Source organism: Toxotes jaculatrix, chromosome 2 (assembly GCF_017976425.1).
Source record: "Toxotes jaculatrix isolate fToxJac2 chromosome 2, fToxJac2.pri, whole genome shotgun sequence".
NCBI classification, from domain to species: domain Eukaryota; kingdom Metazoa; phylum Chordata; class Actinopteri; family Toxotidae; genus Toxotes; species Toxotes jaculatrix.
The window spans coordinates 11,878,187-11,991,136 of record NC_054395.1 but is presented as its reverse complement, the minus strand read 5'-3'; the positions used below and the strand labels follow the sequence as shown (position 1 = coordinate 11,991,136).

Here is a 112,950-nt window from a genome sequence, read left to right as displayed (position 1 = left end):
AAGAAAAATGGATCTGAGACTAAACAGAAATGGAGTAAGAGGGAATAAATGTGTGATGCTTTTAGGTGTACTACTCCTTTAAAAGACTAGTAGGCAGTGTTCCCCTGCAGGAGCACTTTTTGGCAATAATACTGTCACAAATGGGTTGGCTTGTCACATCTCAGGGACATGGGAATGACAGGACAGCGGTCAGAGTGGGGGGATATGCACTTGCGAGGTGTGTGAGATGTGTGTGTTTATTTCCACTTTCTGCATCCCCATCTGTTCCTTCTGTATATTTTCTTTTTTTTTTTTATTTCTCTCTGCGATGAGTAACGTCCACGCCTTCCTCCCTGCGGTTACATTTTGCACACAGTCACGGTTTCTGACCCAATTTGTTCTCCTTCCCAAACTTGTCTGGTTTTGTACCTCATGATTTATTCTTCTGCTCGCTGTGCTCTTTTATGCCATTGTTTTATATTCACTTCCTCTCTTGCTGTTACAGTGTTATTACAAGTGTTTTCTGACTCTCACAGTGCTCTCTGCCCGAGGACACACAGACAACACATTTAGGCAGAGCAGAAACCTCATTTCTGCCTTCAGTTTTTATGACCCGCTGCATTTCTTTCATTACAAAAAAAAAAAAAAAATTATGTTATTCACAATCCCTTAATCCCCCTGTAGGCTGGTGAGGACTGCTTGCCTGTCTTCTTTGCTTACAAATGCCTGTGTGTTGTTACCTTAAGGCCTGAACTCAGTGCTTGCTCCAACAGCTGTGAGAAAGGAGCAGCTGCTGATGGAAAGACCTGCATCTCAAAACCACTTAGAGGCTTTTAGCGATGACACAACTGACATCTCTCTCCTCAGCAAACCGGTGCGGTGCTGCAGAAGCTGAGCCGGATCTTGAGACCTCATCTTTATATGGCAGTCTAGACACTGAGAGCAGATCTGCATTAATGTGTTCTGGTGTGGACCTCTTGATTGATGACAGCTCATGATGGATGTTTTACTGTAAGTATGCAAAGTCAAAGCTCTACAGATTTACAGCCAGTGAAATTTCTCAAATATAAAGAATATTCTGAAGTAATCTTCCAGCAGCTGTGCTCAGCCAAGCAAGAAAAAAAAAAAAAAAAAAAAAAATCTAGCATGGGATTCATGTGCTACAGACATGAGCTAATATATTCAGGTAGATATGTACTGCAGGTCTGCTGTCAGGTCTCCAAACAAATATCTGAGCACTGTAAGATGTGGTTCATAATGTAATATCATCCCCCTGATCTGCTCTCCTCCACTTTGACTCTAGATGTGTTTCCATGGCACAATTTGTTAAAAAAAAAAAATTAGGATTAAAACAAAACTGCGAATTACATCTATAGTGTTCACACCCTGCACAAGTCAATTTTATCAAGAGAAAACTGGAGAACATCTATGTTTTTAAGGAGTTGTCCCTTTGGCTTGGATTTGCACAGAACTTCTGCACGAGAAGCTTCTAGAAATGAGTCCCCTGGGTGCTGCCGGAGAGATTCGGCTGCTCCTGTGGCGTCTCTTGAGGCAGGTTGAGTCGTGATGCATCAAAGTGCAAAATACCTTGAGGGGCTTTAAATGGTTGTTACGTGATACAGCCTCATACAGAGAGGCAGACAGATATCTACCTTCACCCGCCAGGTCCCCAGCACACTAAAGATATGGTCTTGTAATATCAGTCGACTGATATGGTCCAGATCAGACAGCACCAGGCACAAAGATACACAGACAGATGACAAGGTCACATTCATATACAGTGGATCACGAAACAGCACAATCTCTCGAAAGAGCTGATACTTTGACACGTGTGACTGACCTTTCATAGCTGAACCACCAACTCTGAACTTCCATGTGTTGTTTTAGCTTAACGTTGACCATCTTCTTCTGGCACAATCATCTCATTCCATCAAATCTCTTCTCTTATTATAATCCATTCCTCTATTTACAATCACCTCTCGCTACTTCGATACTTTCCCTTCAACCACATCTCGCGGTTTTGATAATCTCATCAGATACTATTGCCGGGCCCCTGATGCTATACACAAAGTTGATGTGTTTGAGGAAAAGGTTTCTGAGGAAAACTGTTTTCAGGGAGGAATTTGGGGATTTACTGTATTTTTTTTTTTTTTTTCTTTGTGGGGGAAATCTCTCCCTCAGCAACAAACAAGACTGCACTCGTACCAACCTCACTCACAACCTCACATGGACACAATCATTTAAAAAAAAAAAAAAAAAGAAAGAAAACATCACAAGAGATTTCTTCTTCATCTCCAATGAAAAAGATACAAAATGTATAAAAAATGTTATTTACAGTCTTTTTTTTTTCTTTTAGACGGATCTTGTCTGGACTAGGCTGACATTTGTCTTGGAAATCTGAGGAGTTTGTGTTTGTGACTCAGTCATCGATTATTGTAGGCGGTGGGATTCAAAAAACTTAATTTATACAGTACAACCTGCCTACAAACATCTCCTTCTATCCTCAGTGGACGCTTTCTCCGTCTTTGTTTCCATCTCCCCTCTGCTCTAAATTTGTTTTCAGTCCTGCGATGTCTTAGGGCACCCCAGTGGTTTGACACCAACCATGACCATTGAACTTGTCCCTGGTGCACCAAGCGCTGTCGCAATGCATAAAGGGATATGGAGGCTGTCATCAAGACTGTCCTTCACTTCTGTTGGCTCTGAGGTGAGGAAAAGGAAAATGAGTCATCATTAAATTTAAACAGCAACTCTTCTCCTGATTGTAAATTCAGTTCTACACAATGATGACGATGAAAATATTGGAGCAAAATGGAAATGAGCTGTTAGAGCCAAAAGGACAAAGAGAGAGGAGGAAGATGGAGCTAGAAAACAGAACAAAACAAACTAAGACACAAGGGACACAAAGATAAAGAAACCGAAAAGTAAAACGGAGGGAGTTGAGGACAGTTAAGATAAAAAGACCGAAAAGATAGTACAGGAACATGATGCTGAGGAAGAGGAAAGCAGTCAAAGGAAGATAAAAAACAAGTAGAGGAAAAGGGAGAAGATGAAGGAGAGTAAAGAGACAGAGGAGGATGTAAAATAGAAAGGGACAGGAGGCAGGGCAAGCCGAGGCACATTTATTCACTCAGAAAGACTTACTCAGAGTCGGGGGAGACTTCAGATATGCTGTGGGAGGTGGCAGACTGGGACGGGGAGGGAGAGGGTCCATGGGCAGAGCCATTAGGCCCAGGGTTAGAGGCAGCGGAGGGAGGAGTGAGGACGGAGGAATTGAAGGATGCCAGAATGGAGGACAGAATATCCAGGTGTTCACTGGATGGCTGTCGACCCAGGGGGTTTACACTTGAACCTGCGACCTGAGGGACAGTCTGACCTGGGTACCTACACGGAGGGGCGGAGTCCAGTCGTCCTCTGACATGAGCTGAAGGAGGGAGCTGCTCTTGCTGGGGCTCCTCTGAGATTGGAGGAGGAGGAGAGGAGGAGGGAGGCTGGTCGGGGTGTGAGGGCTGACGGGGAGGCAGCGTACGAAGCCACTCCCGACACGGCTGAGCCTGGGCTCCCACTCCGTTGGTGTCCAGCTGCTCCCTCGACCTACTGCTCATCACCGCCCCCGCTAGGTGCTCCCGGGATGAGGCCTGCCGACGAGTTAGCGTGTTCAACTGCGACCTCGATCCACTGAGGTATCCCTCCATTCCCGCTCCGACAGCTCCCCCGTTTCCACTCAAGTCCTCCCTCGAGGCGTGGACGCTACCTGTGTGGTGGTTGTCCAGTCTGTCCCTGGATCCTGTCAAGTTCTCCCTGGATGATGAGACTCGCTGGTGATCGAGCCCCAGGCCCCCTAACCCTGCTCCCTGCCCCAGTCCCAGCTCTCTCCTCCTGGGTAAGAGATCCAGGTTATCCCTGGATCCCCTGGAGTCCAGCCGGTCCCTCGATCCCCCAACTGTCTGCCTACCTAGTGGATCCCTGGACAGCTGCCTCCGGGCAAGCGAGTCCAGGTGCTCCCTGGAGGAGTAGCGAGAAGCTGGCTGGGAGAGAGAGCCAGTACCTCCACTGGCACCAGCCGTGGCAGAGTACATGCGGCCGTAGGACGCAGCAGGGACGCCTCGGTGGCCCAGAGTAGAGGTTCTGTACCAGTTGAGCTCACTGGGGACTCGGCCCATGGTGGAGAGACCCTGGAGTGCCGGAGGACAGCCGAGACGATTCTTCAGGATACCTGGAAGAAGAGAATATGTACATGAGAAGGAGAGAGGCAGGTGTAAGTGGCAGAAAAGGAGAAAGAATAAGAGGTTTATAGACGAGATGAGATTTCATTAGAAGGGAGACGGGGTGGCAGGTGAGAGAGGAAAAGCAGTAGGTAGAGGAAGGGTGATGAGAGAAGAATGGAAAGGGAAGAGAGGGAAGTCACAGGATGAAGAGGAATGGGTAAAAGCAGGAGAGAGAAGCCTCTTCTTCCGTGTGTGTGTTTTGTATGTGTATATGCACGTACATGTGGTTTGTGTATTTTTTTGTGTATTAATACATTCCCTAAAATGTCGCCCATGCTTTCAGGCTACATGAGTGTTCTCCATCTTTGCGTGCCTTTCTTAGTCACTCACCCTCAGTGTGTCTTTGTGTGTGTGTGTGGTGGACCTTTGTGTATATGTGCACACATGCCAATTTTATATGTATGTATTCTGAGTATACAAACTGTACTGTATATATAAAGGTGTCACCCACGCTTTTAGGGTCACATTTAGTACTTAACGCCACACTGTGTTGTCGTGTAAGTTATGTTCTATGCACACAGGCCACTCTGTTTATTCCAGCACTGCAGTGCTGTGTGGAGATAAACTCCTGTGTGTTATACACTGACTTGAGACAAACATGCTCTGTTTTGCACAACTCAGTAACACTAAATTTGTGGTTACTGGTACTAATACTAATAAATATTAATGGTACTAATAAGAACCAACTAGAAAACTAATACGTGGATGGTTGAAGTAAAACCAAAATAAATAATTGCAGTGATATTTGTGGACTCTTCTCATGCTTAAAGGAGAGCGCAGTGCTAAGTCACATGGAGGGTTCACTGAAACAATTAATATGTATAACAGAGTACAAGGCCTCAGATATTGAGCTGTGTTTTAAATGACGCATTGCTGATTCAGCTCACACAGCTTACATCTCCTCCATCTTCCTCTTGGCAAAATGCCCCACCCTGATGACCATGCTGCATCAGTCCGACACAGTGTCTGGAGACTTTTGTTAACCAATAGATGAAGATAATGTAATTACAGTGCACAGGCCAGACGCTGGTACCAAAAGAAGCACAACCAAAAACTGATTAGACTTGATTTTAGTTCTCAAAGATGCATATGTAACAATCACATGACTTTGTGCACAAGCAGATAATTATAGCAATGGGAAATTCAATAGAGACAGAATAACAAAAATACAAATTCTTATTGGTATAAGCTTTTTAATTACTGTTACCTACACTTTCAAAATTATTTTGTACATCTGTTATGTTAACCTCTGACTGATGCTCTATTACACATACAGGAAAACACACTAAAGATCACAATTTCAAAATGTCAGTGTGCCCTTGGAGTGTTTTTTTTTTTTTTTATATATATGCATCTCTGTGTTTCTCTCACCCTTGCGGTGCCTGTGTGGCTGAGTGAGACCGTTCTCATCCCCACTGGTCAGCGCTGCATCTAGCTGGTTGTTGTTGGCAGCGTCCTTGCTGTAATCTGCCCCCAGGGGGCGCTCTGAGCCCCACTTTTGCAGGGTGTGTGTCTCACACTCCTCCAAAGCTGGCCAGTAGGACAGAAGGTCATTGCCATCCAGATCTGTCTCACACACACACACACACACACACACACACACACACACACACACACACACACACACACACACACACACACACACACAAAACACCCAAACACTTTGTGGTTACTGAAATTTAACATTAGTTTCAACTGTCATAGCTGAAAATAATAAAATAATCATTAAAGCCAATAAAAAAAACAGATATGAAAAGTTGCCAATCTGCTTTTATGCTTCATATTCATCAAGCATTGTGCAACATTTTGTTGCTGCGTGTGCGTCCTGATGAACACAAAACAGATGTCTGTATCAAATAGCGAGTGTCAGCCGACAGACAGCATATGCTCAGTATGAAATAACAGTCAGGGCAAATTAAAAGTGTTACGCTGTGTTGGAAGAGAACGTATCAGACTAGTGAGCAAATGACCTACAAACAGGCAAGATTCATGGTTTTAACATGTAAACATGTTGTTGCACCATCGAAGTGCTTACTCTGGCATGCACATATTGCTTTAATTGTTAGAGATCAGAAAGCCTTTTTTTACCCTCTGTAACACCCTGATAAGTAATGCAACCATAAACTGAAACAAAAAAAAAAACATTGCTCCAATTACTACTACTTTATTTATCCCTCACGGGGCAATTCAAGGCAGAGCCCACAAACAAATCACACACAGACAACTCATCTACACATACGAAAGCATTAGTTAAATTACACGAGGATCAGTGAGTGCAAAGGAGAATGTTGGTCCAAATGTCCAAATGTCCTATCCTATCTTGTAAAACCAAACTTCCCTCTACTTGTTTTCCTTCCAGACTATGCTGTTTTTGTTCTGTCTTTTTCAGCTGTCCATTGAACACTTGCTCAGTTATGTACACTCCCAACACAGTCCTCCAACACTGTCCGGTCGACAAATCTACTGAATCGATCAGGGGTTTAATGTTTCGTCACAACGAATAGGACGCCGTCATCAAACTGTGACCTTTCAGTAAAAAGCCCCGCTCTGCTCTCACCCTTCACTTCGACTGCATTGATGAATTGATTGTCCTGGAGTGGCCATCTGGATCCTGTCCTCCGCTATTCAACTGACAACTTCAGTCCATGTTTCGCTCTTGAACAGAGTGCATGTGATCCAGATGGCTTATTAAGCTAAGAAATTGATTACGTTTATGGATTTATAGATTTGCATGTCTGGCCTTTTCTCATAGCGAAACCTTTCGCAGAGCATTGCGTATGCATGACATTTATATCTCTCATTTTGAGGTGCATGAACTCATATTATGTATGATATAAGTTCATGTCTATCAGAACAAAGAAGGTATTGATTAATGGCACTGACATTTCCTCTTGTTGTATATGTGAGTTATTGTGCCAACACACAACGTATGTTTCTACATATCTGAGATAAAAGAGTAGAAGAAGTGGTGTAATTAGCTTTGTAGTGGAGAAACTGAATATATGGATCAATGGTAAAGAAGAGCGAGAGTGAGACGTTTCTCCTCATGTCTGTAGATGAAGCTGGGTCCACATAGAAACAGTGTTCTTGTAACTGAGGTGAATCCAAGCTGACTATACCTTAACCACTTTTCCACCTTACAGAGGATGAATATTTGATACTCAAAAGATGGATTTTCTGTGGAGTATTCCTTTAAAAGCATGCATATAATGTGACTCCCTTCCCCACGTATCCTCTGTCAAATATTTTGATGGGACCATCCCGTAAATCACAGGTTATAGTTTTGATCATTACACAGCGTGTTCTTATCAACTGTTGACGTGTCCTTGAGCAAGACACCTTATTGTTGCTGGCTTTTTGACTGTGAGAAGAAATTCCTTAAATCATATAGTAATCATAATCACATGATAATCTGAAAATGTGCTCATCTACCTTTGGTGCCGTTGTGGGCGGGCTCAGTGAGCAGACGCTCACTGTGATTAGACCGTTTGAATCGCCGCTGAATGCGTCCACGGAGTCGGACGTTGTCCTCGCTCTCAGATGAAGGGATGGAGAGACTGCGCTCCTCCTCCATAGAAAGGTCTGAGTCTGAGTCTGAGTCCTCACCTGGGAGGAGAGAAGGAGAAGAGGGAGAGAGGAGACAAGTGAGAGGAGTGGAGAATGTGTTACTACTGCTTGTAACAGGTGTTTATTTGTTTGTGTCCATGTCTACTTATTCCTGTGAGTGTGTGTGTGTGTATGTGTTTACCTCCGTCTCTGTGGAACATCGCTACGTCCAGGTCTGTCGCTCCGGTGTGGACGATGTTTTGTTCCAGAGTCTGGCGAGCCAAAAGATTTTCTCTAACAGTGAAAGAGGAGAGCGGTGAATGCACACACACATTCACAAGCGCACACACACACTGTACATGCACTCACGCAGGTCAGTACCGATTAAAAATAGAGAGCATCCACACACACACATACAGTATGTACTGCACACACACACACACACACACACACACACACAGACATTGAGACAGACAATCACTGAGCCATAACCACTCTTACAGTATATTAGTGTTGCTCTACATACAGTACAGTACAATGTTCCATTCAATCTTCTTCATCTTTACCCCACTGACCCACAAAATACATGACATGGTTTTTATATGCAAGGGAATTTCCCCCCTGAGGCAACTTCACCACTGAGAATCCATCAAACCGGACAGATTTCAATTTAATTGATGAGTTTTCATTTGGTTCACCTGTTTTTTTTAAGCATTCAGTCAATATTAATTTACCACTTTTATAATGTTGAGATTAAACCATTTGTTCTCGAACTACTAGGAGAAGTTAGTGTATTCTTAATCTGCTCTACGAGCCATAATGTGGAGGTTTTCCATGCAAGCACAGTTTTAGTTAGCTGGCAAAAATGTGACGTGTGTGTGTCTTTGTGTGTTTATATACCTGGCGGAGCTGACAGAGGAGATGGTGGAGGTTCCCAGAGTGATGCGGTGCAGCCCGCTCTGCTCCAACAGAGATGCGTTGTGATATGGGTTCTGAGCCTTAACACACAAACACACAGACTGTTGATATTTTGAAAGGGTAAGAATATCTCATGATTTCAAAATAAGTCTTTGGTGCAATTTTACATCATGTATTACATACATTACATAATTTTTTGTTGCCACTGAAAAACAACAGCCCCCGATTATATTTTACTAAACTTTCCAGAGACTTGCAGGAGCATTTATAGTTGCTGAATGCTGACGGGGGAAAAAAAAAAAAATCAGACGGGGACTAGGCTAGTGGAGCATAAGCTAAGCTGGAAATGGGCCATGACTTCAGCTTTCAATGCTGTATTAGACCACTGTAGTCATAAATAAGCAATCACACAGTAAGAGACAGATAGGTAAAAGGATGCTAATGGGTGGCCATTCATACATACAGTCCATCAGAGGTAAAAACAGCATTGTGTGTGTTTGTCTAATAATAGTTTTGGCATGGTACAGTCATTTTACCCCAGCTGACTCAGTGATGGATGGGAAGAGCTGTGGAGGAAATGGGGGTTAAAAGGGTGAAAAGAGCTATGTATGTATGTAAGACACAGTCACACACATCTGTATGGATGTACACAAATCCAGGCTACATATGAAGTCCACGGGAAAGAAATGAATGTGAACATACACATACACATTTTCACACACACTGGCATGGGTACAGAGGAGAGATAATGAGTGTTTTTAAAAAAAGGGAAGCTAAAGAAAAGGGATTAGAGTGCAGTGAGCTATGAACTGACACACACACACACACACACACACACACACACACACACAAGATAGAAAAGTGAGTGAAGGAAAGACACAAATGCAGGATAGAATTACACAGATACACAAACACACACAACTCTGATCAAGCACTGCACGGTGCTTTAGTGGAAGTGGGCTAAGGAGCAGGCAGCTCCACTGGTCGGTATATTGTGTTAACTGGGTCAGCAACAAGCCCTGAAGGCAGAACGAGAGAAGGGAGAGAGGACAGGGAAGATGGATGGATGGATTGAGGGAAGGAGGAATGGAGGGCAGGAGGGCTTTTGTGCTTTCTTGTAATGGACACAGTGAGAATGTGCATCGAGAAAAGAGTATACTGTAGAACAGAATGAAAATAAATAAAATTCCTTTGGGGTCATGCAGTGAGTTGATTTACCGCTTCACATCAGGGTCTTAGATTTACCCAGTAAGTTGTTCCTGTGCAATAATGACCATCTCATTATAAAATTATAGATTATGTAAATGATGAAATCATTTTTAATCTTAGTTTTTTATAAAGTATTTTTGCATGCTTGCTGCCAATATGCTGTATAAATGATTCCAACTGGATAAAAGGGTTTAGCAGAGACAAGCTGCAAAGGGATAAATACGTGAAAGCTGTGTCTGTGGGGGACTCACTGTGTTCTGCGGTGGTCTTGGTGGGTCTTCTCCAGGGCTCTTCTTACCCAAACAGGCAACTCTCCAGGCCTCCTGAACCTCTGAGTTGAACACAGTGAAGACCAGCATCACCGACAGACCCTGGGTGAGGGTGGTCAAGAGAAGTAGAGGGACACGAGAGAGAGAGAGAGAGAGAGAGAGAGAGAGAGAAACAATGGATTTTAAGATTTTAATCTACAAGATCCTTACACTACTAAGATCTTATGTACATTCAAAAAATAACATTATACATATTATGGGTATACAGTGAGTGATATTAACATGAGTAAAGTACAAGCATTAATTGACTGGATATAAATGGATATTAGTACTGGAATAATCCAACATGCGCATATTTAGTGTAAAATGTTGTGGATTAATACTGCAGATACAAAGCATACACTTTGTTAATACCTGCACTAGGCAGAGGACATCAAATATGTAGTAGAAAGCTAGGATGCTGTTGTTCACAGCCATGAGACCGCACAGCCAGGTGGAAGTGGCAACCAGCAACAGCAGGAAGGCATTCCGGATGGTAGCACTGGTCAGAGAGACAGGAAGACAGGAAGACAGAGAAACAAAGGGCAGTAGGTGAAAAAAAGCTTAGATTTGGATTCACCGGGATGAACCTGTGATGTAAGCCGCTTCCAGCTGTGCTGGATGACTACAGAGACCAAAGAATGACAGGAAGTGAGAGAGAGCAGATAACAAAGCCTTAGGATGAATGCTGAGGCAGAAATGTGGTAGCGCTACACAATTAACCACAAAGACTGAATCCGTTCTAAATCTGTAGTGCCGATATATTCTTATCAAATATTAGACTACAGGTTTCTTTTAAGACAGAATTCTCTTTAAAGAGTTAGTAAGACTATCGTTAAACTTTGCCCTCTGAAGCCTGAACAAGAGCAAAATAAATAAATAAATGAAGTAATCAAGTAATAAAAGTCTGTAGGCTTACATAATATAATGGAAAAGAGGTGACAAAGTCACTTTTTGCAAGTAGGAAAAGTCATGTTGACCGTGGTGGGTAGATACTCACATGACAGGGAGCTTCTTGGTCTCCTTCTGGGAGGGGTTGCAGGACATCTTGGCTACAATCATGAAAATTCCTCCATTCATCTGGATGGGGGAGATCAATACAAATGATAAGGCAAGATTTTCAGTGCCTTTCAGCTAATCCAATACCGTTGCCGTTAGCAACAGCAGGGATAAAGATAACAGATGAAACAAAATCAATGTGGATAAAACAGTCTAAGGTCTAAGGTAAATTTATTTAAGGCTAAAACGTTTAAGTCGCTTAGGAAAAGTATGAATTGCTCCTTCATTCTGTTTTTGTTCCTTTGCTCAAACAGTATATAAAAATGGACAGAAATTAATGAATGAAAGGAGAAGTTATTGAATAAACGAACTAGTGCAGAAGAAGCAAAGGCACAACAAAAGGATGGAAAGAAGGAAATAGGAAGGAAGGAAATAAATACAAGAATTAATAAAGTTTAGAGAAGTTTATTAATTAACAATCCTGAACTCTGACTACGCTGCACTGTTATAGCGCATTTTCTTATCTAGTATGTAGCAGTGAAGTTATAAAGTCAAAGTTGTTAGCTTGAAATGGGGAGCAATTAAAATTATGGTCTAGCAGGGTTCAAGTGGGTCGTCTTTGTAAAATTCATTTGGAAAGCTGCCACCTACGACTGATGATACGGTTCTGCTAATTTTGGGAGAGCGCCCAGTCAGCGGTTCACAGACAGTGAAGAAGGAACTTAAGAAGACTTTACCTTGGACTGATATCACGCCAAGTAAGCAAAGTTAAGCTTATCTGCTCTAGGTCTTCAAACACAAGTCACTTCGTTTGCTGAATGTCAATTAATAGTCCACCCTTTCATTCTCTATCACACCACTGTTTACACCATATTTTTACAGCCTTAACTACAGCATGTCAGACAGTCAGGGAGACAGTTACCAGTATGACGATGGCAATAGGACCAGCAAAGCTCCAGATGAGTTTGTCATAGATGGAGATCCAACAAAAGTCTGGGTTCCCATAACCCTCTGGGTCCAAGCCCACTGCCAGGCCTGCAGCAAAGAGACAGACAGAAGATTTACTCTAAGATCTCCTCTACTGTCAATCAAAGAGAGGCAGTAGTCAGAAAAGGACAGAGAGGCAATACAGTGTGTGACAACATGCAATCATCTGAATGACAGTGGCAGGAAAGCTCAAAGACATAACTGAGAAGATCCCAATTAATGTCAGACATTAATATCTTAATTATTAGTCGTTATTAAAATGATCACTTTAGGTGACAAAAATGTCATGTTGGAGGTAATCACCTTTTTCTGGTATCTGTTTTATAACTGCAAGTTTTTTGAATCATCCATTTCTTGTGCACAGCCAATTCTCTACAACCAGACCTCCATGATGGTGCCAGACATGGTTGCTAGGAGATTTGTGACGTGAACTGTGAAGTCTTTATTCCTTGTGTATCCTTGTTTGGACAACACTGTCAAGGTTGTGACGATCGAGGATATAAAGAATTTGTAAATTGAATTGCAAGAGTAAGAGAGATGGAGGATGGGGGATGGGAAAAGCTGGGCAGACAGACGGATAAACACACCTGAGGCTGAGGAAAGAGACGTGCTGCCAATGTCTCCCGTGTGTGTGTGTGTGTGTGTGTGTGTGTAAAAGCAGAAAAGAAAGAAAGCTGACAGATATTACCTGCTTACAGTATGTGTCAAGGAAGAAATTGCTTGTGTGTGTGTGTGTCTGTACTTTAATATCTCTATATTAAAATGTCACTGAAACCTGTTTAATACAAGTGTCAATAGGACAGCTTATCTACACAGCCAGGCTCACTGTGACTGTGGTGTGTGATGTGTGTGTCACTGCACATATATGACAACGCGTTGTCAAGAAAGAGTAAATCTGGCAAGGAAGATGTTTTGACACGCTCCCAACAAATATCAAAGAAACCGTATGTATGTGCATGCGTCAATACGTGTGTGTGTGTGTGTGTTACCTGTGATAATGGCGGGCACGCCCCAGCCGATGGCATAGTAGAACCTCATGGCTCCATAGTTGATGTTGCGCTGCTCGGTCTGCATGCGGTAGATATGAAGGCCCTCCACAAACATCCAGGCAAACGTGGACATGAAAAAGTAATGCAGCAGGATGGCGACGACTGTACACAGAAACTGGAGGAAGAGAGAAAGAGAGTGATTTAAGGAGGGAAGGAGAATAAAGCAAGGAAAAATTGGAGATAGCCGAGGGAAGGAGAGGAGGATGGATCAAGGAGAAAAGAGGGAAAAGAAAGAGAGAAAAGGCAGGGATGAAAGACGGAAGGTGAAGGAGGAAGAGAGGAGAAGTGAGGCAGCACAAAAGTGTCACATAAGACATGAGAAAAAAAATGTGAAAAAAAAGGTGAGAGATTAAAAAAATATTTAATCCTTCGTATTGATTTTGTGACAGTTGCAGACACTTTGGCAAGCGACCAACAAGCCTTTATTACAGCACAGCAGGTGTCAGCAATGAAGTAACAGGCATTCATGATTTAATTACCAACACGGCTAATGAACAGTTTATGGCACCACATTACGGTATATCTCCAGGAAATGCACAAAATAACTGATATGAATGTAAATGAATGTTGTTAATGTGTTGAATTAGAGTAATAACACCCAAGAGTACCGTCTTAACTGCGGTGCGTCAGTAAGCTCCACCGGTAGAAGAAGGTAAACAAAGTAAGGAATGCCCTGGCAGGTAACGTAGTTTTCATAGCAATTCCTGTATGTGCACAACAGTTGAGCCTTTCATGTAACATAATACTGTATATTTACCATGGTAAAAATAGGAAAGAAAAAAGAGATAACAGTAACTTGTTTCAAATGGTTTTAAGGGAATTTATCAGCTCATCTGAAGGAAATTTATTCTCCAGATGTTTGAATCGTCAGTGTAAAATCTTATATTTCAAGCTTTCATCAGCTTTCTAAGGTAATGAACTGCTACACACAGCATTTCTGTATTTGTAAGACATACTCTGAACCACACCATACATTTTGGAGAGAATAAATGTCATTGCATGACATTAGGAATAAATCCCAAAACTTTTTGTCAGGGCAGGAGACACTTATAAATCGCTTTCCTCAGTAAAGTGCTGCTGTTTGGTTAGGCACCAACGCTGAACTTCTCCATGAATAATGCAGAGCATTAGCATTTAAGCTTTCTGTGAAATTACCCTCAGGCTGCACTGAAGTATGTCTGCAGTGGTTTATTTGAACTCTAGAGCCTTTGGGCTGGTTTGTTTGTTTGGTCAGATGAGAACGACGCCATTCAAACTCAAGTGGCACTGAATTGCAGCATCTACATATCTGAAAGTGCAAGTGAATGTCGTCTATGAGAACTGTGCTGCTGTTTGTCAGAAGTCAGAACTAAATCTAAAGCAGCCATAGGAAGCAACTTGAAAACACAGAGGTTTGAGATTTAATAATAATGCTTTAAATAACAAGTATAACAAAACAAAGTGAGACTAAACAGTAGTGTGGTGTGATTTGTTCATCTGTAGCATGTGTTCTTCACTAATATAAACACCAGAAAAGGTGGATGAAAGCTTAAAAAGCCCAAGCAGCTCATCCTATTTTGGCTTAATGGTGAAATATATTTAAAAAGAGTTTTAAAATGTTTCACGTAAAATGTTCAAAACTTAAGATCATCAACAGAATATGAAGAACAGCTTTGACATTATGTCAAAGACGCTTATGTACTACGCTAACCAGCTTGCCCAGCAAGCTGTCTTGTAACACCAACTTGCTCCTCAAGAGTCATCTTGATAATCATAATGAGTCATCGTAGTGTCCAGTCTACCCTCAGTCCAACATGAGAGGATGAAGAAGTAGTACCTGTGAGTACGCTATAAACCTGTGTTGTAACCATCGCATCTCGGCAACATTCCTCCACCCTTTCCTCAAGCTCAGCTGTTGACGCTGCTGTTCTCCCTCTCCCTCACGATTATTGGCCTCTACGCCTGCCACCACTACATCTTCCCTGTCTCTCTGACTGGGCAGACTAGGTGTGAAAAAGTTGTTGTCAGTCTAGCAGTAACTGAAAAAAACAGCCTACCAGTTAAGTAATCAGAATGCAAGGTAAACCTGAAGACCAGTGCATTTCCTTGTTTCTTGTGATAGAGGGGGACACCCCAATTTTCTGGTAATATGCTACCAACTATTTGTTTGTATTGTATGCATTTAATTTTAACAACAGTTGGCAAATTCTTAATCTTAATCTTGACTAAATACTCCATCTAATGAACAAGCTTCTTGTGAGTCCATTTGGGTTTTTGTAAGTTCTGGCTGCCTGAAATGTGACTGCATCCTGTGTTCAGGTCGCAGGTTTGGTTTACGTGTAGTTTGACATGAAGATCTATAAATATCTAAATGTATAAATGCATCAAATTAAACTTTTCAATTCAAGTTTCTACCAAATAAAAACACGCTATAAATAAGATTGTGCCATCACTAAGCTGTTGTAGTTGTAAATTGCTTTGGATGAGAGCTGTGAGAACACCTAAAGTGAAAAATACCTCACTCTCAGCCTTCCTGGATGAAAACGGAGAAATACTTCAGTCAAGAAACACTATAGCTAAACGTTCTTCATCCTTAAGTTGAGGAAAGCAGACTTGTAAGTCGCAGATTTTAGGGTCAAAAGAAACTCAGTGCGAATTCCTGACAACGCAGCCAAAGACGACACAGAAATAGCTGCAGCCTTGGCAGTGATACAGCCAGACGCTGAATTTCACACTCCCACACACGCAAGCACACAAACACTGCAAGTTACACACAGAAAGATAGAAAGACTAAAATATGCACAAGCACATAAAAACCGGTGTGCACACCAACACACACGGCCGCTGCGAGCACTAACATGCTCTCCCAAGCATGATGTACATGAATTAGAGAACATATTGTTCAGCTAGAAGTAACCAGTTGCACTGTAAGAGCCGTACAGTTGACTGTGAGGGGGGATACAGCTTAATTAATTGGATTTCATGCTGAGTGAGCACATATTTGTAGTACCCTTGCTGCAAGACACACTGCTCTTTAAACACACACACACACACACACACACATATTTGTGATGTAACAAAATAGAGAGAGCAAGTGGTCCAGAGGGAGGAAGGAAAAGCAGGAAAAGGGCAGAAGAGGAGGGGAAATGTAGGAAGTACCGAGATAGTAAGATGCAAAGAGTCACAAACTGAGAAAGACAAGTGCAGAAAAACAGGGACATAAGAAGAGAAAGCCAATGACTCCAACCATACTGCAAAGGAAATTTTATGATACTGCTTTGGAAAATTATTTAATTTATCCCTAAGAGCTGCACCAGAGATGGAGGATAAATTGTATTATGCTCTACAGTATAGGGGAAGGCAAGGCAGTTCTTCGCCACTGGCCACAATTTGGAGGTAAGCACATCTCTAAATCTACAAAATGTGAGGCCAAAAGTAAATTTTCACTCACTCACAAAGCTGCAAAGTGGGAACTGGAGGGACAGTGATATGGAAGAAAAAGAAAAAGGCAGGGAAGCTAAAAGCATAAAAAAAGGACACAAAAGCACACAACCCCCCCAACCCAGTATCTACCTGCTGTTCAGTCTGATTGACCCCAAGCAGAAACACCAGCTCTGACAAAAACATTGCAGCTGCTGTGTTTGAATGGATGCTCCTGGTGTTGGACTTGAGGCCTCGGAGGCAGGAGAGTACCAGGACAGTGAGGAGGAGGGCCAGCATGGAGACGCACATAGAGGAGTATGTGACCAGCGCCAGCGTCTCCAGATCCCCTTCCAACTGCTGCTCACAGAGAGATGCAAGAAAGGAAAAGGGCAGAGAGACGATAGAGTATTATTAGATTTATATCATTTTAGTGGGAGTAGCTGAAAAAGTAGCAGTAGAGAAAGAAAATGTGAGAAAAAACGTGGAAAATGGGAAGCAGGGCAACAAGAAAAGACTGAGCAAAAGGTGAAATGAGGCAAAGAGATGAAAACGAAGAATTTTAACATGTTGAAATGCTACCACTTCAGTTTAGGTGACTGTCTGCCCTCCTCTGTCTGGCCTCACTGAGTGCCAACTGATGATATTTATATCAGTGATGTTAAATTTGGATAGCAAGTAAATGAGCTAAAGAAACTAAAGCTGCACTAGAAGCAAGTTGTTCCAGACTTAAAAAAAAATCAAATCAATACATACAAATCATGAAATGTGGCATCATTTAATTCCACAGAACACTGGCGTCTGCAACGCTAAATATTAAAGGTTTCTAAAAGATTGAGAGAGGCAGAAGATCGCTGAAACTACTGAAACTACACTGTGGATTAAAGACAGAATCAAAGAAAGCAGACAACAAATGAATAAATACAGGCAGACCTTTCTACGCCGTCAGGGGAAACCAGGGTATCAAAAGCATGACATTGATTCATCACTACCTGTGCATGCACAGAAAGGATTTGCTGCCAGCAAACACAACAGACACATCTACAGCATCTCACGTGAATAGCAATGAGATGCTCCTCTTCTCGTTGTGCTGGACTAATGATCCTGAATAAATATTTTATTGAAGTTCTAAATTCAGTGCAAACCACATTTGGTCAATGTACAACTTTAAATTCATCATAAGGTTTCTGATTCCACAAGTTTCCCGTTTTCTGTCTGACAAACGTGAAGCTCTGATGCATATCATCACTTTGTATGCTGAGGTGTGATGGGCAGGGTTTTGCATTAAACTGTGAAAATCTGCTACAGCTGTAACAGGGCTTCCTTTAGCCTTCAGAGTGTCAGTCAGGATTTGATTCTTCAGGATTTCCAATTTTTACACAGACTAAATCCATCAATTACCAGCTAAGACGGTGCAATGAAAAAAAAACAGTAGGAAAACCGACACACTGGTAAAACACAGCAGGATCAATGATAGTAAATCTACAGTTAATCCACTAAATACCTAATTATGATGAAGCACCATAAAAATCAAACAAAATGATTATGAACCTGTGAGTGGCTCTCCACTGACAGATCACTAACCTCTCTCTGTGAACTGTCCATCAGGACACCGAAGGTGCCCAGTCTCTGGCACTGACAGCGGACATGAGAGGTGTTCCTGTACACCACAGTACAGTCCCTTACCGTCCAACAGCCTCCTATCTCATACCTTCAGAGAGAGAAAGAGGGAGAGAGAGAGGGGGGGGTAATAATTAAAAGATAAATCTGATAGGATGATTTTTCAAAAAATAAAAATACTAACATCCTTCAAATACTCATATGAACAATGTTATCCCCTTTGTTAATTCAAAAATGGACAGGTTTTGTGTTTCTACTGTGGCAAAGATAGCAGGTGCCATTTAACACATTTAACTACATACTTAATGCCTACATCACAGCACTACTAAATATATAACATAAATAAACCTCTTTCATAGTAGACATTCTGACAGTTATATCAGGAAGCGCACAGGAGTGATTAATTACATTAATAACAGCTATTCCATGTAGGTGAGTCAGATCCAGAGCCCTGTTATTATGCATACTGGCTTATTGCAATGGCAAATGGACACTTCATGAAACAGATCCATCATTGTTATTAGCGACACCTACGCTTTTCTTACTATGACAGGTCTGCAGAAAAAAGAAGTATATAATAAGGCTGGCTACCATAAGTCCAGTGTCGGAAATCCTGAAGGCAAAACCCAAACTCATCAAATTAACATTGCATTTTGATAAATACTGTAGTTTCATCACAAATGAATAAATAAATGACATAAAAAGAACAACATTTGTATCAGTACAGTGCAAAGCATCATATGTTATCACAAGGTAACTGCCAATATCCAGTCCTAAGATACAGTATGTGTGTGTAGCAGCATATGAACATGTATATGTATTAGTCTGTACTCACGGACTGCTGTGGTTCCACTGCACACACAGCGGCTTACTGCGATTGGCCGTCTCCAGCAGCTTGAACTCAAGCATGATGGGTTGGTCCAAGTGTCCGCCCACAAAGGTCTGGTTGTTGTATACAGAAACAGTGACCACTGGAGAGTTCATTACTGGGTGTCTGGGAAGCCTGGGGGAGAGAAAGAGCAGAGTGGCCGTGCGTCTACTAGATCAGACAGAAAGTAGAGTTTGATCTCCTGGTTAAGATGTCAAAAAAGGCAAAGGCAAGGTGAGCGAAGAGGAACGAGGTTGGTATACTAGACGAGACACAAATGACTGTTTATTGAACACCTACTGAAACTTGAGCAGTTTGTTACTTGGTAATAAAGCCCAGAGGTGAGGTGAGGAAGAGCAGAGAGGGAGAGGGATAGGGGGAGAGTGGGAGAGAAAGATAGAGGCAAAGAAACTAAATGTCAAGCAAGGTGATACTGAAATTTTTCCTGAAGCCAATACTTCATTAAATGATTACTAAACTGAGAGAAAATTAATTAACTTCAATTTTGATCTTCAATTAATCGTTTTAGTCATTTATAGAGCAAAAATGCCAGATTCTCTAGTTACAGCTTCTCAAATATGAGAATTTGCTGTGTTTTCTACCTCAATTCATTGTAAACAGAATGTCTCTGAGGGCTGGGGAAACAAATATGTAATCTGAAGATGTCGCCTTGGGCTTTCGGGATTTGTGAGGGATTTTTTAGACTAAACAATCACATCCTGGCAAGTTACTGTTTAAATTTAAAGATAATTAAAGGTACTATTGAACATATTATTTTTCTTATGATGTTAAAATCCAGTTATAGTGGTAAGAGAAAGTAAGTGAACCCTTACAATCAGCCTGAATTCATTTAAACACTTGTCTTAAAGTAAGGCCAGATCTACAATTATGAACGAACACACTTTTTTAAAATTTTAACTAATAACACTCTAATCATTGTATTGTTCTTTCCACACTGAATAGGTCACACAAACATTCATAGTGTAGGTTGAGAGAAATATGTGAATCCTTTGGCCACTGACATCAACAAAAGCTAATAGGAGTCAGGAGTTAGATTTTCCTACAGGAAAATCTATGGAACAAGATTGGAGGTGTGGGTTAGAACTACTTCAACATTTTGAGTTTGCTGTTCCCAAGAAGCACCTGCTGATATGAAAAATGCCTCACAAAAAAGAGATCTCAGAGGACTTACAATAAAGAACTGGTAATTTGCATAAAGCTGAAAAAGTTACAAAATGATCTCAAAGAGTTTAGATATTCATGGGTCAACAGTTAGACAAAATATCTATCATTGGAGATGATTTAGCTCTGTGGCTTCTCACCCTACAAGGGAGTGTCCAGCTGAGATGACTCCAAAGGCACAATGCAAAAAAGAAGCCAAGAGTAACAGCTAAAGGCTTAAAGGCAGCATTGGAGCTGGTTAACCTCTTTGTACCTGTAGGAATCTACCAAACACAAACTGTGGCGCATGGAACATCGTGTCTCGCCATAGAGGAAGATGCTGTTCTCCAAAAAACATGAGAAAACAGAAAACGAAGCACTTCCAAAGGATTCACATACGTTTTCTTGCCACTGTATATAAAAGCAATTTTGGTTTACTGTTTGCTACTGAATTAAAGACACATGGGTAACCCAGGTTTCTATATCCAGCCTGCCTCCTTCCATAGAGGATTCGAACAGCCGCTGTAATCAGATTTTTATTGCTCTGACTGCGACTGATTCCCACCTCACTCCTCGTCGGTCTGTGTGGTACTTGGGAGGGAGGGCTGTTCCCAGACTTCGATAGATCAACAAGATGACGATGGTGATGGGCGGCTCCGGCAGCGAAACAGTGCGTCTGGCTGCAGCGTATTCTCCCGTCTGGTTGACTGAGATACTAACAGAGGCTGGAGCGGCGCTCTGAGGAGCTGAGGCTGAAACAGAGGAGTCGGTGTGAGTATATTCGCTTAGTTTGATCCACTTACACTCTCACTCGCCTTTATATCTATTTGCGCATCTCTTACGTTCTTTCTCTGTCCGCTCCTTCTCCTTCCAGTTCTGTTGTTGCTGACGTTGTGGCACCAGGGCAGCAGGAGGCAGTATCACATGGGTGTAGGGATCCCACAAAGCCTGACCGCGAAACAGGGTGGTGTGGTAACGTGGGAAACGCCGCCGCACATGGGTGTGGTTCTCCACGCGGTCCAGGTTCATGACTGAAGAACATACAGTGAGACAACAGAACACACATACTTGGTTACAGTCACAGTTGTCAATCTGCAGTTCACTAAATTTCCTGCAGTCCTGCCCACTGTTTAAGGTAGCCCCTATTCCAACAGCCTTGGCCGGAACAATTTGAACATTTTATTATTTTTACAAAGATTAAACCATTATTATCTAGTCTTAGATAAGAAACCCATCAAAGCCTCATGGGACCTGTAGTTAGTGAACTCTAACAAAATAATCAGTTGTGCTGTTGCTATTTCAACCAGGAGCTCAAGTAACAGAGAAACCAAATGTGGGAAATCACTCTGCAATACAAACTGAGGTACTGGAGAAGTTGCCACTTTACATCATAACGTATTTTGGCCATGGGCCAACACCCTGATGAACATGATTTGGTGAAGGGCCTTTGCCAGAGTGTTTTACTTAAAACACTGACTCATTTAAATGCCTGCTGAAGATGCTAGAAACACTGCTTGAATTGAAAGTGCAGACTCGTCCAGTAAATCAGTGTTGCTAAGCAATGCTCGGCTGTTTTTGGAAAATACAAGGTGAGCAACATGAAAGCGAATTTTACATTGGCTTTTCACTACTCCCACCATCTGACATTGTGAGAAATTGTGAAAGGTTTAGCTCCATTTCCACTGGAATAGCAGCACATGTCCTGTTTCATGTTGCCAAGCACTGAAGCAGATTTCTTGCCATGTCTGGCCTCATGGCACACAAAGTAAACAGCTGTGCAGAGGGCACCACACCTTTGTTTTCTGTAGTAATACTGTGTTAAAATTAATGTGGAAATAACTTATTGTGGCTAAACCTGCAGCTATAACAGTATATTTGAAACCTTCTCAATAAAAAGCTGATGACACTAACTCCATAATTCACTCTGTCACACTTTTTAAAACCGGCCCGAAGTTACACACACTAGAAAGTGGCCTCTGAACATCACTTTAGAATAGAATAGAATAGAATAGAATAGAATTTTATTGTCTGATACAAGTGTAACAGAAATTTGCCTTTGACAGGGCTCAGTAGCACATTTACAGATAGTAAAAACACATAGTAAAAAACTCACATACAGACATACTAAGACCACATAAATGTAAAAAGTAACTAAAATCCCGCTGATAATAAAACGTGATCCGGTTATTGCACCTTTGCTGTTCAGGGCATTGGCTGCTGTTGGGATGAATGATTTTTTGTGGACTGTTTTTCTGGCTAGTGGGACTTTGTATCTCCTGCCAGATGGAAGAAGACTGAAGGAGTGGTGGAGGGGGTGAGAGGGTTCCTCTGTGATCAGGGTGGCTTTCCTGATCACAGAGCGTTTGTACAGGTGGGACAGTGGAGTTTGTGGTGATCCAATTATTTTGCTGGCTTGATTTGTGATCCGTGACAGTTTTGTCTTCTGTTTGCTAGTGAGGAGGTTGTACCAAGATGTGATGTTAAAGGTGAGAATGGATTCTATGAGTGACCTGTATACCATGGTTAGGATTTTTTTACTGACATTAAAGTACCTGAGTTTTCTAAGGAGATGGAGGCGCTGAAGCGCTTTATTGTAGATTGAGTCCGAGTGTGTTTGGAATGATAGGCGGGTGTCTATCTGTGTCCCCAGATATTTAAAACACTCCACCTGCTCAACCTGCTCCCCGTGAATGCTCAGTGGTTTAAAAAGCGGGATATTTGCAGCTGTATATTTGCTCACACAGCACAACTCCTTTGTTTTTGAAATATTTAATTCCAGTGATTTCTCACTGAAGGTTTTTACCAGGTTATCTACCGCTGTTTGGTACTGTGTGACAGCCTCCATACTGACCATGTGGGCTACTAGGGCCATGTCATCAGCATATTTTAAAAGGCTCATTCCCTCCCTGCTACAGGTGATGTTGTTGGTGTAGACAGAGAACAGAAGGGGAGATAAAACACAGCCTTGTGGAAGACCTGTGCTTAAAACCAGTTTACTGGATTTAAAACCATTTAAAAACACCTGCTGTGGTCTGTCTGTTAAAAAGTCTCTAATCCATAAAAGCATCAATGGGTGGATCTGTAAGTCCAGGAGGCAGTACAGCAGAGTGTCCGGGTTTACAGTGTTAAAAGCAGAGGAAAAGTCCATAAATAAAATCCGAGTATGTGGTTGTGCAGAGTCCATATTTTGTGCAACAGTGTTTAAAAGAGTCAAACTTGCATCCTCTACACCTCGTTTGGCCTTATAGGCAAACTGGAGAGGATCTAGTTTTCCTGAGATTGTGTGAGACATCATATTACACACAACTTTCTCCATGCATTTGCAAAGCACTGATGTGAGGGCCACAGGCCTGAAGTCTTTTGTGTCTTTTGCATGGGCCTTTTTGGGGATGGGAATTATGGAGGACTCCTTCCATTGACTGGGAACACAGCCGCAATCTAAAAGAAGCTGAAACAGCCTGGTGAAGACTGGACCCAACTGTGCAGCACAGCCTTTGAGCACCCTGCCCCTGAGCCTGTCAGGGCCAGGGGCTTTGTGTGGGTTCACCTTCTGTAAGATGGAGGTCACCAGCTGCTCATCCACAGTAAGGGTTTCGTTGTTGGTCTGACTGTTAAAAGCAAAGTTTCTTGGTGTTTTGTCCTGGTTATACCGACTGAAGAAGGTGTTCAGTTCTTCCACAAATGAGGCAGGGTCTGTGCAGCTAGTTGCAGCTGGTTTGGTGGCACGGCCCATCATGATGTTCAGTCCTTGCCATGCCTCCCTCACATTCCCAGATGTTAACTTGTCCTCTACCTTTTTCCTATAATTGTTTTTTGCAAGGGCAGACTGTCTCCTGAACTCCCTCTCCAGCTCTCTCACTCTCTGCTTGTCCCCCTGAAGAAATGCTTTTTTCTTCTGGGTTAGGCAGAGTTTCATGTCTTTGCTGAACCATTCTTTATTGTTTGGGTAGATGGTTATGGTTTTTGTGGGAGTAACAGTGTCTTCACAGAATAAAATATATGAAGTCAGGACATCTGTCAAAGAATTCAGATCCCCATTACAGTCATTAAAAAACAAGTCCCAGTCTGTGAGTTCAAGGCAACCCCTGAGTGTGTCTGTTGCTTCATTATTCCAAACTGTAATGGTTTTTGTAATTGTCTGACCTGTTTTTAGTTGTGATCTGTATTTTGGTAATAGCAGGATGACGTTGTGATCTGACCGGCCGAGAGGGGGGCGTGGCTTTGATACATATGCATTTGGGATGTTTCCATAGCACAGGTCCAGTATGTTGTTCATTCTGGTGGGTGTGGTGACGTACTGTTCCAGATGGGGCAGATGTGTCTTAATGTCACAGCGGTTAAAATCTCCGAGGAGAAATACAGGCTGTGCCCCAGACACTTTTGGCAATTTTACTGGGTGTGTGTCATATCCCTTTCCATGGTATTCAACCTATCCCATTTGGCTGAGTGCACTAACTGTGTTTGTGTGTGTGTAGTGTGTAGTGAGTGTGAAATTTAGTGTTGGCTGTGTTTCTTATTCCTTTTGCTCTCTGCTGCTGCTGATTCTATGCTCCCCGTCTGGGAATCTGCATCAGGTTGTCAGTTTCAGGTAATTTAACAGTATTTTGGATGAATTTCAAAGGGAAAGCAAATACAGTTAGATAAGAGAGACATGAGAGCCACACACAGGAGAGAAATAAAAGAAGCCAGTTCATCTTGTCGAATACAGGCAAGGCTGTTTTGTATTTTCTTCAGGTTTGAGATTAACTGTGTTACCAAGAGGTTGGTGAGGCAAGATTCAGTAGCTGGTAACTTTGATGAGTTTCATGAGTTTTGGGTGTATGGTATTTTATAGACATTCAATCTGGGTGTGTAGCTAAGAGCATTAACTGAGTGTGAAATTCATTGTCTGGCTTCATCCCTGCCAGAGCTGCTGCTGTTGCTATTTCAGCACCTCCCGTTGTTGTACGTGGTACAGATTATTTAACGCTATTTTCAACACTGATAAAGTGACAGAAAAACGTGAAGAGAGCAAAACAGGATGCCAGAAACTAAATGACACAAGGCACATGGCCAAACCTGCAGGTGTGTGTGTGTGTGTATCTGACAGTGAGTCTTCTAGCCCACTTTTCATTTACAGTAAATAATTTATCATCCTTTTCATGACCTTCCTGAGCCTGGGTGTTCAGTAAAGTCATACTGCAGCCTATCAGTGTGTATGCATCTGTGTGTCTGTTACTCTCGGTGTGTGATTGTGTGTTTGGCATCTGTATTTCTAAATGATGTATTTTGGACAGTGCTACAGCGCTTCAGGGTTTCTGTGCGTGTCCTGGAAGCATCAGGTGCTGTGTGTGTGTGTGTATGTGTGTGTGTGTGTGTTTATATGTGTGTGGGAGTGTGAAATTCATCTCTCTGTGCTGCTGCCAGCACTGTGGCTTAACCATCATCATTTGCATTAGCACTGTTCATCTCCCGCTTTACACTGAGTCATTCTAGCTGATTTCACAGCAGTAATTTACAGTATTATGAGAAAATCGCTGCACACCGCTTGTTAAGATTAAGATTTTATCACTGTCTTATTCTCTTTTAGGGTCTGCGAGTAATTAATTATTGTATCATGTCTGAGACTGTGTGCAGTCATTCTGAACTCACCTATGTTGGGAGAAACCAGCGCCACGGGGTTGAGGTAGGTGAGCTTCATGTTCTGGGCCAGAGTCTGGGTGTACTGCTCCAGCAGCTCTGCCAGCTCGGCCGGACCGCCTCCTGGGACGTGGTTCTGACTCTGAGTGAGAGCCCGCCAAAGCCCAGAGGTACCAGGGCTCAACAGCACACTGCAGCCTCGCAGAATGTTCTGGGAACAGCAGAAAGAGGAACAGTAATTAAAAGAAGGAATGAGGGAGCTGTTTCTTTTGATTGTCCCCGAGCAGTCAGTGGACAAATGTGATTTTGTATTTGAAACAATGAAAGAGAAAAGACATGAGATAGAAAAAATAACAAATATTTCGCCATTGTGGATCAGCAAAAGGGAAAGAGAGACAGAAGGCATGAAGGAAGAGGTTCTATTTTCCCAAAGACTGGAAAAAGATTTGACAAAATTTGAAATGTTTTTTTATAAAAGCATAATACTAACAAAAGCTAGACATTTAAACACAATATCCTCAACAGGGACAATCAGTTACAATGTTTACTTCTAAATTTTTAACACAGAATTAAAGCTCTGATGGCTGCCATAAGTGTTCCTCTCTTACAACAGTGGTAACAGTCTCATCCCAGGACTTTGACATAATCAATTTAATGGAAACTCTCAGTGGGTAAATTCTATAAATGTCCCTTGCTTGAATTTACACCCTGTGTTCTTTAAGCCCTGTGATACTAACATTGTTTTTGTTTTCTCGCTTATGAATATTTGGAGGTTAAAAATGGACAACAGCCCAAAATACAGACGCAGGTACACACAGACTGCGTGACCTAATTCAGCACAACAACTCACAGCAGACAGAAAAAGATACTGAGGCAGGAGGGGAGTCAGAGTAGGGAGGAGGGAAAGACAGGGAAGATTGGGAGGAAAAGGACAAGTGATGCTGTTGCTCTGGGTCACCAAAGAGCCACACTCTGCTTTTTCAGACTTAATAAAGCATCAGATCTAAGCACCATGTCAACAAAAGCAGAGAATATCATGGTATTGAAAAGTGGAGGAAAGGGAGCATGGAAATTGATAGTCTGGGTTGGGGCTCGCTAAAGAACAACTGATAAAGCACTGCAGACAAATATTCTGAGTGCAGACAGTGAAGTCTAATAGAGCAAGGAGAGCAACTGTGGTTGAGAAGAGAAGAAATCTTAAGTGGGCCCTCAGAAAACCTTCAGAATAGTTGCTCTGACCAGGACCGCAACAATGTGGCAAAAGATTGTAAACAGATCGAAAAAAAAAAAAAAAACTTCCAAAAATGTCCTGACTTCAATTACAGCAAGTTTTACCAATGTCAAATGTTTACGCATAGTGCCTCCATTTGCTTTTCATGGAGTATTTGTGATTCTGGATGGAAATCTGTTACATATAGTCTAGACTGCACAGCCTTGCAAAATGTTCTGAACACAGAGCGATATCAGGGATTGACAGAGAGTGAGAGAGAGAGAGAGAGAGAGAAAGAGAGAGAGAGGGAGAGAGAGAGAGAGAGAGAAAGAGAGAGAGAGGGAGAGAGAGAGAGCAAGAGGGAGAGGAAAAGTGCTCAGTATGATTCTTTGCAGTGAGACTGCACCAGAGCCAATAAAGCACTGCAGTCTCACACAATGCTCTGGGGAGAAAAAACACACAAGAAAACCTTCAGACAAACAAGGAAAGTAATATACAGAGGAGTATAGGAAGATTGTAGTGAGGGAGGGGAAGAGAGAGAATGGGAAACAGGGACTGTGGAAAAGCAAGTGACAAGGAGAAAAAAAATGAGAGAGAAGACGTCAGACAGAAGCTTATGCTCAGTTCACAGATGCAAAAAGAGGCAGGGAGGTGGAAAGTTGTGATGAGATGGAAAATGTGTGTGAAGGAGGGCAGGAGTCAGGGCACAGGAAAAAAAAAAAAAAGAATGATACGTGGCATTACAATTAACACACTGAAGAATTCCTGTTCAGGTTTTTGGATCTACTTTGTTACATACTTTGACTATTCATAAAAAATACCAAGCGAGACAATTTATGTCTATTTATGTAAGATGACCCCTGTAGTGACCTAATATGAACATAATCATCTGTTGATTACCAATCAGAAGACACTGTGTGACGAAGGTAAAGACACTGCTATCATGCGTTATGCTACTATATGTGTCAGTCACAGAGATGGCACTATGAGAAACAATCACTTCACCAGTGCGCTGTGCCATGATGTTGTGCCTGATGTTTCAATGACTGTTACAGAAGGTGTGATATCTGAAGTTTCTCTCCCTCCTTATAAAACATATGATGAAACGTGGGATATTTCTGGAGGTACAGTGGTTTCCAGATGGATTTGATCACAGCTTGAACACGAAAGACTTTCAACTTCTCGACATTCCTGATGCAAAGACTCTACTTTCCTGCCTTCCTTCATTTCTTCTGCAGCCACAGGGCCCTGTCACCACGACTGGGTTACTATAGTAACAGTGTTCTACATTACCTGTTCATCTGGCCTAATAGCTGCTGTTGAAAGTGAGGTGTCAAGTATTATCAGACATTTTTTTTTTTTTTATTGTTGAGAAAAAAAAAAAGTCCTGTCTGCAGTTCCACTTCGCCACTGCTTGAATAAACCATAGCTACCGCATTAACTCATGATGACGAGATGTAGGCAGCACGACTGACTTAGAGCCTGAGGTGGAAGTTACAAGTCAGGCGAGTTGAGGCTTTTGTTCAGGAAACTGTAAGATGCCAGTAAAAATCATTACTGCATTACTGTGGCACCACATAGCAGCTTTATGCTGCTGTCAACCACCTAAACATAAGTTAAACCCCAGTCGCCATGTTTCTGATTTTACTGTCAGATGGAGCAGTTAAGTGAACTGTCAGGCAGGCAAAGGTTTTCATTTCACTCATTATAGGATGCCTTTAATGCTACTGCTGTGTTGCTATAGCAACTGTCCTTGTTAGCCAAACATTTTGTATTGATCACATGAAGCAATGAACTGTGCTTGACCTGAGCTCCGACCAAATTTCAGTGTTGATTTAAGACTGGTTATAAACTAGTCTTCGTTTAATGAGTTATGCCCTCACAGACACCGTTAGTAAGACCTGGGAGTAATTCAGCCATTCAGTAAAAGGAACACTTACACAAACAGACATGAAACAGTAAAATCATACTCCAGTGTGCTGGCATCCTTTTTCTTTTGTTCACAGTTTCCTAGATGGAGCAAAAGTGTGCATCTGGAAATTCAGCCTGTGCAACAGGTGTGTTTTAAATCAGATAAATGTGACTGCATTTTATTTTATGTCCATTCTTCTTTACAGCACAGAAGATATAATGTGAAGTAATAAAAAATGCACATGTATCAATGGAATTACGTATCTAAACATATTTCTATCAAAGATCAATTTTATGTTCAAATATGTTTTTATGTGATCACAAAAGCACAAAGATGAAAATCTTTTGCTCTAACTATTAGACGTTACAACCACAGCCGCTCAGTTTCTATAGCAACTCGTCCTTAGCTGTGATAACAACGACATTATCAATGACTGAATCTGGTTCAGCACTGCAGGGTGTGGCTACTACCGCTACTGCTGTCATCAGGTAGCTAAAATCCTCCCTGTTAGCATAAATTATTAAAAGCTTCCCTGTGTCAAATGTAGATGTTAGAGAGAAATGTGAGGGAAAAAAAAAACTCCTTTTTAACTGCCCAGCATGTACCATATTAAATATGAATAAACCACCTCCTGGCTGCACATGTGAGCCAGAACTACAGTAACTCATCAGCTAAAGATTAATGAGTTAAAATAATCAGGTAGTGTGAGGCTACTATTCATGACCATGAACATCCTTTACTATTACTTCAATGCTGTGTGCTGTAGAAAAATGTAACATGAAATTTTACTAAGATGTCATATTTTCTTCGTGACTGAAAATATACACCGTATCATCACCATGCGGGGTATCAATTTCATATTATAGTTTCCATAGTAGAAAGCAAGTGAGTAAAATGAAACAGTAGTTTAAAAAGGTAAGAGGAGGTTTTTAGTTTGTAGCTTCAGCCACTTCCATGTGATATATGGACAGATCATTTCCTGTCAGTCCAATGTCATGTATAAGACAAAATGATATGGAAACGTCTGTTAGAGGCTTGATGTCAAAAACGCCAACATGCTAAAACGATCCTGTGTCAGCTCCTGCGTCCGCAGCTGAAGCCACCGTATCAGGTAAAATGAGACTCTGTCAGTTAATATATGGAGATAACATGCTGCAATATTTCATGAGCTACTGTCCCTGTATTGCCATAGCAACATTACCTCCCCTTTCAGAGAAAAGACATCCTGTTGTACTATCTAGTCACTGGGCCTGTAGCTCATAATGGTACAGTCTATCAATCATTTCTACTGTTCTAAATCACACCAACTGCTTTATGTCTTCTGATAGACTCTGTGCAGGTTGCAGCAGTTGTAACACGCAGTAATATAGAGAGGAAGTCTGGTTTTGGACTTAAAATAATTGAAGTCTTATGCTAATCATGAATATAATGTACAATTATTTGTGAGTGCTCCAATTTAAATACCGGCATGCTTATTGTGGTTGGAGACCTGCTATTCCAAAACACTGATCGACCTGCTGGTTATACTTATCTTACTTAACAATTAAGTTCGTTCAAAACACAGCTGGCACAGTGGCCTTGACAAATTTCATAACATGTTTAGATTTTCACACATTAAGATCTCACAAACAGCACAAACTGATTATTGGTTTTCACATTTCACTATCCGGCCTGCCTTTCCAACAACCTTTCATAACTTGCGCATTTACTGTATTTTCATCATTTCAATTACCTCTCAATGTGCTTTTAATGTGACATGTTGAGCATTTTTAACCATCAAAAGATCCATATAACTACAAGTTAACTGGGATAGCCTGTCAAAGTAATCAGAAATAAATTGGAGACCAGAGAGGGGGGAGACCATCACCACCTCGTGTTTGCTGGTGTTTTTCAAAATTAAAAGCAAATTTTCCCATGAATCTCTGTCTTCCATTTCAATGAGGGAGCTGTTGTCAACCCTTTTCCCAAAGAAGCCTCTTGCATTAGAGCACCGAGGTGAACCATAACAGCCTTTTAAGAGCCCTAGTTAATGGCAAACATGTCTCCATTTGCTCAAACGCATGCCACTGCAAGAAGCTGCTCCCACTCCTCACCGCTCCCACTCTTCTACTGAAATGTATATACAAGTGTCAGAGTAAAACATACAGTGTGAAAAGGAAAATTGTGTTCTCCTTTTTTACCTCATTGAAGTGTGCGTCCTGAGTAGCGGTGAGCCCAAAGCCGCTCTGCTGGGTTTCGAAGGTCAGGAGGCGGGACAGCAGTCGTTCGGCGATCTGCAAGTCATTGCCGTACAGTCGGGTGGTTGCCTCAGTGATGTCACGGAGCTGGTGGGCAAGCTTCTTCTCCATGATGGTGTTCAGCTCCGTCTCATTACGCTCCAAGGAATCCAGCTAAATGTACAGACACCGACAAAACATGAAAAAGTGAATCAATCTGCTTTTTACATTTATGTAAGAATTACTGGGAGTCTACAAAATTAAAATGTACAGCAACACTACTGCATGCCGCTTCATTGAATTCCTTTTATTTTTAAATTGATGGGTACATCTTAGATTTTGCCAACATTCAATGCTTCTCAGGTCAGGTACAAGTAGTGGGAAGACATGAAGACATGTTTAATGGTATTAGTGGTATTACTCTACATACGGCAGTATTGAGCTCCACAAAAGGAGGAGAGGTGCAGTTGTACAGGTCTGGCTCCAGCCATCCCCTCTCTACATCACAGTGTCTGATGGCTGCGCCTGTAAGGAGAAGAAACAGGAAATTTCACAAATCTCAAACATCTTTTCACGAGGACGTGAATTAAAATGAAAAACTGGCATTAGGTTGTATGGGAGTATGTCTGTATGGGTGCGTTGAATGCAGTGTGTGAATGAATGTGTACAGACCGACAGAGCCTTTGGGGCAGGGCACTGCAGCAGGCAGGTTGAACTTGGTCCGAGGCCACCAGATCCCCTGAGTGATGGTCTTTGGACAACCGTCATAAATGACTGCAGTAAGAGAGAGAGCATTATTTTAAATTATCATTATCTATTCAATAAACTTTTCCATTAAAAACATGAAAAACTCACCAATAAAGTGGGAATGTTTTTCTTTTGACTTACAGAGAGGAAAATAGGAATGAGTGTGAGAATGAAATGCCAGCTACAAATTAAAGGAAGCAATTACAAACAGGAAAACCCAAGAGTGACAAAGCTGCACACAGAGGAGAAAGACTGCAAGATGGAATTAAGTGGAAGATGTTAAAAGGAAGATGAACATAATTAAAGTTTCTTTGTTAGTTCAGGCTTGGATGCAAGTTTGATAAATAGGACCATTTTGAAAGACAGAATACAAGTAGAAACTGAAATAGTATGATTACACAGTGGCGAATAAATATGGTGAAAGCTCAGCAGTGCCTCCTTATTTTTTATTCATGTCTTTTGTCTCTCTGGACAATTTACTCATTTTAAATACCAGTTTTAAATCCATCTTGAAAATTATACATCTTTATAAAACTTTCACAAGACAAAAGAGGTAACAAATAATTCTGCTAACTGTTGGAAAACAACACTGACAGAGCTTTAATATTAAATCCAGCTTCACAAACTATCGTTCAAAAGCAGAACATTTCTGTCAGTGTCTTTTTGTCATTGAGCCACAAAGCAGCTGCAAGACGGTGACACATTTTTACTGATCAAAATAAAGTTGTTGGTGGAAGAACTCATTTTCAACAGATGATTCAGTCCCCAAGTCAATAACACATATGTAGTTGTAACACATAATCTTAGTACCTTCCCCTAAGGCAAGGTACTTTTATTCTGGAAAGGACAGTTCCACAATGAGATGCTTCATTTCTCCAAGTTCTTTTTAAAGTTCAATCTCCTGTGTCTAAGATGTGATGCTGAACATAGTGAGGTTCATAAATTCCCCAAGTTTGAACTAAATGATGGAAACTAAGGAAAAATCTATCAAAACCAGCAAACACCAGTTTACAGTCCTCCCCTAGTGATCACCCCAGTGTGGTTTAAAATACAACCATATGTGGAAACCATTATGCTAAAAGGTCAAAAAACAAATAAGAAACATCAGTCCGTCATTCTCACCTTCACAGCCTGAATTTGTGACCTCGGCAAAGGGGTTGTCACACATGTTGCACTGGCGACCAATCACGCCGGGCCTGCACTGACACTGGCCAGTTTCTGGGTCACATGACCGCGAGAAGGAGCCGACCGGGTAGCAGTCACACGGCAGGCAGGTGTCAGAGCCCCGCGGGCGATAGTGAAACTCCTGAATACACAACACAGATGGGGTTTGAATAAGGGCGCACAGATGAAACTCAGTCAGAGGAACAGAAAATGTCACAGCGTCATGAATAGTGTCAGAGATTACATCACCACATGCATTAGGGCAAGATTTATACAATGACATAAAAGGAGACGCTGGTGTAACGGAGACATGAATACAAGAGCAACAATCCATGCACAATGTGTAAGAGAGCCAGAAATAAAGGAGGGCAGTTAATTATTCACTCTGCTAAACTTGAATGAGAACATATATACAGCCCTGCATAGCTAAAAAAGAATGGCAGAGCTACAATTGAGAATGATGGTGCCAGGAAAGTTATTACCAAACATAAAATATTATCTCTGACAACACTGTCAGCCTCTAGCAGCTTTATGCTCCACTTTACAAGTGATCTGCTGAGACTTGGAGGAACAACAATGTTTATGGGAAATGTAAGATTATCACATCTGATTTTGTTATGATCATTACAAAAGCTACATGTTCCACATTAAAAGGAATACACTTTTTGAGCTGCAGGTTTGTGTGTGGCTAACAGCTGTCATTTTACTGTGGAAAAAAACAGTTTAAGACGTATTCTGCATGACAAGAACAAAAAAACTGTTCATTTCAATTTTCATTTTTAATCAAATTAAGAACAACAAGACAAAGGGAACTAAAAGTCATGCAATTAAGTACTCGAGGGTGTGTGTATCAGTGGAAATCCCACAACTGTGTATTTTAAGTGTGTGCCTGTGTCTACACGTCTACACGTATGTGTCATGTATGTGTCAGATTTACATCTGAGGTCAGTATCAGAGATTATAGATTAAGGTCAAGAGATCAGATTAAGGCCGGGATAAAACAGGGTTAAACACGGTTACAACATGCATGCACACGCACACATTCACACAAGGCAGGAACGTCAATATGAAGGGATGACCATCGTATCATGTTTGGTATAGTTTGTATGTCTGGATTAGCCTGTCAAACCATCACACTGAGATGATTATTGTGTGTCTGTGTCAAACTGAAGCCACAGTGATCTACACCACTGAAGCCCTTCTAATCCGACAGTATTTTTATTGTAATGGTATAAAGAAAATCACCATCATACCAGCAACAACACCAGCTCCGTAATACGACAAATGACTCAATAACCCTGAAAAATCAGCCTCTGATGCTCTGTCCACGGTCATGTTAATAATCCAGTGACCTCTGTTTCCATCAGTCTTTATCACATCTTCTTTTTTTACTGATACACCAACTTCACAACGAATGCCTCAAAGCTGTGCTGTGTATGTTTGTGTGTTCTGTTTACCTTGCAGTGACAGTGTCCGCTGGTCTTGTTACAGTCGGGGTCAAAGCCTTTATTGGTGTCACAGTGACATGGTCCACACGTCGGAGACCCCCACCAGCCCCTGGGACACTGGTGATCAATCCTTCATATACACACACACAAACAGGTAGAATCAGAAGGAGAAAGAAAGCAAGAGAGTGGCTCAAAAACCTTTATTTGCTCTTCAACAGAATCACCTTTTCCTTCTGATTTCTAACAAATGCCTAACTAATACGTTGGGGGAAAAAGAGATGAAAGCGAAAGAGAGAGGGACAGTGGGAAAACAGAGAAATGGAGGGAGCAAAGAGAGGGATCTAAGTGAGAAGGAATGTTGATATTGAAAGGGTGAGTGAGAGTGAGAGGTCAAAAAAGACGAGACATGAGAGCTTCTCTTCCGCTTATTAACAGTTGTTAAGATGACTACTCATTTATTTTCAAATCGGCGTGAAATTTAAACCATTTTCTAAAACTGATTAATATCTGTTCCTGAAAAATTTTATCCCTCTGGTTTATTGTTCACGTCACCTCGCTCCTTCATTCTGTTTGCTCACATCTCACTTAATGTGCTCTCAGTGTCTAATGGATCACTGAGGAGACGAACGCTTTCTCACAGTTAATGCAGATTCTCGTGCGCATCTCTTTATGGCTCCTCATGGGGAGTTTAGGAAGGAGAATTCAGACACCAGTGATCTTGATAGAACATTAGGATTAACTCTATTTCATCAGGGACTTTTTATGATATCACCCAACTGAAGCTCTTCTCCAAATAATGCATTTGTCCCTGCCTGGCATTTTTGGCTGCTTAAAGGGCTTAAAAAGTAAATGCTATTTGTCTAATTATAGCTAGTAGAAGGACACTGGGCTCTCCAGTCCATGAATCTGCACCAGCTGTGTAAATATGTCTTCTAGGAGTCTTTCCTGAATGAGAAATTAGTTCAAACTGTCAGGTCATTTAAGAGTATTATCATGTTTGCTTCAGAGCTGACAAAAGCTCTCATTTTTCTCATTTTCTGGGATGCTGTTCACCTGAACATAGCAGGGCTGCAGATACTATAACAAAAAAAACTTTTTATTGATGCACATGTTATTTTTAGATTTTCTTGAGTTTCTAAAATGTCAGAGCACAAACTGATGCTTGAAAAGCCCTTATTTTGCCTGAGGAGGAGTGAAAAAAAAACATAGTGATGAAAATCAGCAAATATTCACACTTAAGAACCCCCAACTCATACATGTTGACCTGTTATCAATATTATCATTTTTAATTGTCTAATGTGATTAATGTGAATGAGTAGCAAGCAGCTTAGCAAAAACATGTGGGGATACATTGATCCGCCTTCCAACAGCCTATCAAAGACGATCACTATTGTGCCAAACTTCTAAATTTGGTGCATTCATTTAAGAATAAAGAGGGTGAATTGCTCAGTAGGAGAGAGAGAAGAGACACATCAAGGCTTTGTGAAAACACACACACTATCTAGATCACAGACAAACCTCTTAGACACACAGTCACACACTCAACAGATCATGAGATAAAGGAAAAGCTGTGTGGATTTCATAGGCACGAAGGAAAGAAGCCCGGGGTCAGTTCAGGGTTACGTTCACTTCACACAGTTTAACACACACACAGATAATCTTAGTGTGTGCGTGCGTGTGTGTGTGTACTTATACTTCTATCTTTGTGAGGACCAGGTTGAGTTATAGACCTTAGGGGATGAGGACATTTTGGCCAGTCCTCACTTTCTGACACACCTTTAAATGGCTGTTTGAGGGTTAAGACTTGGTTTTAGAGTTCAGGTTAGAATCATGTTTAGGTTGGAGTTAGGCATTTAGTTGTGATGGTTAAGATTAGGGTTAGAAAATGCATTATGTTAACAAGTGTCCTCACAACTCATGCAAGACATGAATGTGTGTGTGTTATAACATTAAGTCTACACTCATCTACTCAATCCACAGTGGATTACATGCAACGCTGAAGATGTGGGACAACAAGGCTGAACTAAAGCTACTAACACACACACACACACACACACACACAGACACACACAAAGACACATAAAGCTTAGTTGGGCTAAAGGCAGCATTACCGAGCTTTACACCGTATTGGCATCTCAAAGGTAAAGTATAGTTAGTGTGTGTACCTGTGCTGGCAGTACTGCCCATAGTGGTTGTCTCCACAGTCACAGATGTATCCATGGGAGGAGCTGGGCTTCCTGTGGCACTGAGCCTCGTTTTCACACGGATTCAGATGGCAAGCGTCAGTGCAGCCTTTCCCATAGTAACCTGGGGTCGAGAATTAGAGAGCAAAGAATTATTTTCCCAATGCTCCAGGTCCTGTTGGTTGACTGAGTGGATTTTTGCAGCTGTTGCCATCCCAAAGGAAAGAAAGAGAAACTCACATAGGTGGATTAAGTAATTACTATCTAATCTTGTTACTATACTTGAGAGGCATTTTAGAACACAACTTCTTCACAAAATAAATAATTCAGCTAATGTTTGTCACAAAAACAGGGTTTGGAGAAAAGTTTTGTTGATTCTCATAAGCATAAAAATTCTAGTCTGAATTTCCATCACCTTCACACTTGACAGAGCAACTTATTTAAAGTTCTAAAGATGCCAATGTTTTTCACGAGAGATTTCTACATTTCTCTTTCTGATTTTCTCAGTGGTTTAAAATGGGAAGAGCTCAGCTGGAGAGAGACGATGCCACGTTTAGCATCATTTGAATTAAAATGTCCTGACAGTTGTGGGTTGTTTGCTTATGTTGCCAGCACTGATCTGATCAAACCACGGCCACACAGTCCTGATGAAGAAGATTAGCTCAATTTTAAAGTACATTTAAGTTAATTTTACCTCTAAGTAGCACAAAGTTCAACAAAGTAAGAGCACATCTGTTTAATATTTTAGTATTTTACCCCCGAAAATAATGCATTAAATATTTGGTTTATTTTGAAAATCTAAATAATCAGGCAAAGAAAATAAAACAAAATTAGAGGACACAGGCAGGAACAATGGCCATGAAGAAATGAGAGCACAACACAACAACTATTGAAATCTAAATATGCAGAGCACCACTCTATTTCCCATCCATGTAGCAGACATAATAACCTGTCAGTTCACAAGTACATATCTCCGCCATCAAACACCGATTACCACCAACGCCACTCTGCCGAGCAAGCCACTGGAAAACAAGCCACAATTTTGCTTTACAATGCTGTTATCCACTGAAACATGAGGCGACGCTACCTCTGAAAGGAATTTACCATCACTGTTTGAGAAAAAGAATTTTAAAAAATATTGTAATTTATTTCAATTTAGCACAAATAGCACAGACAAGAACAAACTGAGTACTGAGGAAACATTACAGCATAGCGTAGTGAACTACACTAAATGGGGGTTTTCTGATGCAATATCAATTAAAACAGGAAAAACTCTGGATGGACATTTAAGGTGATGTCTGATACAGTATCGCCCTTTTCATGAAATATTCAAACAGATTTTAGAAGCACAAAATATGGCTTTAGTAGGAATTATCAATAATTTCTTATTTCTGAAATGTTAAGAACAGACTGTACATGTGGTACAGAGACAAGCAAAAATATGAAAACCATTCTCAATTCCTCAAATGTTGCTGCTTTTCTCTGGCTTTTATCTTTCTTGCCTGAATTTCTTTGCTTTTTGGACTCCTGGTTGAACCAAAAAAAAAAAAAAAAAATAAAAAATCAAATAATCCAAAACATGCGTAAATGACACATTCATTGATAATGAAAATAACCATTAGTTGTAGTCTTTGCGTATTTTGGATAATTCCTCTCTAACTGCTGTAATAGTGAATTTTCTGGTACAAATTTGTACAGCCCTGTCAGTGTGAAGCAGCATGTTGCAGGTACAAACGGCACACAAGGAAAAAAAAGTCAAAGAAAAACAGATGAGAAAAATGTTGAATCGTTGGAGAAAACGTTTAAACATCTCTCGATCGTAATAGCACAGAAATTTGCCTTGGTAAAAGCAGAGACGGCACACTTCAACACTGCTAATCGAGACACTTCAACGTCACAACATACAACACACACATTCCCACCGAACACTTCAGTGTGCGCCGGTGCAGCACGGTCAACGAATCTATCACACACTTCACTGCAATCCTCAGACACTCCACACAAACACACCAGCCTCTTCTGTGGTAACACAGGCCAGCACACAATACCCCTCTTTAATCTAATGACTAAAGCAGAGTGCTTCACACACACTTTGAGGTGTATTTAGCACAAATAAAGACGGCCTCTCACCCATTCCTGATTTTCATTTAAAAAGAACATAATCATTGCATTTAGTCTTTAACGGACCTATATTAATAGTTGGCTTAAAATATTACAGGACTAAGCTGCTGCATTAGACCCCACTTTAATATTGCAGTGCAAATAAAACTAATAAATCATTTAAAAAAAAATCACATTTACAATTGCTCTGAAGGAAGAAAGGAAGAGATTAATCTTCTGGTTAGTATTACTGATTTTATAGTATCACTGAATCCAACTGATACAGCAGATCTTTGGGTTTGGTGGTTGCATTAAATGTGGTAGAACACACCAGAAATGAGAGAAGTCAGAAGGGAAAATGTGTGGTCTGTGTCGGGAGAGTACATGTGCTTTAAATACAGATTTAGATTTTCACTCTTTTTTTTTGAATCTGTCCATTCTGTCCATTCATAAATATTCCTCTTAGTGATTAAAAGCCACAGAACAGCTCAGAGTCTTTGCACTGAGATATCCCGCTTTGCCCAGAGCGTCACACTGATCGCTGATGACTCGCTCACCAACAAAGATCTCAGCCTCACACACAACCATCTCCCCTCCTACTGTGAAAGGCTTCTGCGTTCAGGCAACCTTTTACAGCACTGAAAAGAAGATCACCTCTTTAGACTGAAGCGTGACTGAAGTGTGTGTGCAGCGGAGGTCTGAATTCCTCCCTCTGGAGCTGACAAACATGTGAGGTCTTCTTTCAGGTGTTCGTCTATAGAAAATACAGAAACCACTCTGCTTTCAAGCCTGTGGCCTTGGCTGCAGCTTCAGACACACACATTTCCAATGACTCGTATTCTTATCACTCTCTCTCTCTCTCTCTCTCGCTTATTTCACTCTTTGAAAAACTAAAAATCAATACATACTGTAATTTGCAAAAAAGCCACACTGGCCTTGCCTTTTATCAGTCAAACTTTCATACACAGATTTTTTAATTTCACCTACCCTTCTCTCCCTTTGTCTTGCTTGAAAATATTTCAGGTATTATACAAATAAAAGAGGGAAGATAACCACAGCTATTGTTCAGCGTTCAATTATTTGTTTCACAATGTCTCTTCACACACACACACAAATAGCGGCAGCGTTCTCTTATTGTTCTCTCGTGATCCCCACTCTCCTTCTCCAACTCTGTTGTTTTCCACTTCCATCGTTTTCTCAAACACACACACACACACACACACACACACACACACACACACACACACACACACACTCTCAATCATTTTCTATCAGCCCTATACATCTTTACACTTTCACCATGGCAACTGACGGGGAGAGGCGATGGCGGCCTTGGCTGTTTTCAGACACTTATAATGACGGTGGCCTTGTCGCAACAATGTGGGAGAGAGAGAGCAAGGCTGTAAGAACAAAGAGCAGTATAAGTCCTGTGTGTGTGTGTGTATGTATGTTTTCGTCTTTCACAGTCAGGGTCCAGGGAAAGTTACGCCTCTGGAGAGGTACACGCATCCAGTGTGACTCACAGCTTCTCCTCTTACACTTTAATGTAACACAACATCAGACTGACTTGACTACAATGAGGAAAAAGACAGATGATTCACCTGTTCACTGAACCATCCATTCATGAGTTCTGTATCCAACTGTCTTCTTTCTGACAATAGAAAGATTGTGGTCATCAAAAATATCCAGTAACTAGAATTACTGCCTCGCGGTTGTATGCCTGTCTGTCCAGTCTCTTACATGCACTGGGGACTTTGAAGGAATTTAAGGTATTTTTTTTACTCATTAGTGTATACATTTTTTGGGTTAAAAATCCAAAGTAAAAGTGAACACTGTACGCGAGATTTCGCCTTTACACAAAATTTAATGTAAACACTGTGGTTAAGCTTTGGTTAGGTTTAGAAAAACAAGGTTAGGGGATCTCCGTCTTCATGGTTAAAGTAATAAATATGTGGTTAAAGTTAGGCCTCAAAAGGAAACAACAACTTGACTGTCAGCTGGAAACAGGAAACCAACAACAGTCTCCCGTGTTAAAGCCGAATGTTTTGTCACTGTAACAACATCACCTGGCTTTCTCCTTTTCTCCTGACATAATTACTATAGCGACTAGAGGGCTGGTCTTATTTATATCTTGACTACATTGTGAACATTATCTCTGAACAGGCTTCAGAGACTTACTCAACCCACAAAGAACTTCTAAGTCAAAGCTAGATAAAAAAAAAAAAAACAGTGAAAGTGTATAATATGTAAGCATGAAAGAGTTCATTTTGTACAAGCAGGTTACACTTTTGTCAAATAGCTGATTTTTCATTTTAGATAAACCTCACTTTATGTCCAGTATACCCTTCATATGGCCATCCAGAGGTGCTAAATACCTATTGCTAGTTTTGATATCAAAGCTGATCAATAAATGACATTCCTAGGTGAGGCGTCATTTGTCATAGAGAACAGTTTTACCCCAGTTCAGCACCTTAAGGATGTGGCATCTCCTGAAGGCCGGGAAACACAGGATATCCAGCTTGAACTCATAAATTTTTTCCTCCCAGAGTTTCTGAGCTCAGTACGCCGCAGCTGCACACCACATCCATAAACTACCTTGTATAATGCACTTCTCTGACAACTCCATCTGCTGACAGGTTTAGTTGGCATTTGTTGTTTTCCATCACCATTTTAACATCTCAACAAAAACAGGAAATGCTGATTAATGACTAATTTACTAAAGTAAAAGCAGTTATGAGAGTTCTGGTTCCCAAACCCCGAACATATGTTTTCTGCATGTGATCGTGTTGGTTTTTAAACAGCTCAGGGAACTCAAGCGGACATAAATCAACATGACTGTAATTTATCATATTAAATTCAAATTTTCACCGCAGTGAATTAGCCTGTAGCAACTGGCAGCAACTGTCACGCAATCACGCACACAAACACACACACACAGTCTTGCTACATATTGTATACTTACTCAGAAACACACAGAGAAGAGATGAGGGAGCAGATGTCTCTGTGCTTTGTCATGCAGAACCTCTTCTCACTCTGTGTGTGTTTTCAAGGATGCTGTATTGCACAATCAGAGGTGCTGTCAGTTGCACGAGAGACCCATCAGGCTAGTTTCAGTACCAGCCCAAAATACACACAAACACACACATCAAAGGGAATTATTCAGAGTTGCACCTCTGTCTTCTTTTTTTTCTCTCTTGGCTTTTATTAAACTTTGATTTGTCTCTAAGCAGCATTCATTGTATAACAGTTTTTAATGCTCATTATGCTGATGAAATATAATGATAATGAGAGTGAGAGTGTGCGTGTGTGTGTCTATGGTAAATAAGCATGCACGTTAAGTTTGCGGATATGCTCTGAGTGTGTGTGTCTATGTGTGAAGACATCAATTTGCGTGTGTGTGTGTTCGTGCACTCTCTGAATCTGTGCTCCATGCTAATAAGTCTAAGTGTTAGCATTAGCTTGCGGGCCGGTGCAGGATGCTACAGGGATAGCAGCGCCTCTCTGCTTCCTCTCCCATGCTGTCAGCCCTGTGGCTCTCTCACTTGAACAAACGGTATCCGCCACGCAACACACGCACACTCTCACCAATTCCTCGTTCACTCCTTCCACCTCCGCTTTAATCTCATGCACTCATTTGCCAACTTTTCTTTCTTGAACAACTTTCCCTGTTACTTTCTTCTTTCATCTCAAAGTTCATACTCTGGAAGCAGCTCGTGCACAGGATGCATTTAGTGGAGTCAATCTTGTTTGAGTGCTGAGGCAGTCTTACCTTACACGCAGACATTTAAAGCTGAAACGCACAACATACCGCAAATCTTGGAGCCGTCTGCTGTTGAAAAATAGAACCGGGAACTACTTTGCTCTCTGTGTTTTGTGGCAGTAATGTGGCTGGCCAATCACACCCTACACTTACACACAATGGTAAATTCTTTTTTAAAATACAAGTGACAGTCAGTGACATTGAAATGCTTGCACTTCATCCAGCTCCAAATGTTTGCACGGGGCCAAGAGACGCAAGCCAAAAAAAACAAATTACCAAGAAGTGTAACACTTTTAACATCCCACTGTACTTTACCACAATGAATTGTGGTAAAAATAATTATATGTGTACTGTATGTAACTATATAACACCCATGTTCAAGTTTTCAGAAGCCAACAGTGGAAATAAAAACATGCAAAAACAGCTGGAGAGTAGAGGGTCATCATCTTTCATGTCTCTTTTTTTATGTAGTTTGATGTAGTTTCATGCTGCATTACCGCCACACAGTGTTCATCATTTTTGAGCTATCGGCAGTAATAATGCACCGTTATCCCTGTTGTTTTCTGCAGATGCAACATTGGAACATTATCAAATGTTTTGATTACAGAAACCGCCTGACGGTACATTATGCTGCACCTAATGAGGAGGAAATATTCGAGTTTCACAGGAAAATGAGAAAGGCAGTTAAAAGGCAGCTTGAGCTGCAGAGAAGGGAGGTGATCGATGTTGAGAAGAGAGGATCAATATCCTGACAAACTAATGTGAAAAAGCGGTTTGGGCCCTTTCTTGCTCTCCCTCTCTCGGTTTTGTCTTTCATGTGGTTCTTTTTCTCTTAATTTGCTATCCAATTCCTTGTCTCATCTCCTCCTTTAATCATAAATATAAATAATCTCCTTTAATCATCTCTGCTCGGGACTGAACTGCAGCTGTATTGCATCAGTAGTGGCTAACAGAGCTCCAAATAAATATCAAATATCACTCTTCATCCTCTCCGTCACTTTCACACTTATTTCTCATGTGTGTGCGTCATGTTAATTTTCTCTCACTTCCATGATTTGTGTGTCTCTGTGTACATATATGCCAGTGCAGTGTGGATCTATTCCCAAATGCTTTCTGGCTGTTTGATTTGACTTTCTCGCGCCCTCTTTCTTCTCTTCTTTCCTATTGCCTCAAAACTTTTGGTGTTTATTTTACACTATTTCTGTCAGCCGCCTCTTTCTCTTCATTAATTATTAACATTTTCTGTCTCTCTGTTTGTCCTCTGCCTCTTTTTCATCTTTCTATTATTCTCTTTCACCCTCCACTTTTCTGTACGCTGTATATGTTTTCCTTCCTCTCTAACACTTACCCTACTTCTCCACTCATACCCTCCTCTTTTAATCAGGTTTTTCTCCTCCACATTAATTCTGCCTCATTATATTCACCTGACTAAGGAGATTTTGGAAGTTAGCCTGCAGTCAGTCTCTTTCTCTCAGTCTCAGGTGGATGAGAACTCATTACGTGTTCCCAAATATCTGTTTAACCCAGTTAGAGCATTGGCAGACACCTACGCAGAAATGGCCACATTATAATTATTCCCTTTTCCTCTCTCTCTCTCTCTCTCTCTCTCTCTCTCTCTCTCTCTCTCTCTCTCGAAGTCAACTGGCTTCTTTCACCTTTGCCTCTCACATCTATTTTCTTTCACTTCCAATGTCCAGAGTGTGCAAAATAGTAGGACCGTTTTCCTAGCACAGCGGTTAGAGCACAGGCAAATTAACTTGCATGACTGAAGAGGAAAATCGTTCTTGGCAGTTACTTGGCCAGTTTAATATATTCATTGGTAAAGTCTAAACACAAAACAAACTGATCGAGCATTTTTTTTAAATCCACACAAATAAAAAGATGCAGCCAGGATGTTCAGAATCCAGATGAATGATCTAAACCATTAGATCAGAACCATTGCTAACAGATCAATTGTTTGTTAACAGTAACTAATAATTTAAGCACTATAATATCCGTTAATTAAAAACATTCCGATGCAAAAGTTAAATTTAATCCCATATTGTGACAAAAAGCATACAGAACAAGAGACAGTGTGGGCTGTGAACTGCAGAAGCTAGCAAGCCCTGAAGGCTGACAACTATACTGAACCTGTATCAAATTACACAGTTTCTTATCAAACACTTGTCACTGTGATTATCTCTGTTCTCAAGGCAGCCGAGTAACATCCCTCCTTCCCTGCTGCCGTTAATATTTTGTTATACAGATATATAAATGAGAAAATAAACTATTTTTCCTGAAGGAAAAATCAGTCCCATCTCTCAAACTGGGTGGACACACTAGAGTCTCATGATATCATGTCAATTAACGACTGGCAGCAAATACGTCTTGCCACCTTCCTCAGTGACAGCACATTCAACAATGTCTATAAACAAACTTCATTGCTCTGTTAACTCACCAGGTTCACAGACACAGGTGTGCCGCTCCCATTGGTCAGAACAGCGGCTGTGGGCGGGGCAAGGAGAAGAGACGCAGGGGTTACCAACGTTGCAGCCTGTCTCCACTTTAACAGCTCTTGATGGGCGGGGCAAGGGAGGGGCATCGGGCCGTACACCCAACCGAACACCCTGCAGAGAGACAAAGAGGTGTTTATGTTAAAGAAGAAAAAAAAGAAAATGATGCATTCATTCATTTATTGAAAATTGTCTATCCCAGGCTCATTTCTTAGCACACTTCCATCTATTATGTGCCAAAACACCTACATAAAAAATTCAGGCCATCCATCCTCACCTGTATGCATCCTCTTATCCCGTTCTGTACTTCTCCTGAGCCCAGCACGCCTCCCACATGCAGATGTTTCACCTTCAAACCATGAATCTCATTTCCCACTATCACAGTTCCCTAATGGGAAGAGAAAGAGGGAGAGAGGTGAGGGACAGATGGAGACAGGAAGGGCAAAGATTATTATTATTATTATTAATAGCTATATGCAAACTGAATACCTGGACAAAGACACACAAAGAGAACATCTGAATACCATAATTTTAGCACAAAGAAGAACTGGGTAATTTATTTGATATGAAAATATCAAGGTAGTCAGGATGTACAATGTAAGGTCTGAAAAAAAGGGGTCACAGGGAGGGAGATCTATCTATTAGTTCACACCGTTCAAATGATATAAGCTACAAAGAGTCCTTTATACTGAAAGAAGATAAAAATGCTGAAAACATTATTGATTTTTCCTTTTTTTCTCATCGCAAACTGGAAGCTATGATTCTTCTATTTACATATACTACTACATCAGTGAGTCATCTGGTTCTTATATCGTTTAGGTTAGTCAAAGGGAAAGGGAGGGGGCTGTGAACAGGAGGGAAAATAGTTTTAGAGCTGCACACACAATAACATGCAGTCACTGGTGAAAAGGTCAGTGCTCAACTGATAACACACAGTGTTATGAAGCAATGTTGACAGCAACTTAGCTCATGACAACCATGAAAACAAAATCAGTGAGCCCCATTTATCACCGTTTCAGCAGCAGTGGAAGATGCTAAAATGGACGGTGAGATCTAAAGATAACAGCTGCACACATGCCAAACAATTTCAAAGGCAATTATAGTTTAATTGGCAGCTAGGATGTTTAATAATTTCATATTTAAAAATGTTTTCTGCACCATTTACTCAGTGTGTTTCTTGATGCACTTTCAAGAACAGCCCAATGAACTACAACAAGTACATGAAAGACACAACTTGCTGGCAGATAATTGAAGAATTAACTCGACATGAAAACAAAACAAAAACTGCTTCAAACAAAAATTACAGCAACAGACTTGGAAAGTGCGTTTGCATTTCTGTGTGCATGTCACTGTCACATATGTACAGACCTCATACAAACACGCACACACACACACGCACACACACACACAAAAAAAAGCCCGCATTTTAAAGACAGAGGCCTTCCACGGTTATGAAATCTGCGTGTGCTCTGAACGTTTGTGAGTATGCATAATAAGTGACATGGTAAATGTCTCGGTACAGAAATGGAAAACTGTGTTATGGGATAATAACACACTCAATAACTGTGAAGCGGAAAAGGAGGGACTATAGATTATTTAGGCAGATTATAATCTGCCTATCACATCATTTCAAGTCTTTAATCACATATGTGTATCTTATACTCTTGAATTTCTTGAAACAAGTCAATAGTGGCAATTATCTGTAAGAATGTGACTGATTTTCCATGGAAATGTACTTGTTTTAAGATTCAAGATTTCAATTTCAATTTCCTTATCTGAGAATAATTCTGCCTTAATCTGACACCACTGCAAACTTTTGAAAAAACATACATGTTTAGTCATTTGCTAATATCAATATCATCCTCCTTCACCATACTAGCTCATAGCAGGAACTGAGGTAGAAGTCTGTGTATAAGAAGATATTTTGGATTACAGGATATTAAAAAGGATTTCTTCCCTTCATTCATATTAAATGCTTTACAATTCTAATTAGGCTGCTCCACTGATTAGACTGAATAATTTTGCCCATCAGAGTATCAGCAGATTTCAAACAACCAAATTGAATCAAATCCAAAGAATTCAGGGGGAAAAAATGTCTTTTTCCAAATGAACATGGTTAATTAAAGCTGTGAATCTATTATGGGTCGTGCTTTAAAAAACAGACACCAGGAAATTAACTATTGAGGGAAACTGATTCCTATTGATTTAGTAAGGCAAATATGATGAGTTATCCGTTTACATCTGTCCTTGCAGGGCAAATTAGAGTTCTATAAAAATACTGCATTTACAGTATTTTAATTCTTTTTAAGGTGTTTAATTTGCTCCACTTAAAAAATTTCCACTGCATCAGATTGCTTAATAAAGCAGTGTCCTTATTGCTGGAACATTAAGTCTCTCCGACAAACCTTCCCTTCAAGGTCTGTGTCACATCTATTACCTGATAGAGTCCAAAGTCGAGCCGCATCGTGGCAACGTAGCGAGTTTCACGGCCACTGTGAACGTCTCTCAGCTCCAGCTGGAGGTCGTGCCACCGTCCGTCTGCCACCTGAACCTGATCCAACCGCAAACGCACAGGTCTGGTCGCACCGCGGGTCACCGAGAACACCAACTGACCATTTATCACCTGACAGAGAAGGAGGAACACAAGCACACACACACACACACACACACAAACACACACACAGCGAAACACCAGGAAAAAAAAGAGGGAAAACGAGAGAAAATAACGAAGAGCGAAAAAACATGAGTCACTGAAAACAGTGAAGGAATAAAAAAACTGGCTTGTTAGAAAAGAGAGTGCGCGCGTGTGTGTGTGTGTGTGTGTGGGAGTGTGAAATCCAATGTCTTGGCCGCACTCATTTGACTTGGCTGCTGTCTTTGAATGTAGCATTAGAAATTTAAATTATATATCATTTCAAGGACAATGCCAGCACTTGAGCTTTTTCTCTTTAGTTCATTATTTAGTATTAAAACACTAAACCATACACGCTAACCACATTAACCATGAGACATAATTCCCATAATCAGCGTGACTGCTGCTAACACACTGAGCCCACGCAGCATTTTATTTCATGTGCCACCTGATGAGATTTGGCTTAAAATGTGCAGCAATGAATTATGGGTACAAAAGAGAAGGTGTAGCCATTTATATTTTAGCATAAGTGGAGCTAAAGCTTTCAGAGCTTCTGGCAATGGTGAAAGGCAGGTAGAAGGAAAAAAAAAACCTTGCTATGTTAAGTCTCATCAGCAGAGACGAAAAGAAAACATCACCAGCCAGAGAGGGAGGAAGAGACACTGGCAACATTTCCTTTATAACAGGAATCAACAGGCTTATGGGAAACATCTGTTGTCAGAGGTACCACTGTTCCTACCTCAGCCATGGTCTCATTTGATAACATACAAAACAATCACAATTATTTTTTCTATGTCTTTGTGTGCGTGTCTGTGCAAATGTGCACACCTGGAACAGCAGGCTGGTGTACTGGCCAGCCTGAGCCTGCAGCAGCGTCCCCTCTCGAGCTCTGGTTCTGAACACCAGACCCAGGTACCATGGCGTGGAGATGGTCACGTCGTTCTTCAGGTCCCACCAGAGGGCACTGTTACCCAGGAAGCGGTGGGGGTGTGGCATCACTGAGGTGGAAGGTGAGAGAGGGGGGTTGGGTGAATAAAAAGTTGAAGGTGAAATATCCCGCCTCAGAATATCACTGTAATTTATCAGGCTCTGATGTGATTCTGTGAATTCTGAGAAAGAAGGTGACATGTTCATCAAATCTGCTTTACATGCTGTATATTTTGTGTTTTTGTCCGGCTCCTATGGGACTGAAATCATTTTTGAGCTCATAAAAACGCTAAATATTTTCACTGAAAAGTAACCAAGTAAAAACCTTGGAACTAATAATTTTAAACATTTAATGTTTAGTAATGAGGAAGAACCCCAAATAGTTTCAGCAGCTGAGAGACATGACAGGTGCAGATCTAGTGATTAAGAGTTTAAAGATGACATGTTGCACACGTCATATACTGTTTTTATAACTGAATTTCCACCCTGATGACAAGGATTTTGTGGTAAACTGACAGGCACACAAGCACAAAATAAGTCTCATAACTTGAGAGACATTTCTCATCCCAATGAATTTCATCCCACAAGCGCATTTTACTACATGATTTCCCCCAAGGGTTGGCCATCTGTGCTCGCAATCAAGACATTTCAGCAAATATAAATGAGTAAAACTGTCATCCTGCATCCACCTGGGATACAGCGTGTCCACTTGTGTGTATGTGTATATGTGGGGAATCACTCAGGGTTTATCTAGGTCCAATTATACACAGGAAATAAAGACAGATAAGTGTAGTAACTCTTCGGGACACTATTTCCAATAAATATTCTGAATTGAAGGAATAATCCATTTCCTTTTTTTCCAGTACTCATCCAGCTATCTATCCATGAACATGTATTATTCCACTTATGCACTTGCTTTACTTGCATACTCTAAAGGCCTACAGCTGATGGCTCAGCACAAAATGAGGAAGAAGGGAACAGAAGTTAAAATGCTGAAGTGCAGACTAAGACAATAATCTGAATGAATGAATGATACAGCATTTCTGAATCTGAACTACTGTAGTACGAGCCCATTTAAACTGCAGCCTTATTTCTGTAATTTAACTGATGTGTAAATAACAAATAACTATACAGGTTTAAAGGTGTTACCTAGAGCAGCATCTGTATATAAGCCACTAATTAATTAGGCGTGTAATTACTGCAACAAATAAAGGCCATTGAAGATCAGAGTCGTTTTACCGCATTGTTAAAAACATGATCACTCTCACCACCACTGGAACGAGACAGAAACTGCCAATTATCTCAACCACAGCCTCGCTTTTTATTGATAATTATACCAAAGGGGCACAACAGACGTAACATTGTTAAAGCCTGCCAGTAGTTGAAACAAAATAAACTCATATAGCCTCTCACCGTGGCTGCAGTCCTTCCCTCCGTACCCTAGGGGACAGTCGCAGGAGAAAGTTTCCCAGCTCACCCTGCAGGTTCCTCCGTTCTGACAGGGGTTGGACTTACAGAAGGGCAGCTTGGCACTGCAGCCTTTAGGAAACAACAGAGGCAGATACGTCATCGATGAAGTGAACACTTTGAGCTCTGTAAAATAATCCTTAACAGTGTGCACATTCAGAGGTAATACATCTTTGAAGAACACTTTAAGCACTACTACGACAATTTTTAGTTTGTTTTTTCTTTAAAATAGTACTTGAACTTGAAATATTATATCAAATGAGTTCCTGAGTGTATAAGAATAAACAAAGACTTTTTTTGAAACACTCGAATAGTTTAGGTATATCTTTTAATTTCATAACATATTCATAAAAAGTTACACAAGTGCCTGGTCACTATTGAAAATCAGATTTCAGGTTCACTGACCTGAAGCAACTGCTTTAATGTTTACTAGAGCATTTGGAACCATTTAATAAATGGTTTACAGGAAACAACACCTACAGAGATGATTCAATTCATTACACTTATCTGTATGTTTATTTAATAAGGGCCTTTGTAAATGTGTCATCATTCATGTTTGGATTTTCTTTTATTAGATATGATTAGCAGTGCTGACCGGGGATTGTTCCATTGTTAGCGATAAATCCAGCCAAGTCCAGCGGCTTGTTGTCAATGTGCAGCTCCTTCATACAGCCGATAAACTCCCTGCTGCCAAACGGGAAGTTGTCCGGTACGTTGGGAACTCCGCCCAGAAACAATGGACCAGTCAGGTCCAGAGACCTGAGAGAACAGGAAATAGGGAGGAAGAAGAGTAAATAAGGCAGAGAGGAAAGGGGAATAAGGAAGAAGTGGAGGATTATCCCTCATGAAGGAGGGGAGGAGGGAGGAGAGGGATGAAGGAAGGGAGGAAAGGGAAAACATGAAAAGAGGGTATGAGAGAGGCAGAGGGATTAAACAAACCCAGAGATTAAATGTGTCATGAGAGGTAAATGTCAAAGGAACAAGAATCAGAGAATAATAGTGGATGTTTGGAAGAAATTAGATGATCATGATGATGATGATGATGATGTTGTTGAGAGTAAAATTAGAAACAGCAGGAGAAAGGGAAAATTGAATAAATGAGAAAGAAAAGGAAACAAACGGAAACAGATGAATAAACAGGAGATTAAAAATGACTTACAGTAACTATCAGAAGAGAAGAGGTAAAGGTGGATGACAAGGCAGAGGGAGAAAGAAGATAGAAGCTAGCACTGCATGGAGGTAGATGTTAGGAGACATCAGCATAAAGCAGAGTCGCAGGCATAAAAAGGAGAAAAATGCAAAAAAAAAAAAAAAACAGCAACAACAAAAGGGAGATGTGGAGGCAGCCGGGGAGGCAGATGAACAAACAAGAGATTAAGTGTGAGTTACAGCAAATGTCAAGAGAGAGTGAGCATAAAGGCGGATGACAAGACAGATGGAAGATGGGTATAGAGAAAGAAACACGGGGAATATGAGGAAGACGATGTAGGAGACAGCAAATAACAGTTATGGGACTACATGAGCGAGAAAAAAAAACCAAAGAGACAGAAACAGATGTGTTGTCATTCTGAGAGAATTATCTTTTTTTCCACCCGTGTGAGTTGAGGGTTTTTCTTTTTAGCGACACATGCCATGTGTCGTGCCAATAAACACCAGTGGAATATGAATAGAAGGAAGCTAGAGAGACAAAAGGCGCTGGAGTCAAACAAACAAGAGATTAAGAGCGAGTTACAGCAAATACCAACAGAGAGCGTCATTAGAAGAGGATGTCAAGACTGAGTAAGAAGAGGGTGAGCTGTTAATGGAGAAATGGAGAAGGAAAGTAGGAAAAGAGTGTTGAAGTGTTAGTCTTTGGCCTTTCTCTTTGATCTGTCTTCTTCCCTGAGCTTCACTTAGCGCTGACAGAACACAGACAACGTGATTACAGCTTACACTGGCAAGGCCTGACATCAACACTATCATACTGCGTGTGTGTGTGTCTGTGTGTGTGTTGTGCACTTGCTGGCGTGCATATGGACATTTAGTTTAGGTAGACACACATAAACCAGGAGCAGCGTAAAACAAAGGTTTTACAGGGTCAAATAGAACAGACACTTAAAAGTAATGCAGTGGATTTAAAAACTGACGTATATAACAGAATGTGTGTGAGACACCATGAGAGGAAGAGAGACACACTAGCAGAGAGTATGATGGATAATGAAAAGAAATGAACACCAACACCAGGCAGACAGAGCTGGTGAGTAACAAGCCCATCAGAGAGACGCAGGCAGATATAAAGGAGCACGAACACACTGAACAGCCGTGCCTTGTTAAAGCCTCAGGTCCCCACAGATTTCCTCTACAGTCACCTCATCACCCCGATCTGACATTCGCTGAAAATCCTTTGCAACAGCAACAGTCTCAGTCAAAGCAGGATTTTAACAGATTAGACCGCTTAAATCTGCATTAAATACACACTTTTCATTTCAAAAGAGTGATCAGCTTACATGCCTGAGAATTTAAAACTAGTTATTAGGGGAATGACCTAAACCCAGACACTAAAATTAGATTCTCCCTGTTGCATGTTAACATGCATTTATTCCTACACCGCAGCAAGCAGCAGCCAGTATAATGTCATCTTGGGAGACCTGTGGCAGAAAACACACCAAAAATGATAGGAGCTTGTCATGACACAAGGAGTTTCTGGGAAACATCCCTTCAAAGACACAGGAAATGAATACAAATCCTTTTTCAACAAACTGTTATTCCTAAATGCTAAGAAGTCCATAACATAAACTCTAACAACACTGACACAATGTGTTTTATGCTATGAACCTGCTGTGCTGCTACACATACTGACTAGTTTTACTGCTTTTCTACTTATTGAAAATTGCCTTTGAATATCTGTTAAACCTCTGATCAGCCACAGATGATGTTTAACAAAACTTGTCTTTGCACAGAAGCTGGCACATCTCGTGTAGGCACCGCCCACAGCTCAGGGTCAATGACTCCTCAGGGCCTTTCAGTTGATGTAACGGAGGAGAGGGAGATTTGTGCTCGTAACAAAATTATTTCACAGAATTAAACTGAATACTTTTTTTTTTCACTAAGCTTTCTGAGTCACAGTTATTCCATTAGCGAATCATAGATGTTTGAAATTAAACTATGGAATTAATTCCAAAATGAATTAGATACCAACCATCTCTCAGTTTTCTCGAAAACTGGAATCTCCCACCACCACTAACAGCAAGGCCAGTTTCATAATAAACAGATAATGCGACAAATGCACTAATATGTGTGTTACGTATATTCCAGGATGTGTGTTTATGCTGCAGGACATATTTGACATTTCCAAGATACGAGGGCAACTGTGCTTTGAATACAACTGTAATAGATTTTTTTTAGGGCCAGATGAATTATGCTGAGACACATTCTTACTGTTGGAGTAATTTGTCAGATGTGTAGAGGCTTCAAGTCACCACAATTAAAGAAACTGTGTATGAATACAGGAAAAACAGATGGAGAGTTGAAAGAAAGATAAACTCACTTCTTGCTGCTGGTCTGTTTGCCCTGCGCAGCACAGCTATAATTCCCGAGCTGTGTGCCGAAGCGAAGCGACAAGGCTGTATCACAGTCATCGATGCTCACGACAGCAATCTTCTCATCTGACGGACCCTGGGCCTCGCCACTCATACTGCGCTTAGGCTGAAATCACATACACATGCATAAGATTGAATGCAGAGTCCAAAAAAAACAGAGAAAAGAAACTGCATGACACCAGACAACATGCAAGAAATGCAGCAGCCTTTTCTAAATCTAAAGCTTTTACCACTGCAGTCATTCACTGCACCAAATACCTTCCAAAATAACAGTTCCAACAGATCAGAATATATTCAGAATCTATACTGTTACTGTATATTGTGTTAGAAAGAAAAGGGGAAAATTTGAGTTAGTAAGACAAGAAACAACAGACACTGTAAATGGGTAAGAAAATAATGGAGTAAAAGCAGAAAAACTGACATCACATTCACTCTTCACTTACTGTCTGCTGGTGAAAAAAAAAGACAGAAGCAGAAAAAGAAAGAAAGAGAAAGAAACGAGGAAAGGAGGAAGTGTATGTGCACCCTGACACACACTCATACTCACATAGCGTGTAGCTGGCTGAGGAAAATGAAAGAACATGAAGAAAATTAAAGGAGATGTGTGGAGAATATGCATGAATACAATGGTGACAAGCAAACGCCCACATAACGGTATGTACACAGAAAACACTTCAGCATAATTCAAAGTGCTTCGTCGGTATGAAAGCAGAGAAACTAATCTGCTGACACATCAAAAGTAAGTATTACTATCACAACAAAAAACACTTCAAAAACTTCACTCAACTTATCGAACACGCAACAGTAACACAAAATGTGAGATCAAAAGTTGGATGTGAGATCAAAATGGTCTAAGACACACAAACAAACTGAGATGTAAACCCACCTTGTTGTAGTAGTGGATGTGAACTGTATGCCAGTTTCCATCGCTCACACCGCCAGGCAGGAAGGGACTCACCTGAGTGGATGATTCACCTGCAGGGATGAGGTTTGTGTTGAAACATAAGTAGGTAATAGTTACCTAACAACCGCATTTTTATTAAAATCAACTCGTTGCTGCTTCACTTTACTCTTTGAAAAACTTTGCTTATGCAAACAAAGTGTATACATTAACCGTATGATCTGTGTGATCACTATTGTGCTCATCTCTATTCATATCTTCCCAACTCAAGTGTGCACGAACCAAAAATGTATACAATATTTATAAATATCCACATCTCCTATACTTATTATTATTATTATTAAAACAGAACAGATAAATCACCATAAATACAATATGTTTGCTGAAGTCCTCAGCTGGGACTTAACTATCTAATCTAATTTAGCCTAATCTACTCTACAAATGGTATAAAATGATGGTGATGGTGTTTCTACATATCTGTAGTGTGGACTTAAACGAGGCGCCCTCAATGATGCACAGCCTGTGAGGGTTTCCTTATGGAAATATGTGGTTCTTCTAACTCACAAGCACAATCACACACAAACAGATGCAGTACCTGTGGAATATTTGAGCACCACTTGTCCTTCCTGAATCTCCAAGGCAATGAAGTCGTGTTTCTCATTGAAGCGTCCATTATAGAAGAGCAGTCCACTGTTCTCCAGGGTGGCAAAACTAGAAAATGCACACAAACAAAAACTAATGTCAACAATAAAAATACTGATAAATTTACTGTATGCAATATGAGAATTACTACATGTCAACTTTATATTTTCACATTTTTCTATCCTTAAAATATACAAATAACTTAAGCAATATTGGATGAAACAGTCTTACATTAGACACAGTGAGCCTTACAAGACCTACTTTCACACGGTAAAACACTGCTGCAGCCCTCCACTCCCCCCAGATGCTCAGAGTCATGCAATTACAATATATTTACATATATTCATAAATACACACAGATATTTATAATTATAACATAATTCCTATATTTTCCTTGGCCAGGCCAGAGGGATGTACTGTGTGATGCTGTTTGATCAGGCCATGTTTACACAGCCTGATCAAAAGCACTGTTAATTTTTTTTTTGGATACGACAGCACAGATGACAAATCTTCTCTTCTGGCAAGACACAGAGAGACTCCCACTGCAGAAACTGTCCACTTTAAAAAGTAATCATATCTTATCAGAACAAGATATGATTACTTTAAAAAGTAATCATATCTTGTTCTGATAATAAAACCAAATTTTTAACTTAGCAATTCAAGGTGATTAATTACTGACTGTTACAAATATATCATTGACGGTATAAATGTCTAATTTGTGCTCTCACTGTAACTGTGAGCTGTTACACTTGACACCTGCTGGTTCTATCCTTCTAGGTTTTGCTCCCTTCAGTTTATAGCTGTCAACGATTAGATGCAACCCCACCCTACTAGTGAGTCAAAAATAAACAAGTCTACAGGGGTTAGAGGTGGGAATCAGCTACAGAAGGGAAGCCCTGGGGCTTTAAAATGTTTTGCTTGCTGCTTCATGAACTGGTGGCTCAAGCCCAGATCCTTGAAAAAAAAAAAAACATTTCTACTAAGTCCTGTTTGAGTTTAGAGTATCTGCATCTTACATTCTTGATTTAAACGTCCGCCAAAGATCAATGTGGCTGGAACAAGAGATACATTACCGCAATGCAGCAGCGTTAGGAAATGTAACGGGGAAAAGAACACGTTATCACCACTTCTCTCATGACAACTTTATACCCCTGTTATCTGAGAAGCTTGTTATTGTCTAAAATAAACCCAGGGTTATTCAATAGCCAACATGTGTCTTGTTTGCATGGCCCCGCTGTAGTTCCAACGGCACCGTGGCATCCTATCTTGTAGTATGCAGATCTAATCTCATCCTGGCAGCAGAAATAGCTGAAAAATAATGTAACCTGAGGTCTGCCAGGGCAAATGGAAACCGTGAGTGGAGTCAGTGAAGCGGAGATGCTGTAAATAAAGAGTAAATAAATGCAAAAAAGCATGTGTTATATGTACAATATGTCAGCTCTTGTTCGTGTGCTTATTGTTTTTGAAATTTATTACCTAAAGCCAAAGAACTGCACGTGAAAAAAAATTAATATGAAACGACTGTTTTTCCTGAAAGCAATAAACCTAATGAAGGTGAGTCATGTATGCATCAGAATTTTTATTCCATAAACCCCTTTAACTCAGCAGCTAGAGACAATTTCAAACATAGCTGAGCAAATGGAATATTTCCATAATAAACAACAACACTGTCAGACACACACTCTCCCCCAACTGAGTTGAAAATATCTCACAATTTCACTGTAAAGACTTGTCTACACTGTCACAGCCCTATGCAACAGAGCCATATTACCCATCATACCTTCGCAGGCAGAGTTACAACTGCAAAAACATCTGAAGCAATTTTAAGATAAATATTAAAAAAAGATGCATTTTTTTCAGTGGAGAAATAAAATGCTCTGGGAGAAAGTGAGTGACATGAACAATGATTAAGTCCTGTTTGGCCCTGACGTGGAAATCAGGCCAAGGAGTGTAGCTAGCAGCAAACAGGACGCTAAATAAAACACTGACGTCAGAGGAAGACGGCTGACAGTCTGTTAATGTGTATCTACAGTCAAACACTACTGAACTAGTCACTATCAGTTAACATGAAAGTAGATTTTGCCCAGCAACAATAGGAATAAGATCAAGGGTTTAAAAGACATGTATTTCACTGTCATGAAAGGCAAACTCTACCAATGTGGAGCCCTTGATCAAGGCAGAACACAATCTGTAGTTGATCCATTTCACAAAGGCTGAAGCTCCCAAATCTGAACGTGTCTGAATTAGTGTGGAGCAGAGCAGTGATTTAAAAGGCCATTCAGTGTCTGTTCAACTACATCCCTGTCTTCCTCGGGGACACCGTGATTGTAGTTGCTGAACGGAAAGAGAACATTACTCACTTTTGTCGCCCAGATTTCCCCAACCAGTTCTGTCTCCAATCCCCCAAACATTTGTCTACACTGGAGTCTTAACGCGGCGACATGTTAACACAAAACCTCTTAAACTGTCATAAAGTGATTTGTGAACTACTGGTGTTCACAAATCAATGGAGCTGTCATATCAATGTGATGGAAATCACGTGTAGTACCTTTACGTACCAATAATGGACAGAAGCTAATTTAGCAAGAATACCATGACTGCAGTGTCTCATAGCAACCACTCCATGGCGGCCACATCAGCCTAGCAACAATGCCATCGGTGACGTCACCCTAGCAACTATCATTAAATGACATCATCCATGGCAACCATCCCATAACCCTGCCTGACCACTCTTAAGGACCACTTCAGATCTCCCATAGACGACCACTAAGTATTTCAGGAGAGGAAGGAGCCACCACGAAACGATGGCGGTGGGCGAGCAAGACAAAGACAAAGGACCTAAAGTCAGGAGATAATTGCTGACCTCTGCAGTAACATTGACATTACATTTATCTACAGGTACAAAATCTAAAATCAAGCAAAACACTCTGGCTGAGGCTGTGGCTAGGTTCAAAGGACTACATGCAAAACAACTCATGCAAATCTGATCTCAATCACGTGTCTCTGCAGGTTACATGTAGGTCAGTGCCCTTTTTAAACTCAGGTGGGAGAAAAAAAACTACTAATTTCAGTTCAAATGTTTTGTACCTTAAAGGCTGTGGCAAATGGTCTGAGAGCAAGCCTTTTTTGTAAGTACTAAAACTGTCCATTTCAAGTTGTTCAAGAGGACAATGTGCAATAAATTATTTCATTTTAACTTAAATTAATGCACCATCTTTGACTAAAAGTCTGTTTTTGGACCACAATGGGGACCGGGAGATTCCATTTCTGGAAAATAAGAGTTCTGACCCCTTCACAGAGAGAGTATGGGGTCACCAGAAAATTTTCCTTTGGAGACTTTGTTGAAACAGCAGAACGATAAGGTGAATAGGTGAAAAGAACAGAAAGTGGAAAGACATAAAGCAAAGGAGATGTTACAGAAACCAGCAAACTGGCAGATGAAGGAGGAGTGAGAGGAGAAACCGCACTTCTCTCTGTGGAGAGGCAGCACAGAGATAAACCCTGAATAATAGGATCGATCTCATCTCTGAGACAGAGATGAAATAAATTGATTAAAGTAAAGAGGGGAGAAACTCTCAGCACTGAGAATCACTGAGGAGTGGTTATGGATCTCTGTTTGAGTGAGACTGGATGAAGAGGAATGGGAGCTGAAAGAAGGTAAGGAGGTAGGGAAGGATGACAGAACACCAAAACGCTGAAATTTGAATTGTGAAATTTAGAGAAGAAAATCAAAGACAAGAAGAAAAAATGTACAACATGTACTCACGTTAAAGAGATAGAGAGATGAAATCTCTGTCTGAGGCCCCGGAACATGACAAAGGATTTGGGTGGGAAGGAGCGGGCAGTGACGGTGCAGTATGGGCGCTCATAGCCTCCTGCAGGGCACTCGCAGCGGAAACCCCCGCCTGAAAGCTCCCGGCACGTCCCTCCATTACGGCACACGCCTGGCACACACCTGCCCTGCCGGCGGTCAAACTCACATCTGTCACCTGGGGATTAAAAATGAAAACAATAAATAAATAAATTACTTTAACCTCTGTTGAATCTCAGTAGGGACAGCATTGTCACAAAATATCACAGTGAGGCTGGAAACTCCAAACTCACAGAATCACTCACCCAGTGGCGAATGAGCAAGATCAAAGACTATACACCATGGGCAGTAAAACAGGAGCAGTTTTCCCCTTTTGAAGTTTGTCTCACAGACACTTTAGACAATTAATTTCCATAATTTCTTACCTCACTGCACTCATTGCAAAGTCCGTCCAAACAAACACACGCTGTGCAACCAAGCACTGTTCAAACCAACAGAACCTCATTGTACATTCCAGTGAAGATCCCGAGGTTTATACGCTGAATTTAAATCATGGTTGAGACAAAACGCTGTCTTGATTTTCATATTTTACTCATTCGGCTATAAGCATGGTATACTATAAGTTAAGTGAATACATTTCAGATATTGTCCTAAAGTGTGGAAAATAATGTTTTCCTTACACTGACACATCTTTTTTGAGAAATACCAGAGTCTTAAAAAATACTCTTCTTGAGCAAGGTATCTACTTCCCCCATCTCTAGCACTGCCTGCTCAGAAAGACAGACACTACTACTGCAGATTAGAATATCTAACAAGGACCTGGTATCAATCTGCATTACTACTGCACATCTGCATTTCAACCTCATTTCTCTATTGTGTGAATGTTACTGGTGAAATTAATAAAGGTTCAAAACTCTTGTTGCTCATAACCAACCAACAGAGTGTCTTTGATATTAAGACATCTTATACTAACATATCTCCAAAGGCCCAGCCCGTTGAAGACTTAGTCAAACACACAAATTTGTCAACACAAAGGCAGCATTTTAACATGTTTGCTAAAATGCTAGCTACCACTGACGCTTGATATCTGAGGCTCGTTAGCACCGAAGCTACTAAACAACCCTGATAACTTCCGAGCTTCTGCTGAGTTAGCTTATTAATTGCTGAGTAAAACCCTGAAAGACCCTTAATAAAGATCCTGAAGAAAAAGGAGCTGTAAGTGTTTTCGCTCATGAAGGCCAAGACGTACATAGCTGTGGTTTTACTTAATGTATCTAAAATGCAGCAAAGTAGTTATAAGTCTTAAAGGTTTTTAGGCTCCACAAACAGCTGCTGACCACATCTTTTCAGTTATGTTGGCATGCAAGTTACACTTTCAGAGAAGCAATCAGATATTCACAGTCACTGTCGCTGTGAGGACCATCAATACGCTCGGCCAAGGTTGTGTTAGGTCCGTCACTTCAGAGCCTTCTGTTCGTGTTGAAGGAGGCTAATTTACAAGAGTGTGTTGGAACGGCCCCAATCTGTAAGGCAGCCATTCTTTTTCCATGTAAACAGCTCAGCAGAGTGCTGCAGGTTTCCTTTCCCATCAGGCAGTGGACTGCATTCACCAGACGCTTTAGACATAAATTGGTCCTTGATTAGACGGTGGAAGCAGCAGAGGACTGATTCCAAAACGAAGCAAGAGGCAACTCTTACAGAGGACTAACCTTTACCATCATTCAGATGAAATCAAAATTAGAGTTGACAGCAATATGATACTCAGTGTACAGTATTTGGAAGCCTAGTATTTTCCTGTCGGCTGCCATTCGGCTGATTTACAAGTGTGTGGAAAACAAAAAAACAACACAAAAACAAATCTGCAGACGAGAAAAAAAAACACAGATTTGGCTGCCAGTCAAACAAGCGCCAGTCTGAAGGGTCTCACGAGGCAGAAACTCCCGTACAACACACACAACACACACAACACACACACACAACCACACACAACCACCCACGTAAAAAGGTACGTAGGCGTACACACTCACTCTCCCTTTCTGATTTTAGCTTTCCTTAAGCATATTTGGACACACACACACTGTCTGATATTTAGCAGCTGCACACAAAAACTCCCACACCCAGTGCTCTCCATATAACCAGAGCAGACGGGGTTTGAAACTAGCCTTAAGACAGATGGCTCCTTAAGGACCCACTTTAGAACCTGCTGACGGCTCCAAACGCACAAACACACACATATACACAGGCACACAAAGTAAGATAAAAAAAATAGACAACACAAAACGTATACACATCAGTAATGAATGTAACAGAGATTTTTCTTCTTGCACAAAGACATAAACACACAATCTCTAAAAAGCAGTCTCTCCTTTTTCCCTACCATTCGCTCTCTCCACACACACACACACACACACACACGCACACGCACACACACACACACACACACACACACACACACACACACACGGATCATTGCCCCTGCCCTCGAGGCTGTTAGGTTTTTATCATGTAGCTGTCTCTGTTGGCACTTTGTTTGTGCTGCTTTTAGATGCCAAAGTACCCACTGGCAGAGTCCTCACATCTTGACAGCCATGCGCACACACACATACACACACACACGCAAAATATATCACACACAGATGACGTAGTGCAGTTGTAAGTCAATAGAAGCCTTCACCTTTCCTCACGATCATTTGGATACAAATACTGTCTGACACACACAGACAATCTCTCACACACAGTCAAAGCACAGCCACACACAGACACACCTGAGGGCGAGTCATGACCACACACACACACACACAAACGCATAAGTCATACACACAGAGACACGCTGAGGGAAAAGCTGCAAAAGCACACACAGGCCTGTTTGATATACACTGTGATGCTCACTACTTGTGACACAACACAAACTGAATGCCACAGTACGATGCATAAAGCGGAAAAGCATTTAGAGCTTGAGCAAAAACCCAAAGTACAAACTGCCTGAATTACCCTCCTTTCATTTATCCTTTCGTTCATCTCTTCATCATCTGTATATCCTCCACACTCTGATTTAAGCTGCCAGAACTGAAAAACACTCAACTCTGAGGATATCAAACAAAGGAGGCTCGTGATCTTTGACTGTGCTTACTTTTAAAACATGTTCTTCACTTACATGTGTGTTGTGCAAACACTAAACCTTTAACATGCTTCCATTTTCTTGTGTTTGTGTGCCCACACTTCTAAATTTTACATCCTTCCTTGCCTCCTTCCCTTCCCTCCCCTAAGGCCCCTGTTCAGACCTGGCATTAACATGCGTCTCGGGTGATCCAATCACAAGTGGACAGCTCTAAGCACGTCAGTTCACACCTGGCATTTGAATGCGTCTCCACACGTGTCTCGAGTGACCACTTGTCACCGGATCTCACTTCCCCGCTCTATATTCAAATAAACATGTCCATCAGTTGTTTGCAAAGACCAACTGCGTTGCTGTTTTTAGCCAATTAAGTTCCTGTGTCCTGTCCGCCAGAAAGTAAAAGAAGAAGAAATCAAAACAATACAAAGTGGGTCTATTCCTTCGTCCGTACAGTATTTGTTTACAAATGAGTACATACATCCGTTGCGACAGAGGACATCAGTTGAACAGACGGTCCTCCGAGTGTAGTCTGAGCTGGATTTCAAATGCGTCCTCAGTTCTAAGACGCATTGAGGACACACCTGCACTTAGAGCTGTCCTCTTGTGATCAGATCACCTGAGACATATTTTAATGCTAGGTGTAAATAGGGCCTAAATGTTCTCCTGTTCTTCTTCATTTCATCCATCCATCACTCACTCCCTTTGTCACTCAGTTTGTCCATCCCACTCTTCGTCACTCCATTTCTCAATACCACCTCCCTCCTCACGCCAACAGGCAGCCAATATCTGTCAGTGCTGACAAACATACTCTCTCACACCGCCAACTCGCCCTGAGGACACATACTCAGACACAACACACACACACACGCACACACACACACGCACACGCACACACACACACACACACACACACACACACACACGCACGCACGCACACACGCACGCACACACGCACGCGCGCACACACACACACACACACACACACACACACACACACACACACACACACACACACACACACACACACACACACACACAGCTCAGCTAACAATAGCCCAAGGACATTCAAATTATCACATCTGTCTATCCTTGTTTAGCTTTCGGTCATCCTCCCTCCCCTCTCACATTAAACCTATACTTCTGTGTAAGCGCACACAACAGGGAACCAATTAAATAAGGAAACACACACACACACACACACAGTTTAACACAGCACAATTTCCCTGCCTTTGTCTCTTGCACCCATTCATCCATAAAGACCCTCTTATTAATATTAAAATAAATAAATAGACATTAATGCTCATGAATTATGTGCGTGGTGAGACTTCAAACACATGCACCTACAAACACACACAAACACCTACAAATACGCACACCTAGAAATACACACCATGGTTGATTATGTTCACCCAGTTGTAGAGAGGTTGACAGACTGAGTGTAAATAAACTGACAATGGAAGAAAGACAGAAAAATAAAAAAAAACACACAGCTATGCATGCACACAGTATCAAAAATAAAAACTGTAGACAGGATAAAAACCAACACACACACACACACACACACACACACACACACACACACACACACACACACACACACACACACACACACACACACACACACACACTAATTAGAGGAAGTAAAGCAGAGAAAGTGTGGTCAGACTGACTCAACGATAATCTTTTAATAGTCGTCTTTTGCCCAGATGGTATGAAGAACGTGAGGAGCAATGATAGGAGAAACACACACACATACACACAAACTCAAACAGAGAGCTGCTTTGAGTGTATAATTCCTCATTTTGCTCGATGTTCAGACTCACATGGACACAAAGGTCAAGTGATTCCTAAACAAAGCGTCCAATACCAAGATAGCACTTCAAAATGACACACACTCTCACACATACACGCACACACCACCCATTTTATGTACACACACACACACACACACACACACACACACACATACACGCACATACACGCACACACCACCCATTTTATGTACACACACACACACACACAGAGATGGTTGTTAATTAAAATACCAGAGTGGCAATGAACACATGCAGACCAACAAACAAGACACAACAAAATGCACGTGCATGCAAAGACCCCCTTAAACCCTCACATTTGAGGAGCTGAAACTGAGTATAAAAGATTTTTGTCTGATGTATAAATGAACAACTGATTAGCAAAATTACTGCTGGTTAATTTCCTGTCAGTCCTGTTCCTGTCAGTCGATTCAATAAATTAGCTGCACTTCAACCAGCTACAACATTAATATACTGTTAAATGTTTTAAAGAGACTCTTCTGCAAAACCAGTACCTTTACTTTTTTACTTAGATTTTGCAATAACGCTCTTTTAGGTAAACTAAAACTTAAACCTACGATGGAGCATCTTCACTTTGCTATTACTGCTTTTCATTAAACAAGGAATCTAAATTTTTACAACCAACACAACAACAAAGACATGGCCATTTACATACAATCAAAAACACAGAACACACCACCCATCCCACACAAACTGAAAAACAACCCCTGGAGTCTGAAAAGTTTTTATGTGCTCACCAATTGCCTTTAATGTTTAAAAACACAGTACTATTTCCATTCAGCCCCTTCATTTTTCTTCCCCACCTTCCTCCATTCTCCTCCTCTGGCACCTTGTTCTTTCCTTCCTATTCTATCTCCCCTCCACCTTACATCTCTATATATAAAACGCATGCTTTGCTGTTCTTTTCTACTTCCTCCCCTCATCTCTTTCCATATCTTGCCATTTCTTTTTTTCTTTTCTTCCTCTCTTCTTCCTCTCTGCCTGGGTTAATGCATTCACACCACCCCTTCATTCACGCGGATGTTTTATTCATCAAAGCCAGTATTCTTCTACCACCCCCCGGCATCTTAGTTCGCTCCGCCCTGCCTCCCACCCCATCACCCCCCTCCTACACCCAAACACATGGTACATCCCTAGAGGCCAATACACTCCCAGTTGCTTCTCTCTTCCCCTTCTTCTTGTCTTGACTCTGTAGGTCTCGCTCTCGCCCCCTTTCTTTGGGGCTCTTTTTCCCCTTGTACCCCCCCCCCTCATAAGAAGTGGATGCCTTCAAGGCTTCTTCTTCACCTCTGAGTTCTGGGATGTGTAATGTCAGAAATCTGATTTAGTGGAGTAGTAATCATTCATTAGTCATCTTTTTCACTCAAATCAATGCAAATAAATAAGTGTCAATTAATTTTACACAATTAAAGCCATATTGTATTAGAGCTATTGAATCCGTTGTTCTACATTTTCAGTCAATGGTAGCCGTTTCCCAGGAAAAAAACCCCTTTCATTTACAGGAAGTGATGCATTTCAGTTATTTGGGAACTGACAAAAATCTTGGGTAGCTGGCACAAGAAGCAATGGCTGAACAAAGCAAAGAGTGCTACATACAGAAAGTACAGTAGGTAAGAGAAAGACATCTTAGTCCCACCCATTGTGTTTTCCTGGCAGCTTAGCATTAAACAGACATACAAAATAAAATTATTTTTATTACTATATCGAAATGAAAGAAGGTAAATTATAATAAGCAGGTCCATGACCTAACTTATTTTAATTGTAAAGTATGTTATACCACAAGCATGGAGAGCACTTGATCCTGAATAACGAGATGGTGTGAATTAACATTAACACCATGGTTCTTATACTTAAATGGTGTACTGCATAAACAACACTTAAACATATTCTAATTGCTGATAAGTCACAATGGTGTAGGCAGGATCACCGACTCCAACCCGTACTGTTAAGATAGTTTATCATGTGTTATTTTTCTAATAAGCACACAGCTCATTGCTGATTATCCCTTACTGAAGTGCTTACAGAAAAAACATTATTATATTCCAGTTACTCAGGACAGTAAAGTCCGTGTCTCAAAACACAGACTGCCGTCACTTCGGGCTGGAAATCAGAGCTTCAATACATGAAGAGGGATGATGTCATCAGATGAAACGGGCCCACTCGTAGTCCACAGGGTCACATTAGCTGAGATGTGTCATCCAGCTGAGTTTGAATTTAAAGTGGAGTTTCCAGCTGTGACTCTGAAAATGTCTATGGTAAATTATCATAGCTGCTGTCATACTGTACAGTCATATTATTTGTTCCATTGTTCACTGTCTATTGAGCAGCTCCAGGATTTTTAGATGGCATCACCACTACAGTGTGCCTCTCTGCTCTCCATCAATTTAGTATTCTACTCCCACAACACTGTTAGACTCATGATGGACCATTGAAAAAAAAAAAAAAGTGTTCTTTGTCCTTGTCAGAATCTGTTGAGTACGTTACCCACAATGCAAATCAACTACAGACAGTTCACTCGGAGATTTGAGGCTGCTACGCTAGAAGCACCTACTGCAGCCTTGAGCTTCTCACCTCAAGCAGAAACGAGGAGCAGAGGACAAAGATCTGCTAAACTCACTTCTTTCTAACACCGCCTGATTTTCTTCATCTTCAGACTCGTTCTCATCTCTAACACTGACTCATGTGACATCTCTTATAGTAATTTGTCAGATTTTGCTCCCTGTGGAGCCACAAAAGCTGTATACAGCTTTCTTTTTGCTAGTATTCCCCAAGACCTGTAAACACAGTTTGATGTGTAAAATAAGTGGTGTTCCCCTTTCAATGAGAGAACTGTTCAAAACACAAATTAAAACTGAACTGAACTGAACAATATCCCACAGATAACATATCTGATTCTACAGTCCATTATAGCTTGCAATCATTCCACACGGTAAAGAGGCTCAGTGTGAAACCATCTGAGCATCGTGCAGTTAAAGCCTTTTCATTTGTTAGTTATTTACTTATTAACTTTTATTTGAACTTCTTCCTCCCTCATACACATTCCCTCTCTTCCTCTCCCTTCACTGACTTTACATCTCTTACCCCCCTCAGGCAACTTTGTTTTTTTTTTTCTGTATTATTTGATTCTCACTCTGTTTGTGCATTTTCACTTTTTCTTCCATTTGTTCACTTTTCTATTTGCTTTTTTTCGCTCTCCACTCCTCCCCCACTGCTTTCCTTTTGTAGTATTTCCCATTTTGACTTCTTTTTCTTTTTAAAGGTCTCTTTACACCTCATCTTAATGTTTCTTTTGCTCTGGCCTTCTATTGTTTATTTCAATCTCTCTGTGGCGTATAATCACTTCTATTCTTCTTCCCTACCTTCTTTTTTTCTGTTTCTTTCCTATTTATCTGTTTCTGTTTCATTTTCACTGTATTTCTCTTCCATACAAGTCTCTATCTGCCTCAAAGCCTCTTTTCTCTTTTTTCAATCTCCTGCCTTTTTTCCTTTTTACTCCCTGCTTCCCATTTCTTGATGTGCTCTTTCCTTTTCAGTACCCCCATTTCCACTTTCATCTGCTTCAACCTCCCCCACAATCCTCTCTTGCCTGTTTTTTTGGCCTGTTTCAAAAGATCACATCCTGGATATTGATAACCCTCACCTTCCCCATTTATTTTCGATTCTCGTTTCACCCTGCAGCCATTTCTTCTGTTCTTCCTCCCTTCCACTCCCTCTCTCCCTAATTTTCTATTCCTCCTTTTCTAATATATAATCTTTTTTTTTTTTACATCCAAGGTTTAACTTTTTTCTCAAATTCATCCCCAAGTTGGAATGTCCACTCCACCCTGTTCACGGTTTAGCTTAAACAGATGTGCATGTTTCATATGCAAACTTAAACAAATAAAATAGACAACAGAAATCTTAACATCTGCTTTTCGTGTCATAAGCCTGCAGGGTTGAGTTACTTTGTGGATTCACAAAAACACAGTAGTTATGGAAAGAAAAGACTGAAAATAGTTCAATATAATAATTTAACATGCACTTGCGAACGCTGCTAGAGTGAGCAACAGTATACTATGCTTCCTTCGCGCCACTAAGTTGTTTGTTGACCCTTGGACAGACCAGTGAGACAAAGGGCTGCAAAGCTAAACGTGTCTGATGGAAGAAAAAAGACTGGGCAACATGCTCATAGTCTTTTGTGTATTTTTAATTTGCTTAAAAACATGCTGCCCACTGATGGTGTTGATCTCTCATTGCACCTCAGAGTGAACACAGGCACCTCCCTAAGATCACGCCATTTTTGCAGATAGTTTCTGTGTAATGCTATAACTAATCAATAACTAATCAATCAAGGCCCACCTCCTGAACAGTCAGTGCACTCCTACAGTCATCTTGATCAACAGTAACTCTGGTGCATGCTTCCACTTGCATTTTGTAAATAAGCAGAAGTACCGGCACAGCCAGAAATGACTTTGGCAACAATAGCTGACCAGATTGTGGCAGTGCTCACATGAGGCCGCATCTCAGCATCAGGAAAACAACACTAATATTGTGCTCATTCTGTATGTGTACCACCTGAGAGAAAACCAGACTGTGTCCAAAATATCACAAGAACATCGCATCCGCTGAGATTACAGACACAACACTGACATTTAATTCTTCCAGTGACATGCACATCTCCCATAAACATCACAGAGGGGCCTGAGGTAATTTTTTTTTCTTCACCTCCCTCCTGTTCCCTTCCTCCACGCTCTCCGACTTATCTCCCCAAAAACTAATTTAGTCTGCTCTTTCCTTCCTCTCAAACTGTTTAATGCATTTATCCCACTCCACTCAGCATATCAGCTCCCCTGCAGTGTATTTTTACATCTAACATGCACATTTCCAAATCATGTCTACTAGGTATATTTAGATGTCTCGATTTCCTCTATTTTCTGTCCTCCTACAAAATCTCTGCACGTTCCTAACCTAATCCCAAAATTAAGCGGTCTCATTGCTCTGGCTATTTGCACCACTTTTTTTTTTTTTTCACAAAGTCATTTATTCTCCTTGTGCATCCTGCATGCTTGCTCTCTCTCTCTCACACACACACACACACACACACACAGACACACACACACACACAAACACAACTACTGCCAACACTTAACTATTTTTTAATTTCCCCAAAGTAATTTAGTCTGCTTCTCTTTCACCTACACACACACACAAACACACAAGTTATTCTCTGTTACCCTTTCCTCAACTAATTTGGTCTTATTATTACATACATAACACACACACACACACACACACACACACACACACACACACACACACACACACACACACACACACACACATTCACACAATCATTAATTTTCTAAATGACCTTTAAAATTAATGTCACTGAGACTTCTGAATCCATCTTATACCATTATCTCTCTCACAGCTTCACTCACCCATTCTCACCCAACCAGCCTGGTTTTATCTTTTTAAATTTTTTTTTATATATTTTTTTTAATGCCTCATCTCTTGTATCCTCTCTCGGTTTCATGCAGTCCTCTCATCCTCAAACTATTTTAACTCTCATTTCTCTCATCCCTCGCTTTCCTTTTCAAATGTCCTTTTTCCCCCTAACTCCATCTCTTGTGTGATAAATCTTCACTTAACACACAGAATGACAAAGTCCTTTTGCTTCTGTCAAAAACAAAAAAAAAAAAAATACCATTTGTCCTGCAGAGAATCTAAAGCTCCAAACATCAATTTTCTCAGCTTCATGTGGGAGTTGTAAGTTGTAAGTGCATAATTAGCTGAGATTATCTTAATAATTACCTCAGATTTCACGGCTCAGTTCTGCCATTGGGCATATGTTTAGTAAGCTGAACATTTTTTCTGCTTTGTCACAGACTGCTGGAGTGTGCGGCGTAAGTGTGCCATTGGGAGAATAACCTACAATTTTGAAGACTGTGTGTCAGATTTTAGCTGTCATAAAATTTTAATTTGTGTACTTTGTAACTTTATAGTCAGCGGACAACTCCCTCGTGGAGCCGTAATGGCTTTGACATTCACAGGTGGACTGGTTCTTCTTTCAGGACCTTTTCTGCCTAAACTCTCTGGGGGTGTGTGATCGAGTAAAACAGGTTTGTAGGAGAGTGAAACAACCACAGACTCTGTCCTGGGTGTTCAGTGCTTTTCACATGAGCGGGATTAGTTTGAACTGGCCGATCAGCCTCATCATTAGTACAGGTTTTACTGAAGCGAGTTCACACCATCCTTCAGTTTGATTGTGATCCCCTGTTCAGGGTTTTGTGTAGTCTAAAAAAAAGTACATTAACTGACCAACGTCTTTGAGGGTCTTTTGTGCTGTGATTTTTTTCAGTGGGGGATTAATAAAGTTATCTAATCTAATTTTCCTCACCTGTGAAACTCAATACATATGCCTTTTCAAAACCTGGTTGCAGTCTTAGAGCTGCTGTTCCAGTCAGTTCTGCCTCTTTTTAGAGAGTAATTTACTTACTTACTTCATGTCTGTGGCCAGTTCTCTTAATTTCCCCTGCCCAGTAGCTCTTCTTGTTTTGTATTCACTTTGGCAAAAACATACTAACCAGAACTGTAGAGCTTAAGTTTTAAAGCTGCATCAGTTCAGCTTGATGCACTGATGCTAACCTTTCATCTTCAAATCAAAGTTTACTGCTTGCTGGGTGCTCCCAGTCAGGAGTGGTGATCCAAGGAGGGACAAACCACAAAGTGTTGGAGGATGTCCTTGAACAAGCCTGATCGCTCCACTTTACAACTTACAAGACTTAAAGGATCTGATCTAACGTTTCAGTGCCAGACACCACAGGGGACTTTCAGAGGTCTTATAATCCCTGTCTTAGTGGGCCAGAGCTGTTTTGGTAGCATGTGAAGGATTAACTGCATATGAGGCAGGTGTGGTAACAACGCTTTGGCTGATCAGTGTGTATCAGGGACACGTCTTTTATATTTGGTACATTCAGGACGACTATTAGGAAGAAATCATATTCATGATTCTAAAAGTCACTGCACCAGAACAGATTCTACATTCTTCACTTTCTCCAGCTACTGTATGTTTGTAGGTGAAGAAACTGATCTTGGGTTGTTATACTTTGCTTGTATTCATGTCCCTTCTATACCTACTCTATACTTTCCAACTTATCTTGCCAAATATAATTTAGTGGCCTCTTACTCTGCATTCATCACTCCCCTCACTCTTTCATCTCATTCCCCAGACTAATTTGCTCCTCACGTCATTCTCTCTGTCCTTCTTTCTTCAGCCTCTCTCTGTCTTCTCTAACCAAACTAATTTACTCTCACAGCGTATACTTCAATCGCATCAACCTGCTAAATTTCTTCCCCCTCTCCTTCTTAGTCACACACCACTCTTCTTATTCCTTTCTGTCTCTAACTTTTAAACAATTCAAGCCTTCTTCAAAAAGCTAAAACTTGCTTATATAACACATAGCATTATTCTTCAAAAGCCCCACATACTCTTTGCTACCTCAAGCTAATTTGCTGTGTATGTGTGATCTGTTTCCCCTCACTATCAGCTGGATTCAATTTCTCAGTGTAACGTGCATATCTGCTTGATCAGATCCAAAACTAATCTCACCTCTCCCTCCCGCATTTCTTCTCTGTCTGTCTCTATCTCAGCTTCCCTCCGCGTAAAATACAGATCACTTCACCACAGCCAAGAGATTTAATTTCTACCTGTGTCCTCTCTGCTCACTGCTCACCATTTTATCTTCTCACAAACTAATTTAGTCTGCATCCATGCTTCCCTGTCGCTCTCTCTGTCTCCCATCTCCTCTTTCCATCTCTTGGCTCTATGAGGCACATCCCCTGTATTATATCTTACTATGATCTGCATAATGTGCATCTCTCATTATCACTTCTGAGTCTATTTTCCTTTACTTTGTAAGAATGATTAGATATCCTCTCTTTCAGTGTACTGTTATCTCCTGTTAAGGTTCATCCACTGGGAATTTCCCATCACCGCAGCAAAAACTGCAAGCTTTTTCAGAGAAGAGAAAGTTAGAGGTTAGAAATGTTTAAATTTTGATGAGTTTAGCAGAGTGAGTTTAGCACAGTACCAGCAGGGGGTGAGACTATAACTTTCCTCTTACATTTGATTAACTCTTAAAGTGAGGCAGCCTCGAAATAGAGAGGTTTATTTCTTAAACTTGGAGGAGCTAATTATCTCATACTTAACATAAAGTTTTCTTAGTAGTTCTAAAAGGATTATCTACATGAGACACAGACTCAGATTTAAGTTGTTATGGTTAAGAGCACAGGTTCATGATGTTGAGTCTAAAAGGTTTAATCTGAGAGAAAATAACAAGACCATCCCTAAAAAGAACAGCAGCCTCAACCAGCATTTACAAAACGCTTTACTCTGTGTGGCATGCATTTGAATTTCACAGGACCTTGACAGACATGTGAAAATTCTCTGGGGTACTACTTTACTGTGCTGAAATACAACGACAGATGTGTTTCCCATTCTAACCTAATTCTGCGTTGAGGAGACAGATGGCCAAGTGAAATTAGCAAAAAAGTTCAAATGTGAAAACCCTTCGACATGAGAGGCAAAGAAATGATAACATGCCCTGTGCAACAGGAAGCAGCTGGTTGCATAAGAAATCATTTTGAGAAACAACACTAAAACAATACACTGCTGCAAGATGAGGTGACTAAATATTTCAAAGATGGGCTCATTTGTTTGCGCTATTTTTTTTTTTTTTTTTTTTTTGCTTTGCTTTACCTGTTCTGATTTCTTTTTGTCTGCAGGAACACCAGCAGACAACTAACTACTCACATGGCGTTTAATTTGAAACTGTGTTATTGTGCCTTTAATATATTTTAAGCATAGAAGACATTTTTGACATGTCACAGTAGAAGGTGTTACACAGGTGTAAATAACATAAGAGATGGTTGTTTTCAAGTCAAAACGTCTGCTCTGAAAAAGGAATGAGAGCAGATTAAAGCACGACTGGTCAACTGTTCTCAAAGTCTACATCAAGAATTCATTTATCTACTTATTTGAGAACGTCATAAGTCCTGTAACACATTAAGAAACTAAAGGCCGTTTAACATTTCAAATAAACCAAAATTTTACTGTGACTCTGGATTGTAACACACTAGGGTTAATTTTCAGTTCAATGTAGTTGTATTTAAACCTTGGGCTAACGCTGGGTATTCAGCACTTAGCTGAACGGTACATGACCCCAGCTCAAGCAACATTTCACACCATTTTCTTAGTGCTACATCTCTGGGGTAGGCACCATAAAGGTGGTATTAACCTTTCTACACAGCAGGGTTTACTATCTTATGGGTAAGAGGCAGTGGTAACCCTCTTTCAAGGTGTCAAACCGTACTTATCCAGGGTTAAATGTGTGGTTTAGAGAAGGGTTAGCCAGGGGTTGCATGTGTTTTGAGAGCCTTTGTTCACTTTTGCCTTAGTGGTGGAGGAGGTGAAGATGTTCAGTCATCCTTGGAGAGTCCAGATTTACCTGGCTGAAGCATTCACAAGCAGCTGTTGTACAAGAAGACTCGTTTAAAAACTAGAGGAGCTCTGAAACATCTTTGACCATAGCACTTTACTGGAGTGTCTTTTATTTGAGTTCACATTAACTGCCATTTTATTTCTTTTTGATTAACTTTATTTTACTTTTACTAGTTTTATCTTTCATCTTTTATTTATTTGCTTTTATCCTTGTCAGTTTTAATTTGTCGCTTTCCATTAATTTTGTTACTTTCTTTTTTTAAATGCTCTATAGTTAAAGAAATCTTTTTTTTTTATTATATAAAGATTTTGACGTTGCACTTCCTTTAACAAACAATGTCCAATACCTACCAAACCAATAAATAAAACTGCAGCCAACTGGGCATATCCACACTGTCACTCAGGGAGGACTGGAGACTCAGAGAAACATCTGTCTTGTTTGCCCTGAAGAAACACCAAAACATTTGTTCACAAATCACACTCGACTCAGATCTATTGAATGATACGATTCGAGACTTAAAAATACCTCTGATTTGGGTCAAAAAAAAAAAAAGAAAGTTTCTACTCTTGGTCAAAACCCCCAGCTGAGCTCCTGCTTGTGAGACCAATCCATAGGGTTTCGGGGAAAGCAATTCAAAGCCACAAAGAGCATGTGAGGGGACTGATAAAGGCAGGTCGGATGGAAAAGTAAGAAAAAAAAAAACGAATGAGGGAGAGAGCAAACTTGGTTGGGTGATGTCTGGAGATTTTTATGTGTTGCAGAATCAATTCGTCCCTGTTTACTCATTCTCCTCCTCCTCCTCCTCCTCTTCCTCGCGCTAGCCCCGGGCGTTGACAAGACACCGCAACACCCGACGCCTACGCAGGAAATGCACATCAGTGACTACCCAGAAACCATCTGATTCCCTCACTCTACCCCTCACCTCTCATCCTCCATCCCTCTCTCTCTCTCTCTCACTGCTCTTGGATGTCTCTCGCCCCATTTTCTCCCTGCAGCCTCCTTCTGTTATTCTCTCTGAATTCATCCGTCTCTCTCTTCTCTCATATTGCTATCATACCCGTCTCTTCTCCATCCTTTCCTTCATCTCTCATGTTCTGCTGTTTTCTCTCTCCCTCCTCTCTTGTCTCATCTTCCACTTTTTCTTTCTCATTTTGTCTTTCCCTCCCATTCCCCCTCACTCACCCTTGTTCTCCTTTTTGTCACCTATTATCAATTATCTACTGTCCCCCCTCTTTTATCCTCTCTGTCTTCGACCTTAAGGCCCCCTACGCTCCCTGGGATAACAGGGATATTGCAGGTTCACTGCATGTCACACTGTGTGAGGTGGGTCCAATAAACTCTTTGTCACAATCTGTGTCAGACTCTATGAGGTCTATTTTGAGGTATGCTCGGATGTGCAACGCACATCTGGTGAGGTGGAGCGATATCATGCAGATAGAAAAAAAATGCAAGCAGAGACGCATCATCTGTCATCTGAGCTTTAGCCACAGCACTGGCACTGATTTTTATTTATTTATTTATTTATTTTAACCTAAAAAGTGAAGCTTACAATATCAGTCCATATTACACTGGGTTGTCCAAGAGTTGTAGCAGCAGTCAAAATGTGACAATTTGGTCCTAAATTTTGGACACTGTCACGATTTTGACTGAGCCCATCTTTAGTCGGCAAAACTCCACATCAGTCACTGGTGGGGACGCCGTACAGTTGAATCTTGGACCACTGTTTTGGACTGATGATCAAAGTTCCACCCAAACTGTCTTTCAATTATCAGTTCTTCAGTGGTATCAGCCAAAATCCTACAGTTTATGGGGAATTCTCTGTTATCTGTGTCTCCTTCAAAATGATGTTATTTCCTCTTCCCCTTCACATTTTCCCTCTCTTCCTACTTTTAGTCTTTATCTCCATGTCTCAAACTTTCCCGACTCCCTCCTTTCCTTCAGTCATCTTCTATTCTCTCTTTCTCTCTCCCCCCACTTTCTTTCTACTTCAATTTCTCCTTTACCCATTTTCTCTTTCCCTCTCTTCATCTCTCTTTCTGTCTCTCTCAGAGGGATTTGGAAAACACTCTGTCTCTCTCTTGAAAGAAAAGCGTTGCTACACTCCCACTAGCTCTCTTTTGATTTGAAATAAAAGGCAATGTGAACTATCCCCCTGACGAACACACACATACACACATGCGCACACACACACTGACATTCACAGCATCTATCCTCTCCTACATCAACTCAATGGCTCCAAGACTAAAGCGATACAGCAGTATGAAGGGGCAGGAGAGAGAGGGAGACAGCCTGAGATGAGTCTGGTGTATTGGGAAAGGTAGGAAAGAATGAAGCGTGTGCATGTGTGTGTGTGAGAGAGAGTGTGTAAGAGAAAAACAAATTAGTTTGGTGAAGAAGAGTGAGGGGTTTATGAAGGTAGTGGTGGAGTCTGTGTGTGTGTGTGTGTGTGTGTGTGTGTAAGAGACTAAATATGAGGTAGAGAGCTGAGGAGGAGGAAACTCTCCCAGGAGACAGTGTGTGTGTTTTCATGTTGTTCGGCTCAACACAATAAAAGAGTGAAAAGAGAGAAGATCAAAAAGGAAGTCAATATGGGACATGAACAAAGTAGCACCGCCAGTTTACAGTACAAGACTACACCAATACACAACAAAGACACAAATATACAAATAAAAAGACTACACCCTGTCTTATCCACTAAATCGGTGATGTGAGGTGAATAAAACGATGATCTGCAGAAAAATCTGCTGAACTGTCAAAAAATACTCATTTATGCCTCCTGCCCTTAACTTTATAATGTATCATGCACATCCAGAGTTTCAGCGTTTCCAAAAATATAAATTATGTCTGGATTTGCAAAGAAAATTGTAGAAAGTTATGCATTTTCCTTTAAAATGTGTTGTTAATGTGTGTAGTCATCCTGAATCGCATCCTGGATCTGAAAGACTCCCTCAGTTTGAGAGTAAGATTGCTCACAAGTGTTAGAAAGAGCAGATACAGCATATGTGATACTGACATGAATGAAAACAGTGTTTTTCCCAACTTTGATGTTGCTCAAAGAGAAAGTAAAAAAGTTAGAAAATGTTATAAAGTAGAAGTCACAATCTTTCATTGACACGTATTTTTCGAGAAGAAACTCAAATCAGATTGAAACTCCTTCCCCTGCAATGTATATTTTGAGAAAACTAAATATAGAGTAATGTAAATATAGCAGAATATTTAAACTGACAGTCAGATGTTTTTAACCTGCCTAAGTATCTAAAGGTATTTAGTCGGTCTACTGAAGGGCCTGTTAATAGGCAAGCTCCCATGTCCTAATTTGACTTTCAGTTATTTCTTTATTAAAGCAGGTGCAATGTAAAGGTCAGCCAGTTAAAGTCAGCTAGCAACTGTAAGACATACCTTTATGTAAGCTACAATAAGGTTAACTAGAGTGATCAACATCAAGGACAGTTAGATGTGGGTGATTTCTCTTAATTTGAAGACATCTATAGTAAGTAAATTGCTTGAGATATTTCATTAGATGTTCAAACTCTGGCAAAATCCCCCCCAAAAATTGGATCTTCATGTAAAAGCTGGATGAATTACGCTGGACTTATCCTCCACTTTCAAAACAAACATAAGTGTATGTAGTCGTGCTAGAATTTAAAATCAATGTGTATACCACCATCACTACCACACACAAGCTCACTTCAGCTCTTGTTTATGATCCTGTGAGTGGAAAAAAAACACACACACCTAATTCAAGTCCTTATGTCTACCTATAAAGAACAAAATCTGCTAACTTGTTGAGATTTTACACCACCTCACATTGGCCACAGCAGCACAGAAACATATACACTACAGCACGAACTCTGCTCTCTACTCACCGGTGTAGTCTTCACGGCAGATACAGGTGTAGCCTCCCTCTCTGCGGGCACACACACCTCCGTTCTGGCAGGGGTTGGAGTAGCACAGGTTGATCTCCGTCTCACAGTAATCACCCGTGAAGCCCACTGGGCAGCGGCAGCGTAGGCCCGCGATGGGATGGATGGGCCGGAACAGGATGGAGGGCGAGGAGATGAAGGGGGCGGAGCTGTTGAAGCGCAGCACTGAGATGCACTTCATGTAATTCTGGCACGGCTCACGCAGACACACATTGTCGTCAAAAGGGAGAACCTGGAGTGATGGGAGAGTAAAAGGGGAAAGATACTGGTCACTGTGAAGAACCAGTTTGGATTTGCTGCTGTTACTGAAGCATTCACTGTTCAGCTTCCTCATGGAGGACTTTCTGAAAAGTGAAGGCTGGAGGACCAAAGGTGTAACTACTAAAATTTATGATGGCTATTCTCCATTTGGGTTGTCCAGTGGTTCCAGTGGGGGCAGTGTTCAGATTCATTCAGTGTACTAAAATAAAAGTACCAATACAACAATGTAAACATACAAGAACCATTCCTTCAGTGAAAGTATGTAAGTATAATCAGAAAATGCACCTAGATTATCAGAGTAACAGCATCTGCTTTGCAGAAAAACTGCCCGTTAGTGATAAGTCACTATAAATCACAGTGTCAGATTATTAATAATGATGCATCAATGCATAAAGTGAATTTTCCTGCTGCAGCTGGTCAAGTGGAGCTTGTTTTAACTACTTTGTATGTTACTAGATAGTTTCATTTATTAATAGAGTTTACTTTAACAGTTTGTTTTTGTTTTGTTTGTTTAAAAGGAAAAAGTTATTCTGGCTGTCAGATAAAAGTAGTGGTGAAAAGTACAGTATGTCCCACTGAAATCGTGCAAAGCAGATGTGTAAAGTAACATGAAATTATAAATTTTTAATTGAAATACAAATACCTTGAATTAGTACAAAAGTATCTGTACTTCAGTATGAGGCTCTGAAACTTGAACACCTGGCTGACACGCAGCCTTGGCTCCTATTAAAAAGCCCATATGGGGCACAAAGCACAGAACTGTGTTTGTTATAAAGTTGACCCAGAAAACACACAATATTTTATTTAAATTTAAGTCCCGGCACTTGTTCAGCTTTTCTTTTTTTTTTTTTTTTTTTTTTTTGAATCAATTTTTCTTTTAGTCAAATTGAGAAGGTGTTCGTGTTATTCTAGCAATAAAGATGTTTCACCATTTTAGAGAGAAACTCTGCATGAGACAAATACACAGACTAGCAAAGGCTGGCTGAGCAGAACAAAAACCGAATTTTATCTCTCCATAACTTAACGTTAATTAATCTAAAACAAAGTAAAAGTGTCTTTGATGAACAGCGACAACTAGCCAGAACAGCGACGTGTTGATGTTAGCATGTTCCCCTGCTAAACGTGAACTGTCATTATTGTACAGCGTCTCACATGTTATCATGCTAAAGCTAAAACATTTCCACTCCGAAGCTGTGAAAATATCCGGTTTGAGTTACTCACTGAAATCTCTCACATCGGTTACATTGGCCGTCCTCTTGCTGTCAAGCCGCCACAGTTCAAATAAAAGAGGTTGTAGTTAACCAATACGCTGACAGGCTAATCTGACTTAGCTGCATGTATGACTGTGGCTCACTGCGGTGAGTGTGGACTATTTCAGCCCTGGGTCTTGGCTCTCAGGCCTCCATAATGTCTATATGTAGAGGCGATATCTCTATGACATCATGGCGTAATGCTATCGGGCTTTTTCTGCTTTCTAAAATCAGTGAATTTAAAAAAAAAAAAAAAAAAAAAAAAAAAAGTATATACAGTTAGTGTTTGCTTTTGAGGCCACAGGATCAGATGTATTTGCAAGATTGCATCTTATTTTAAATTCAGTTTGCATGTGTTCATGTGTGTTATTTTTGACAGAAGGTCACATACACTCAACCTTAAACTATATCTCTGGACACTGCTGTGGTCTCCCTCGACCCTTCATAAATCTCCCCTTTGGATCAGCTGTTCTCTTCCATACTAACATCTCTTTCTCTCATGCATGTGCAGAGATGCTCTGAGGCTGTGTGAACATTAAAGTTACTGATGTGCATGCTGTGTCCAGGTGTGAGTGATTTCATGCATGACAACATATAGTGGTCATATCTGTGTGTTGTTGCATAAAGCCATATGGCTGTGCTGCCATAGGATCTGTATTGAATTATTTTCAGTTCACATGCAATATGCTCAGGTGATTGTCCTGAGATGCACGTATGTTTGCACAATGTGACTTACTTCTTTTGCTCGGTGTAGTTATATATAAGCATGATTCCCAGCTGAGGCATATGTGTGCATGACCATGTGGGCACATGACTTTAAAGATTATTTGAAAAATGTTTAAAAGGAAAAAAAACTCCATGTTATTAATTTAAAGAATTATTAAAAAGAATATTAAGATTTTGAAAAATGTCTGTATCTATTAATATTAAAATCACATTCCAAAACATAAGTAAAGTGAAGGAAGCTCTGTCTCCCAACACAATTACCAGGTCTCTTAAAACACAAGCTAACAGCTGATAACAACTAAATCTAAACTGTGTTTTCTGTAGTGTAAGATGTGTTTGAATCAGTAATGGTTGTGAACCATGTGATAAAATAAGCACCCATTTTAAAATCATGACACTGCTCTTCTCAAAACTCTTGAGTTACACTTGTAAACATATATATCAAATTTATATCAACATAAAATTACAGATTGTGCGTTTACATTCTTTCACAGCTGTGCTGTGTAAGGTAGTTTCTTGGATAAGATAAATGTACCAACACTTAGCGTGTGTGTGTTTGTGTGTGTGTGTGTGCACGTGGACGAACCTCCATCTGTGTCAGTGACGTCAGCCTCAGCCTGTTCAGGTACAGCTGTTCCTCCAGGGCTTCAGAAGGGAAGAAGTGTCCGCCAGGCAACGCAGCAGAGAAGCTGACATTCAGAATCCCTCCCGGTGCCGCGTCCAGATCCGGCTGGATGTTGAAGATGAAAACGTCCTCGACGGGCACAGAGAGCACCGCGGACACGCCCTCCAGGAAGTTACCCAGCAGTGGTGACAAGAAGTGCTCCTGGGACATGTTCTGGAGACGGACAGTGACGCTGCTTCCCAGCATGTCCTCGGTGATGATGAGAACTCGAAGGACACACTGGGCTGAAATGCTGTGGACACCATCTGAGGAAGAGAGAAGAGGGACAACAGTTAGGTGAATGAATAGATGTATACAAGATGGACAAAAGGGTTAGATGAGGAGATGAAGGAGCAAGAGATGAAGAAAGAAAAAGGGTTGGAAGAGGACAGAGTGTGACATTTAGGTCAAAACAGGAGAAGGAGTAAGAGGAGAGAAATAGATGAAGGGGGACACACGAGGGAGAAGGGTCAGGGACGGGAAGGATAAACAGCAGAGAAGGAGGTAAATAGACAGAGATAAATGAATGTAAGCCGGAGAGGAAAGGTTGTAAAGAGGGAGCGAAAAGGTGAGGAGGTCACAGCAATGCCAAGAGATATGCAGCTTAAGCAGCACAGACACAGGACTCTATCTCTATGAATGTTATCGCACATTACAAACAGTCACATCTCCACAAATACAAGAAAAGAAAAATAGACGCTGAAGAAAAATCCAGGATCTTTATCAAAACGTTTGCGTTTAACAAAGACCGTGACATTTTACAGTAGACTAACTGCTGCCTTTAAGTCTAAAAGGGTTTATTTCACCACAAACACACACTTGAGGCTATTAAAAACCAAGACACGACTAAAGGCCACCTCCAGAGAATAGCAACAAAGCGCGCGCACACACACACACACACACACTAACCTGTTTTCTATCAACTTTTGTCAAAAGTAAAAGTATGATTCAGTGAGTTACTTGAATGAAATGATAGATGGAGAGAAGCTTATAGATGACTGAACCTGCAAGTCCTCTGATATTTAAAGGGAAAGGAAGTTTGATTTTGCCAGATTTTACACAAATTATGTAAGAATTTACGTAAGTTTCCAGTTTCAGTAAAAGATTTTTTATTTTTTTTATTTTTACTCAGCCACCCCACAACCCAGTGTTAGCTGCTAATCTAAGTTGTGCTGTCATGCATATATGTGACAGTTGGCACCAATGGCTAATGGCTCTAGGGATGCCAATGTTAGTTTGAGGGGCGGTTGATCCCACTGCTTTGGTCCAGCCCAAAATATCTCAACAGCTACTGGTTGTACTTCCCCTCCTCACAGTGCTGCTGGCTGTAGCCTTAGTCTTGTTCTGTCAGTGTATTTAGTCATGATATGTACACAGTCAGTTCTCCAGAGGATTCTCATGGCAGGAATCAAATGCAGCTGGTAGGAGATTTGTGGTATTAAAAAAAAAAAAGCATGGTATTTTCTGAAGTCTATCACATCATTACTGGCAAAGATGATGCAGTTTTTTTAATCATGTGTTATGGTAAGAAAGAAATGAGAAAACTGATCCTCGGAAATCTGCATTTGTTTGTGAGGCAGGAAGCTGGTTTCAGGCCTTGTTCACATGATTGAACAAGCCACAGAGGAAGAAAGAGAAACAGAAGGAAATGGAGAGGTATAGCTGAGTGCTCTCGTGTAGAAAACATCATCTCACCCCGGCAGAGCTGGTTTACAAATTCAACACAGCGCTCTCTCTCTTTCTCCCCTGAACCCGTCACTACAGAATGAGTCCACATGAAACTCAGCAGGTCACAACCCTCACAAACAGAACACGAATGTTTGTTTCAGCAACAGATACAGGACCCGTTTCATCTACACTGGATACAAACACAATACAGTGCTGGGCTGTGTTGTAAATTGCAAAGCAATTTGGTACGACAAGCAGGCTAATAAGCTATATAAGAATACAAATGCACATGACCAAACCGGCATGAGGAGGCAATTTTCTGCAGCCGCACTGAGACGTTGTGAAGGTGAGCCAGGGTGAAAGAAGAAAGAGAAAGAAAGAATACAATACATGAGAGGTTTTGATGCAAAAAGAGCAAGGCAGGTGGAGGAAAGACAGAGAACAAGAGGAAGAAAGAAAAAGAAAGAAAGGAGCACAGCAGTGATGGGTGGAGGGTGAGGGGTGAGAGACACAGAGGGAGGATGTTGGCAAGTGGATGAACAGAGAGACAGAGAGGTGGCGGAGGGTGAAGGAGAGCCGAGAAGGTTTATTAAAAACTGGGGAAAGCAAAGGAGACGAGTGGGAAGACGAAGAGAATGAGAAAGAGTAGGAGGGCCTTTAACAAGGGATGAACACAAAAAAAAGAGATTGTGGTGACTCATAAATGGGGAATCAATAATAACCTACTATTTAGGTATTACTGTGAATAATTGATTGATTATTGACTTCAGCTTCTGTTCCTGCGGTGATGCAGTGGTAAAATTAATTCCTGTTTACTGAACCAATTTAAAATGAAACAGTAGAGATTTTAACTGAGATCAAAAGAAAATGAAATAAATGAAATCATTCTCATTTGCTGTTGTCAAAGACTCGGGTAGGAAGGAGGGAGGGAAGGAAAAAAAGACCCAAAGTAAGCACGTCAAGATATGAAAAAGAGCAAGATGTAGACAGAAATATAAAGACCGAGGGAAATGCTGAATCAATGGAGAAGGCCATAGACAGAGACAGAGAAGAAAAAGAGAAAGAGAGACAGAGGTATGGTGGGATGGGGGTTGGGTTGGGTGGCAGCTGGTTTGATTACAGGATTATGAGGAGCCTCACTCCCCACTGACCTCTAACACACACACACACACACACTAAAATCCAGAGCCCTTGGTCATAAATGAACAGCCAGAGGAAGGAGTAGCATTATGAAGGGACAGAGAAGGAAAACTCCCCCACAGAAAATCATCAGGGAACATTTTAATGCAATCACATGAAGAAAAAAAAGAAAAAAAAAAAAAAGACAGCTATCTAGCTAGCTAGCTAGATAGATAGACAGATTTAAATGTAAGCATGTTGTTAGAGATCTTTAAAAAAAAAAAAAAACAGCATTAACCGAAGTAATTACATGTCACCTAGTCTTCAGGGGTTAAAAGGCAGCTGTATTATCAGCCCTCTGGATCACGATGCAAAGACGTAGCACTAATTGACGCTGATCTCCCATTGTCATTGAAATGAGACAGGGATCTATGAAAAGACCCTGGATAATCTTCTGGAGTAGGACCCAATCTCACACTCACACACACACAGACACTCAGACAAATGCACATTTTCATTATAATTCAATGCACATACAAAGATTGCGCTTGTGAGGACCGTTTTTGACCTAAGACATTCCCTGGCCCCTAACTCTAACCTTAGCCAGCACAACCTCAACCTCAACCCTCCACCTAAAGCTGATCGTAACACACAAGTGACAGTTTGTCATTTAAGCAAAATAAACTTATTTGCTTTCTTGCCGACAGATTGACATCACATCATATCTGTACATTAAATATAAAGCAAGGGCCTGTAGGCGATTAGCTCAGTTTAACATAAAAAGACTGGAATCAGATGGACACAGCTCGACGTTAGCACCTCTAAAGCTCATTGATTTCCAATAAACTCATACAGAATATACTTTATGTACACAGTGTAAACATTTGTTGTTTTAGCATGGCTGGATAACACTTCTCAGACAGGTTAACAACATACAGCACTGCTGTGGGAGAAGACCTGTTGTCTTTGTATTGTGTTGTGTTGTATTGTATTGTATTGTATTGTATTGTATTGTATTGTATTGTATTGTATTGTATTGTATTGTATTGTACTATATGCAGACACACACACAGACTCTCTGGGATATCTAATGTTATTCAGGAAATTAGATTACCTATGATTTTTAATAAACTAAGATTAAATTCTGCAAGATTTTTTACACTTTGACTGTGTTCCACAGTTATTTAACTCAATTTTTATTGATCATTTTGCCAAATAAACACTGAATTTGTACCTGTTACACTTGTTTTTGTTTTAAAAGGATGATAAACCACTTATTCCATGCTTTATTCCCCTAAATGGCTTTCTGCCTCCAACCAACCCCTCTGCACCCAGGCAGTTTTTTTTGGTTTTTTTTTTGACATTGTTTTGTGTGTGATGCCATGTTAGCCCCCTGCAGACTGTGTGTTTGACTGATAAGAAAAAAAAAAAACACTACAATTTTCTCTGCCAGGCACAGTGAAATTTTTTCCTCTGAGTCACAGGCTCCCAGGAATCCCCTTCGGTAGCCCACAGGGGACAATACTGTCTTTCAGAAACAGATATATTTGACAACTCAACAATACATGTAACGGGCTAAAATGAAAAATGGTACTCGCAAGTATGAGTGCCTGTTTGCCCTGACAGTTTTTAACTTCACTGCGATTTTATCAGCCTTCAGTGGCACTTTTGCCCCAAGCAGCCATTAAATTCTGCCAGTAAACTTGGTACATACACAAACGTGCACAGTAAAATATCTTCATTTGGCTTCCTTTCGTGGCTACAGTCCAGCTAATTTGGCCAACCTGATTCAACACAAGGCTTTTCACTCATCCTGTCCACATAAGAAGCCATTTGGAGGCTTGAAATAGAAAAGGAAAAACAACAATTCAAGCTCAATTGCCATTTAAGCAATTAAGACCACCAAGCTTTGTCCACTTACTGTCAGACCGGATCAATGACTAATCCTCCCCCTCCTTCTCAGGAGTAAGCTACATTTTACACAGGTACATTCCCTAACACGCTAATTACAGTTAGGTTGAAAACACAAAAGTCATAACTAATAAGTTTAACAACCAAAATTCCTGCAATGTAATTTTGGAATATTTTGTCACAAGTTAGCCAACTGAGGATCGTCATTACAGCATGGGAATCTCACGAAAAATCTGGCGCCAACTGGAAGCGTGCCTAATTATAAAGTTTCCTGCTGTGTTCAAAAGCACATCTCCCCCCCCCCCCCAAAAGCTCAACAAAGAATGGGTTTTAACAAGTACATTTATCATTTATACACCAATACGTTTTCAGGGCCAATTGATCTATATTTGAAGTCTGTTCTGAAAATACCAAATTGATAAACATTTCATAAACAGGGTTCAGGTCTATGAAAAGGACCAACACATACAAACAAAGGGAATCCATGATGTAAAAGCATTATTTTATCAACCAAAGACATAATTCACCTACTTTCCATGAAGTCCCTTCCATCACTTATGGGACTCTTATGGGAATAATTTTGTCTGACAATGTACAGCTCTATATCCTGTCTGTATGACACTGAATGGAAACCACAAATTTCCAGAACTAAATTCCAGAAGCGTCGGGTCTATCTCAGTCGAATATAATAACCATGGAGGAATTGTGAATTATGAATTAGAGGTGAGTAAAGGTGAGCTTGTCCGTAACTTTCCAATAAGCCAGAAGGTTATAACTAATGCATTGGCCTTTCTCCTTGCCACTCCACTTCAGAGTGCATGAAAACAATAAAACATTAATAACCTCCAAACTCAAAACCCCACAAATGGAAGGTTATTTTGGCGTCTTTAGCGCCACAGGAAAACAAAGCATTTCGTAAATAACAACTCAAAGACACTTCTGCGAGCTTTCACAGCTCCTGTGGGCTTCGAGCCAACATATTCCCTTTCGTGTGTCCGCACTTCAAAGAGGGAGGAGAACTTCAGGCTGGCATGCATAAAGCCTCTAAAAATAAACACACTGATCTGGAGTCATCAGCGAGGTCCCATGCACGTATGAACACCAATATGCCATGAGAGAGAGGCTGGCCTCCGATCAGTGCTTCGGCTCTTTTCTTTGTGGGTATACGGTCCCTCGCGTTTCAAAGAGCTGAGGGAGTTCAGTGCTATCTCTCTGCGCCAGGTAGCCTGACTAATAGCATACTCAAAGCTTCTTGAATGTCAGAGCATCCAGAGCTCGCTTCCTGGAAATCCAGATGGAAATAGTCTGCAAAGTAGTGTATAATAGAAGCCCACAGCTGGAGCTGAAAACATCCCCAGAAACACTTTTAAAAGCTGCAATACAGGGGCAGGAGGATGGGTCACAAGGCAGAGCCCTGGCATTTTCCTTTAAAGAAGAAAGCAAGAAAGTCACAGAGGAAAGCAACCAAAGGTTTGGAGATACTGCTCCGATGGTTCGTGAAGGGAGTATCTGTGTTTTCAAAATGTCAAAAAAGATGAAAAAAAAGCTCTATTGCAACTAATAAGGTTTCATTGTTTTGTCTAAGAACCTCTCAAAGTTTGATGAACTGGTCTTTAAGACAAAAAATATCCAGGAAACCGCTTGGTGTCTTGCAAAGGGGTACATCAGCAGAGCAAATAGCTATTGATAACACGGAAGAGATGTTCTAATTTGGAGGTTTTGAGTACAAATGTAGCCTAAGTATATTTCTTGTTTCCTAACTGAACCGCAAAAACAGCATAAAGTGAAAATTAGTATGCTGCTTTACAATGTATGATAAAAAATGGATATACAATATCTTTTGTGCTGTGGTGACACACAATCGACTGTATCAACTGTAAAACCTGTTTCAGATGCAGAAGCTACCTAGAGAGTCACTGAGATACGCGTCATTGATTCACCAGACATCGGCCTCCAAGGTGCAGCGCTTGCTGTAAAGGTAAAAGCAAGCTGTTCTTATCTGTGATCAGTTCATTCTGTTACAGCATTCACATGGCTTGTTTAGTCAGATTCCTCACACTGTCACTGTAGGAGGAAAACCCTGAACATCCATTAAGTGAGCTTTGCATGAATTAATCGAAGTTGATACCTTACCAGGAAGATTAATGTCATTTTAAAATCTGTTTCGAATGGGGGATCATCGGGGCATGTTCAGCACTCGCCACCAATATCCATTTATTCTGGCTCATTGTCACTCACTTCTGAAACGGCTAACTTAGATGGGGTTACTGGTTCAAGTCCCTACATGGTTCGGTCATTGACACATGGGATTGACGCAGCCATGGTTGAGAGTCTGACTCATTCTGTATGCACTCTTGGATTTATAAGGAGTTGGGATTATATAAAAAAAAAGCCCACAAGGAGACACGTATTACAACTAGCATGCATAAACCAAAAACAGTCAAATTGGATTTACACTGAACAAAAGCTGTGTGCCGCTACTCTGAAACGCACTAAACTCTGTCATTGTGCCTTCAGCCCATTAGTTCACAGCCCATGCACAATCACATGGTTTTAAATCCCATTTCACACTATGTTGTCACATCCCTTTGTTTGGCCTTTTCCTGTCTCCCCTGGGTGTTCACCGTCCTCAAAAAGCCCTGATAAAATATGTGAGCAGTCTGAATTTTCAAATCGCTGTGTAACAAAAAAAAAAAAAGAAAAAAAAGAAAACTGAGGTGTTTTTATGTTTTCAGCTGCATAAGTTGCCCTCAGGTCAGGAAAATAAATGGACACACTGGCCACTGAACAAAGGCTGCCCTTTTTTAAACACAAAATGTTTGAAGTTGTTAACAGAGCGCAAAAAGGACTGTCTGTTGCACAGTCACCTAAAAATAATGACTGCAACTCCCCGAGAGGGAGTGAAAGTGGGAACAGCCAAAGTGGCAGTTACATACAAATAAGCACAAATAACTGAATAAATAGATAGAGGAAGAGAGAGGCAGGCCATACATTAATGCCACAAATAACACAAGCGTTAACAATATTGTATACGCATCATTACAAAACACACACACACACACACACACAAATATACATAGAGCCTGGGCGCCGGCTTGACAGCTGATTTCTGCGCTCTGTTTGTTTTTTAAAGCCCTTCTACCCTTGAGGTCTGGGCACTCATCCTCAGCGCAAAGTAGAACAGAGTAGAAAAACAAAGCAACACACACACATACACATACACACAGCAGCCTCGCCAACATAATGGTTTAAACCACCCTTTTACAACAGAAGCACTAATCCTTTACATTAAACCAGATACACACTTAACTTCCACAACCACTGCACACAAAAAGCCCTCTCACATGTAAAGGCTCTTACTTTCAGTCCATATCACATTTACACACACCCTCATGTCTGTAGTGCTTATAATAAACAAATCCACAGTGTAACACAAATCCATGCTCTGACATGCAGACGTGACATCGGTTAGCAGCTGTTTCTAGCAGCAGCCATCCTCCTCCATCCTTCATCTGTCTTCAGTTTGTGCTGCAGCTGCTGCTGCTACTGCAGACCAGTTCTTCTCTCAAATTTGCAACCCCAGAGATATTAAGTTTGTGTGTGGGGGTTAAAAAAGACAGAACCACACTACATGCAAAAAGAAGAACTTCTTATCCTCAGGCACTGTAAACATGGCTTCACCTTATCTGCGGTGAGATGTTGTTTTTGTGTTAAATAATTTGGTATTTTGGGGCATAACACCGTGGGCTGAACTCTCTCTCTCTCGTAAATCACTGCAGTCACCACAGCACCTGAGGCTGGGTGTGTCTGTAGCAGCTTTCATCGCTCCTATCACTGGGAGGGCCTTCTGTTACCTGAAAAGATCCCAAATTGAAATTTTCCAAACAATTGCTCCTGTGGGGCGGTGTAATAGTGCAGCAGTAATGGTCTGCTCAGTACGGTGTGTACAGCAGGAAGGGATCCTGAGATGTTTACTTGTGTATCACTCAAATATGCACACAGAAACACACACACACAACAACTGAACGATATATGAAATACAACTGTTAACGTTGACAGTTATGAGAGATGAGGAAACTTTGCTCAAAATAGCAAAGCTGTAACAGAAACTGAGAAATTAATATTGTGAATTTTGTGATTGTATTCGAGCAAAATTTGCCAAAACGTGTCTGACAACATCAGCAATACCGTTGTTCAGTGAGCTGCAGTATCTTCTTACCACCAGTGGCACCAATGAGAACAGCTGGTGGTATCTACACTTCACTGTTACAAGTTATTTTAAAATAAAAAAAGTTCTTTTTCAAATCAAATAACAAATGAGACAACTACAGAAACACAACAACACAAGCACCCAATTCACCAACATAGTAAATGGGGGAAAAAAAAAAACTTCCAGAAATGGAAATAAATAAGTAACTTCAATCCAGATGGATAAAGACAGCTGCTGCTTCATCATTATGGATCACAAATTGCGGACCCAATTTGAAACAGAAACCTGATCTGAAAGGAACTCAAGGATGGTCCGACCCAATCCACAAAGACCTGATTCTAATCAGACCCGACCCAAAATGTGATCAAGACGAGCAGACCCAAAGCGAGAGAGCGAGCATCAGTGCTGGCAGCAGCACTTAGCTGCAGTTCACACTCAGTGATGAAAATGATCATGATGCACTATGTGATCAGGGCTGATAGTGAATCCAGATTAATGGGAAACGTAACTTGAGCTCACATACCTTGTCACATTTATGAGAGGATTGCCTGTATGGTCCATTTAACAAGTGACCAGAACAGAGTAAATGGAGGGATACTGATGGCTGCAAAGGATACACCTAACTCTAACTTTAGCCCCAAAAGATGGCTGCATTTCTCAGACACATTTGGAGGAGACCTTGAAATGTGACAGGCTTCATCAATGTGTTTGGATTGTCTGTTTAGAAAGTCTGCAGGATTCAACCAGAGAGTCTTTTGAAATTAAAATGCAACAGAGAGGCTGGTTTTCTGTCCAGCTTCTCTCCCTGCACTGATTTTTGTTTGTTTACAGTAATCACACTAATGCCGTAAAGCTAACATGGGAATGATTTATTGATGATACAATGCTAAACATAGCATGGAAGTTCCAGTCTATTAATGATCTTTCCTCAGTTTCACTGCATTGCGTAGCTTACTGCTCCCCGGTGGCTGATTTGGACTGAACCCATTCTCATTCAGCCTCAGACCAGCACAAACAAATCATTAAAATGCTATTTGCAAACACTTATATTTCCATTTTCCATTCACCATTTAGCTCTTTGATGTCTGAAAGGTTAGGAGACCTTTGGATAATAAACTTTGGCTGTATATCTTGAAGTTTGTGATGCACTGAAGTTTCTAATGTGTTTTGCATCTCTTTTTTGTCTTTCAAAGGACTGTAAAATAATTGTTACTGGCAAACTAAAAATAAACTTTACTTGCAGAGGGAGTTTTGACCAATCGTCCTAAGCCCCTTGGTTGTTTTGATAGTTAAAGATTAAATAAAGGACCAAGACTTTAATCCTAATGAAAGGTGAATAGTGTCCTGATGTCTCCCAATCATTAATTGGAGGCTTTGTTGCATAACAGTGAGTTGCTGAGGCTGTTCTTCTGTTCTTGTCTTGGTCCAGCCCTCTTTTCAGTATTTTTGAAATGTAAATATAATGGATAAATGTCAGCCTTCCTAATTAAAAAAATAGACAAAGCACAAAACATCCTGCAAAGTGCAGGAGCGTAGCAAAAGCAGACAAAGAGGGGAAAAAGATGCATGGATTTTGTGCATTTTGTGATATTTATCACAAACATTCATCATATCATTCCAGCAAAGGCAGTTTGTAGTGAAACCCTCAAATGTAATGAAACTTTCTGCAGCAAAGAATTTGAACATTTTTCCTGTGATCCATTATGCAAGCTGAATATTCCATCAGAGCCAATACCATATTCAACCTGCATAATATAAGTGATATGTACCACAAGTTTTATGACTTTCTCTTCCAGGCTACAGAAGAACAGTGTGGAGAACTTTGTGTTGTAGTGCTTCCTGGGGAACTGGGGGATTCATAAGGTAGAATTTTTTTTTTTTTTTTTTTTTTTTTTAAATACAATGTGTCTGCTTTGACTGTCTGTAAAGAAAAGCTGAAGCTGTACGTGAGCAAAAAGCCTCAAGAGTGAAAGTCAGTGGAGCAAATCTCCAATATTTTGAGGTAGGAGTGTATATTCAACATCACAGAAGCTTAATCCACAGTTCATTGTCTCAAAAACGTTTATAACTCAACCTAGCTTCCAGACGGTCAGATAGTTGGTAAGTATTTCTATTTTTCTACTGTATACCAAGAGAGTACTATATTTCATATCAGTCTGCTGAGAAAGAGCATAGGTGACACAAAAAGGGTGTAAGAAGCAAATTTCAGGACCAAAGGCTTCCCAGACCAACTGCAAATCTCTCAGCAGGGAACATGAATTTGTAATGCTCCCAATTCCCTGAAAACTTCTGTTGACATATTCACTCATAGCAGCCCACAATGTCTGAATTTTCACTGCCAAAGAATTCCCCCTTCCTCCCGTGCAGAATTGCTGCCTTATTTATCACTATTTGCCAGCAGTCGTCTTGTCACTCAAACCACATTGTTATCCCAGAGAAAAAGACATATCAAGTGGTCTGTATTTGTACAGGGCAGTTCCCTAGATGAGGATGTGTACAGCTGTGTGACTGCAAAGTAACTTGGCATTTACAGCAAACGACTCTTGAGTGCAAATCTAACAAATCCTGCATAAATGAAAGCTGGGAAACAGACACTGTATCGACATGTTTAACTGTCACTCTGATTTCCCTCTGTAAGTCTCCATTGTTCCTTCTTTTATCCATTTGCATAAAATAACAAAATCCATTTACTTAAGCTGTGTGGCCCCACTTTCCATTTATCACAGGCTTTGTCTTGTGTCAAGCACTCAGCTATGTGATGGTGTTATATTGTTAGACAGACATGGCTCTTCAGACTAATATCTCTGGCCTTCTGTGAGCTAAAAACCCCTGCATGATAGCAGATTAATGTTCTTATACAGACAGCTTTAAACAGATACTGGATCTCTGTCAGAAACACTGGCCACACATATTACAATCTCATACAAAGCAGTGGGGGCCCCTTGCTGCCCAGTATGTGCTAAAATATCACAACTAACTGCTACAACCACAACCAACCAACTTAATTTAAGCTTAAAAAATACACAGGTTTTAAAGAGAGGACAGTACTGGTCAGTGTAAAAACATGTTAAGGTCACAGGTTTGGTCCCAGCTTTGGAGTCATGGTCACAGGACACTAACTATCCAGTGGAGAAACCTGCCATCTGGCCCTCTGATCTGGGGAGAGAGAAAACTGTGTCAAACTCCATGACCCCCTCTGCTCCACCTGAACCATTTAGCTCCTGACAGGTAGTTGATGCACTGTGCCTCCAACAGGATGAAGATGTGGAGAGAATGTCTAATGGATTCTAATGGGTTGGTAAAAGTTTCTTTATAGTGTGGCTGCTACATTGTGGTTGGCCAACATGGGAAGTATATGTAGGCCATGGTGGCTGCCATGGGTTTGAGCCCATTTTGTACACTTTTTCATGCTGTATCTCTTTATCCTCTGCAAATATCTTGTTATCTTAGAGTCAATATGTACGAATTAGCAAAACAAAGCAGCATAGAGTTGCATAATTTGATGTCACACTGGGAGTGTTGTAGGAGTAAAGTAAACACTTTGTTAAGCTAAAAAAGAAGTTCATACAGCATGTTGTCCAACCACATTGGCAGGCAAAGGTGTTTTTAGCTGTTCCAAAAGGCCTCACTCCATGGCACCAGTAAAGCTGAGGTAGACTCTCTAATCTCTAGCTACTCAAATCTGTACAGAGAGAGATGGGGACTGGTGGTAAACAAACAAACACAAACACACACACACACAAACACACACACACAGACATGGCCTATTTTATAACCACTCTGTGTTGGTGGTGAAACTAAGCCTGTGGGGCATCCTGAGGGTTCAGAGGGCGAGTCATGTTTTCATCAAAACATGACATTAAAACTGATTCATGACATTTACAGTCTGTGTTCACTTCTCTTTTCCTATGCCTTTTATTTTGAAATGCATAAGCTGTGACTCACCTTCATCACTGCAGAAAATATATGGTACATGTGAGTGTGCCAATAGAAAGACAATAGATTGATGGTGCAAATACAGAAAATATGGTTTCTAACTATGACATCAACAACAAGAACAAAACAATTTTACCTCCGTACCTGTAATACTGAGTAAAAAAAAAAAGCATATTATCCAGTATGAGAATAATTCAGAACATATTTTCTCTTGGGTTTTGACCTTTCTCAGCTGACCCACATGTAAATGCTTTAGTTTCCTTACACATGAAAGACACATCAGTGTGTTCACACATACATTCACTGGTAGGGTTCTAGTTAACATCAGTGCAATGACCTATATGTTATGTAAGTGAATTCATGGTGCACTGACCTGTGTCACACTTAGCAATGACATATGTAAAGTAAACCGGTGTGTAAATATATTGGTGTCTTCATTCTCATCACCCCCTCAACTCTCAGAGGCTCCAGCACACACACAAACCATGAAACTCAAATCAGTGTAGAGGAAACACTGGTGCTCTATATTCTAGGTTTGTGAAATTTGGGTTTGGGTTGTGAGATGTATTAACTTATTTGGAAAATGCTCACAGTTGTATACATGAACAAATTACACCACTATAATCCTACACTATTACTTTTGAGTCCCTTTTTCAAGCTTTTTAAAGCCTGTTTAATCAGTATTATTGTTTTAACCAAAGATCGAATGACAATGTGTAATATGAAAGACGCTGCTCACAATGACAAACACAGAAATGTCACTAACTTCAACAGCTCTTCTGAGCTTTTTAGCCTCTTTTAGCTCATTGTTTCAGTTTTACATGACTTTACTGTTTGGGTTGGTCTCAGTACTTTCATTGACTTCATTTCCAGCAGCAGCAGACAGCTGTTTTCAAGACAAAAAACTCTGTTAAACCTTCTACACCCAAAAGCAAACAGCAGAGGTGGAGACCAAATCACAGCAAAAAGAAAAGTGAATTATTGCCCTAATTTCTTCAGGTGGACACAAACACAACTTCAAATGTATATTAATATTCCTCTATATCCACTGGATGTGGGTGATGGTTTAGCTAGCTGTAGGATGCATCCTCCTCTAAGTGGCTAAAAAGTAAATTCATTCAGCTTTAACCAAATATGAAATCAAATCACGATCAAAGACACTGCTACACAGCTGGGCTATATTAGGTTGACAGCCAGTTATGACTATTAGTCATTTATGGAAGAGGCCTGGCAATGAGCTTTTTAATGCTGTATAGTTTTTGAAGCAAAACGAGATGACAGATCCAAAGAAGTCAAACCATTTGGAATAAAGTATGGTGGACATCTGTGGTATACTGGGACATACGCTGCTAATTAGCCCGAAACCTAAAAGGACAGAGATTTGTAGCAGTGTTAGCAATGGTGATATAGCTACTGCCAAAGCAAAATCCATGTATTTTTCAGTGTTACACAAAACATAAAATTGAGCTGGAGTGATACTTCTCCAGGCTGCATGTTAGCAGAGTATCTGGGGGTTTCAGCAAACATCCCAGTTAGGCATGAGTGAGCCAGCACTCACAATATCAGGACCTTGAAACTGAAGCAGCAAAATGGCATTTAGCAATCATTACTTATATAATTTACCCCTATGCTTTTCCAACTGTGACATGTCAGAATGTCCTCAATGAAAAAGACCAATTGAAAAAGACCTTCCAGCATGCTGACAACACAGTCTTCATTTAGCAAGAGAAGTCTGGTTGGGCACATGATTTCTTTTCCAACAAAGCCTCGCTATGCATTCAAACTGCTTCACACATTCCCAACTGGGAGTTCGCCACTACAACCACGGCCTTTGCTGCTGGCCACTCGAGTAACTGGGTGAGGAGGGGGTTGCTTTGCTCAAGGGCACCTTGAGCTGATGCTGTTTGGGGTGCCAAGATAAAGTGGCTTTTTTTTTTTCATTATTTGTCCCAAACCAGCTGACCTTAAAGCCAGTGTGTGTGCCTTAACTACTGGCAACATAAGTATGGATGCAGCGTTTAATCTCTATGCACCATAAATATGGGAATTATCCTGAGAATCAACAGAGTGGAACTGACTGTTACAGAGAGAATAGAGAGAAAGAAGAGACAGAGAGTAGGAGAGAGGAAGGGAAGGGGGAGACAAAGAGAGGAAGTGAGGGAAGACTGAGGAAGTAAGAAAGCTAGACAGGGAAAGTAGAGAGAAAGAGAGGAGAGTAGTCCCAGCACTCTCTGGCATGCCTAGATATTATTCATTGCAAACACATGAGTACACTCTCAAGTGCACTGCTTTGAACCACCTGAGAGTACACACACACACTTATGAACACACATGCACACAAAAACTACTATGTGCAGACACAAAGCAAGCCTAAGCACAGACACACAGAAAAATCTTTTGTGTTACAAGAAAACATTGTTCAAACGTGCACAAACATACAAACCAGGCACGCACATGCCTGAGAAACACACAAAAAGACAACACACTCACACTTGGGTACACATGGACACACATGAGGAAAGGAAATGAGGAGAGAAGAAAGCAGCAAGGAGGAGAGGAGGACAGAGGAGAAGAGCTGAAAAGAACATGCCATGGAAGAGAAACAGCCCATGAGAGTTTTGTGAGGATTACAGGAAAGTATTGAGGAAAAGGGTCGGATGAGAGAAGGATGGATTACTGAGTGTGGAGGAGGGGAAAAGAAAGAGAAAAGAGGTAGACAGAAGAGGCATAGCAGGTGACTAAATAACATACAGCGGCAAAACGAGAAACGAAAGGAAGAAAAAGAAAGGACAGAAGATGAAAAAGGGAGGGAAAACGACAGAGGAAACAAATGGAAAGAAGGATGATGAAAAAGAAGGGAGGGAGATGCAAGAAATAAAAAAGAGACAAACTCATTCATCCATTCATCCAATCCAAAAACGGCTAGAATAAAGGAGAGGAATAAAGTGATGGGTAGAGGAGGGACGGGTAGTCACAGATAACACACAGCAAACAATGAAAGTGACAGCTTTGCTCCGAGCCTGACTCTGGCTGACTGTTGTTTCATTATAATCTCATAACTGTCAAATCCTGGAGCAATGGAGAGGGAGAGGAGGAGGAGGAGGAGGAAAGAGGGAGCAGCAGAGAGAGACAGAGGAGAGAGAGAGACAGGGTTAGAGAGAGGGAGAGAGGGTGAGAAAGTAAAATGCTTCTGTAGTGAGGGAGAAATAGAGAGAGAGTTGGGAATGAATCTACACGTCTGGTTCAACTGAGCTGAATGCACATTGGAAGAGGCAGATGGAGACCAACGTTGGCACACGCATACATACATACATATGTACAATTCATGGCGCACACACGCATACACACACACACACTGTTAGCTCACTCATTCACTCACTTTGGCTTAGTTGCACATTCACTCACTCACCGCTCCCCTTAATAAATCGTATGTTTGTTCACTTTCTTACTTCAGTCCCTCTACGACTTGTTCACTCACTCACTCACTGACCCACCCACTTACTGGTATTATTGTCTTTTTCTTTCATTCACTCACTCATTTACTTTTTCACTCAATCACTTATTTATGCAGTCATATACTCATTCCTTCACTTTCTCACTCACTTGGTCATCCATCTCTATCACTGTCATTTTGTCACTCATGCACTCTTTCACTTCATCATTCACTCTAACATTTAATTTCACTCACTCGTTCACTTATCCACTCGCTCACGTGCTAACACGCGCACTCAATCGTTAATTTGCTCAGTCACTCATTCACTATCTAAAACTCATTCATTTGTTCACCTACTCATTCACTCAGTTGCTTTCTCTTTCACTCCCTCATTCATTCTCTCACCTATCACTTGCTCACTTCCTTGCATGTTTGTCACTCATTCACACCTTTGTCAGCCTCTTTCTCTTCAATTCACTCATTTACTCCCTCATTCACCTTTTCTCTTAGTCACTTATGAACTCATTCCTTCACTTTTTCACTCGCTCACTCTGTCATTAATCTGATCACTTTTGAACTTCATAAGTCACTATTTTATTGTTAAACTCACTTGTTCATGTGCTCACTCACTCAGTCACTCACCCAAAATGACACGAAAATGAATATGTATGAGCCTGCATTGTCACCAGTGAGGCTGATATAAAAGCAGTGTAAATAGGGTAGCAGGTCACACACACTCCCAAGCCAGTTCTCCTCCATTAAAGCTTTCTGACAGAATACAAACGCAGCACTAACCAGGCCTTCAAAGCAACAATGCTGCTCTTGTTTTTTCCTTATTCAGCTTCCACTGCTTTGATCACTGACAGCAAAGAGTTCTGTAAAGCTTTTAGAAAGCCCCCCTTTTTTTTTCCTTAAAGCCAAAGTTTGGAAATGCAAACACATAAACAACAAAATGAATCTAAAAACAAATTAAAATAACACTGAATTCAAAAATTCAAGATGCTGGTTCTTAAATAAATGCTGTATATTCACTGTAAGGAAAAATAGTGGATGATTATATTCTTGTGTGGTAGCCTCAAAAGAACTTAAAATATAAATTTGACATTGAGCCGAGAAATACTTTCAAATTACTTATTTAATAATTTGAAGCTTGCCACTTCAAAATATGGCAATGGCTGATCCTGTGAGTTGTGCACTTGAGTTTTCTTGCTAAAAATCACTATTCTGGAAAATCAAACTGTGTTTCTCTCCAAACTAATGGCCCATGGATTTACACTTAAAACTGAACGTTTACTGCCCCATTTCATCAGGAGATACATCACATTAACCCTCGTATTGTCTTCGAAAACAACATGAGGGTTAACCCTCCTGTTGAGCCGAAGACAACAGGAGGGTTAAAAAAAAAAAAGTACTGATACCATTTCATGTGATGTAATTGGCTCTGTCAGTAGAAACTGTGTGCTTCCTTGTTTCCTGCTAAATAGATTTTCTTTAATTTTACAAAATCACCATGACAACTTGGACCCCACTTAGCCCAGATCACCTGTCAATCAAATAGTGTGGGTGGTGCTGCGACATCGATCTCTGCTCATAAGCACACAGCTCCTCCAAGAAAATTGTCATTGCCTGCTTGCAACAGCGTACATCATAAAGCAGCAACATATTGACCGATATGACATTGAAAAAATTACCATTTACCAATAATTAACATCACCTATCTCATATTGAGTGACAAGTGCCTTCAAATATTTATTGAATCTGTTTCTTCTCACACACGTCTTCTCCCTTCTGTGATGTACAGTCGCATTTTCCCACTCAGAATCCACACTAAGCATTTCACATCTTCTTTTCCTCGTGCTTTTTTCATGCACTTCTCACCTCTTCCACACTTTCAGACTCTGCTAAGTCAACTAGCATCAGTCTCCCAGCTGTTTGTCTCTTCGTGCTTTCAGGTAAATCTAACTTGAGCAACAGTCCTGTCACATTCTGTGTTTCTCTCTCAAACACAGTCACACACAATTTCTCCCACAAGCCTTCTCCTTGAGGGACTCAGGTACAGGTAGCAGATGTCTTAGACACAGGTAACAATTCTAATTTTCTTGCTTTCTCTCCTCCTCCCTTTCCACTCATTCAATTAGCTTTCTTTCACACGCACACACATGCACAATCAGCCGAATGTTTTTCAAATAGCCCAGTTCAAGTTTAAAAAATCAAACTCATTCCTTTATGCACACAAGTGAAGACAAAATGACAAAAGGAAAAGGCAGAGGCAATGCCCACAGCTCAACCAAATACCACCCAGTCTTATCACCCTGCTTTCTCACTCATACAAACCTGTAGAGTCTGAATCCTTATCTTCACAGAATTTACTACAGTGAATAAAGCTACAGGGGAATCTAAACTGACTACACTCACTCACTCACTCACTCACTCACACACACACACACACACACACACACACACACACACACACACACACACACACACACACACACACACACACACTATCCCATCCTTTCCATTTTTCCCTTCATGGTCTCTTACCCGTGACGGTGATCAGCATGGGAGCCACCAGAGGCCTGTTGTTATCCAGTTTTCGGCTCAGTCGGATCTCTCCACTGGTGTGATTCAGGAGCAGCAGGTGAAGCTCGTTGCCCCTGTCGATGGTGTAGTACAGCCTGTCTGACACATCAGGATCATGGGCGGGTACCCTCCCAATTACCCCGCTGGGGAAACTGTTGGACCGATTGGACACAAAGTTGTTGAAAATTATTTGGAAGTCCTGGAGGGTGGGTCGGTTGTCGTTCTGGTCCACCAATCGGATCCGAACAGTGGCCCGGCTGACTAGAGGTGCTGAGGTGGCCTGGACTACAATGACATACTCATTGCGAGCCTCGTAGTCAAGATCAATAAGTGAAGTGAGCTCCCCAGAAAAGATGTCCATCTGGAAGATTTCAGGGATGTTACCCTCCACTATTTGGTACATGATCTGAGCATTGGCACCCTCATCCGGGTCAGTGGCCGTGATCTGGGCCACCACAGAGCCCACTGCACTGTTTTCCTTCACTAGAACTTCAAAGTCATCAGCAGGGAAAACGGGGGCATTGTCATTCACATCAAGAACCGTCACCTGAATGTGGACGGGGGTTCGCTGAGGGGGCACGCCACGATCTACGGCATAGGCTGTGAGCTCATAGAATGGCACGCTCTCACGGTCCAAACGTCTAACGGTTCGGACAATTCCTGAAGTAGGTTCGATGGTAAAATCTCCATCCCCATCCTCACCATTTTGGAAGGTGTACTGAACACGGCCGTTGGCGTGGGCATCACGGTCAGTGGCTGAGATTTGGAGAACACTGGTGAAGGGAGGGGCATCTTCGCTCACTGTTCCCTGATATCTGGGGCTGAGGAACTGAGGCGCATTGTCATTCACGTCATTGACATTCACCTCAACGTATGTGGTGTCTGATTTCTGTGGTATGCCATTGTCTTTAGCTGTTATGGCCAATGTGTAGGTCATTTGGTCCTCGTAGTCGAGCTCTGCCTGGAGTGTTATAGCCCCTGTGGCTGGGTCAATGCGGAATTGTGGGATATTGTCCTCAAGGTAGTATGTGATTCGAGCATTTTCGCCGACATCATCATCTGTGGCACTGATCACAACCACGGTGCTTCCTGGTGGCCGGTCTTCATTCACACTAACAGAGTAGTGGGCGCTCTGGAACACAGGCCGATGTGTATTAGCATCTGTGATGTTGATGTGCACTTGACAGGTGTCGTGGAGCGTGCGGTCTGAGGCAGTGACTGTCAGAACGTATCGCCGCTCCTGTTTGTAGTCCAATGGGAGGGCTAGGGAGAGAAGTCCAGCACCTCCTGCCGTGCTGATGGCAAAGCGGTTTCTGGTGTTTCCTCCTGTTATCTGATAAGTCACTGCACTGTTGACATCACGGTCCACTGCTGTGACAGTCACTACACTGGTACCAACCGCGGCATCCTCGTTCAGGCGGGCATAGTACTCCTTCTGGAGGAACTCAGGGCGGTTGTCATTCACATCCATCACTGTAATTGTAACACTGGCTGTAGCAGAAAGAGGAGGCATGCCATAATCTCTGGCCTCCACACCAAAGAAGTAGTGCTCCACAGATTCTCGGTCGAGGATGGAGCTGACAGTGACCCAGCCCGTTGCAGAATTGATAACGAACGGTGTGTCAGAGCTGGTACCGGTTAACCTGTACTCCAGGCGGGCATTATCGCCAGAATCTGTATCAATGGCCTGGATGTGGAGGATAGAGCTACCAACTGGGGCGCTCTCGAGCACAGACGCCTGGAATGGTGTGGAGACGAAGATCGGCGGGTTGTCATTGACATCTGTCACCTGTACACTAACAATCCCAGTGTTGTTGGAGAGTGGTGGTCGGCCATTGTCCTGTGCACGAACTCGAAGCGTATACTCCCGTTCAGCCTCATAGTCTAGGGGTGCCACCACCTGGATCTCACCAGTGACACTGTCAATGGAAAATTGCCCACGGCTGTTACCACTGATGATATTGTAGTGAACGGCAGCATTACTGTCCTTGTCCCGGTCTGTGGCACTCACACGTAGGATCTCAGAGTGAGGCCTCACATCCTCTTTCACTGCCACTACATAGCGTTTTTCACTGAACTGTGGCACGTTGTCATTTTCATCCAGCACGGTGATGAAAACTTTGACAGTGGCAGAGCGTGGCCCTGGATCCTTCCCCTGGTCACTGGCCTCCACTTGGAGAGTGTAGTGCTCGTTTGTTTCTCGGTCCACTGCCCCACGGGTTGTGATGAGGCCAGAGCGTGGGTCAATCTCAAAGGCCGATCGGGCCATCGCAGCTGAGTCACCGACAAACCGGTATCGAATATTGGCATTGGACGGGGAGTCTGAATCTGTTGCTCTGAGCTGTAAAATAGGATACCCTTCCTCTACATTCTCCCTAATCGTCTCCCTATACTCTGTCTGCTCAAATATAGGAGAGTGATCATTCCGGTCTGAAACAGTAATGGCCACCATTGTGGTGCCAGAGAGGCGAGGGGAGCCATAATCGGTCGCTGTGACCCGGAAGTAATGCAGATCCATGTGTTCTCTGTCAAGAATCTGAGTGGTGGTGATGAGACCTGTGTCTGGGTGGATGTGGAAATAGTCAGATGAGCGGCTGTTCATCAGTGGGGCCATTGAGTAGCTCACTCTGCCTGCATCTCCTGCATCTGAGTCTGAGGCAGACATGACAATGACTGAGGTGCCAGGTGGCTGGTTCTCAGCCACTTGTACTTGGTAGTTATACTGGGAGAAATGGGGATGTCTGTTGGCTGCACGTCGAGAGCGAGGCCACGGCATCAAAACCCTCCTCTCCTTTTCTCCCTGTGAGGTTTCATCATCGGCTACTATTATCAGTCGTTCCAGGCTCCTCTCTCCCCTTGAGCTGTGCCTCTCCTCCACCTCTTCATCCCTCTCCCTCTCCACCTCCCCCTCCACCTCTCCCCCCTCACGGCTTTCATCCGCCTGGCTCTCTTTCTTCCCTCTATCTGGCTGTGTGATGCTGGTGGTGCTACTGCCCCTCTCCTGACCCTTCCCTCCCTCTGCCTGGCTTGCCATTGTTATTCCCTTTTCCCTCTCCCACTCCTCCTCCTCTTCCCCTTCTCCCCCTTGTACTCTCCCTCCTATCAGCCGCGCCTCTCTTTCGCCCTCCCCCACCTGTAATTTTCCTCCCCCAGCGGCAGCAGCAACAGCAGCGGACCCCTCCAAGCCTTCTCCCTCCCTATCTCCATCCCTCTCCCTTTCTCCCTCGGCCCCCATCTGCCGCCTATCTGGCTGTCTGACACCTTCGGGCTCTAACGGCACTTGCTTACCGGATTTTAATCGCATATGTGCATGGTCCCCGCGCTCAGTGGCAGAGCAGTCGGTGGAAATGCTGTCTGCGCACCCTGCTTGGACCATCTCTCGCAGCGCGCTCTCCCACAGGTCTCCCTGCTGGGTCTGGCCATGCCGTTGCGACTTTTCTATGTCAGATTCATGACTATATCCATCTATCGGCTCGCTTTCCCCCTCTTCGTTGTTGTTATTACTGTTAGTGTTGAAATTGCTCCACAAAAACACGCGCTGAGAGTTTATGGGAGCTGTCCGTGGTGCTGAAATCACATCCTCCACAGGAGGAGGAGGAGGAGGATGAAGCGAGCGTGGAGAGTCATCCTGCCATGTGGTCAGGTTGATTTCCGAGAGAAACGAGAGGCGGTTTGCTGTAGTGTGATGAGGCTGAGTGAGAAAACGTGGTTTGAATGCGGCTGCAGAGCGAGACGTGGCTGACACAACACTGGGAGATTTAACGGGAAACTTAGCGGGCGAGAAAAAGCCTGAGTCACCCACAGGCACTGTCTCAGAAGTTGCTTTTACTTTTTCAGCAGATAGACAAAGCTGTTTGGATAGGTTTACACTTCCTGCATAATCGCCTGTTTGTGTTAGAGTGGGCGTACTGAGCACCGGGCCGGGATATTTAGATGCGATTCTGGCGCTTTGGCTGGATAGAAAACGTTGGCCGCGCGTCTCAGTGATGCTGCTGGGGGTAAATTGGATGCGGAGATTCCTCTGAGCTATGCCTCCCTCGGGGACGATAAACTCGGCTAAATATCCATCCCCCATTTCTCCTCTGTCCAAACAACCAGAGCAACCACCGGGAACCCCCCCGCTCTCTCCCCGGGTTTGACTGCCCTGGCCTCTGGTTCCTGGTGCTGATTTCCCCTGCCGAAGCTTATTATCAAACCTACACTGGAGCGTCAGAATCGGAAAAGCCAAATCATTATCCGGATAATTAGATAAATTAATGTGTTTGTTGCCTTGGTTCACCCCTCCTCCATCCGTTCCCTCTCTCTTATCATCCCTCTCTCTCCCCTGATCCATAACTCTGGCATGGTTATACTCAGCTTTCTCATCATGGAGAGGGGGTCCAAAACAACCGAGGAGCCCCCTGTTACCGGCGCTAATCACTGCGCTACACCTGTACGCTTTCCTCCCCTCCTCCTCATCCCCCCCACTCCATGCTCCCCTCTCCTTCTCCCTTCTCCTCATGCACCCAGTCAAACAGCTATCATCAACCCCCTCTCTGTTGCTGAAGGGATCGATAACATTGTGCCTGCCCAAATGAGAACAATTACCGGCCCTCCTGTCCACGCTGGCTGAGCCCCCATCAGCACCGTAAGCCTTGTTGTTGTTGCTGTTCCTGTAACCTGGATGTGGCTGAATGTTATCTGTGTAGCCGCTCTGGGAGGAATTACAGGCTGAAAAATGACAAATGTGGTCCAATTTTGATCTCTGGATACAGTCTGAATTCTTTGTGAAACGGGGATTACATCTGAAGGTGTCTGAAGCCTCAGCGTGCGGTGAACTGTGTCCAGAAAGAGGATGAATGCAACAAGAGCAACCGGTTGGCGAGGGGCCAGGTGAGGGGTGGTTGGCCGCGCAGAGGGCTTGTTTGTCGGGGCTTGACCAGTGGAGGAAATGCCCCGGTGTCGGGGAGCACCATGAAGCAAAGGGTCTCCTCACCTCACCAGCCCTCTCCAGCACCTCACCCCCTCTCCTCCCTCCACTTCCGGGTGCCCTGCACAGGCCAGAGGCGTGCACAAAGGCTCTGGCGGCGCCACGTTTGGCGAGGTGTGGCCTTGACGCCGGCCACCGTTGCGCGCACGCTCTAGTCCTTTGTACTGCCCGTTTTTTACCGTTTTGAACCGGCGATGAGGTGAAAGCAGGTGAAACGGGAGGTGAAACAACGCCCTTCCTCCTCATCCCCCCTCTCTCCACTCCCTCTCCTGAGCCGACGCCATCTGAGCTCGACCTGCTCCAAATTCCTGGGTGGAGAGGAGGAGGAGGAGGTGGAGGTGGTGATGGTGCTGGAGGACCGTCTCCACTCCTCCAAGCCGTCCCGACTCTTTTCAGTCTCTCCTTCCTTGCCCCATCCTGCTGATATCCTCCCAGCGTCCCTCCTGTGAGCTGCACTCCAGAGCATCCCTCAGTCTGTATCCGCTCTACGGTCCACCTGCTTGGGCGTAGATACCAGCTGCCAGTCGGCGACTCCCCTGCTTCCTTGCACCGCTGCTGCTGTTGCTTCTGGTTCACTTTACCGGCGTCTCGGTGGCAGAGGCCCGGGGTCCATCGGTTGGAAACCCCTCCTGTAATCCACGTCCCCGGGGCGAGGGCGAACAAAGGGCCGAGGAGAAGCAGGTGGAGTACCAGAGACGAGTACAGGAGCGGGGTGAAGCCCGATAGCGGTGCAGCCATTTAGTCTCTTCCTTTCTCTGTCTCTCCCCTCCTTTCTCCCTCTTCCACCTCTGCCTATTCTCCCTCTTTCTCTCTCGTGTGCGCCTTCCCTTCTTCCCGTTACTTCTCTCTCTCTCTCGTTCCGGCTAGGTGGCCAGTTCCAGGACCGCCGGCACCGCCCGACACCTTCCCCCAGGCTCCCCCGTCTCTCCGTCGGCCTGGAGAGTTGGCATCTACCCGCTGTGGTCAGTGGAGCTGGAGGTCTGAGCGTTAGGAGCGGCGCGGCAGCAGCATCTCTCCTCCCGCTCATTCACATCCAACATGGCTTACACACTCACACTGACTGACTGACTGGCTGGCTGGCTGGCTCACACACTATCCTTCAGAGTGCGTGTGTGTATGTCTGTATGCATGTGTGTGCGCTCCTCTAGCTGTGGCAGCACAGCCCGGTGGTAGGCTACTATCCATCCATCCACACACACACACGCACACACTCACAATCACACTCTCCTCCTCTCTCCTTTTTTCCACCCCTCCCCCTATTGCTTGCATCTCTGCCGGCTCTCTCTCTCCATCTCTCTCTTTCACTCTCTCTCTCCTTTCCTCTCTCATAATGGTTGGCTCCGGTGCGCAGGGCTGTTACACAGCACCCGCGGCGGCAGCCATATCCACAACTGGAATAGGAGGGGGAATAGTCTGTACCTTACACAATCACACCGTCATCACCGTATCATCTGAATAATTATCATCTTAACAAACAGCCCCGCAGGTTTGTCACCCTTCACGAGGGTTATTCAGACAAACCCAGCAACGCTGCTGATTCCTAGAAATGAGACCTAGAAATGAGACACAGCAGTATTCTGACATTATAAAATAAAATGAAATGATGCAACAGTGGGACAGGGTTTTGGATGAATTGCAGAAAAGCAATTCCTAGAAACTTTTACCAAAAGGGGAAAAGAACAACATCAAAATAGCAGTGTAGTAGTGACAGAGCATTAAGGTCTTTTATGGTAAAGTATTTTTTATTTCTTTTCTTTTTTTTTTTTAATGTAAAAGCTCCAGTTTCGCAGCGTCATTTGTTAAACTAAGGACTAGTTTTCCTTGTTTTATGATAACATCTTATGTCCAGCAGCACGCAGTGTTTTCCCGTCCGGTGATGTCAGCTCTGAACTGTCAGGTTAGCTCTTGTAAAAGTGACGTCATCTCCCGTATTATCACCGATGAGTAATTCACACACACACACACACACACACACACACACACACACACACACACACACACACACACACAGAAAGAAAACATCCATTGAAATTCCATTTCAGTGACCATATTGTGAATAATGTTTTACTGTGGATGGAGAAACTAGCCTATAGTATCTTTCACAGGCTTAATGGCCCCACAGGGATTCATATATTTGCCGTAGTGCCCATACAGTATTCTACTAAAATTTAATATAGGATTACTGTGATTCATTTCTCTATAGTAAAGGCACATGCGCGCAATCCGACAATCATCCCAATTTAACACTAATTTGCGCGTGGCTAAATGGGCAGATCCATTTCCTGATACTTGTTGAAAGAAAAAAAAATCACATTATGCAAATATGTAGGCTACAAATTTCCTCCAACATTCACTCACCATTTCCCCATTCAATACCAATTTATAATGCCGGCTGGGTGGTGTAAATGTTGTTGGGTTTTTTTTTTCTAATGACACGGCTGGAATTGAACGTGATTTCTTCCTGTGGCTGGTGGGTGGAGATACACAAGGCGTGTCAGTCGGGGACGCCGCGCATCAGCGCTCGGAGAAGCTGAGGAGCAGCCGGATACCTCCGCGTGACCGAGCATGCGCGTGCACACGCACGTGCGCATCCACATCCCTCGTGTGTTCTCCCTTTTCCCTCTGTCTCTGCTGTGTGTGTGTGTGTGTGTGTGTGTGTGTGTGTGCGTTACTGTGTGTGTGAGCGTGTGTACGATTTCCATGGTTTCCAAGGTACTTCAGAGGACCAAATGTCCCCACAGAGACAGAATGAGGGAAAATCCTCCAAACTGAGGACATTATTTTATTTCTCTCTTTCTTTCAGGAACTGGTTTAGGTTTTGTCTAAAACGAACTCATTTGTCTCATAAAAAGAGTTGTGCTGAGTCTAAAATACACATAACATTGATTCTAATTTGTCTTGTCTTATTGTCGTTCTTTTGGGAGATCATAGCTAGAATCTATTAAACTGTATATTTTTACTGGACTGTTTACTGTTAGTGTCTGCACACTCAAACGTCTTTGTGCCATATTGCTGCCTAAACATCAAATAGCACAATGAGAACAAGTCAGAGATTGTATTGTGCTGTCCTCGCCAATTAAGTTGAGGTGTGTAACCAAAGCTGTCTCACTTTCCAGTCAAAATAAATGAAAACTAAATGTTGTGACTGACAGTTCTTCCAAATCAGTGCAGTGAAAGCATGTCCCAGTGAATTTGGATCCCTGCCTCTCTTCTTTTTTTCTTTTTTCTCAGAGCTTGTGGAACCTTGGAGCGCATCCACAGCAGTATGGTGCTCCAAAATGCATATCCTCCTTTTCCAAAAAGATTTGAATGCACCAAAGAAAAATGCTTTCCCTCCCCTCCCTCCCCTCTCTGGGTGTCAGCAATCTCCCTCTAGCCTCAGCCTCATGCTCTGTCACCAGGTTTTTCTGCTTGTTTTTTTTTTTCTGTTGTGGCTCCGACACCCTCACGCCTCAGTCAGTCGGTGTGATTACTGTGGAATGTAGGTTATTGTGACGCAGGCTGGCGGCGTTAACAGGATTTGGAATGGGTGCGTGTCGGGGGAGCACGAGGACGTCTAGACAAGTTGTGACTAGGCAGCGTGTGAGACTGTGTGACAGGTATTACTCAGTTTACCATCCATTCAGTGATGATAGTGTAGATGTAATGATACCTTTCTCAGCTCAGTAGGAGAAGCTTTCTTTTTCTTTGCCACCCATTACGGAGATCAGAGGTCAAGGTGACCCCTTAAGCAGAGCATTTCAGTGGGGCAGGTGCTTGGCTGGTTGGCTGGTAAAGGAGCTTGAGCTTCCAGCTCAATCAAGGTCTTCTCTCTTGCTGCTCTGTCCCTGAAATCACAGAAACTGAAATATTGTTACAATGCTCCTCACTGGGAAATTAACACACTAAGGCCAGAACAGTTTCAGTTACCAGGTATGAAATATCATTGTTGTCATCGTCTCCTCTTCAATTATGCAGAAGCTGCAGCTGAGACTAGAAATGATGTTCTTTCTCAGGTAAGAAATATTGTCTTAACTTAGAATTTAATGTGCTAAAACCTGACAAGAGCATTGGTAATCAAGGTTGTTTGTTTTTGGGACTGAGTAAACTGAGAAATTCAGATTTTGTTATGGCAAAAAAGGACCCAGAAAATTCTGTGTGTAATGTTACAGAACAAACACTTTGATTTACTATTATACAGTATAAAATAATAGGCTTCTTATACAGTGTGTGTCAATGGAAAGGAGGAGGAGGGGATTACACAGCATATTTCACATTAAAAATATTCCCACTCCACAGTACAGAATATGAAAACGAGTTTAATCCTCGTACGCCCTTGAAAGCCTTTGAGGTATTGATAGTCTTCCGTCTATCAGGCCCAGACAGCAGTGAATCCACCGGGGGAAAATGTCTGGCATGAAGTCATTCTGATTCCTATTCTGGAAGATGGATGGTTAATTACACTGAATGGGAACACTAATAACATGAATGTAAAAACTTTATGAGTCCCCCTATCCTTTTTGGATAGGAGGGCTCATAAAGTTTGTTGAGATATAAATAGAGTCCAACTAAATTTCATTTGCAAATTTGGGGAATAAAACAAAAGCTCAACATGGGCTAATCAACTATTAACTGCTAGCAGAGAGAGAAATAAAGAGAAATGAATCTGACAAAACCACCTTATACATCTGTCACCAGGGTGTCAAGCTCTAAATATATTTATTTTGATTGGCATTTTGAAAACGTGAGCTACAGATTACATCACAGACCTTGAGACCTTGAAGAATCCCCAATGCACCCTTGAAAACTCTTGAATTATAAATAGCTCTGCCTGTCAAATCAAATAAAAAATCTGACATAAAATCAACTGAGGCTGATCCCTGCTCGTTGGTGTTGCTCTGATTAAGTACACAGAATGATTTAGCATGCCCTAATTAAACAAACCCATAGACACATTTTAGATTTTGTTTTGATTTTATCATTTTTACATTTTATTAATGAGAGAGGTTAATAGGATTTTACATTAGCTGTTTCGTGTCCACCTTGATTTTTTAATTCTGAGAAACTGGTCAAATTAATTAGGCTGAGTAAGAAGTCTAATTGATGAAGCGTTGAGTGACAGCGAGGAGGGAGTGCTGCACCACTTAGAGCTTTTTAGAATGGATCAGAGCAGCTGGACAGACTATAAACACTAAACGAAACTGACTGACAGACAGTTTCTACAGCACCCTGTGGGGCTCTAACATCAGAGAGCGAGAGGATGATGGGAGGGGAGTGTGAGAGGAGGGAAGAGATTGGAAAAAGACTGAGTGAAAAGGAGGGCGAGAAGGGGAGTTGGGGTGAGGGAGAAAGGGGAAAGGAGAGAGGAAGGAGGAGAAAGTTAAGCCGCTGCAAAACATGAAACATGGAGGTGTACAGTGTAAATTATTCTGGTTGCAGTCGAAGTTTACTCTGCTCACACTGACTGAAAAAACCCAAAGTTTTCACACCAAACATGAAGCTGAATACTGAAACTCCAGAAAGTACTTTTTAAAAACACTGCATTTTAAACACACACAAAATATAAAACATTAGAAAATGATCATACAACTCTGTGAATTAGTTTAGTTGGATAATTTCTTATTGCTCCGCTGCTCGCAAAACACACTGCTCCAAAACAAATGAGAAAGAAAAACATTGGCCTGGACTCTCTTGCAATTAGTTTGCTCCCTTTACTTGTTTTATGTATTATGAAAAAATGTCATAACCTTCTGCACGCATGGCCCAGGAGAGTCTGAGCTAACATCCCCGGAAATGTCACTAGGTCCTGATTGGGGGAACTCCTGCGGCACCTTTTTTCAGAATGTCTTTACAAATTTGCAAAAGACTGTGGATGAAGCCACACTCTGAAAATCAGGTGAAGAGACAAGAAACACTGACTACAGGTTCAGACACGACAGACAAAGCAAGAGATGAACGAGTGAGGTGGAGGAAAAGAGGCGAGGGAAAAGATTAGAATAAGAGATGAAGCACGGAGGGTAACTGCAAGTGTCCGAAACTAATGTTTCAATGACCAACATTGATTTTAAATTTGTCATAATGCAACTTTCAGTCATATTGATTGTCAGCTGGCTGCTGACAGTCTACTGTCAACAAGCAGCAGCCCCCCAAGCCACCTCATCCAGCCCTATGTAATTACATTAGGCTATTTAATCATCTAATTCCAAGCTATCAAACTCCCATTTACAGATTAAAATCTTGACAGGTGTCTATCCAACCAAAAATACCCACAAGCCTTGATAAGTGATGCATGCTTTGAAAATTTAGGCCTATTTCACAGCACCTCTGCCCTCATGAAGTGAGAGGGATGAAGGCAGAAGCAATGTGGATCAGTCCTCTGCAAAGCAGCAAAACACACTCTGAGCACTTTCAAGGAAAAAAAAACATCCACCCTCAAAGTACTGTGACAGTTTTCTGTTATCAGTCTGTGAAATTAAACACAATCCAGTTAGAGCAGCTTTATGTTTTCATGCATTTAAACACATTTGTCTGATCTCCACCTGCCACGTATGTGTCTATTTCATTTAGTCATTTCCTACAATCCCCAGAATGCTTTTCTGTCTGTATATTTCTGTCTTGCCTTTCAGCTGTGGATTGTGCTCTCACAGGAGGAGGGTATTTGTTTTTTACTTTTCATTTTATTTCAGGTCTATTTTATCCAAAATGTCAGTAGAGAAAAATGTTCTATCTGCACCTTCTGCAAATAATAACCTGTATGATTTTTACATGTCAGTGCAAAGTGGTGGTACTGACTCTAAATTGGTCTTTCAGGTGGCTGATTGTAGCTTCCACTAGAAATGTCCTAATGAGAGGCCATGCAATCTGTTTTCGCTAATCAGCCATAAAAAAAAAAGAAAAATACACCACCAAAGAATGCAGGGTACATTTTAGGTACCTTCTTTTTAAAGGTGTGAAAAGAGTTGAGGTGTATTTTTCCTAGAGAAAGCTGGGTTTGGCTCAAACAGTATCATGAATAGCTACCTGATTTTGTGCAAAATGAAAAGCATAAAGTTTGTGTGTGGTTTCTGAACTTTGCTAATCCTCACTTGACTTTATCTCATCTTTAAACAAGAGCAGTGATCTTTGGGAAATTTGACTTCAGACCACGGGTACTTTCATGATTCAGTATGCGGCCTGTAATACCACTGGCCGTGGAGTCAGAAATGAGTAGACCTAATTCAAATGAGAAAATCTTATTCCCAGTTTAGCTGAGGTAATGTGGGTCAGGAACAGCTGGATCCTGCTGCTGATCCACTCTGCTGCCGTCTGCTCTGCAATCCATTAATAGCCGCGTTTATGCACACACTGACTGAATATCTAATATTGTTCTCCAAACAGGAAAATAATGCAGCCGACTGTCTGACTGTTTTGACAGACTTAAAATGACCAGATGTTTTGCTAACTCCTATAACCTGCTGACTGCATCTGAAATCAAGGCTCTTGATGGAAACCATTACATGGTAAATTAAGCAAATCAACTATTTTTTGAATAACACTTGTGCAAGTTTTTGTGGTGCCTAAGCTGATGAAAATTATAAGTATTGTTGACCAGACCACACGAGAGGGGTTTAAAAAGATGTGCTATTGTGTTTCCATCTGCAACACTGCATTCACATTAAATCAGAGGAGGAACAGCATTTCATCAGCATTTTTAAAATTGCTCAGCTTGGGGGGCAGCACTACAACATTTATACAATTTCCTGTATGTCACGCACAATATCTGAAATGCCGTGAATTGGATTTTCACAAGCCCCTCAGAGAATTATTCATTTCATCGCTCCGCTGTGATATTTTTCTGGCATTTCCTGGGAGGAACATTATGATGTTTGTTTGCATGTAGGATTTTCTGGGAATGATCTCACCCGTGTGTTCTTACATCTCTAAAACTGCAAACATCAGCCCAGTGAAGGCTTTGGGTTTGTATTATTTCTTTTTTTTTTTTTTCTTATTCATGTGTCAGTTGTAAAAACTGACAACCAAAGCTTGGACAGTAATTACAGCTTAGAAATAAAGTGATACATCTGTTGCCAGTGGGCTGATACCATTTATCAGGGATGGCACATGTTTACTGTTGCTATGATGATTTTTAAAGGCAGCAGAGTGCCTGTTTAGTGTAGAGCTTTTTTTTATTGTTGGTCACCTTGGTAAAACCATGTGTGTGTGTGTGTGTCTGTGTGTGCGGATACAAACGTGTGTATGCTTGGCCAGTCGACCAGCCTCTATGTATTGAGGGATCAATAACCGGCTGACTCCTCGCGGGAAGTCTCCTCGCTGCCTCAAGCCTCCAGGCAGGGGCCCGCGTGCTTTCTGTCGGTGTGGGTTTCCATGGGAACAGTCAGTGAAAGTGTGTGTGCATGTGTGTGTGTGAGGTTGAGGGGGTACACTGAGACTGGCGGATTACTGCTGCTGCTGCTGCTGCTGTGTGTGTGTGTGTGTGTGTGTGTGTGTGTGTGTGTTTGTGTGCGAGAGAGAAAGACAAGAAAAGGTGAGCATAGGGGTTGAGGAAGATGACAAAAAAGAAAAGCTAAAAAGAGAGGGAACACAAGTACAGAAAAATCACACACATATGTGCACACACACACGCATACAGATACACAACAGATAAACAACACAAAGAAAAAGCCAGGACAACAAAAAGACAGACGATCTTTACAGATAAGGTCGTCTCGGGTCCTCATTGGTTTTCCCCTCTCGCATAACACTCCCACTTAAGTGCCTGCTGCCATCGGC

The 112,950-nt window shown here is 41.6% G+C and overlaps 1 protein-coding gene across 1 annotated transcript; it reads right to left on the bottom strand.

Annotated features, from left to right (window-relative positions):
- Positions 1-2,542: 2,542 nt before the first annotated feature.
- On the bottom strand, positions 2,543-104,940 carry celsr3 (cadherin, EGF LAG seven-pass G-type receptor 3). Its single transcript, XM_041048078.1, has 37 exons — positions 99,195-104,940; positions 80,296-80,639; positions 77,416-77,704; positions 59,076-59,298; positions 55,263-55,378; positions 54,653-54,741; positions 54,314-54,328; positions 53,715-53,872; positions 50,784-50,947; positions 50,135-50,260; positions 48,623-48,792; positions 47,600-47,785; positions 45,440-45,550; positions 45,108-45,276; positions 36,793-36,934; positions 34,637-34,757; positions 33,138-33,321; positions 31,941-32,042; positions 31,699-31,793; positions 31,233-31,442; positions 25,943-26,141; positions 21,154-21,342; positions 20,877-21,063; positions 19,118-19,285; positions 18,247-18,373; positions 16,816-17,022; positions 13,204-13,378; positions 12,150-12,262; positions 11,229-11,308; positions 10,604-10,730; positions 10,172-10,291; positions 8,694-8,791; positions 7,996-8,087; positions 7,680-7,853; positions 5,619-5,813; positions 3,124-4,195; positions 2,543-2,681 (listed from the first exon to the last, which is right to left on the bottom strand). The coding sequence occupies exons 1-37, from the start codon at positions 104,938-104,940 to the stop codon at positions 2,654-2,656; spliced, it is 12,111 nt and encodes a 4,036-aa protein (XP_040904012.1). The 3' UTR covers positions 2,543-2,653.
- Positions 104,941-112,950: the final 8,010 nt, after the last annotated feature.

Bases quoted from the DNA above. Each gene is read 5' to 3' on its own strand.
- celsr3 (XM_041048078.1), bottom strand. From the start codon at position 104,940: ATGGCTGCACCGCTATCGGGCTTCACCCCGCTCCTGTACTCGTCTCTG. The intron at 21,064-21,153 runs GTAAGAGATGCG...CCTCTGTTTCAG, and splicing joins GGAGCGGACAGAGAAAGAAC to CCTCAGCTCCTCAGAGCGCC. The intron at 8,792-10,171 runs GTGAGTCCCCCA...TTGTGTGTTAAG, and splicing joins CAAGACCACCGCAGAACACA to GCTCAGAACCCATATCACAA.